Here is a 144,179-nt window from a genome sequence, read left to right as displayed (position 1 = left end):
ACCCAATTCTGATAGTTCGGTTTCCAGTGTCCTTAGTTTGCTCCATCTAAACATTCGTAGTTTGCGTAACAAGGTTCAATATTTGAGTTCTTTGATAGACGACATTGATATAGTATGTATAACTGAGACCCATCTTGACAACTCTATCCCCAACTCTGCAATACAAATCGATGTTTTTTCGGAACCATTTCGCAAAGATCGTAGCATGTTTGGGGGAGGTGTTGCCCTATACTTTTCTGAAACACTTGTAGCTAAACGGAGAATTGATCTCGAATTTGGTCATGATGAAATGATATGGTCTCAAATCAAATTACGTAATACTTTGTATCTAATTTGTAATGTATACAGGCCACCCTCTTATAGTGGCGCTGGTTTGTGGCATCATTTACGACATTCCATTGAAACAGCACTCGAAGAAACGCCCAATTTATTAATTACAGGTGATTTAAATATTGATTTTCGTAAACCCATCAGAGGTGATCTATGTGATATTTTGTCCAATTATAATTTAACCAATGTCATTACCGAACCAACTAGACAAACCGATACCTCTTCAACCCTTCTTGACCCTATCATTGTAAGTGATACTGTAAATGTAATTTTTTCCGATGTTATTGACATTGAGCGAACTATAAGTGACCATGATGCCGTTTTCGCATTTATGAATATTCCTGTTAAAATCAAACATTATTTTAAAAGAAAAGTGTGGCTGTATGATCAAACCGATATCAATAAGTTAAATTGAATGACTGGTTTGACATTTTTACCAATCTTTCAAATGTTAATGATATGTGTTATTTATTTACTGAAAAAGTCCATGATGCTATTGATAAATGTATACCATCAAAAGAAATATTAGTACGCGACAGTGATAAACCGTGAATGAATGGAATGGTAAGACGTAATATAAGGAAAAGAGACAGACTTAAAAAAATAATGTTTAATAATAATTCAGAGTCCAATAAGAATAAATACAAGCATATGAGGAATAAAGTAAATAATATGATAAAAAGGACTAAAGAAATATTGTATGAAAACATTAACACAGTTACAGACAATATGATAACAACCCAAAAGTGTATTGGATACTTCTGGGAAAACTTATCAGAGGTAAAAAAAAACAAAAAAAACAGATATATCTCCCCTACTTGATAGTACAACAAATGAAATTATATATGACAACAATAGACAATGTGAACTGTTAAATAACTATTTTAGCTCTGTGTGTACTCGGTCAGAAAATGTCATAGATAAAGAATTACCCTTTTTTGAAAAGAGGACAGATTCTGTTTTAACATAAATACATATAGTTTCCAGTGAAGTTGAAGACATTATAAAATATCTAGATGTTAAAAAAGCATCAGGTCCTGACGGTATTAGCCACAGAATGCTAAAATCACTCTCAAGTGAAATTTCTATACCACTTTCTTTTATATTCAATTATTCTTTGTCATCTTGTATATTTCCTGAGAGCTGGAAAATTGCTCATGTAATGCCTATATTTAAGGCCAATGACGCAAGCATTGTCTCTAATTACAGACCTATCTCGCTGCCAAGTTGTATAGGTAAACTTTTTGAGCGTATAGTATATAAGCATATCTACATTTTTTAATCGAAAATGACCTTATTTACAAGTATCAGTCTGGATTCCTACCAAATCACTGCACAACACATCAACTTATTGAAATATATCATTCAATCATTTCTTCCTTAGAAAATTATGAACATTCCTTCTTAATTTTTTTGTGATGTTTCTAAGGCATTCGACCGCGTGTGGCATAAAGGCCTCTTACACCAACTCGAAAATTATGGTATCTCTGGACCTCTTCTTCGTTGGGTGGCTAGTTATCTTTCAAAAAGAAAACAAGCTGTATTTATCAATGATTCACTTTCCTCTCTTAAGCCTATGAATGCTGGTGTTCCCCAAGGGTCAGTTCTTGGTCCACTTTTCTTTCTACTATACATAAATGATAGCTCCTGCAATCTTTCATCTCTATCTAGGCTTTTCGCTGATTGTAAATCTCTATCCTACTCGTCATATGACTTCAACCTTATTGAGACGGAGGCTAAACGCGACTTACTAAAACTTGAAATTTGGTCCAATGAATGGCTTATGTCCTTTAATCCTAATAAAAACCGAGGCCCTCGTAATATCAACTAGACAACTTCCCTTTGCTCCGTCCTTTACATTCGACAATACCCCGATTAAAATAACAAACCACCATAAACACCTAGGAGTCATTCTCTCCGATGATTGTAAGTGGAACATACATGTAGAATCTATAGTAAATAAAGTAACTAATACATATATAGCCACCCTCCGTAAATTAAAACTTATTTTAAACAGGAACACATTAGAAAAAATATACCTTACCTATATACGACCATTACTTGAATATGCATGTGAAGTACGGGACAACTGTAGTACAACAAATTCATTGCCATTAGAAAAGATAAATATAGAGGCCGCAAGACTAGTCATAGGACTGCCCATATTCACAAAAAACAGAGTTCTTATATCTAGAAACCGGTTGGTTACCCCTTTCGAAGAGAAGAGATGCTCGAAAACTATCCTTATTCTATTCCATAATCAATAATCTGGCACCTAGTTTTCTTATCGACCTACTACCAATGTATGTTGGCAACATAGCTCCTTATAATTTACGAAATGCAGATTTATTAAGGGAACAACGCTTTCGTCTACAACTATCAAAAAACTCTTTCTTTTCCTCTACTTCAAAACTGTGGAATGACTTAAACAACACTATCAGAAACTCGCCTACTTTGAGTTCCTTCAAATCTAATCTAAAAAAGTCTATGACAGTAAATATTATATATGACAAGCATTTTATCAGCTATGGTCCTCGAAAACTAAATATTCTACACAACAGAATAAGAAATCGAGCAAGTGCACTAAGCTATGATCTTTGTAGAGCCAATCTCGTTGATTCACCTGCTTGTCAATGTGGACATCCCTGTGAAGATTCCCATCATTTTACTGTCCCCTGTACAATAACTTAAGAGGAACTCTTATTGCTGATTTAACCTGGTACGGTCCTGTAAATGTAGATGTACTTTGCAATGGTGACACGAATATTTCCTCAGCTGACAATATAAAAATCGCCAAAGCTGTGCAAAACTTCCTAACCCCCCCCCCCTCTCTCTCTCTCTCTCTCTCTCTCTCTCTCTCTCTCTCTCTCTCTCTCTCCTCTTCCTCTTTTTTTTTCATGCCACTTTCCTATAATTAAAAAACAACTTAATCCAAAATGCTCCATATTTTTTTCTACTCTCTTCTTTATCACATTTTTGAATTGAATATTCTTGTAAATACCATCATGTGGCTATGTTATTGTTTATTATTTTGTTATTTTACGGGAGAAGTCGTTTATAAGTTGTTTAAACTTGCTGACTAATCCCTTTGTCATTTTTGTATGTCAATAAAATATGTTTAAACTAAACTATAAACACTGTAGTTGCTGAAGGATGTTATTTACAAATACATTCCTTGTCTTTTTTCCGATTGTGCATTCTTGACAAGTTTCTAGTGTCGGTTGCTTTGACAAAGTTATATAAAACCTGTAATTGCTGAAGGATGTTATTTACAAATGCATTCTTTTTTTCTGATTGTGAATTCTTAACAAGTTTCCTAATATAGTCCCGGTTGTTTTGACAAAGCTGGTATAGCTTTAATATGCATATAAACCCTGTAATTGCTGAAGGGTGTAATTTACACATGCATTCCATGTCTTTTTTCCGATTGTTGCGACAGAGCTATTCCCAGTACACTAATTAAACCTGCTAATGTTCAAGGTAAAACTTTACATCATGCATCATTAATGCTTAATGGTGTAGTCAGAATCTGATCATAGTAGTTATAATGCGCTTCTACTTTGGGACCTTTAATTCTGAGATAAGTTATTAACCTTGGGTAAATTGTCATTGATTTTGTACTGCACTCTTACCGTGACAAAACACTGAACGATGACTTGTAATTATGTCTTTCTAATCAACGGAACAATTGGCCCTGTCTCGTGTTAATGTCTGTAGATAGAAGCTGGGGAATACAAGCCATATTTATTATGATGAGCATAGGAATTATCTTCAAAACAATAACTGTTTTAACTGAAAGTAGGTAAAGAACATCCTGGATAATGTTGTGTCTATAGCGAAACACATTTAACAAGGCCCGATTCTGACCCGTACAGCCAAGTTGATGAACGGTAAGTGAATTATCTGTCAAGTATTACAATTTCGGAGGTTATGTAACCGGACATTCTAAACGATACCATATCCATAGCGGACCATATTTAAGTCCTGGTTTTTAAGTACATCGAACATGAAAGAAGGGTAAGATGTGTTTACTTCAATCGTTAACATAGTGTAATTCATTGATTATTATTACACTGTTGCCATTTAGTACATTATCACAACATTAACATTATAGTCAAACTTTTCATAACTACACGAACTTCCAAGGGATACATTTTGGTTTGGTTTTGTGTTGTTTAACGTCCTAGCAACAGCGAATGTTATTTAAGAACGGCCTTTTCTGTGTGTGAGATACATCTGTATGGTAAGGTAACCTGTGATAGCTTGGAACTGACGTCGACTTTATAGTGCTATCTCGCTGAAGTATATTGCTGAACACACTCAGCAGGATTAGAAACTACCATTTCAAAGGCTTGTATATATCGACCAAGAGACAGAACTCAAAACCCTCCTCACAGGGGCAAATGCTCAACTAAAGGCTACAAGGGGCAGTGTTATATAAGATATTAGGGAAAAATTAAGTTGTTAAGAAAAGAAAAGAAAAGATCCCAAATTAAGTTGCTTAAAAAGAAGACAATAGGTTAGAACCCTAAATTAAGTTGCTTAAAAAGAAGACAATAGATTAGATCCAAATTCAAATTGCCTAAAAAGAAAAAAAATAGTTTAGATTCCAAATTAAGTTACTTAAAAAGAAGACAACAGATGAGACCCCATATTAGGTTGTTTAGAAAAGAAGACAATAGATTAGATCAGGCATTAAGTCGTCACTTGCGATCATGCCATAGGGGCAGCAGAAACAATTCTTACGCACTACTAACAGGGCAGTGTTCCAAGGGTGACAGTTCGAAAGGTCACAGATGACGGTTGGTCTCTTAATCCAGGTTCAGATAACTAGTGTTAGCAATGGTAGAGAAAGACACGGTCTCACATGAGAGGGAATCTGTTAATTCAGGTAATCATTCAGGCTGGTTTGACGGTACATAATAAATAATACAGAAAATCGAAGTGTAAAGTATATGTATGCGTGATGTATTTTTAAAACCATTATCTGAAAATCAAATCATTATTATTAAATGTGTAATTTAAAAAAAAAAAAAAAGTTTGCTGTAACTTTTTGTTTAATTATTTACAGAAAAAAAAAGAATGATAATTTCCAGAGCAATTGTTGTGGTCAAGTTGGTGGCCGGGTTGTTTTTGCAAGGTAGGTGAAGGAATACCTTATTGTGTTTTCGCTGTCTGTTCTTCTGTTAATAAAATATCCTGTTGCTGCCACTTGTTACATCTTTCTGAATATTAGATCCCGTGTCAACAACGACAGTCGAGTTACACGAGAGACCTGCTCCTATATACCGTTAGTGGGGTGTCGTTTAGTTTAAACATATTTTATTTAAAATATTCAAAAGGAATTTTACAAAATATAAGTGTCGTTCACCTGGTATTGATAACATGATGTCATGTCCCAAACATTAATTACTCTTCATTTAATGGGAATCATATTGACACATGAATAGTGAGACCGTTTATTTTCAGTTTTCGGGAAAGACTATGATGTTGAACTAACATTAAGTCAGTAATGATAGTAAAATTCTGTCAGAATATACATATTCTATCAGATTAGGGTGACTGTTCTTAATTAGCTATTAATAATGACCATTGTTATATAGGAATTGTCACCGCGTCAGCATCAATTGTTGTTCAATTATTGTTTTGTGTCCTCCCGCCCATCCCTACACTATATGTCAATGGAACTGCATGGATTCACATAGAGGCAGTGTACTGTGTACCAAAAGTAGGTCACAAACATTTTGACACTTCACCAAAGAAAAAAATATCCTATATTTTATGTCATTGAATCGTCTTGCTTACAGGTATGGGTTCACTAAGATGAGGCAGTGACATCTTTCAGGGATGTCACTTTGACCTACATTTTGACATTTGAGCTACATCAGAGAAAAAGTTTATCCGGGCTCCTTAATCGTATTTTCTGGTTAATTGTTGGCGCATTTATTTAAGTTCTGTCTTCTAATTGGGGATCATTTAGGAGACCATGACAGATCGTCTGCCCCATCGCAGCACGTGGGATCTTTAATCTTTCCTTTTTTCCCTCGCTACTCTGTATGTCTGCGCTTTGTTTTCATCTATAGGTGTCTCCGTTGTACCAGTCTTAATATCATCAAATGCAACTACTGAATTGTTGAATACGGTGCGTCTGTGGATTATTGGCACATTCTTTCTGGTCGTGTGAAAATGCATTTTAATGTTTGGAAACCAAAAAGTGAAGTTCGTCTTCAACTGGTTAGATATTTTTTTCAAAGTGTGCCAGAATATTTTCGATATTTTAACAACAGCGGTTATCGAAAACTGCATCAAAAACGTCTACTCTGTCTTTGGATATACATGCTTTCGATAACCAATCAGCACCAGGGTTACCCGTAGCTGCCTTGTGTTCTGTGACGTCACACGCCACAGGTGTAACGGGCGACTATAACAAATCACTCCGAGTAATGGAGAGCGTGGGCCTAATACCACTTAACTTTGGCCTGGACTGGTTTATTTTGTTTAACGTCCTATTAACAGCCACGGTCATTTAAGGACAAGAAAAACCACCGGCCTACGGTCAGTACCAGGCAACTGTCACACGTGGTTTCGAGCTCGTGACCCAGTGATGGATTGCAAGTGATAAAGTATCGGAACACATTAACCACTTAGGCACCGCGGCCCTTAACAGCTTTCTGCTGATTAAATATGTATACCATAACAGAAAAAGCAGGGTTAATCATATCACCATTCTCTAACTAGACATTTAAAGTGTTAGGGGATGTTATTTCTATGTTTAATCAATATATGTTTATTTTTCTTAACAGGTGTAAAATCTACCCTTAATAGATACGAACTAGTGACAGTTAATCAGAACTTAGACAAGGCCACGCCTGCTTTGTTGACGGTAACTAAACCAACGTTAGTCGCCTGTATCGTCGATTGTGAGAAGACTCCCGACTGCAGATACGTATACTACAGTGAGAAATCACAGGAATGTATTTTCCATTCTAAACGGAAAGCTGTACAACTGAATATCAATCTCTGGCGGTGTAAGTATTGTAAGGCAGCGCAGACGATTTGAACGGCCTAACACCAAAATCTAATCACCAATACAAATCATTGTCATTGACAGAAATATCAACCATACCCATCTTTAATGGAATATATCAGATTTTCCTAAAAAAAACAACAGTTTGCTGGTAGCATAACGTTGTACTGGAAACACCCTAGGGACTGGGTTTATCATAGAGTGATCAAATCTTACATATTTCAGTGACCTCATGTTTCATCCAATGGGGTGAAACGCAAAATCGTTACGGAAATAATAGCTTTATGTATGTGAAGGAAGTTTCGGTAGTGCGAAAATGTCAAAGGTCCATTCATAGTAACAGTGACCTCAATTTCGACCATATCTGTTTTACACTGTACTGCTATTATCCCAGCATCCATTAACATTAGTCTCTTTTTGAAAGTTTGTAATATTTTACATGATTTACAAATATTGGTGACTATTGTTCTTCATACAGTTGTCACGCATAACCGATTCTGAATCACAAACAATACTGTTAGACAAGATACATCATAAACCACTCAACAAATATGGTCCACGACAGGTCAGCTACCTTACATACTGTAAATAACTTATACGTGTATTTCGTGTGGGTTTTATTTTCCCGTTGATACCCGAGGATAGTCAATATTGAATTCAAATCCTTCGCGATTTTGCACGACAATAACACGTTTGGATATCGGTTACCGATAAAAGTGCCTTATAGAGTCCATGACTCTAATAGCCCATCATACGCGAATATAAATACATTTCCAGACTAGCGTTCACGAACTGGTGTATTCGCGAATGTGTCAGAAATGGTATGGTCGCGGAATAAAGTATTCACGAAATCACATGATTTACAGAAAATTGGTAAATTAGATATTTATCCAAAAGCATTCGTTAGACTTTGACCTGTTCAAAGACCCTTGCATACGAGTGCGCGTGAGACAGATCAAGAAATAGATAGTCAGAGGGGCAACACTAAACTACTCAATGGCGTGGCAAATCCATTTGTATGGACTTGCGACAGAATGTTGTACTGCACTTTTTGAGCAAAGCCAGTTGAAGTTTAACATACACTCCTGTCGTATCATTATGTTACAGTAGCCTGTGTCAGAAGAGATTACTATTACGATGACGTCACAGGAATGTGTCTTAAGAAGTACAGCCATGCGAGGTCCTGGCAGGATGCCAGTGACGTGTGTACAAAAGACGGTGGTCATCTGTTTACCCTCGACACGACAGATGAATACAGCAACATTTTCTTTAAGGGTAAGGAAAAAAAGCTTCATCCATGGACGAGAAGTTTCCTTGTTTTTAACACTATGTGTGTATTTACTAGTCCTTGTATCCAGATTGTGACAATGCCTCACTTTTAGCCTTTATTTAGTTGAGCGTTCGCCCCTGTGAGGGAGACTTTGGGTTCTGTCCGCTAGCCGAGACATACCAGAGTCATTAAAAATGGTAGTTGCTACTCCTGCTTAGCGCTCAGCATATTAGGAGTGGGACGACTGGTTCGCCCGATTGTCAGTATAATGTGACCGGGTGGGGTGTGCTGCTGGTATCTTCGGCAGTATGCTTCAGTGAGGTAGCACTATAAATCGGCAAAAGTTCCGGCCTATCACAAGGAGACTTATCACGAACATACCGCAGCCTCCCAAAACACAGGATACGCATGCATGTCGCACGCACGGGAGGCCGTCCTTAAATGACCTTAGCTGTTAATATGACGTTAACAAAATAAACCATACCAAACCAAACCAGATTGTGACATTTCTTTCGATATATTATGATATATTTAGATATCAACAATTTTGGCTCTTGGCATCACTTAAAAGTCATGGAAAGACAAACGTGATTCAGCTCAACAGAACACAGAACATCGGACTTCGAACAAAACCATAATTCTAACGCAAAATCCATACGGTCACAACATTCGAGGTTTGCACGGATTCATTTTAGCTCAACTGTATATCAAAAATAACTTCCGGTGCTTTCAATACAAAATGTCGGTTACTACATGTGGTCAGTTTGACTTAGATAAACCATTTATAGAGTTCGCTTGTCATAGATGTTTAGTGTTTCATTGACCTGGCTTCACTTTCTGTTTTCAGATTCCTGAGTCCAGGATTTATGACACTAACAATTTTACGTTCATTTGATCTGTCAGTTTTAGGCCCCACACTGAAAGTATGGGCTGGAGCCACGGACGTGGACGTCGATGGAGTATTCCGCTGGCTGGTGACCGGGGACAGTTTACCATCATCTACACCGTGGGATACGAACCAACCAGACGGTGGGAAAATTGAACAGTGTCTCAGTGTCCTCATTAGTACCTCAACCTCAACCGCAACAGAAAGTAAATCTAGATCTAAATCCATTGCGACGGCATCCTTGACACCGATTAAGGTGCATGATGAAATGTGTGGCAGGTTGTTGGCGTTTATTTGTGAGTTGTGAGCAGAACGCAGTAAGTCTTCAGTCGAGTAGATTCCAGAGCTGTCTTTTCCCCCAAGAACTGTTCGGGACTACAGACGTGTCCACGACCACGATTACGCTGCGAGATGAAGCGGGCACAAACCTGTGAACGTTCGTACGAGTTCTCCACAAACTGGGTCATTAGCCGAATCGACTCTAGGAAACGGAGTTCCTAAGAACTTTGCAGGACACGAAGGCAGCTGACTTTTTAGAAGCAGATTGACTGGTTTAAGCTTTGTCAGGAAATCTTTCGATAATAAGCATTTCCCTTGTGCCTGTGTACAATCAACATAAAGGAGAAGGAAACATCCAGAATTAGAGAAATTTATACTTTCCTCATTAGATCATATCTCTGTAAACAATGTTCATACACCATACTCTCTGGTATATTACCGGAAGGCACAGAAGAAATGTATTCGTGGTATGGAGTGCTGAAACGCTAACTCACTTATATACCAGTGACTTCAGCAAAATATTCGTGATATATTTTTTTATGCAAACATCGAAAGTGATTTGTCGCTGGCAAATGTTAATTTGATTTGATCGATTGTAAACAAGAACAATCCGTGAGGTATTTAATGTAGGACCAGACGTTACTTCATTTTTTACGCTGTTACCACCTTCCACGTGTTTGATCTTTTCCTTAGATCCGTTGAGTTACTTTGGTTCTTTACGCGGCCATTGTTGTATGCTGTCTTTACTTTTTGCATTTGTTGGTGTTAGATATATATCTATACCATAGAGGTCATTTTTTGTGTTAATTATATATATCTATACCTCGGTACCGTTTGTTGGTGTTAGATATATTTCTATACCGTGGGTACCATTTGTTGGTGTTAATTAGATATATATCTATACCATAGGTACCGTTTGTTGGTGTTAGATATATATCTATACCGTGGGTACCATTTGTTGGTGTTAGATATATATCTATACCGTGGGTACCATTTGTTGGTGTTATATAGATATATTTCTATACCGTGGGTACCATTTGTTGGTGTTAATTAGATATATTTCTACACGGTGGGTACCATTTGTTGGTGTTAGATATATATCTATACCGTGGGTACCATTTGTTGGTGTTATATAGATATATTTCTATACCGTGGGTACCATTTGTTGGTGTTAATTAGATATATTTCTACACGGTGGGTACCATTTGTTGGTGTTAGATATATATCTATACCGTGGGTACCATTTGTTGGTGTTAATTAGATATATTTCTACACGGTGGGTACCATTTGTTGGTGTTAGATATATATCTATACCGTGGGTACCATTTGTTGGTGTTAGATATATTTCTATACCGTGGGTACCATTTGTTGGTGTTAATTAGATATATTTCTATACCGTGGGTACCATTTGTTGGTGTTAATTAGATATATATCTATACCGTGGGTACCATTTGTTGGTGTTAGATATATATCTATACCGTGGGTACCATTTGTTGGTGTTAGATATATTTCTACACGGTGGGTACCATTTGTTGGTGTTAGATATATTTCTATACCGTGGGTACCATTTGTTGGTGTTAATTAGATATATGTCTATACCGTGGGTACCATTTGTTGGTGTTAATTAGATATATTTCTATACCGTGGGTACCATTTGTTGGTGTTAATTAGATATATGTCTATACCGTGGGTACCATTTGTTGGTGTTAATTAGATATATTTCTACACAGTGGGTACCATTTGTCAGTTTTAGATAGATATATTTCTACACAGTGGGTACCATTAGTTGGTGTTGTTTATATTTCTACACCGTGAGTACCACTAGATGTATTCTTGTGACAAACATTACAATATCGGCGATGTAACATGCTTTAGCTTGTCTTCCGCATGTTTATAATTAATAGACTATCCCCTACACTTGGGATATATCATACCACCCAGAGCGAACTTCCTGGTTTTGAAGCCGAGACTTGACCGAGGATTAGATATTCGACATTCTCGTTCCGTTCTGTTTTATGTCTTTGTCATGATGAACTGTTTATTTTTCTCTTATCACTTTCTTGATTCCATACTTTACAATTCACTCGCTTATACACTGATCACATTGGCTAAGTAGCAGATAACTATTGACCGCGGGTTCTTTTGTCTGGATAGATATTTTATGGATCTATTTTATTTATAAAAACCATTCTTGACTAAATAGTCTCCTTAATATCATTCCACGCGAAGATGTAAATATCTTATTATTCACATTGATTGATCAAATTAGTCACGGTTTTGTATTGCTTTAAGCAATTGTTTTGTCATCTTAATTTATTTAAATATGTAGTGAATTTCCTCTGTTCGCAGAACGTTCCTAATCGTCCTTCCATAGCTTCATAAATCCAGTGACGTCATAATCCCATAATGTTGGCAATTTTAAGCGATTTTTATCCGTACGATATTTTTTCAGTTCCGAGACAAGAGTGGTTGCTGTTTAATTTTTTGAAATCTTTCTGGAGAACCAAATAGCGCTCGCTGAAGTTGTGTTCCAACTAAAGATTTATGAAGTGAAGTTTTGTTCCTACTAAAGATTTATAAAGTGAAGTTGAAGATTTTACAACTTTACTTTTCTTAAAATGGCCATAATGGAATTGTTTTTTTTTTTACTTTTCTTATATGTGTTTTTAGACATACGTCAGTTATTACTGAAAATGTGTGGTTTTTTTTGTTTTTTTTTCTGATATTATGAGGACAGTCTCACCAATATGGTAGACAATCTCGTTTCCGATAAGTAGGGACTAAACCAGCGAGTTGGGCTGTTTTAAAACTTAACGTTTGTGACGAAGGTAAATAAGACAGGGGTTAGTAAAAAGGAAGATGATGGAGCATGATTGAAGTACACCTTATAAATTGTTTGATTTCAGAAACATTTCGAGTTGTTTTTATAGATTATTTTTCTGAAATTTTGGACACTTCTGCAGTATATAGTTAGTTATATAAGCAGGGAATTTTAAATATAACGCAGAAACGAATATCCATATATACAAATAAATGCTGTAAAGGTGTTCTATATATAATATTTTATATACAAATAAATGCTATAATTGTGTTCTCTGTAGAATATTTTATATATAAGTAAATGCTGTAAATGTGTTCAATGTAGAATATTAACAGGGTGGTGTTGCGCGAAACTTTACACACGCAAACAAGTTCCGACTGGAACAAACGCGAAATATTTCCCCCGTGAATTCAACCAATCAGAAAACCGCATTCTGCTTACAAACAATGGGAAATTAATTTTGAAAGTACCAAAGTGAATATACACATCAACTTTGAAAAATAAAATAAAAAAGATTAAATTACGAAACACATAAATCCACCATTACCATTTCTAGTAAGATACTAACGATATAATTTACCTGTATTTTTCTGTAGCCGTTAAACTTTAAATGCGTATCTACTGAAGTGTTTAATTGGCATTTGGAAAAACTTTTGTTCTAATTTGTTCTGAATTCTTAATTGTCTCTTAACACTAATGAATGGGAGCAAAGACCGTAGTAATTGGAGTAATTAGAGCAGGATGTTGTATAACTATTGTCCTGTTGACAATTGTTTTCCCGTCGTGATAATTAATACAGTAAACAATTACCGAGGATGATAGGTTAGCCCATATTTTAGGTTCAAGGTCATTGGCCAACTTACTTGAATGATAGGTTAGCTCACGTTGTTTAACGGTCAAGGTCATTGGCCTACTTACTTGAATTTGAGAGCACATATATATATATACGTAATGTAGTCCTCTAGACCGACCAAATATAGCTCGTTAGGGAACCCGAACTGAATGCTCAATAGATGATGGATTTTATATAAAGTAAATAGACAAGTTAGTACACTTTTCACTTAAAATTTCTATTGGGGGTCACAATTTCATTACTTCGTCAGGCCTGTCGTAATATTTTGTACTATTCGACTAATACAAAACACCTCTCCTACGTCTGCTAACATAGAAAAATGACGAGAAGTTCCGACTGGAAGTAAACCTATTGCGACTCAATCAGGGCCGCACGAACATTTGTAATATCGATCTAGATTCATCTATAAAGAATTTTCACAAATTAGACATCATATGTTTGTTATTATGGTAAATTCAGGCATACGATATCTATAAGAAGATAATTAGTTGTTTTTCTGCCAATTTTGTAAAAACGTCAAATCAATCCTTCGTGTACGAAATATCAAGCTGAACCTCAAGCAGGTACCTTATATGTAAAAAGAGTGAACGAAAATGTTGAGAGAATATTATGAATTATAATTGTATTTAAGCATTGATGAAATGGTGTTTGAACACTCTGACAGCAAGGTTGTCTATATATGTTTTAATCCAATTTGACTTATCGTTCGCAAGCGCTAACCGTGATCACACAGTGCCCTGTTTTCACTTCAACAACAATATAATGAAAAGAGATGTTTAAGGCAGTAGCCAGTGGTCGTTAATGGGTACTAATATACATAAACTAGTAGAACTGTCGCTTGGTTAATAAAGGTGTCGGATCAGATTTATACTCGGATAGGGTCTGTACAAAAGACACAAGTGACATTTGCACGATTCGATGAAAATTCAGAGTTAGATACTTAGAGCCGAATAAGTTAAAAGGTGTTTCGTCCTTCTAGGACTCATCATTGATGCCAGTGGCCTTGAGTATATAGGATACAGCACCCCTCCGATTTATTGTCAGTAGATGTGATGATATATATCATTCAATATATACTGTGGTATATAAGTAACGACCTTGTACCATTGTCATAAAATCCACTACATACGTGTTACTGACGGTATAAGAGGAACTTTGTTTGTGACGTCACAACATTTAACTTTACAAGCACTGTGATGTCATAAAAATACTGGGGATCAAAATATGTATTATATTTAAGCATTGATGTCATTTTTTTTTAGTTTCATCGGGGTATGAAAAAGATTTTGTTTGCAAACTGTATGAATCCGCGTAGCGGATTCTTACAGAAGTTTGCAAACAATTTTTTTTCATACCTCTATGAAACTAAAAAATAATTGACATCAACGCTTATAATTAATATTTGAAAATATTTATGTGTGAAGTGAGTTTTATTCTCAACACTGCTGAAAAGATTGCACAAAAACAACACAATAGGGATCTTGTCGCCCACCATAGAATGATACATATCAGTCAAATGAAAGACTGATCTTTTCTCTTCTTTTCCATTTATTCACCCTTCTTTCAAAACATTTAATTAATTTATATAACGCGATATAGCAGGAGTAATTGTCAAAATCTAAGATTAGGCACCAAGGGGAACTTATATATGAAATTTGAGAAAGATCCCTTTAGTACTTTCTGAAAAATAGCAATAACAAACTTCAATTGTCAAAATCCAAGATGGCTGCCTGTCGGCCATGTTGTTTTCCGATTGGTCCCCAAAACGACATACACATTACTGAGGACCCAGGAAAACTAACAGAGGAAACTTAGAAAAAAATCCCTTCAGTATTTTCTGAGAAATAGCGATAAACTTCAATTGTTAAAATCAAAGATGGCCACCTGTCGGCCACGTTGTTTTCTGATCGGACCCAAAATGGAATATGCATAACAAGGGACCTAGGGGAACTTACATATGCGATATGAGATAGTTCCCTTCAGTGTTTTCTGAGAAATGTTGATAAAATTCAATTGTCAAAATCAAAGATGGCCGTCTGTCGGCCATGTTGTTATCCGATTTGTCCCAAAATTCAATATGTATAACTAAGGACCCAGGGAAACTAGCATATGAAATTTGAGATCCCTTCTGTGCTTTCTGAGAAATAGCGATAAACTTCAATTGTCAAAATCCAAGATGGCCGCTTGTCGAAACAAACAAACAAACAAACAATCCCTCCAATCCCTTTCCATTTTATCCACATTTTAAGATTCTCCCTTTCCATTTTATCCACATTTTAAGATTCAGCCTCATTAATGTTTAAGATCATATTGTTTCCACTTGATTTTCGCTAGTCAATTTCAGTCAAGCCTTCTTTAGGTTTTGTCCCTGAAGTTGACTAGTGAAAAATCACCATCCTGTCCATAAGGACCTGTGTTTTCTTTGTAGATATATTCTGTTTGAGAATATTTTCATCAAATGACACACATTCATAACATATGACTACAGTTATTAACAGTGTCGAATATGGAGAAGTTTGTTCTTCACATTAGAAAAAATATTACTGCTAGTTTCACCGTTAAAAACATAATAAAATTTTAACACATGGGAAAATTTTAAATTATTTATTTTCATCATTTGATACTAGCTTTAAGTACATATATTACCCACAAATTTAAAAAGAGCACCCAGTAAGTTAACCCAACGTTATACATAACGCCCAGGCAACAAGTCAACAACATAAATATCACAATGATTAGTCTACCATAAAATCCCCCATCAGTTGTAAATGTATCAAACAAAGATGATTTTTTCACAGAGACTTATAGCTATTGAAAAAAAAAATAAATAAAATGGAATTATTTCATCCAGATACATCAAAGTTGATATCCAAGATGAATCTATGCAGAGACTTATAGCTATTGAAAAAAAATAAAAGAGTATTATTTCATCCAAATACAACTATTATAATCGATATCCAAGATAAATTTATACAGAGAATAATAGCTATTGAAAAAAAGAATTAACGAAATGGTATTATTTCATCCAAATACAACAATCAAAGTTATTTTCCTATCAAGCTGAACTAGAGTACCTTTTTTCGTTTGAAGGAAGTTGGGTGTGGTTGCTTAAATTCCATAAAAATGTGTATACTATATAACATGAAATGCTTGTGTGTACTTTCTTTCGCTGTCTGGAGTTTTCAAATTATTTTGCGGGTAAAAACTTTTGTATTTAGCCTATACCACAATAATATATACTAAAATAATTTATACTACAATATATGCTGTATCTATATTCGTGGTTCCATAGAAACCACAAAAACAACGAAAGGTTACACAAATATTTCATTTTATACAGTACTTCATAGATCTGTTATTACAATCTCGAAATGTTCAACAAAAGACAGTTCAAAACAGATTATATTACAATACATCGTTTCTTAATCCTTACTTCACATGGATAAAATAAAAAAAGAAAATCCCTCTATTTCTAAAATCCTCATTACCGTACACAATTTAGCTCTTCCCACGCATAGAGCTGATAAAATACACACCAAGCGTCCCCTCTGGTCGTATGGAAGGAGACTTGTTATAGACTGGAGAGTTATACACATGACAAATCATACTTAGGGATTTCGTACTGGTCGGCATAGTTATAGATCTAGGATCTCATATAGAATGTTTAGATCTAGGATCATATATTTCTATATATCTAATAATAAATTAAACACCATTAAATGGTAAAATATGTATGTTATTATTCTTACTTATGGATATCAATCATATTCTGTACTTAACTTAGCGACTAAATAATTGTAATCCGAGGAGAGAAGGAGTTAGAGGTGGGGATGGGGGTGGTTGGAGAGGGGGCAGGGGTTGTTTGAGCTTATTTATTTATTTTTCCTTCTTTTTTTTGGGGGGGGGGGGGGGGGGGGGGGGGGGGATACATCAAAGACCTAGTTACAAATTAATGTAGTAAAAAAAAGTATTCTGTTATCATGATTTATTTGGCAAGCTCTAATTTTAGCTTTTAACTGAATTTAAACAAATTAACCTGGTGTAGAATAAGCGAGCACCTCCATTACTAGACAGAAATATATAAAGACTATAATTACTATAACAAAACAAATTGCTACAGGAACACTTTCAATAAGATTATCACTAAAATATAGAATAGAGGAGATTGTCATGAAAAAGCAATAACTATGTATTACAACTGTGCAGAACCTTACAGAAAAGATTAGCCAAAAACATCCAAACAGCTCTGCAGAAGTGTATACATGTATTCAAATTAATTTACAAAAGGCCCAATGGACCAGTTCATTCACCTGTTCTAAAGCTCGTGTTTAGACATGACCTCTGTGACTATAAATTTACATCAAGGTCATTTTGTCTGATAGGACTCCATCCCAGCATGCTACTGACCCAAAATCATGACCCTGAATCTCTTAGTTACCAAGATGAAATTGTTTCAATGAAATAGTTTATGATGGCTTGTTGAACAATGGACAATGATTCACACCACATATGGCATCAATTTAAATGAAAAATTTCAGAAGTCATCATCTTAAACAATAAGTGAAATATGTTGTGAATAAAAATGGCAAAGAATGGCATAAAGAAAAAACTATACACAAAAAGGGTAGTGATAGTACCCTTTTTATTGTCTGTAATCTTACACAATATTATGATATTGAAAGTTTCTAACCGCCAAGTTTCAAACCACCAAGCTTCAAACCGACAAGTTTCAAATGGACAAGTTTCAAACTGACAAGTTTCAATTAAGCCGACAAGTTTCAAACTAACAAACTGCATAGTGACAGCTAACAAATAAAAAACATTGCTAATATAGGAACAATTTAAACATAAGTAAATAAACAATAACAAAAATAAATAATTAAGTACAGCTGGATTTTATAGGTTAGATATCCTATTCGGATATACCGTATTATGTAGGATATACTGTATTATGTAGGATATACCGTATTATGTAGTATATATACAGTATTAAGGATACATATGGTATTATATAGTATATATACCATATTATATATAGGATATATACCGTATTATATAGGATATATACGGTATTATATAGGATATACATGTATACCGATTATATAGGATATATACCATATTATATAGGATATATACCATATTATATAGAATAAATACCGTATTATGTATGATATTTACCATATTTTTATAGGATAAATACCGTATTATATATGATATTTACCATATTTTTATAGGATAAATACCGTATTATATAGGATATATACCGTATTATATAGGATATATATCGTATTGTATAGGATATATACCATATTATATAGGATATATACCGTATTATATAGGATATATACGGTATTTTATAGGATATATACGGTATTATATAGGATATATACGGTATTATATAGGATATATACCGTATTATATAGGATATATACCGTATTATATAGGATATATACGGTATTATATAAGATATATACGGTATTATATAGGATGTATACGGTATTATATAGGATATATATACGGTATTATATAGTATATTCACTGTATTCTACCTGATAAGTGCACTTTCAAAAACACAAAAAGGTAAAAAGGGGTAAAACCACTTAGAGAAAAAAATTCTGTATGAAACCATTATATAGCAAAAACAATCGAAGTCTTTGATTAAAAGACTGGAGATTATTTCTTCATAAGCAGTTCAGTGAGGTAAGGGAGTTCTTATATGTGTACATCCTCTTTTTCTGAAAAGACAGGTGTGTGTTCACAGTGGTAGGGGTGTGTTCACAGTGGTAGGGGTGTGTTCACCGTGGTAGGGGTGTGTTCACAGTGGTAGGGGTGTGTTCACAGGGCTAGGGGTGTGTTCACAGGGGTAGGGGTGTGTTCACAGTGGTAGGTGTGTGTTCACAGTGGTAGGGGTGTGTTTACAGTGGTAGGGGTGTGTTCACCGTGGTAGGGGTGTGTTTACAGTGGTAGGGGTGTGTTCACCGTGGTAGGGGTGTGTTCACCGTGGTAGGGGTGTGTTCACAGGGCTAGGGGTGTGTTCACAGTGGTAGGTGTGTGTTCACAGTGGTAGGGGTGTGTTCACAGGGGTAGGGGTGTGTTCACAGGGGTAGGGGTGTGTTCACAGGGGTAGGGATGTGTTCACAGTGGTAGGGGTGTGTTTACAGTGGTAGGGGTGTGTTTACAGTGGTAGGGGTGTGTTCACAGGGGTAGGGGTTTGTTCACAGTGGTAGGGGTGTGTTCACAGTGGTAGGGGTGTGTTCACAGGGGTAGGGGTGTGTTCACAGTGGTAGGGGTGTGTTTACAGTGGTAGGGTTGTGTTTACAGTGGTAGTGGTGTGTTCACAGTGGTAGGGTTGTGTTCACAGGGGTAGGGGTGTGTTCACAGTGGTAGGGGTGTGTTCACAGGGGTAGGGGTGTGCTCACAGGGGTAGGGGTGTGTTCACAGGGGTAGGGGTGTGTTTACAGTGGTAGGGATGTGTTCACAGTGGTAGGGGTGTGTTTACAGTGGTAGGGGTGTGTTTACAGTGGTAGGGGTGTGTTCACAGGGGTAGGGGTTTGTTCACAGTGGTAGGGGTGTGTTCACAGTGGTAGGGGTGTGTTCACAGGGGTAGTGGTGTGTTCACAGGGGTAGGGGTGTGTTCACAGTGGTAGGGGTGTGTTCACAGGGGTAGGGGTGTGTTTACAGTGGTAGGGGTGTGTTTACAGTGGTAGGGGTGTGTTCACAGTGTTAGGGGTTTGTTTACAGTGGTAGGGGTGTGTTTACAGTGGTAGGGGTGTGTTCACAGTGTTAGGGGTTTGTTTACAGTGGTAGGGGTGTGTTCACAGTGGTAGGGGTGTGTTCACAGGGGTAGGGGTGTGTTCACAGTGGTAGGGGTGTGTTCACAGGGGTAGTGGTGTGTTCACAGGGGTAGGGGTGTGTTCACAGGGGTAGGGGTGTGTTCACAGGGGTAGGGGTGTGTTTACAGGGGTAGGGGTGTGTTCACAGTGGTAGGGGTGTGTTCACAGTGGTAGGGTTGTGTTTACAGTGGTAGGTGTGTGTTCACAGTGGTAGGGGTGTGTTCACAGTGGTAGGGGTGTGTTTACAGTGGTAGGGGTGTGTTCACAGTGGTAGGGGTGTGTTCAGTGGTAGGGGTGTGATCACAGGGTTAGGGGTGTGTTCACAGTGGTAGGGGTGTGTTCAGTGGTAGGGGTGTGATCACAGGGTTAGGGGTGTGTTCACAGTGGTAGGGGTGTGTTCACAGGGGTAGGGGTGTGTTCACAGTGGTAGGGGTGTGTTCACAGTGGTAGGGGTGTGTTCACAGTGGTAGGGGTGTGTTCACAGTGGTAGGGGTGTGTTCAGTGGTAGGGGTGTGTTCACAGTGGTAGGGGTGTGTTCACAGGGGTAGGGGTGTGTTCACAGTGGTAGGGGTGTGATCACAGGGGTAGGGGTGTGTTAACAGGGATAGGGGTGTGTTCACAGTGGTAGGGGTGTGTTCACAGGGATACATGTACTTATGAGGTTGAATACATTAATTACATTATACAGGTTCAGCATTTTCATTCATAACAATTATAAACAATAATATAATATTGAAACATAAATATCTTAAAATAACTTTATAACCACTCATGCATCCAATAATACACATTATCAGTGCAAATTTTCTAATTTTGGACTAGATTTTTAACAATGTATTACATATCATGATGATTAACTTCAGTCAACCAGTCTGAAGTGGAGGATGAGGATTGAGAAAACCAATATAAATCTCGAAGTTATTCTTATCTTAACTTTATAATAAACTACATATCCACGTTATGCTATATTCCTAAAATTGTTATTTTTTACTGTAAAAACTCGAAAGACTTTACAAAAATATACATTTCAAATTATTTAACCGTAAATTCATCCTTCACATTCTCACTTTGTTCTGTACAAATGAAATATTCTACACATCATATTTTTCTCCATTTAAGGTTCAGTTATTTGAACCTTCACACCAGAAAGGCAATATTGATTTCCACTACAGATATGGTTTCATGGTACACATTAAGTACAAAGCAAATATCACAACTCCGGACAAAATAGTCCGCTAGAACTGACTATAATTAAAATTCCTAAATTCTCACCAGTTGCGTTTTAGGCATAAACAGGTGACCAGTGTCAGGATTCTGGAGCCTGTGATTATTATGGACAGTTTTAGTAGACTAGACCCTAATTTTATCAATGTTCCCTAACTCCAGGAAATTCCTAAACTTAAAATTTCCACAGGAAAGCATTACAGAATTTAAGGGGATAATCTTAACCTGCGTTAAATTCTGTAATGATTTCCTCTGAAAAATTTTAATACGAGAAATTTTTATGAAACTGGAATTAGGTGCACCATTTCCTCTGTTCAAAACACAACCTTCTTGATTGAGTTTCCTTTGTTCAAAACACAATCTTCTTGATTGAATTTCCTCTGTTCAAAACACAATCTTCTTGATTGAATTTCCTCTGTTTGAAACACAATCTTCTTGATTGAAAACACTATTTCACATCTGTGACTATTAATGAATTTTGAGGGGCTGCAAAACATATATAGCTATTCCACGGAGCAATAGTCTTATTCAAGTTAGATATGAGACATGTGGTTTAAACACTACTTGGGATAGTTTCTGGTTCTATATTGGATCTTTACAAGGACAAGTTGATTTTGCCCCTTTCATGTGTTCATAGAGGCCTTTTTTCATTTTCATTTTTCTAAATTCCAAATACCCCGAACCATTTAAAAAAATTCAATATACCCTAGCTTAATATTATTTTGCCTGTTTAACATAACCGATCAATAGATCTACAAATCAATTGCTCTGGATCCTCCCATACGACGTTCAGTGAGGTAGCCACCAGCTACTATAAGGAGATCCTGCCTCAAACTGACACTGGTTGAAAAAGCCAGTAAATTGTGACATCGATGGTATCATGGAAGGCTGTTTCCTATTGGATTTCTATGTAAGATTGTGTTAACGTGTCTTTTATATGCTAAGTCCCTTTAAAACACTAACGCATTGGGAAACATTATTTTTTTGACAGACACATCAGATAATGATTAATTTGAATAGTGTTAAAAAATAATGAACTCAATATAGTGTCAGTTATTGTTGGCACGTTAAATAAAGCAGTGTATCGACCAGCGAACTTTTATAATTCATGGCATAGTTTGATATGGGTACCAGCAGTTAAGAGAAGAAATTGCTTTGTCATGAGTCTACAACACAGACACACTTAGATATACGTAGGTCATATGGACAGGTCACTCCAACAATATTACAGGATTACACGGCAAGACATTTATGACAGGCGCAATGAAATAGCCAGAGACCTTTAGCTAGCTGAAGTAATGGACAGGTGAGAGGGGAAATCACTGTGACCCGAGTCTACATATACAACATGGATAATATACCTGGTACGTTTACTGTCTTAATATTTCGAATATTGATTGTCTCTATACCCATCTATACCGACCACACCATCTGACAACCCTATACCCATCTATACAGACCACACCATCTGACAACCCTATACCCATCTATACAGACCATACCATCTGACAACCCTATACCCATCTATACAGACCACACCATCTGACAACCCTATACCCATCTATACAGACCACACCATCTGACAACCCTATACCCATCTATACAGATCTGACAACCCTATACCCATCTATATAGACCACACCATCTGACAACCCTATACCCATCTATACAGACCACACCATCTGACAACCCTATACCCATCTATACAGACCACACCATCTGACAACCCTATACCCATCTATACAGACCACACCATCTGACAACCCTATACCCGTCTATACAGACCACACTATCTGACAACCCTATACCCATCTATATAGACCACACGATCTGACAACCCTATACCCATCTATACAGACCACACGATCTGACAACCCTATACCCATCTATACAGACCTGACAACCCTATACCCATCTATACAGTCCACACCATCTGACAACCCTATACCATCTATACAGACCACACCATCTGACAACCCTATACCCATCTATACAGACCACACCATCTGACAACCCTATACCCATCTATACAGACCACACCATCTGACAACCCTATACCCGCCTATACAGATCTGACAACCCTATACCCGTCTATACAGACTACACCATCTGACAACCCTATACCCGTCTATACAGACCACACCATCTGACAACCCTATACCCATCTATACAGACCACACCATCTGACAACCCTATACCCATCTATACAGACCATACCATCTGACAACCCTTTACCCATCTATACAGACGACACCATCTGACAACCCTATACCCATCTATACAGACCATACCATCTGACAACCCTTTACCCATCTATACAGACGACACCATCTGACAACCCTATACCCATCTATACAGACAACCCTTTATCCAGTTATACAGATCTGACAACCCTATACCCATCTATACAGATCTGACAACCCTATACCCGTCTATACAGACCTGACAACCCTATACTCATCTATACAGACCTGACAACCCTATACCCATCTATACAGACCTCACCATCTGACAACCCTATACCCATCTATACAGACCACACCATCTGACAACCCTATACCCATCTATACAGACCACACCATCTGACAACCCTATACCCGCCTATACAGATCTGACAACCCTATACCCGTCTATACAGACTACACCATATGACAACCCTATACCCGTCTATACAGACCACACCATCTGACAACCCTATACCCATCTATACAGACCACACCATCTGACAACCCTATACCCATCTATACAGACAACCCTTTATCCAGTTATACAGATCTGACAACCCTATACCCATCTATACAGATCTGACAACCCTATACCCGTCTATACAGACCTGACAACCCTATACTCATCTATACAGACCTGACAACCCTATACCCATCTATACAGACCTCACCATCTGACAACCCTATACCCATCTATACAGACCACACCATCTGACAACCCTATACCCATCTATACAGACCACACCATCTGACAACCCTATACCCATCTATACAGAACACACCATCTGACAACCCTATACCTATCTATACAGACCACACCATCTGACAACCCTATACCCATCTATACAGATCTGACAACCCTATACCCATCTATACAGACCACCCAATTCCTGTCTGTAAGTTTCAGTGTCCTAACATTTTATGAACAGTACCAGTAATGTTGACAACTTATCTAGAACAAGATTTAAAATGTTTATCCTCGACCCTCCAGCAACAAAATAAATGGTGAATCAATCTTTGTGATTGGAGCAATAACTATTGACAATATATTGTTAGAAAAGAATAAACATCAACAAAATTGAGCAATAAAATAGTATTACCAGTAATTACCTATTTAAAAAAAGAACCCGTCAGATTCAAGAAATAAACAATAAACTAATTCATATTATAAGTAATTATATGTATAAAAGGTAACATAGTTAATAATGTATTGTATTACAACTGATTCAAGTGTGGTAATACAATTGTTGACTTTTTTTGAGGTCAACAAAGTATTTAATAAACCAGAGGAAAAATCTGTACACATCATGCAAAGAGGAATATAGAATACATGGGGAATAAGGGAAATATTTGAAGATATAGAAACAAAACTTGATAACAGTCTTCATTATTAAATATGATTATTATCAATATAATCTGAAAATAGAGTTTAGAAAACTTAAAAAATATAAAAGCTGAAAGAAATATCTATAGTTGTAAACTGGAAGCACATAAGAAGTTTTTAATTTTGCAAATGGTTAAGCATTGTATTTCGCAAAACTTTTAAGAAGGAAAAGAAAAATCCCATCATTCCTTGAAAATAATTTTGAGGATTTGTTTTTTATTTGTTGTATATATTTTGATCTGTTAGCCATCTTCATTATGTTAAACTACAAACTTTACTTATTTAACAACATTTGCACAACATGTTATACCACATTATACTTATCAGTGTGGAGTAAACCCACGTGTCGGGCATCATGTAAATTACTTCTATGGTTAAAGGTTTGTTTAGAATAAATCATTATTTTATTGCTTTCCTCGGACTACTCTTGCATTATTTTTGTGACAGTCTTTAAAACTAAATGTATATAACATCTTGATACAGCAATATCATTGGTCACATGATACAGCAATATCATTGGTCACATGATACAACAATATCATTGGTCACATGATACAGCAATATCATTGGTCACATGATACAGCAATACCATTGGTCACATGATACAGCAATACCATTGGTCACATGATACAGCAATATCATTGGTCACATGATACAACAATATCATTGGTCACATGATACAGCAATATCATTGGTCACATGATACAGCAATATCATTGGTCACATGATACAACAATATCATTGGTCACATGATACAGCAATATCATTGGTCACATGATACAGCAATATCATTGGTCACATGATACAGCAATACCATTGGTCACATGATATAGCAATATCATTGGTCACATGATACAACAATATCATTGGTCACATGATACAGCAATATCATTGGTCACATGATACAGCAATATCATTGGTCACATGATACAGCAATACCATTGGTCACATGATATAGCAATATCATTGGTCACATGATACAACAATATCATTGGTCACATGATACAGCAATATCATTGGTCACATGATACAGCAATATCATTGGTCACATGATACAGCAATATCATTGGTCACATGATATAGCAATATCATTGGTCACATGATACAACAATATCATTGGTCACATGATACAGCAATATCATTGGTCACATGATACAGCAATACCATTGGTCACATGATACAGCAATATCATTAGTAACAATAGTGGTATCTCTGAATTTTGAAAACAGAAATAATTTTAAGTTACATTATCATATTTAAGTTACATTATCATTTTAAGTTACATTATCATATTTAAGTTACATTATCATATTTTAATCAACAGAATAACAGTAAACCTAACAAATCTTCTCTAATAATATTCAGTGTTCATAGAAAATCAAATGTTTTCAGGGTCAAATCAAGATCAAATAGTTAAATCTAATTTGGAAAAATGTGTAATTCAACATTAATAGGTTGACATTTCTTTTGTGATTCGTTGAAAACTTGTTTCAGAAGATATTGGAAGACAACTGATTTAAAAAAAAGTTCATAAAGGATACATCAGTAAAAGTATACAAGACAGCAAATAAAAATTGGTGATAGGTTATCATAAACACAGTATATCTGTTGTGTCTGGATTCTGTATTTTGATTGGTTATGTGTTGTGACTGGTTATGTGTTGTGACTGGTTATGTGTTGTGATTGGTTATGTGTTGTGACTGGTTATGTGTTGTGACTGGTTATGTGTTGTGACTGGTTATGTGTTGTGATTGGTTATGTGTTGTGATTGGTTATGTGTTGTGATTGGTTATGTGTTGTGATACGTTATGTGTTGTGATTGGTTATGTGTTGTGATTGGTTATGTGTTGTGATACGTTATGTGTTGTGATTGGTTATGTGTTGTGACTGGTTGACTGGTTATGTGTTGTGACTGGTTAACTGGTTATGTGTTGTGATTGGTTATGTGTTGTGATTGGTTATGTGTTGTGACTGGTTATGTGTTGTGATTGGTTATGTGTTGTGATTGGTTATGTGTTGTGACTGGTTATGTGTTGTGACTGGTTATGTGTTGTGATAGGTTATGTGTTGTGATAGGTTATGTGTTGTGACTGGTTATGTGTTGTGACTGGTTATGTGTTGTGATTGGTTATGTGTTGTGATTGGTTATGTGTTGTGATTGGTTATGTGTTGTGACTGGTTATGTGTTGTGATAGGTTATGGGTTGTGACTGGTTATGTGTTGTGACTGGTTATGTGTTGTGATTGGTTATGTGTTGTGACTGGTTATGTGTTGTGACTGGTTATGTGTTGTGATTGGTTATGTGTTGTGATTGGTTATGTGTTGTGATTGGTTATCATTAACAAAGTTTATCTGTTGTGTCTGGATTCTGTGTTGTGATTGGTTAAAATGGCAGCGCTCTGATTGGTCATGCTTGCATATACACGAGTATTTCTAACTTGTCTTTCACCCAATATGCCCATATCTGTACGTTGTTGTGAGTAGACGACCTCCTCTTCCTCATCGCCGAGGTCTGGCATTCGTTGTAAGTCACTCTCAGAAAAACTGTTCCAACTTGTGTCAAGGCTTGGGTTTGAATTATTATGAATAGATGATGTTGATGAATTATTTTGATTGGATGATATAATATCCAATGGGATTTCCTCTTCCTCTTGTAATAGAGCTCGTGTTTCTGACGAATCATGATCTCCAATCCTGTGTCTGTTTGCCAAACGATTTGCATCTTTCTTGAGATTTTTACGCCGTAATTGCTCCTGTTTTTCCTCCTTGTAACAGAGGGCATATTCCATACTCTCGTATATGGCCATGACGAGACAGAACGCACTAACCAACGCCAGGATCTGTAAACAATTATTGATTATGCATAATATATGGGCTGTGGAATTGGATCTAAAACACAAGGAATAATGTATTACTATACATATTAATATACCAATGATTATGAAAATAACAATCTATTTTCTAATCAATTGATGTTAAATGTTTAGATCCGATTTTAGTCATAATCAACAGCATGAATTTAAGATTTGTATTTATCATATTTTAAATTAATATTCATATGACACAAAAAAATTTTCATGATGGACAGTAAAAAATATTATATATTTGAAAAATAAATAAATCTAAGGACCAAGGGAAAACTACAACGTTTACATGTATATGATCTTTGAAAAAGATTTGTACAGTACTTTCTGAGAAATGGCAATGTGACAAACTTTAACCTGTCAAAATTTAAAATGGCCATCTGTCAGCAAATTTGATTCTGAACAGTTTCAAAATTCAATGTGCACAACTAGAGACCAAGGGGAATCAAATACTTAATGAGAAATAGCGGCCACAAGGATTGTTTATGGAAAACCATAGACAGAGAGTGATTTGGACAGACTCCCCCCCCCCCCCCCCCCCCCTCTAAATCTGATAATGATGGTTGGCTAAAAATTGAATGTCCATCGAAAAATGTTTATTCTTTCATATCTTTTTTTTTGTTGCAATTAAACTACTTTTTTTCATTATTTGTAAATTCTATCCTGATGAAAACCTTTAAAACATATTTTAATCAGAAATCCAATGTTGTTCATGACTAAGCTTGTTCCTTCCTTTGTCATTGTTTTTAAATGTAACTTTCCATCATTTTACCTTTAATTGTCTCAAACATTGGTTTTTGCCCTACAGACAAGTATGACAGGAGTAGTAGAAGAACAATGCTGAACAAATCATAAGATTTTTATTACCTTAAGAGTTTTTTCTGACATTGGTGCGTCCGGTCTGGCTTTGACAGGAGGCTCTCCACATGGCAGACTGTAGGTGTCATTTAAATACTCCCCACTCATGGCTTTGTGAACCGCTCTACAAAACAAAACGTATACATTTCACCACTTTCTACAAAAACCAAAGATTCATCTCATGGCTCTTTAAGTTTCTACTTAATAACAAAGGTTAAACAAACTAAATGTGTGAAAATTCTACAACAATACAACATTACACCTTCTGAAACTCTTTAAGGCTGTGTCTGCCCTGTCCACAGTACTAGTGAAGGCAGTTTTCCAGTGAGAGTATTGTGGAATTTTTTCCAATGAGAGCATTGTGGAATGTTTTCCATTCAGAGCATTGTGGAATAATTTCCAGTGAGAGTATTGTGGCATGTTTTCCAGTGAGAGTATTGTGGCATGTTTTCCAGTGAGAGCATTGTGGAATGTTTTCCAGTGAGAGCATTGTGGAATAATTTCCAGTGAGAGTATTGTGGAATGTTTTCCAGTGAGAGCATTGTGGAATGTTTTCCAGTGAAAGCATTGTGGAATAATTTCCAGTAAGAGCATTGTGGGATGTTTTCCAGTGAGAGTATTGTGGGATGTATTCCAGTGAGAGTATTGTGGGATGTTTTCCTGTGAGAGTATTGTGGGATGTTTTCCAGTGAGAGTATTGTGGGATGTTTTCCAGTGAGAGTATTGTGGGATGTTTTCCAGTGAGAGTATTGTGGGATATTTTCCATTGGGAGTATTGTTTGATGTTTTCCAGTGAGAGTATTGTGTGATGTTTTCCAGTGAGAGTATTGTGTGATGTTTTCCTGTGAGAGTATTGTGGGATGTTTTCCAGTGAGAGTATTTTGGGATGTTTTCCAGTGAGAGTATTGTGGGATGTTTTCCAGTGAGAGTATTGTGATGTTTTCCAGTGAGAGTATCGTGGGATGTTTTCCAGTGAGAGCATTGTGGGATGTTTTCCAGTGAGAGTATTGTGGGATGTTTTCCAGTCAGAGTATTGTGGGCTGTTTTCCAGTGAGCGTATTGTGGGATGTTTTCCAGTGAGAGTATTGTGGGCTGTTTTCAAGTGAGAGTATTGTGGGATGTTTTCCAGTGAGAGTATTGTGTGCTGTTTTCCAGTGAGAGCATTGTGGAATGTTTTCCAGTCAGAGCATTGTGGGATGTTTTCAAGTGAGAGTATTGTGGGATGTTTTCCAGTGAGAGCATTGTGGGATGTTTTCCAGTGAGAGCATTGTGGAATGTTTTCCAGTGAGAGCATTGTGGAATAATTTCCAGTGAGAGTATTGTGGAATGTTTTCCAGTGAGAGCATTGTGGAATGTTTTCCAGTGAGAGCATTGAGGAATAATTTCCAGTGAGAGTATTGTGGAATGTTTTCCAGTGAGAGCATTGTGGAATGTTTTCCAGTGAAAGCATTGTGGAATAATTTCCAGTAAGAGCATTGTGGGATGTTTTCCAGTGAGAGTATTGTGGGATGTATTCCAGTGAGAGTATTGTGGATGTTTTCCTGTGAGAGTATTGTGGGATGTTTTCCAGTGAGAGTATTGTGGGATGTTTTCCAGTGAGAGTATTGTGGGATGTTTTCCAGTGAGAGTATTGTGGAATGTTTTCCAGTGAGAGCATTGTGGAATGTTTTCCAGTGAGAGCATTGTGGAATAATTTCCAGTAAGAGCATTGTGGGATGTTTTCCAGTGAGAGTATTGTGGGATGTTTTCCAGTGAGAGTATTGTGGAATGTTTTCCAGTCAGAGTATTATGGGATGTTTTCCAGTGAGAATATTGTGGGATGTTTTCCAGTCAGAGCATTGTGGGATGTTTTCCAGTGAGAGTATTGTGGGATGTTTTCCAGTGAGAAAATTGTGTGATGTTTTCCAGTGAGAATATTGTGTGCTGTTTTCCAGTCAGAGCATTGTGGAATGTTTTCCAGTCAGAGCATTGTGGGATGTTTTCCAGTGAGAGCATTGTGGGATGTTTTCCAGTGAGAGCATTGTTGGATGTTTTCCAGTGAGAGTATTGTGGCATGTTTTCCAGTGAGAGTATTATGGCATGTTTTCCAGTGAGAGTATTGTGATGTTTTCCAGTCAGAGTATTGTGGAATGTTTTCCAGTGAGAGCATTGTGGAATAATTTCCAGTGAGAGTATTGTGGAATGTTTTCCAGTGAGAGCATTGTGGAATGTTTTCCAGTGAGAGGATTGTGGAATAATTTCCAGTAAGAGCATTGTGGAATGTTTTCCAGTGAGAGTATTGTGGGATGTTTTCCTGTGAGAGTATTGTGGGATGTTTTCCAGTGAGAGTATTGTGGGATGTTTTCCAGTGAGAGTATTGTGGGATGTTTTCCAGTGAGAGTATTGTGGGATATTTTCCAGTGGGAGTATTGTTTGATGTTTTCCAGTGAGAGTATTGTGTGATGTTTTCCAGTGAGAGTATTGTGTGATGTTTTCCTGTGAGAGTATTGTGGGATGTTTTCCAGTGAGAGTATTTTGGGATGTTTTCCAGTGAGAGTATTGTGGGATGTTTTCCAGTGAGAGTATTGTGATGTTTTCCAGTGAGAGTATTGTGGGATGTTTTCCAGTGAGAGCATTGTGGAATAATTTCCAGTGAGAGTATTGTGGAATGCTTTCCAGTGAGAGCATTGTGGAATGTTTTCCAGTGAGAGCATTGTGGAATAATTTCCAGTAAGAGCATTGTGGGATGTTTTCCAGTGAGAAAATTGTGTGATGTTTTCCAGTGAGAATATTGTGTGCTGTTTTCCAGTCAGAGCATTGTGGAATGTTTTCCAGTGAGAGCATTGTGGGATGTTTTCCAGTGAGAGCATTGTGGGATGTTTTCCAGTGAGAGCATTGTTGGATGTTTTCCAGTGAGAGTATTGTGGCATGTTTTCCAGTGAGAGTATTATGGGATGTTTTCCAGTGAGAATATTGTGATGTTTTCCAGTCAGAGTATTGTGGAATGTTTTCCAGTGAGAGCATTGTGGAATAATTTCCAGTGAGAGTATTGTGGAATGTTTTCCAGTGAGAGCATTGTGGAATGTTTTCCAGTGAGAGCATTGTGGAATAATTTCCAGTAAGAGCATTGTGGGATGTTTTCCAGTGAGAGTATTGTGGGATGTTTTCCAGTGAGAGTATTGTGGGATGTTTTCCAGTGAGAGTATTGTGGGATATTTTCCAGTGGGAGTATTGTTTGATGTTTTCCAGTGAGAGTATTGTGTGATGTTTTCCAGTGAGAGTATTGTGTGATGTTTTCCTGTGAGAGTATTGTGGGATGTTTTCCAGTGAGAGTATTTTGGGATGTTTTCCAGTGAGAGTATTGTGGGATGTTTTCCAGTGAGAGTATTGTGATGTTTTCCAGTGAGAGTATTGTGGGATGTTTTCCAGTGAGAGAATTGTGGAATGTTTTCCAGTCAGAGTATTATGTGATGTTTTCCAGTGAGAATATTGTGGGATGTTTTCCAGTCAGAGCATTGTGGGATGTTTTCCAGTGAGAGTATTGTGTGCTGTTTTCCAGTGAGAGCATTGTGGAATGTTTTCCAGTCAGAGCATTGTGGGATGTTTTCAAGTGAGAGTATTGTGGGATGTTTTCCAGTCAGAGCATTGTGGGATGTTTTCCAGTGAGAGTATTATGGGATGTTTTCCAGTGAGAGTATTGTGGGATGTTTTCCAGTGAGAAAATTGTGTGATGTTTTCCAGTGAGAATATTGTGTGCTGTTTTCCAGTGAGAGCATTGTGGAATGTTTTCCAGTGAGAGCATTGTGGGATGTTTTCAAGTGAGAGTATTGTGGGATGTTTTCCAGTCAGAGCATTGTGGGATGTTTTCCAGTCAGAGTATTGTGGGCTGTTTTCCAGTGAGAGTATTGTGGGATGTTTTCCAGTGAGAGCATTGTGGGATGTTTTCCAGTGAGAGTATTGTGGGATGTTTTCCAGTGAGAGTATTATGGGATGTTTTCCAGTGAGAGTATTGTGGAATAATTTCCAGTCAGAGTATTGTGGGATGTTTTCCAGTGAGAGCATTGTGGGATGTTTTCCAGTGAGAGCATTGTGGGATGTTTTCCTGTGAGAGTATTGTGGGATGTTTTCCAGTCAGAGCATTGTGGGATGTTTTCCCCATGTGTTCTCCGATAACAGAGTAAGTACAACCATTAGCTGTAACTTGGGGAGACTGCCCAGTGCTATATGTGGAATACAGATTTGAAACCAAGTAAAATTAGAGGACATCGTGGAAATAGGGATGAAACGGCCGATGACACTTGGTATCCACCTGATGATGCTGTCTACAGTGGTCTAACAGCCGATGACACTTGGTATCCACCTGATGATGCTGTCTACAGTGGTCTAACAGCCGATGACAGTTGGTATCCACCTGATGATGCTGTCTACAGTGGTCTAACAGCCGATGACACTTGGTATCCACCTGATGAATGACACTTGGTATCCACCTGATGATGCTGTCTACAGTGGTCTAACAGCCGATGACACTTGGTATCCACCTGATGATGCTGTCTACAGTGGTCTAACGGCCGATGACAGTTGGTATCCACCTGATGATGCTGTCTACAGTGGTCTAACGGCCGATGACACTTGGTATCCACCTGATGATGCTGTCTACAGTGGTCTCCGGAGATCTATGTCGCTATTGTCTGACTGAAGTAGCATTTAGATTCATCAAACCCCAGAGAAATCTTACGTTCATACTTTAATTACTTGATCTGAATGTCTGATCTCATTGCAGAGAATGTGTCATCCCATATGACTGACAATGTAAATGACTCACTTCTTACGTTCCTGGAACTCCTCTTGTGTCATGGGACTACCATATAACTTCAGTTTCCACTCTGTTAGGTATCCTTTGCCATGGTCGCCTGGATCTGTTAAAATGTATTTTCAATAGAAAATTAACCTTTAACTTTCAATTTTGCTACCCATCAGGTAAAGCTTAAGATTTCAGGAAAAGATTTTTTCTTGAGCATTGACCAGCACATCTACACAAACTTTACACAAATGGGCAAACAAATTGATTAATATCATATTATAACCAAACCGCCTCAACAGGGTGGGTAAAATTACACTAGTCATTGTGGGTTTACAATATTAATCCTCAAATAAACCAACTTCACTTGTGTAAAAGTTCAGCATTAAAGTTCTATGAGGGGTTATTTGTGAACCATTATAAGCTAAGATTATATCAAATATAAATATACCAAATATATATATATTATGTTTATTAAATATATAAAATAGATGACACTGCAAAAATTAAGAAGGGGGCTAATTTGTGGATAAATATGGTATTACTAGGCATGGGTTTATTATTGGATAGATATGGTACATAGTTCAGAATACAAAACACTGCAGTACTCCTATTTCCATTTTGTCCCTAGAATACAATTCTTTTTCACTAATGAGGTCAACAATGTGTGACTCTGAACCCTGAACTCAGATACCATAGATCAAGTGTCAGGAATAACAACTTCATGTACAATTTTCAATTCTACCATGTTTGCTATGCAACGACAGTTTTGATTGGTTTAAAACAATGTATTATTTTCCAATAATACACGCTCATGTCAATTATACACGCTCGTGAGTCACGGCTGTTACAATCTTTCCCCTCCGAAATCGTGCATTTGTAAACAAACATGGCGGCGCCAAAACGTTTGAACGTCGGAGACCGTGTATTTTACAACGGAGAAATTTAGCTGATTGTTAATTTCTATCCACCCAGAGCAGACTTTGCTTAACAGTATGTTGTAAGGTCTATTTCCACAGGCAACCTTTGGAGAGCATTTCTACAGGAATTGCTTGCCGACATCCCCGAAAGTTATCGAAATGGCTTGGAATTGACGTCAGCTTTTGAATATTAATTAGCACGCGCGCCTTATCATTTCTTGTGAATTGTAACAGCCATGCAGCGACACATTTCCCGGGGCTTCGTTGCCGTTTTTCTATTAGGACTCAGATATTTTGCAATTTTAATTAATAACTCAGGCCTGCGGCCTTCGTTATTAATTTAATTGCAAAATATCCTTGTCCTCGTTGTATATCCTGCAACAATACACAAATCATCGTTAATTATTTCTTAAGTAACTTGTTAACAAAATAACAGCAACACCAACATGTGTTAGGTTAGGGTTAATTAGATATATTTCTATACTATAGGGGCCATTTTAAGCATTTTTGTGACAAGCAGTGTTTACACTATTGGCACTGTATCATCTTTACAAGTCCTATATAGTTAATGGTGTGAGAGTTGATCTCTCATCGTTTAATTATGAAATATATCTGCATCAGAAAGTTATACCTGTATCTATAACAGTCAGTTTCCAGGTTCCTACCGGCTTTTCTCCCCAGCAACGGACAGTACTGAACGTCCACCCAGAAAATCCCTTGGTGGAACTGAAAAATATTCAGATAAAGGTATGAAATCTCGCTGTCAGATATTTAAAGAAAAATACATTTGATGTCATAACAAAAATGATTTTGTAAATGATTTCCAATATTATCTTTTATTCAGAAAAAGTTAAGACTTTAGAATTAATTATGTGGTATTATAGGTATTTTCATTGTGATATCTAAAAAATGAATAACAGTGATTACCATTAGGGTTGTCATGGCTACTACTGAATTGAGTTCACAAGGACTTCCCATGACAAACCTTTCAGTACATCATTATTCTCAGTTTTTAAAGACTCCCTATAACCCATCAGTAGTACTTACTTATCCAGCCTTCGAGGAGCCCCTATAACAGAATTGGTACTGCTGGGTAGTACTTACTTATCCAGCCTTCGGGGAGCCCCTATAACAGACTTAGTACCGCTGGGTAGTACTTACTTATCCAGCCTTCGGGGAGCCCCTATAACAGACTTAGTACCGCTGGGTAGTACTTACTTATCCAGCCTTCAGGGGGGCCCCTATAACAGACTTGGTACCGCTGGGTAGTACTTACTTATCCACCCTTTGAGGAGCCCCTATAACAGACTTAGTACCGCTGGGTAGTACTTACTTATCCAGCCTTCGGGGAGCCCCTATAACAGACTTGGTACCGCTGGGTAGTACTTACTTATCCAGCCTTCGAGGAGCCCCTATAACAGACTTGGTACCGCTGGGACAAGCTAATTGGATTTCAAGATATCCGCGGTATGGATGTTCGAGAGACAATGTAACCTGCACATGCTCCAAGGTCAAGAGGTCAAATCCTCCAATATCACCTTCAGTCACTAAAATAGAATTCAATAAATTTAACCAAAACAATTTAAGTTTAACAAAGCTTAATAAGCCCTGAGAAATTTTTAAAAATTTGACACAAGTCTCCCTATTTTTGATAGTATGAACCTTCATTTTTCCCATTTACAAATAAATATACCAATTAAAACCAAGATGTCCCTCTCTCCTGTCACCTATATAAGTATATTGTCCCTAAATGATAGCTTGCTAGTAATGTCATTAACGATTGAATCATGACATGACTCAAAACTTCATACTGCTGTTTGAAAAGTTTTCCTTTCAACATTGAAGTTGTCCTTTGACATACTGAATGTATTGATGCGAGGTTAGAATCTTTGAACTATAGAAATCACTAAGAGGACAGGATACTGATGTAAACTGAGCGATTTCTGAAACTGTTTGTTGTTTTTTGTATGAGGGAGGCGAGGTTTTGTATCTTTACCGTTATAGAAGACAATGAGAGGACTTGACATGGACTTGGGGATTTCCTTCCGGATCTTTCCACTTTCATGAGAATAAGCTGTCAACCAGGAAACCATTGTCCAGATCTGAAATATCATTAGAAGTAAAGACAGATCTTATCAGTATGGTTGTTATCATGAAGATCAGCCGAGTTCTTTTTTTTTTCTCTTAATTTCCATGATTAAATAAAACCACAAAAAATACATAATGTCTTATGGTGTAAGTGGTACGTTGGTTATTTCTATGCATCCTCCTTCAAACTTTAGGTAGAACTGCATCAACTACAGATATTCACCAACTGAGTCAAGGCTCCTTATCCCACCTGAGAGGCCTCACTCACCTTGGCTGCGTTGACGAGTCGCCATGCCTTCATTAGCCCAAAGCCATGTTTGTGACTGTGGAAGAGACCTGCTCCATTCCTCTGCCAGTCTGCCAAGTTTACATCCACCTTAAATTGATAAGTATTATTAATATATGGTTCACATTTCCATGATTTCATTTTTTATAAACATAAGTTAAATAAACCTTGTTGATCTTCTGACAACAATGTGTATTTGCATTCATGGAAATCCCCACAAAAATTCCATAGACTCGCTCCATCAGCTGAATGACAGAGACCATATTTAACTCTTTATACATGACATACTGACACACTCAATCAGCTGAGAGACAGAGACCATATTTTACACTATGTACAAGTCACACTGACACACTCAATCAGCTGAGAGACAGAGACCATATTTTACACTATGTACAAGTCACACTGACACACTCAATCAGCTGAGAGACAGAGACCATATTTTACACTATGTACAAGTCACACTGACACACTCAATCAGCTGAGAGACAAAGACCATATTTAACACTATGTACAAGTCACACTGTCACACTCAATCAGCTGAGAGACAGAGACCATATTTTACACTATGTACAAGTCACACTGACACACTCAATCAGCTGAGAGACAGAGACCATATTTAACACTATGTACAAGTCACACTGACACACTCAATCAGCTGAGAGACAGAGACCATATTTTACACTATGTACAAGTCACACTGACACACTCAATCAGCTGAGAGACAGAGACCATATTTTACACTATGTACAAGTCACACTGACCCACTCCATCAGCTGAGTGACAGAGACTGTATTTAACACTATGTACAAGTCACACTGACCCGCTCCATCAGCTGAGTGACAGAGACCATATTTATCTCTTTATACATGACATACTGACACACTCAATCAGCTGAGAGACAGAGACCATATTTAATACTATGTACAAGTCACACTGACACACTCAATCAGCTGAGAGACAGAGACCATATTTAACACTATGTACAAGTCACACTGACACACTCAATCAGCTGAGAGACAAAGACCATGTTTAACACTATGACAAGTCACACTGACCCACTCTATCAGCTGAGTGACAGAGACCATTTAAGCATTGAACGGCTTTCAGTTGGCATTCATAGTCAATATGAATGCCAACTGGACAGAGGCAAATTCAACATGAAGCGCTAGCATGCTTCATGGAATTTGCCTCTGTCCAGTTGGCATTCATATTGACTATGAATGCCAACTGAAAGCCGTTCAATGCTTATATTTACCATCTGCGATTTTGTTATTGTCGTGCGATTTTTTTTTGAAATTTTCAAATTCAAATTTCAGTTGGCAGTTCATAAGCTGGTGAACTCGCAACTGAATTGGTAGGGTTATATAGTGGCAGTGCCATACAATGGTAAATATATAAAAATATGTACAAGTCACACTGACCTGCTCCATCAGCTGAGTGACAGATACCATATTCAACACTATGACAAGTCACACTGACCCGCTCCATCAGCTGAGGGACAGAGACTGTATTTAACACTATGTACAAGTCACACTGACCCGCTCCATCAGCTGAGTGACAGAGACTGTATTTAACACTATGTACAAGCCACACTGACCCGCTCCATCAGCTGAGTGACAGAGACTGTATCTAACACTATGTACAAGCCACACTGACCCGCTCCATCAGCTGAGTGACAGAGACCATATAAAAATATGTACAATCCACACTGACCTATTCCTGATTGACGTCGTGATTAAACTATATCTAAGTATTAAACTATTTCTAAGTATTAAACTATTTCTAAGTATTAAACTATTTCCAATTAACACTGTTGTTCAGTGGTATGATGAGTGATTAGGAAATAAAGCCCAAATAAAAACCACACAATATACCTTTTGGGCAGTCATGGCTATAATGTATTGTATATCCCTCCAGGTGAGGCATGGCCGGACTTGTAACATCAGCGCTATCATCCCCGCAGCCAAAGGGGCAGCTGCACTTGTACCCGTGTGGCGGCTCGTACAGCCGTTACCACCATGCTTTGTCCAATCAGTGGTCACCTTATTTAGAAATAAACCAATGAGAGATAAGGTTAAAAACAACCAAATTAAGAATTCTGTAAACTTTTCCATTTACTTTGTCAAACTGTTTCAATCTCATTTTAAAGATAATGCTTAAGTTTACAAAGAAACAGGTATTAGATATTGACCTTTTCATATGACTTGTATATATAAATACAATTAGTTCAATCACAATTTGCAAAAATCACTAAAATAAGATTACTGCTCAAAACATGTTGGTTTTAACAACAGATTTTAAAACAAAAATTAATTATATTTATATATGTGTGTTTTATCAATTGCAAGGAAAAATGTCTCTCTGGCTGAAATTTCAACTAAGAACTCACTATACTTCTCTGTGAGAAAGAACTACCACTGCTGAAAGTGACAGCCAACATGGACGCACATTCTTCTGCGTAAAACGGCATATGACCCGTCTCATCCACAGCTCCTGTAAATATTGAAACAGTAGTGTTTGGTCACTATAGTTATGCATATAATCGTCAACTCTCCCTGTGTGGGATGGAGACTAGCATTATTTTAGTCCATGAGAAGGAGCAGCTTATACCTGATACACAGACAAAATTCCTTCACCTGAAATTCATGTGATTTTTTTTTTAAACTTTCACATAATTTCATTTCAATTTTTTTCACATGATATTCACATGAAAAAATTCACATGAAAGAATTTTACCAGTGTACCTATGTACTGCTTAAGGGTAGTATTACTTATAATATAATAAAAACGTGAAATTTTATACGATACAAAATTCTTACTGATTAATAGGATTAAAATTAATCAATGATGTCAAATTAGCTATGTCATTAACAGTTTATCTATCAACAATGTACGTACCTATGGTAACAGTGTAGAGGGAATTTGCATAGCCATCATAATTACAGTTGTCCTGAAAGCGACCCCCATTACCACTAGCAACGACATATATATTTCCGTAACCGCCACGCCCATAGTTGATTCCATACCTCATAGCAGCCTGCAACATATATATATATTATACATACAGTACAATTACAAAGCTGATGTTTGTGTCTTGAGATTAACCAACAACACAAAATTTACATGGAATCTCATATTGCAGAAGTGTCAAGTGTTTTGTGTTATTCAAAATGAAAAATGTGGATTCATGATAAACTGTTCCTAGTCAAATTGTTTTCCTGACTATGAGAACTCAGTTTGTAAATGTGGAATGATGTTTTCTGAGGAATTTGATAACCTGGAAGTGCTTGGGTGGGGTGGATTTGAAATGGGCTGAGATGAAGATAAATCTTAGAACAAAAGCTTTAACATAAAATTATCATTTCTAAAAAATGTCAAACACGCTTTGTAGAAAGTTTTAAGTGAACTCCAAAATTCTCTAAAATTTCATTTTTTTCCCTCCAAAAACAACCAAACAACCTCAACATAATAGTATGGAAGCACTCTGTATTCATCACTGAAATATGTTAATATTGAGTTAATAATTTCCGAATGATATTCCATAAATGAAGGCTTTGTTGAGCTGTCCACTATGTGATCTAACAATATATATATATACACCAGAGTTTGGTTCAAGTTGGAATTACACTTTCAGAGAAACGGATCTAAAAGCAAAACTTTTAAGTGTTGACGTCACTACCACAGGTGTAAAGCAACAACACAGTCTTGCTTTCGCGACATTGTTTCAAGCTAGACAAACATGATATAGACAGATCTCACCTGTGCCAGGAGGTGAGGTCCATCAACTGTTTTACCATCGTCGTCAGGGCCCCAACTGCAAACCAAAAATTTCACATACAGATGAAGTTGTATTTACAGGTGTGCTTTGCGCTCAGTTATTTTTGCAATAATGTGGTATAATGGTGAATTAGGTAGTTGAATTTATGGCATGAGAACACTGTGTATATGAAGTTCTTTGGACATTTTTAAGTGGTTCTGAAATTGTTAGGTAACTTACAGTCACTACAAATGCTTTGTTACCCAGAATAACTTGAAGTCTATCCAAGATAATACAGACACAAATAATTATTTCCATACAATATACCCAGGATACGTATGTGTAAAGTTGAAAATTCTGAGATTTTATTTCAATTCTTAAATTTAGAAAACCAGCATCTCCAATTTTATAATTAATTAAATATGAATAAACTATATTTGATTATTTTGACCAGTTAACATTTATCTTTTTAATTTTTCTAATCATGTTCCTCTGATTTTTAAATCTGCATCTAATCTTAAGTTTTTGATAGCAGTGTTACAACTCAGTTTTCTGAAGGCGGACAAAATGAAAGTTAATGTTACAAGAAATGATTACTCTTTACCTGCAGCTATACACATCATTTATCTGCATGTTTTTGTTAAACGCCGAAGCCTCCAGGCTGTCAGTCATCGGTCCGTCAAGGACTCGTAATCCTGACACTTTGGCATCGTAGGCCACACCAACTCCACAGATGGAATTCCTCACGGCCGCAATCTCTCCGGCACATCTTGTTCCATGGTGGTTAGATTCTTCAACACAGAACAACATTTCTGTACACATACAGTACAAACCAACAATTCTGTACATATACAGTACAAACCAACAATTCTGTACACATACAGTACAAACCAACATTTCTGTACACATACAGTACAAAACAACATTTCTGTATACATACAGTACAAACCAACAATTCTGTACACATACAGTACAAACCAACATTTCTGTATACATACAGTACAAACCAACATTTCTGTACACATACAGTACAAACCAACAATTCTGTACACATACAGTACAAACCAACATTTCTGTACACATACAGTACAAATCAACAATTCTGTAGATACAGTACAAACCAACAATTCTGTACACATAGAGTACGAACCAACATTTCTGTATACATACAGTACAAACCAACAATTCTGTATACATACAGTACAAACCAACATTTCTGTATACATACAGTACAAAACAAGAGACACACAGCCAGCCATATCTACCAGAAATAAAGGAGCAGGATAATTGATGATGTTACAAAAGTATCCAGCACAATTTGCGACAATATAAAGAGATTTGATCAGGCAGTAGATGGGCCTCATCAACCCAGTCTGTATACCTCCAGAGACGCCCGAGAAAGGAGGGTCTACCTGATGATGAGACCAATGTGTTCAAGGTATCATTTTACCAATAAGATACATCTGAGTTGACACCTTAGGAGTCAAATATGACGATAATTAACCCTGGTCTATAATATGTTATAATCTCCAGGTCTGTCACTCTAATACAGGATGGTCAGGTGGCACAGTGGTAACACACTTGCCTTTCACCTAGGAGGCCAGGGTTCGATTCCCCAATCGAACGTGAAAAGGTATGGCTATTGGGGTCACCTGCTAAACTATGTGGATTTTCCCCAGGTACTCGGCTTTCCTCCCACAGTCAGACCCCTCATGCTCCCATCTACACCAACAAGCGTAATTAATATAAGTTGATATATCTAGTTTTGCAATCGCAAATTAAATGAAGTTCACATTTTCAATACAGGTTACAGTATTACTGGATTACCTCAATCACTTCCAAGTTTGAATCTTTTGGTCCTGTCTATCAACTCAATAAGGGAAATAATACCTCTGTGATTATTTTATCAGATCAAATATGGCTGCAGATACATCTCACATGGCTCTAGATTAGGAGTTAATAAAAGCAATAAAAAGAAATTATTCATCGTAGTTTGATCTTTCAGCCCATGTTCGGATCTGTCAGAACATCAGATTATACATTCCTCGACACTTGAATAGGGCCGATAGTTTAATGGATGACAACTAAACAAGGGAGACTACTGTATGATATTTAAGTAACTTAATTCTGGCTCCAGATTCAAAGCAATTTCACATCTGTGCCAAACATTTAAACTTAAATTACACACTAAAATTCTTACTTTTGTGAGCACCCATTCAGAATTTTCACATGTACATATATGTATTTCATGTTCTTTAAAATCCTTCAATGACCACTGTACACAGGTTAAAGTGTAAAAGTAGAGCGTATCAGGTCACCTTACTTGCTCAGACTAAAGGAAATTTCACTTGGGATAGTGGTAGGATGTTTGCCTTGAGAACGAGAGGTCGCTGGTTTACGCCACAGGTCAGGCAGGGTATTTTTCATTACTCTTACAAATGTATCTCGTCTTCTAATCATTTAGACAGTTTGATTTACCAGCCTTCCTTTCTAGATATCCACGTTTTAATTTATTTATTTATGATAACCTTCGTGTTGGATGAATTCTATCTAGAATCTTCCTTAATTTAATCATCAACCATACCTAGTCGACTGTTTGGCATCGGATCAGAGTCATCAGAGTTCAAATCCCAACTTCCTGCTGCATTGTAGTTGTCTTGTAGGTCAGGATTGGTCCATTCTAGACCTATCAAAATCAGCGAAGCAAAAAAATAAATTAAAAAGCTTTCTCTAGCTGATAGGGTATTATTTGTTTTACCTGCAGTACAGTAATTCTTAGTGAACACTAAACAGTGTGGAAAAGTAACTAATTAACCTATGTCAAGGTCTTACTGAATTTCTGATGTATTTTGATAACTTTCTTTTCAATTAGAAATATCTATTTCCACATATAATTATTTTTGCACAATGACTGATTTTAAATGATCCCTAAATTAGCTGTTCGTTTGATTGTAGGGTTTATTGCCCTGTGAACAGCCAAGGTCATTTTTAGGTGGAATCTCCTTGTTGTAGCTGGTGGCTAGTTCATTTAACAACATACACCAAGGTCTGTTCCATACCATCGAGAACAAATATGGTTAAGGGTCTTGCCTATAGGACACAACACAGTACAGACCAATTCCGTTTCTCAGCTTCCAGAGAAACAGAAACTGATGCAGGATATGAAATGTCAAACCATTTACCTTGGACCTTCACCTAAGGTCATGTGGCCAGTGCTCTAACCGACTGAGCTTACATGGCCCCTTCCCTTAATGAGCAGCAGAAAATTGATGTTTAATAATATACCAACCATCGTCCACCACCGCCACAGTTACACCCTTTCCAGTGACATTTCTGTTCCAAACACCGGTCACATTGATGTCCATGGCCTGGTAGACATGGTTTACCTACAAGTCACACAAAGGCATTTCTTTCTAATACTGATCATAAATACATATGTAATCATAGTAATGTGTTTTGTAACTCAATTATCTTTGGAAGGTAGAGATGCAGTATTGTGTAATACATTTTATATATATATGTATATGCCAAACAATACTATCACTTACACTACACTGAAGAAAAATGACAATGGTTGCAGTTATAACAAGTTAGTTTATATTTCCTAAATTTAAATAAGTACAAGATGTTAATTTTACCCATCATAATATGTTATTTACTTACCACCTATAACAATCACAGAAGTGATTGTGATTTGACGATATTATTCTTTCAAATGAGCGTACAGGGAAATGGGTAGAAATATAGCACATACTGATTAAAGAAAGACAGAATTTAACCTTTGTGAATGTAACAATTATAGGCTTATTATATATACATGTACAATACAATTATCAAAATAAATGGAACATGGATGACATGTAAATATAATGATGCCTGTTTAATACAATCTGACAAGTGTTAATTGTTGATATGCCAAACAATACTATTGTAAATGATTGTTATATAACTATTATGATTATATTTCTTATTCACCATCAAACTAGTGCAAGATGTTCAACACATTTTAACTCATAACATAATATTAAGTTATCAACTATAACCATACAGAGAGTTTTCAGTTCAGTTCTAAGAATAACGATACAGAAAATTATTCATTTAGAAGTTAATTGCAGTAATACTGGTAGGTCTAATAGTACAGGGTTAAACTATCCAGGTCACAAAGTCCTCACATACATATCTGGCAAATGGGTCAGCTGGTTCCCTAAACAAGATTTTGATTTATAGAGAAATGTTTGAGAATAATAAAAAACACCCTAAGCAATTGAGTATCTATTCTTTGCAAATCAGCATTTATATCAATTTTTTATAATAGAAAACCATCAAAAATCATAAAAGATATATTGTAACTGAATTTTTGGGCAGGTTCCATTTAACAGCCTGCTTTGTGCAAGGTTTAAAAGGCAGTATTTAGTGCTGAGGAAAGCTTGAATTTGTTCTTACAAAGCGACAAATGCTAAACGTAAGACTGAGATGTATGATCAATAAATTACATGACCAGAAATTATGTGTAAATCAAATATAAGTGATCATTACCAGGTGCCATTGTTCCTTGTATTTAGGGTCTTTAAACTTGACTTTCCTCTTCTGTCTGGATACAATTTTTTGACGACTGTACCACACAATGTTTTCATGTCCATCAAATTTCTTTTCTAGATCAGCTTGAGCCTTCTTTATCAACTCATCATTCAGGATATTTTTGTGGTGGTTGTGAAGATCAACAAATTTCCATGATTCAACAGATTTATCAGAACCATCAGGAAAATAAAAACCAAACAAGAAAATATTTGGTATCTCTCCAACTCTACCAAGGCTATGTACATCTAAGTCACTTGCAACTGAATGAGCTATATGTTTTAAATCTTCTTCCTGTTGCAAAATCTTATCTTCTTCAAAGTCTGGTAATCCATATTTGTTGAAAGAAGGATCGCCAATTTTCACAGCCCATATCAAGGTATCTTCAAAGTTCTCTATGTGGATAGGAAATGGTATTTGTTTAGATTCCAGAGAATGTGAAATGTCAATAATGAATGCAACAACTAGAATCCATCTTAGAATAAACGGCCTGTTCCTTCCATGTCGGGAAAACTGTATGTGCATATCTGCATTTTCTGAAAAAATAAAAGATGATATAATGGTTTCAACAAACTGTTGCATGTTCTCATAATTTGTTGATATTGTCGAAGATAGTATTGTGTATATATATATATATGTGCAGCCAGCCGGGATCGAACCCGCGACCCTCGGCTTACTGATCCGCCGCTCTACCGACTGAGCTAAAGGGAAATTCCCCCTAGCCGGAAGCTAGAAGGCGACCATACAACTATGTACAACTATGTACAGTATCTACAATTAAAACCCGGCCTGCTACACTACTCCCTCCTTCAAACGTGTTCGCCCCGAACACACCAACCCAGGTTCTGTCTCCAAGGAAGCCTCTTGCTTTCACTTGGAGTGGTCTGCGGCACCAATGTAAAAGTTCAAGGATTAGTAGTGTGCAGCCAGCCGGGATCGAAACCGCGACCCTCGGCTTACTGGTCCGCCGCTCTACCGACTGAGCTAAAGGGAAATTCCCCCTAGCCGGAAGCTAGAAGGCGACCATACAACTATGTACAGTATCTAAAATTAAAACCCAGCCTGCTACAACAGTATCATACTCACAGACATTGATATAAGGAGATTACATACATGTGTGTCTGGTGATAACAAATAAGAGCTGAACATATTAAATTAGCTATCCAGTAGGATCACGACAGACGCCCCCGGCACAACTACAACTACTCCAACAATGTTAGAGGTTTTACACAGCGAGATACTTTTGAAAGGCGCCATAAGAGGTCGCAGTCGGCAAAATCATATCCGATAGAAATAGAGCCGACCAGCGGCCTCTTATATGTTATAGGAGTAAGTTACAACTTGCGCAAATCCAGGTGTGGACCAATCACTCAATGTCTTTGGAGCCCATGTAATGTATAGATTGGTTTTCTTATTCTGTGAGAGGAAACTGGGGTCGAAATTTGCCCTTAAATTTGTGAAGGGGTCATAAAAATGAAAATATAAAAAATCTGTAGAAATATGTTCAACAATGTTACTTGTAAGGAACTTCGGTCTTAACCTGCTTCACTATTTCAAGCGGACTCGACTTCTGGGAGAATCATACCACACGGAAATACTGCAATCTAGTTGTTATCGATCCAATAAACAGTGTCGTAATAGAGATGAGGAGTGATCACATATCCGGACAAATGACAGCGAGAAATGCCCTAATTCCAGGAAATTCGTCTGCTGCTGACTATGTGATTGTTAAAATATTTTTAAAGTATCGATCGTCTTTCAAGAATAATTCTTAACAAAGTACGGTCTCTGTTATGTTACTGTGATAAACCCCAAGATTTCGTGTATCTATTTCCAGCCATTACATAAAAGAAACAAATAAATCGACGTGTCTACCTTACGTCGCAGCTGTTGTACATTGACTGCAGTTTACTTTCTGTTCAAGGCGGAAGTAAAGACCGGTAGCGCCGCCTCCGAGATTATCGATGGTAGCGGTTACGCACAGACGCTTGAATTCCTTTTCAATGCCCACGAGTTAAACACAAAAATGAATGAGAGCAATTTAAAATTATTTTGTATTTGAATGTTTATTAATACAATTTTACCTTAATTATTGCAAGTGTTAATTTTGATAAAGTATCAGCTCGGAATAAGTCAAGAATATTTAAATTATATTTTTCAAGTAAAAAATCCCCCGCAAGGTGTCTGTTCAAAATCCAAGATGGCGTCACAAATGGCTCAGACAGATTCAGGAGACGACTCTCTTTATCCAATAGCTGTGTTAATTGACGAGCTAAGGAACGAAGATGTACAGGTGAATGAGAAACAAGATGTTTTCCTTTATCAAGATCAAGCATGGTTGTCATAAAGAATAGTTAAATAGCGTATTGTGCATCCAAACTGGAGGTTGTCATGACAAGGCTGACAAGCCGTCTCATGCTCACAAACTCACTATATTTGTGTTGTTTTGGCTGTTAATTGCTAACACATTATTCTTTATATTAAAATATGTCGACCATGTTGAAATTTTATTTCAATTATAACTTTCTGATTTCTTTAAGCAAGGTAGAAGGACTTCATCCACTAAATATTTTTAGGCCGACATCTAACTAGATTAAGGTCTATTTATAAACTTGTTCACGTATTTGAATATGAATCATTAATAGGTTATCACTATCTTCGTCATTCAATCTATAATTTTACGTTGATAAGTAATGATTGCAATGAACAAAAATAGAATCTAGCGAGGATGTTCAACTGATTTAATTGAATTATGATTGCATATTCTGGGATTATTCTCCAAGGCCAAACCAAAACAACATTTATTATTAATATTAAAAGCATTTGAACAGGTCTGTCTTAAAGTGATATCAGGCATCTCCAGAAATGATCCTTAGAACATTAAATGAAGTAAGTGACATCAAATTGAAAAGATATCACAAGTAGTACACATGGAGAACAACTTATCATGTAAATAGGTCACCAATCTAACTCGGGCTAGGAGGAAATTTCCTTTTAGTTATAGTGGTAGGATGTCCAGTATATTAAAGATGCAGATAAGACACCTGCACCCCCCCATCCCACCACCAACAAAAAAGCCCACCAAAACATTATCAATTACCTTACTCTCTTAAAGGTAGAATTATTACTTCCTTGAAGTTCCAACTATCTTTAACTTGATGAATTAAGGTATATATATATTAAGATGGATTTTTCTCGATATACGTCCATTTTTAACAGAAAAGAAAAATACAGTGGGCAGACTGAAACCCAGACCAGGGACTTCTGAACTCGGTTTCACTACACATGTACAGCAACAGACATTTGATAGATAATATGACCTAGATAATTGAAATATTTCTTTGTATTGCAGTTACGCCTTAACAGCATCAAGAAATTATCAACGATAGCACTAGCCCTTGGTGTTGAAAGGACCAGGACTGAGCTCATCCCTTTCCTTACAGGTGAAAATCTATTATCTCAAGCTTATCATTGATAACTTTCTGATGGTTATGACCTAATCCACAAAAAGATAACAAAGAAACCAACAATTCTGCAAAGAATCATAGATAAATTAATAATTTAGTATTCATGGTAGTTTATAAATGAGTCCCTTTTCAAATGAAATAGGGTCCTTCTGTATAACTTCAATGGACTAACGAAAACAAAACCAACATTTTTTTGTAATTCTGAAGTATGATATGAGATGGCTTATCATTTGTAGACACAATCTATGACGAGGATGAAGTGCTGTTAGCTTTGGCTGAACAACTGGGAAATTTTACTCCACTTGTGGGAGGACCAGAGTTTGTCCACTATCTTCTGGTATGTTTTGTTGTCAAGGAAATTAATACTCCCTGCTTGCTACCACTGGGGCTAAAAAACAAGTAAATATATGAAGAAGTTATGAATTTGTTAAGTAATTGCTGTTAGAAATTTACAGAATTTGCTATACTGCATTATTTAGGAAAATCTCATTCACTTTCTCCAAAATTCTGAAATTCTCCTATGCTATAAATACTTTTTCTATGATAGCTAAAAAATCACTTACATTACAATGTTTGAAATTAATCGATTATAAGCCAAAAATGTAAATTTATTTTACAATATTTCAGGCATTTAGGATTAGAATTTGAGACAAGGTATTTTCTGGAATCAACGTTAACATCATTGGTACATTAATAAACATCCCATTATTCTATGATTAAGTGGGTATTCTGTATTACAGCCTCCTCTGGAGAGTCTGGCCACTGTAGAAGAGACTGTTGTCCGTGACAAGGCTGTTGATTCTCTACGTACCATAGCTGCTCAACACTCGCCAGCAGACCTGGAAAGTCACTTTGTTCCACTTGTGAAACGGTTGTCTGGAGGTGTGTTTTGTCATATTTTGATATCTACTAAGAATCATAAAGGCCATGTTTTATTTACTGTTACAATAACTGGATAATACAATTGTCCTGTTGGTCTAAATGGGACTGACAACCCTGGAATACTTTCCTAACTCTTTCAGACTCAAAGAAAAAAGGCGAAATATGACAAAAAATAGTGTTTAACAATATATGTTATTCTATTGAATCATGCAGTGGTCAATTCAATGCATAATCCTGAGCTGGAATTTCTGAAATATTTGTGTTGGTGTTAAATGTATGAATGAATTTTTTGTCATGTGCTTTGCATACAGCTTTTTTTTTCATTTTCGTTTGCAAAACATAGACTGAAATATCTCAAATGTACTCAATATTTTTCTTATGAATCTGTTGACAATCTATAAACCAAATTCAAATTATCCACAGATGTTTATTAAATGACATGACTTTTAAAAGTTGTTTTGTGCTAAGATTAAAGCGACAAAACTAACCAGGTTATACCAGTAGAAATAGAAACATATATGGGACAAATCGTTAAAAAAAATCAAGCACAGCTATGAGTCCAGTGTGATGATATATTTAAGTTGGAAGGGGCATCGGCCAAATATAAAGAATTCTTTGTGCGTTTATGATGAAGGTAATATAGCTAAGTAAATGCTTCTGTTTGAATTAATAATTTCTCATGGTTGTCCCATTTTGACAAACTTGGAATCATCCAAAATGAAAAATATACAGACTTACACAAAATGTTATATTTTAGGTGACTGGTTCACCTCTAGAACGTCAGCGTGCGGACTGTTTGCAGTGTGTTATCCGAGAGTATCAAATACCATCAAAGATGAACTCCGGCTGTAAGTAGTGTCTATTTTAATCCTAGTTCTGATTTACTAACAACAAACAGTAGTGTTTATATGCCCTTTTAACATACATGTGAAAAGCTGTGATAATCATTGTGATAACAGGAGGTCTTGCGTGATCAATTTGGCACAAATGACTCCATGTTATTCAGATTTACAATCGGGTAAGATTATTGCTTATAATTTAAAGGTTTTAAAGTGTGTTTTGGATACTGTAGTGAATGGAATGAATTTAAACGTTTCTCTTTCTGCTGAAACATGAGAAAGGCACTGGTCCTAGGCTGGTATGGCTGTAATTTTTACAAGCCCAACCTGAAAAGTTGGTAGTCCCGGACCCCAGGCTAATGGATTATTACACCTCTTAATATTGTGGTAATACCTGAGTCCTACCATATGATTAATTTCTTACATATTCCCTTAATATATTCTGATCTCAAACTCTTATCATAAGAAAAACTACTTTTTGTTCATAGACAATTTAAAAATCTGGCGGGAGATGACACACCGATGGTTCGTCGGGCTGGTGCCGGAAAGCTTGGAGAATTCGCCAAAGCTGTTGAGACAGACAAACTGAAGGGAGACCTTATACCTCTGTTTACAGTGCTGTCTCAGGATGAACAGGTTTGTGTTTCCTCTTGTCCGAGTGATTACAGTACTGTGTCAGGATGGACAGGTTTGTGTTTCCTGTTGTCTGGGTGATTACAGTACTGTGTCAGGATGGACAGGTTTGTGTTTCCTGTTGTCTGAGTGATTAGAGTACTGTGTCAGGATGAACAGGTTTGTGTTTCCTTTTGTCCTGAGTGATTACAGTACTGTGTCAGGATGAACAGGTTTGTGTTTCCTCTTGTCTGAGTGATTACAGTACTGTGTCAGGATGAACAGGTTTGTGTTTCCTCTTGTCTGAGTGATTACAGTACTGTGTCAGGATGAACAGGTTTGTGTTTCCTGTTGTCTGAGTGATTACAGTACTGTGTCAGGATGAACAGGTTTGTGTTTCCTCTTGTCTGAGTGATTACAGTACTGTGTCAGGATGAACAGGTTTGGGTTTCCTCTTGTCTGAGTGATTACAGTACTGTGTCAGGATGAACAGGTTTGTGTTTCCTGTTGTCTGGGTGATTACAGTACTGTGTCAGGATGAACAGGTTTGTGTTTCCTGTTGTATTGAGAAACTTCATAACTAAAACATGGATATGAGTTTACAATTTTTGTGTAAGAAAAATGATAATTATTTGGGAGATATGTACTGTGAGAAGATTTCTGTTGTGGTTAGACATATAAAATGGACATGTTTATGTTGGAGTTTAGGTAACAGAATGTTGAACTAATCTCTGAAATATATTCATGGAAATTAAACTTATTCTTGATTGAATAAAACCACATCTACTTAGAAATCAGTTTAGGGATTAGCATGGACATGATGAAATGCAGTGGAATCCTAAAGCTGAGAGCAATGGATAATTATTTAAAAAAAAAGAAATGGAAGGACCTGTATTAAGGATGGCCCAGACCTCCTATAAGTTATCCCTGAATTGTATTAACACCTGTGCTCATTGTATTATGACAGGACTCTGTGAGATTATTGGCAGTGGAAGCCTGTGTCAGCATCGCCTCCCTGCTTCCCTCGGAGGACACTGATCAGTTTGTGATGCCTACACTACGACAAGCAGCTGAGGACAAGTCCTGGAGAGTTCGCTACATGGTTGCAGACAAATTCATTGAAGTAAGTTGTGTCTGCTGAAATATTGAGACCTATGTTGTTATGGTAATCAGCCACTGTTGCCAGGATGTTCAACTCCTTCTGTACTCATGATGTCTTGAGACGTCGCAAAAACATGCTACTGTTTCCTTCTTGACGTCTTGAGATGTCACGGGAACATTCCTTTGTGACATCTGAAGCCATCGTGAAAAACACTTGTGATATGGTTAGCATATTTGTTTGTAGGAATTGAGTAAGGAAACATGTATATAACAAATAATAAGTATTAAACATAGTATAATGATAAGTAATTTTATGTGTTAAAAGCCTATCCATTTGTTACAATTGTCTAATGCTTGGAAATCGGCTTGTGTATGCCTGGTTATTTACACTGACAACAAAATTGCATACTCAAATTTTACTTTTGGTTTCTGGTTCATTGTTGAGGAGAAAAACACAAAGTTTTAAAAACAATTCAATATCTGCAATTGAAAAAAATTGATCGTCAAAATAAAACAAAAATACATATAACTTGTGCCTGCCATGAAAAAAAGATGTTACAAATGAGTGATAACTTACACATGAGTGGGAATTTAAAGCAGCCGCTTGTTGGAGTCACAGCAAAATTTGAATGAGTTCAGAAAGGTCCTGTTATGATTTGAGAACGAGTACAAAAAGAGTTCATTTTATGATTTTGACATTTTCAGCTACAAAAGGCAGTAGGACCTGAAATTACAAAGAATGACCTAGTCCAGGCTTTCCAAGGGTTACTGAAGGATTGTGAGGCAGAGGTCAGAGCTGCCGCGGCTCATAAGGTCAAAGGTCAGTATACATAATGTTACTGTCTCATGTCAGTAGTATGTAGATGTGTTTTAGTTTAAGATATATATTAAAAGTTATTCTTCTTTATTAAAGACAATTGTTTTTTTATAAATAATAGTCTGCTAAAAAAATCGCTCCAATCTTAATTAAAACTGTAAAGGATTGTCATGAAGAATAACTTGAACTATCTTGCATCAGTTGAACAGATTTAATGCAGTGTAAGGAGGACCATATATATATTAATATCTGTTGTATATTATAACAGATTTCTGTCAGAACCTGTCACCAGATGTACGTGAGAGCGTGATAATGACTAGTATCCTACCCTGTGTGAAGGACCTGGTTTCTGACGCCAATCAGCATGTCAAGTCCGCCCTTGCCTCTGTTATCATGGGCCTCTCACCCATCCTTGGAAAAGACAAGTAAGCAATGAAAAAATGTTCCGTACTCTTTATAATATGGTGTTAGAGATGTTCTATAACTTGGTATTAGAGATGTTACATTGAACATCTATTGTAGAGTTGTGTATTATATGAGTACCAGATGGAATCCACACAATAAAACTGTTTGGTATACTTACAGTAGAACATCTATTGTAGAGTTGTGTATTATATGAGTACCAGATGGAATCCACACAATAAAACTGTTTGGTATACTTACAGTAGAACATCTATTGTAGAGTTGTGTATTATATGAGTACAGATGGAATCCACACAATTAAACTCTTTGGTATACTTACAATAGAACATCTATTGTAGTGTTGTATATGAGTACAGATGGAGTCTATTACAGTCAAACTGTTTGGTATACTTACAGTAGAACATCTATTGTAGTGTTGTATATGAGTACAGATGGAGTCTATCACAATCAAACTGTTTGGTATACTTACAGTAGAACATCTATTGTAGTGTTGTATATGAGTACAGATGGAGTCTATCACAATCAAACTGTTTGGTATACTTACAGTAGAACATCTATTGTAGTGTTGTATATGAGTACAGATGGAGTCTATCACAATCAAACTGTTTGGTATACTTACAGCACAATAGAACATCTGTTGCCCCTGTTCCTTACACAACTGAAGGATGAATGCCCAGAGGTCAGACTGAACATCATCTCAAATCTTGACTGTGTTAACGAGGTAAGACTTTGTTAGCTGAATGATCAGTATGTATCTGGAAAATGGTTCAAGATACCTGAACTTGTTTCATGATTTACTTCAAATGACCAAGTTTACTCAGAGATCTGCCTTCATTTGTTATTGTGACTGAAAGCAATTAAAGATTTCCCTATAGAAAGTTTTCAAGTAAGAAATTTTTTTTGGGTAAGATGCCTTCTAAAACCCAGTCCATGTGAAATAGCAAATACAGAACAAATTGTCTTTTACCAAAACTTGGGAGTCTTTTTAGAAACCATACATTTTGACAGGCAGGTTAGACTGGTGTTGTAGACTAATGGAATCTTCCACCCCTTTTTGGGATGAGATAGAGGGATCTCAACCCGAGGAGGGAGATTGTTAAACTCCCAAACACGAGACTTGCCGAGTGTTTGGGAACTTAACAATCTCCCTCCGAGGGTTGAGATCCCCCTATCTCATCCCAAAAAGGGATGAATGATTATTTTTCTCTTACCCTGTTTTCCGAAGTGTGAGCCAGATCCAAACGTATGTAAACAACTACAGGTGGACAGCGGATAACAGTTGTGATATGTATAAGGCTGCAGCAGACGCTTTACACCTTATGATGTTGATTTCATACAAAATATAGTTCCGATTAGCTTGTCAAAAAGAACACCAAACACTCCGTTAACTCTGATAATTAATACTTATTTTAATTTGATTTGATTTGTGAATAATATTGATATTTAGCATTCAAACGTTCCTGGTCAGGCCATAGTGACGTCACCCTTTCGAGAACAAGAGCACGTTCAAAGAGTATGTGTAGCTTGTCTTTTCCCTAGGGTGAGATAAGAAAATCTCACCCCGGTAAAACTGCGGATACCCCTGTCCAGGGTGAGAGAATAATAGAATCTTACAAAGGCCTGTGCGATGGACAGGGATATCTCGACCCTCATGTAAGAGAGTTTGGCACCATGCTTGATTATTTTTCTCACATACTGTACTTAAAAAAGAGTAAGGTCGAATTGTGAATCTTTTTCATTGTGCCATCATGACAATGTGTGTAAAGATTGATGATATTATTAATTTGCTTACACTACATAAAATAATTTTGTTAGACTATTGTCAGTGGCGCATCCTTAAATTACACTGACTGTTAATAGGATGTTAAACAAAATAAACCAAACCGATCAGGGCCTACTTCGGGCGTGAACTATTTACTATAGTTAGACTATCCCATCTATTCCACTGGAATTTTGTTGGTACACAGAATACTTAACTATATGATGACAATAAGCATAACTTTGTTGTCAATACAAAGCTCACTGAAATCCCTGTTGTTTTGTTTGCTGGTAATTCTTGGAAGGAATGGAAATCAGTTGAATCGGTTGTGTTTTATTAAATTAATTCTTTTTAAGTTAGAAATATTACAAATATTTGTAGGTTATCGGAATCAAACAGTTATCCCAGAGCCTTCTGCCGGCGATTGTTGAGTTAGCCGAGGACACTAAATGGAGAGTGAGACTGGCCATTATAGAGTACATGCCCCTCCTAGCTGGACAATTGGTAAGTGTCATCAAGAACCGTTGTCCTTCTGGTCCAGTTTTATTGGGAAAAACATGTAAAACAGATATTATAAGTTCAGGGCTATTCCATTAAAATATCTACCTGACCCCAGGACTCCAAAAATAAATCACTTCTTTCCATCGTTGGATTTCCTTCCTATTACTTCTATGTATTTTATCAAATAAATTATATAGGTGGTACCCCTAAACAAAACCTGGAGTCCTGGGGTGGGGTACATCTTTTACTGGAAAAGCCCTTGGACTTCCAACATGAAATTGGTCTTTATCAGAGATCTGTATTATTGTCAGGAATAATTTTGGGCTTATAAAATTTCATAAAATGATATAAAATATTCTAGTATATTTTGTTTCATAGTTTTCTAAACTTTAAGATTAAATGCTGTGCTCATAGAACCGATTTTTAGGACTTTTGTGCAGCAACATTACTAGATTAAAGTATGTTTTGCATAAAATCCACTTCAGTAATACTGTGAAATGTTGGAATTTTACAGTGTACTGTTCTGAAATTTGTTTATCCAGGGAATTTCATAGCTTTTATAAAAAATTAAACCTACAAAAACATCAATTTAATACAATGTATATTGATCTAGTTATTTTATAATGATAATTTTACTCCAAGTTACAATTCTTGTAAATGTTACCTTCTCTTTTTCAGGGTGTTGAATTCTTTGATGAAAAATTGAATTCTCTGTGTATGACTTGGCTTGTAGACCATGGTAAGTTTTGTTGCTGGTGCGAACTTATGTAACCGATATTTTGTTTATTTCTGATTTATTTTGAAGTCTTACTACAATCAGACCTTTCTGTTATTGAGACAATTAAGAAGCATGGTTATGGTTTATCAAATTAGATAAAAGATACTGGAATAGGTTACAATTGCACCACATTGACAATTCCTCCAAGGTCAAAACCCAGATGTGCTATATGGTGCATGTTCAACAACTGTTATCAATTCACTTGTGTCAAAGCAAAAATAGAATCTTTAATACAATAGTATAGGGCTAAAAATAAATAATAACTCAGTTCCCAGGCCATCCCTCATCTGCTTGAAGTAAAAAAAACAACATTGTCTCGTATATTTTCCCTGGTTGAATAAAAAATCTTCATTATTCTTCGGAAGAAGAATGTTTGACCACAAGTATCACCAAACCTTTATCCTGTAATATCTATTATATTCAACCACAGACGTCTGGTTAGTTGAAAGATTTTAGCCCCTACTCTTACTATATCAACAAGGTGTAACCATGAAATTAGAGCACATGTTCATTAATGTTAAACAAAGGCAAAGAACCATTGTTTTCCACATTTTGAAGTGTTTATATGAAAATGGATAATGATAAGTTATATAACACGATCAATATAATATTTAAGAGTGTAATTTAGATGACTTCACTTTTACCTTCATCAGACTAAACATAAAATATCATATTGGTTGTGTTATATAACTTCTATCATATTTACATTACAGACCTGAAGAGAATGTTGATGGATAATGATTGGTTTGAAACATGAATTAATAAAGATGTCCATCTGTTTTTTCACGAACAAAATATAAAATGAACTCTCTCCCTCCTCTCTTTTTAGACGAATTAGCCCGAGAACCAAGTAATTGATATTATTTAGCCTAAATACTTTTGTTTCGGGGATGCAGTTAGATGGTTGTCTTCAGTCAAATTTACAATCTAATTAAAATCTAGATGGTCTTTCTCACTACGTTACATGAACATCTAGCAACATCCCATAAGGGGTCACGTTCTGATGACCTTCGAGATGTGTGTATTTAACTTTCAGGGCGAATTGTCAAATTGTCAATGTCATCGAAGCAAAACGTTTCGTCACAGCATGCATCTGAAGCAAACCATTTCAGCACAGATGGATATAGCTAAATGCTTTGTGGGACGAAATGACTTGAAACAAATTGACACATTATGCAAACTATGTACTCTAGTCATGCTAATTCGGACATACAAAATTCACTTCCAAGATTCTGGAAGTAGAAATTTGATTAGCTAATCCAAAAGGTCACCCTGAGGTGACCCCTTATGGGATGTTGTTAGATGTTCATGTAACGCAGTGAGAGTGACCATCTAGATTTAAATAGGTTGTCAAATTTATTGATACATCCTTGTGAAGAAAAATGTTAAAATCACTTAATTGTTTTTTCAATTTTTACCACTTTTGTTCATTAAAGTAAATTATCCAAATTAATGTATCAATATTAGTGTAAGTATGAACTCGCATTGAGCCATAAAATTACTTACAATGGTCTAGTGGTAGGATGCAGGGCTACATGACCAAAGGGTCGCTACAATGGCCCAATAACTACGGATCATAATTTGTCAACCATTTTGAGACGGCTATGTTGCTGCAATATAGTGGTATATAAAACTCCAAATCATTATTATTAGATATTAATGTATGTTTGTATTAAAAATGCCTTAAAAATAGAAGAAAAAATTTTAGATATTATGTTAAAGAGGTATTTGTGAAGAAAAAAATAAAGCAAAATGTTTTTAGCTTAAAATAATAAATTGTTTACAAACCAATACGGTTTGTAAACAATTTAACAAAGACTGAGTTTTAATGTTGAGGACAACTTATGCTGTGTCTGTTTTTAAAAAAAGTACTGTATTGCTATTAAAAATCAAAATATGACAATTGAACTTTGACAGTGTTTGCTATCCGAGAAGCAGCAACATTGAACCTTAAGAAGTTGGTGGAGAAGTTTGGTTCGGACTGGGCTACCCAGACTGTTATACCTAAAGTGAACTCCATGGCGCGCGATCTTAACTACCTACACAGACTAACATGCTTATTCTGTATCAATGTAAGTACTTGAAATCTCATGGAAGAACTATTCCTGTAAAATCTATATCCTACGGGAAGACTTCAGAAAAAAAATTAAATGCACTGTGGGTTCTGAAGAAATTTCAGCTTTTATTTGATATTAATTCCATTAAGTCACATCTTTAAATTGTTCCTTGTTCCTAAACCTGGATTTCTCGTGTTGGGTAGATATATTACTGGGATATAGCCCCTAAAGAAAACCTTGCCATGTGGAATTGTATCATTAACAGCTCATGAATTTGTGAAAGAAGTTATTTACATAGAAGCCATGTACTTTAATGAATGAAACTCTTCATTGGTATTAATCTTAAAAATAGTATGGTTTTAATAAATGAGTACTTGTTTACCTCTCTGGAAATGTTCCAGTTCTGAAGTCTATTTCCTCGCTATGTATAGAGTAGGAGACAGTTTATAGATGTAGAAGACCATAGATTTCTCACAATTTTTACCTCATTTGATTATCATGAAAGAAAGTTATGGTGATGGAATATAGGATATGTTACATACTTTATTGTTTGTATAATTGAAAGTTATGATGTAATTTATATAGATTGTATAATGATGTAATTTATATAGATTGTATAATGATGTATTTAATATAGATTGTATAATGATGTATTGATAGCTCAGATTTATTGTGTATCATTTATTTACAGCTATTATCAGAGGCCCTTGGGTCGGAAATTACAAACAAGATGCTTTTGCCAACAATTGTCAGTCTTGCAACCGATTCAGTTGCCAATGTTAGGTTCAATGTCGCCAAAAGTCTTCAAAAATTGGGACCTCATTTTGACCAAACGTAAGTGGCTAACAGTGGAAAAATAATGATGGCTGGAATCCAATCGATGGTAAATGAAATTCAAATGGTCATTTGAAAATATACAAGAAGCAAAGATTAAATTTTACTGGAAACTTTTCTTAGATTTCTACATGATACTAGAGCCCCATTAATGATATGTTAAACATTTATTGATGGTAGAAAATTATATGTGAGATGGTGATATTTGAAAGTTGTCCATGAGATGTTGAAAGTTACCCGTGAGATGTTGAAAGTTACCCGTGAGATGTTGAAAGTTACCCGTGAGATGTTGAAAGTTACCTGTGAGATGTTGAAAGTTACCTGCGAGATGTTGAAAGTTACCCGTGAGATGTTGAAAGTTATCTGCGAGATGTTGAAAGTTACATGTGAGATGTTGAAAGTTACCGTGAGATGTTGAAAGTTACCCGTGAGATGTTGAAAGTTACCCGTGAGATGTTGAAAGTTACCCGTGAGATGTTGAAAGTTACCCGTGAGATGTTGACAGTAACCCGTGAGATGTTGACAGTTACCCGTGAGATGTTGAAAGTTACCCGTGAGATGTTGAAAGTTACCCGTGAGATGTTGACAGTTACCTGTGAGATGTTGAAAGTTACCCGTGAGATGTTGAAAGTTACCCGCGAGATGTTGAAAGTTACTTGCGAGATTTTGAAAGTTACCTGTGAGATGTTGAAAGTTACCTGTGAGATGTTTAAAGTTACCTGTGAGATGTTTAAAGTTACCCGTGAGATGTTGAAAGTTACCCGTGAGATTATGAAAGTTACCTGTGAGATGTTGAAAGTTACATGTGAGATGTTGAAAGTTACCCGTGAGATGTTGAAAGTTACCCGTGAGATGTTGAAAGTTTCCCGTGAGATGTTGAAAGTTACCCGTGAGATGTTGAAAGTTACCCGTGAGATGTTGAAAGTTACAGGTGAGATGTTGAAAGTTACCTGTGAGATGTTGAAAGTTACCTGTGAGATGTTGAAAGTTACCCATGAGATGTTGAAAGTTACCTGTGAGATGTTGAAAGTTACCCGTGAGATGTTGAAATTTACCCGTGAGATGTTGAAAGTTACCTGTGATCTATTTTGTACCACAGAACACTACAGGGACAGGTTAAAACTACGCTGGAAAAGCTGAAGACCGATACAGATATGGATGTAAAGTACTATGCTGCGGAGGCATTGGATGGTAAGTTTCCTTAGTATTGAGATGTCCTAGAAAGTTCATTTATCTGTGTATTGCCAGCTTAAAATAAACCATTTCCAAAATCTTGACTAAATGCATGCAGTTAGCTTTAACAGAACTTGAGAAATGTTTAAATTGGGGTAATGGCTTTGCATAGTGCTTAACTTAAGCTGCGTGAGGGAAGGGGCAGGGGCGTGGGGGGGCTTAAAATAAAGTCCATTAAACCATTGGGTTGAGTATATAAAGATTTGGTGGCAATAAGGAGCAAGACATTAAGCAGAGCTTGGGCTTTTTTCTCTGCCTTATTTAAAGCTTGAACGAGCTGTAGTGAACAGGTATTGTGCTATAGCTAATTTTCAGGGCTTAATATGCTTGAATAGAGGGCTAGATTATTGCATAGCTTTTGAAATTATTTTCTGCGACTGTAATTGTTTGTACTTCGGTTTTCTTTTTATTTCTATTTTTGGTGGGGGTAATTGGGCTAAAATAAATGCCTGGAATGAGTTTTCTGTGTTCTCTTGATTTATTGTATTGGTATTGAATCATACACTCAAGAGTTTTATTTTTAGTTCATATTATTTAAAATGTACAAGAAAAGGCCTTGTCATAAGTGTTATTAATTTGAACTTATCCTTAATCCAAAAGGTGACACTATTGGTGCACAGATGTATTAATAGATAAACATTACTGTGATGTCCTTTTTTTTCTTCCCAAATAGTACTTTTTCATAGGAAGTCATAGTAGACAATATAGGTAAGGAGTGTACGTGTATCAATGGTTATGTCACTTGTTGATGTGGTTTTTAGCTCATGGCCAAAAGGGTAAGTGAGCTATATCCTGGTGCAAGGTATCATCCAGCATAGCATTTTTAGGTCACTTGCTCAAATTTCAAGTGAGCTAATGCCATAATGTGTTGTCTGCCTGGCGTCTGGCATGAACTTTTTTCCTTCAATGACTTCTCATCAAGGACCATTTAATTCAAGGTGATTTTCACCCATTATAAATGTCTCAAATCATTAAATAACATGTGAGTGATGAAGGCCCATTTTGACTTCAGTTAAATGAGTTAAAACAGGTGTTTCAAACATTTTATTCTCGGCTAAACCATGAAGTTTTGAACTTCAAACTGTTTTGTAATGGCTAGAAATTTGAAAAAATTGAAAGAAGATTTATAATGAGATTTGTTTTGAGAAAAAAGTCAGTATTTTGTGGGAATCTTTGGTACTAATTGTATTAAAATTTAAAAAAAGATTTACAAATCTGTTATACATGTAAAGATTCCATAATATAACTGGGAGGTTTAAGTGTATAACATACCTAATAACTTACTTACAACAGTTTGTGAAGTCTTTAACATTTTCCTACACTTCCTGTTGTGTGTCCATTTTCTTCACCAGTTTGGATTGAATGCTAATATATCATTTCTAATATTTCACAATGACATCTGATGAACAAAAGCTGCCGTAAATTCTAAGCAGAATAAGTGCTTTAAGAGAAGCCAGTAGATGATAACATTTTCCTATCACAGATACCTTACAGAATACATATTTTATATTCTGACCAATGAAACCCCTGGGGTGAAATTTGAATGAAAAAAAAATAACAATTTCAGTTAATTAATGCCCAATATATATGCTGTAATCACGTGGATACCTTTTAGCTGAAGCTTCTGTTAAATATCAATGAATGTTATTTGAAACTTTCAATTAAGTGAAATGATGATAAGTGACCACTGTAGAGTTAACATTGTGGAGATGATTTAAACAGGGAGTTGAATAAATTATGACTGAATACATTTCAGCGACTCCTTCAGGAAAATAATGATAAAGCTGTCCACACACAATATACTTTTCAGCGACTCCTTCAGGAAAATAATGATAAAACTGTCCACACAATATACTTTTCAGCGACTCCTTCAGGAAAATAATGATAAAACTGTCCACACAATATACTTTTCAGCGACTCCTTCAGGAGAATAATGATAAAACTGTATTTATTTTAAGCTTTTAATGATAACCAGTGTCTATGTGAACATTATGGCGATGTTTTTAACAGGAGTTGTGGATGTTGTTGTAGATCCGTGTATCAGAACTGCGGATGGTTTGTAAGGTGTGATTGCTTTTCTCTTCACGCTCTGTACGACATCGCACACAGAATCACAAAATGAGTCCAGTTATAGTACACATATAGGTCATTTAACGAGAAACATTGTCTTTTATTTCAGGTGCTAAATATGAAACCAAAACAGTTAAGAAGCAAATTCTTGTGGTGTAATGACTTATTTGATCAAAAAGAAAAAAAAATGGCTAAATAATATAAACTTAAATTTACTTGTTTCTTGCCATAACCTTGATCACACAGAATAAATGAAGACAAGAAAATTCGAATACATTGGTTAAATCCGTTGTGGTAGTTGATATCTGTTTGAATTCTTTGGTAGAACTAGAACCATTGAGACAGGTGCATTACATGATAGTGTCAAGTAGTAATTGACGACTCAAGTCTGAGTGATAGTGTCAAGTAGTAATTGACGACTCAAGTCTGACATTATGTAATTATCAATTGATTACGTACAATCTAGTGAAATCCAATGATTAAACACATAGTTCCTGTAGCTGTTTAGAGTAAAACCTTAATCTGTAATTCTATCATTAGCCACTAGACTTATACACAATATTACAGGTAGCTGGACATAAATGTTGCCAGCATTGAATTTTAGATTGTTGTAAGAATCTAGCTTAGATAATTTACAGATTTCTCTACTCATATGCTGGAGTACTCAGCTACCGTGCAAGTTAAACAGAAACCCCAAAAAGAGTTTTTGTTTTTTGTTTTTTTCCCCTCAAAATGATGAACCTCAAAAACATACCTGCGCGCTGTACATGCAAATTTTACTGTAGTTTTTATTTGTCGTAACTCAAGAAATACAATCCGACCTAATATACTATGTTTGGAGTAAACTTTCAGATCACGTATACAGAAGGCTGCATGTAGATATATAATTGATGTGTAATTTTACATTTTGGATTTAGAAATATAGTGTATGTAAATGATATGCCTTGAAGTTTGGTCTTTGCACAATGTTGACTTGTGGAGTCTAATTAAACACCCTAGAATTTGAAGTAGAGTTGAAATCTACCTGTTTGGGGAATCTGTGACTGTATGTTAAAATATAGCATTCCAGGAAGTTTTATGTCACTAGGACTTGTTGAGGACTTGGTGATTGTTTATAGATTCAACTTTCCAAGATTCAAACCCAACTCTGTCTCTGTAGTTAGCCTATTAACATAGTTTAATTGGCTCCCGAGGACCAGAGAACCTGTTATAAGTCACCTTGTGCTGTGTATGCTGGGTTAAAATGGCTCTTGAGGGGCTATAGTTTAATTGGCTCCCGAGGACCAGAGAACCTGTTTTAAGTCACCTTGTGCTGTGTATGCTGGGTTAAAATGGCTCTTGAGGGGCTATAGTTTAATTGGCTCCCGAGGACCAGAGAACCTGTTTTAAGTCACCTTGTGCTGTGTATGCTGGGTTAAAATGGCTCTTGAGGGGCCATATTGAAATCTCTTAACAGTAGCCAGGGTATGGACTAAACATAAAGCTATTATATAAACACTCACATATATATCTGTTTAAGTCGAGGTGAAAGTTTACCAGAAGTCGGAGAGTGAATTCCACCTATATATCTATGTAACTTAAGGTATATCAGTTAACCAGAAGTTTGAGAGGGAACATTCACCTACATATCCTTCTAACTTGAGGATGATCATAGAGTGACATCACTCTAAAAATGTATTATATTTAATATAACAAATGCACGCTACTGCTGGTGTAACTAAAATGTATGTATACATATATATATAAGTGCACGCTGTATGTGTTGGTGGTACAGGAGGTTTTGATGACTGTATTTTTGTTGTGGCATAACAAAAGACTGCATATACATAATAACCCTGAAATTTATATGTCTGGTGAAACAGGGGGGTGGGGGGGGCTTTAGGTTTCCTCTCCATGTACATACATGTAGGTACTTAACACCAAAATCTGTCAGTGCTCTTGTGGTTTCAGTCCTTAAGAGATTTTGAGCAAACTTCACGTATCCGGGTTTTTGGGTCAAGGTCACTATTACTAATTTTAGTGGGGTCCAGTAAGGGACGTAAATATTGCTTTAGCAATACCCAATAGACTTGTTGAAACAAAAACTATATTGGTATATCCATCAGTATAAGATATGGTTAACATGAAATTCATTCTTTAATACAAATGCTGTCTTGGTCTATGTATTGTTGTTTTTACCTAGTTCTTACTGTAGCTTTGTAGAAGGTTGTTCTTGATGTGGAACATGAATAGTTTAACCCTCCCTCTGACTCCCTCTGTATGTCCCCCAATTATCTAGTGTGACCCATTCAATTGTATGGAACGGTAGCTAGCTAACATAAATATGTACTAGTACTTCCTAAACCAGTTAAATACGATGGTTTTATATATGTAAAAAATACATTATCAATAATGTATATAATTTTGGTTATGAGACGTGTTATTTTAATAAAGTCAATATTGAACTACATGTATATAGCTAGAATTTGAGATTAATTTATGACTATGGGGCCCTTCTGTGAGAGGAAGATTTAGGATACCTTGCGTGATTTATCACTAAAGGTCTATGGTCCAAAAACTGCAGCATAAATTGATAACAATATTAAAATTATTGAAGACTTTCTGTTTCTGTTTTATTTCTTTTTACTATTCATAAATGCAATGTAATGTTAAAAATAATTTCTATGGCTTGATGTTCATCAGTGTGATGAAATTTGTAGTAACATGTTCATATTTTCTATTTTCAGCTTTGAAGCTGAGCTAAGAAACAAATCTAGATATTAGGTGAGTTCAAGCTTGATACGAAAGATTATTTGATAAATTTTTAATGTATATAGTAAATTTAAATGTAAGTAGTACACTTTGTTATGTCGTAGCAATCATATAAGTTTAAATGTTGAATCATACACTGTAATTTTTCCTTATTCGTTTTTTTCCTATATTTGTTGTCTTTATTTGTATTACTTTAAAAGTTCTCTAAATAAAGCAGTAGTAATTAATGTATTAAAATGCCTCAGACCATCGTTCTCTAGATTCAATTTTAATGCAGAATCATAGCTCTCATTTCGTTTTATACTCTATATACATGAGTCAATGTCAAGATCAGTCATTCTCCCGATACTTCAACATCTTGATAGCCCAACACAAAGCTCCAACCCCTCGACTTCCTGCGAAAAGTATACACTTCAAAACAGATTAACTGAGTCAATGCTTTGTGTCTGATATGTTACTGTTATTACCTGATTAATTTTGTATGGTGTACATTATATCTAAAAGGAACTAATCTGACATCTCACAAATATGTAGGTAGTGCCTGTTTCATTGTAAAAACTGTATGTTGTAAAAAAAAAAAAAGGTAAATCTACTTCTATGAATTTACTAAGCTAAGTAATCTCAAATGTATCAAAATGATTATCAAATGTTTTTATCCCCGTTTTCTTTATTTGTAGGTAAAAATTTTCAACAAGTTATGTGCTGTTTCTTCAATGTTTGATGTTGTGAATTCTTTGGCATGAATCTTACCGACATCGTGTTGTATCCATCGATTGTCATCAGTTTCATCTGCACAGCAGACAAACAGACAGATGCTGCACACAAAAGACTTGAGTGGACAAGAAGACATGTATACTTTGCACTATAATTGAATAGGAAATGTATGTTACTGCAATGATCTTAACGCTACAGTAGTTTATGATGAGAGAAAAATTGTCACAGGTTTCTGCAAAACAATGATTTTAAAGCCCTTGGACCAAGGAAAACTGAAATCCCAGCAAACATTTGGATTTTTGCAGCATCAAAGTTCTGAGTCGGCAAGATGTTTAAATGACCTTGACATCATGTGACCTGGTGACCTTTGTGACCCAAGAAGCTGCTTCATTGTGATTCTAGTAAATACTGGTCTAACAGATTATAGTGATTTAATACTTAACATACACTTGCTCATAAGTACTGTTCTCTCTCAGTACCAGACACCCGAGGAATCCTTTAAAGTGTCAAGAGTTTCTGAGAGCTAGATAATGTTATAATCACCTTCCTCTAAGGAAATCAGGATTCCTGTTCAGATTTCTATGTAACTGAATGAAGACTGTTTACATCAACCTGTTTTACAAGAGAAATAATACTTACATTGTGTTTGTTTACGTGTGTGAAAAAAATCATTAATAATCAAGAGCAGTGTTTTTCTGTAAACATTTGTACGGACAACAAAAGTTAATTTTAACTGTTTTAGTTCACTGTTCTGGGATGCAATGTAGATATTGATTGATACAATGTTTTTTGAGATGCTTCCTCATGAAGACGACATTTAGCTAGCTAATTTTGATAAATTATTTGTGATGAGGAATTTATAAATTTTAATTGTTTGATGTAGTTTCTTGTTTTTCTTTCCACTTCGCCACAATAACAATGAGATAGTACATCCTTGTATGGAAACTTTATATATAGATATCTACATCCTCGTCACCGTCTCAACACAGTGGTATGGACATTGTATAGATATCTACATTTACATCACTTTCTGTCCATACATCATTTACAAATATCCTAACAGGTCATTTTTTGAGAAACATCAAACAGCAGTATTCAGGATTGAATATCAACATTGATTGTATCTGTGAATTAGCTCTAGGGGTTCAGGCTTTATTTGTGTAAAGTATGAGATGTTATCAAAGTTGTCAATTTTGCGTATAATTTGTTGAATAATAGAATAACTTGAAATTATGCATATTATTTCTATCAGTTTTGATGATTATATGATTAATTTGTTTGCATTAACAGAATCCATGAAAATTGCACATTACTACATGTATTTTATATGTCTCAACTTAAGTGCTATTTAAGATGTAATTGAGGTTGAGAAAAAGTGGAAAAATGAAAGGGAAAAAAAAAATGAAAAAAAAATGTGTGGTAGTGTCACATGGTATGAATTTTGTTAGCAGTCGTAATTGTTATGTATCTCCCCCCTAAAGTAATAGGCTAAGACCATATAAGGACATGTCAAAATGGGTCAAATCCATATAAGGGCATGTCATTAATGGGTCATAGCCATATAGGGACATGTCGAAATGGGTCATAGCCATATAAGGACATGGCAAAAATGTTTTATATCCATGTAAGTGTATGATTATGACTAAGCCATGCCCATTAAAGGCATAGTCTACTTAGGGGAAACAAATTATAGTCGATGTCATTATGCAGAAGATATGGTTTAATGTCCATAATATAAATCACATAGGATAGATGTGTTCAAGTAGTTCAGTATGGAATTCTATTGTGAACCAATGGTGAAGAGAATGCTTTAAACAAATCTCCACTTTTATCATTACAGAAGGGATTCTAATGTTATCGGGATAGCGACATTTTATATCTGATCTGATGAGATTAATTCTTAGGAGAAATGCTGCTTTATATACTAACGATGGAAAAAGGAATTGGCTTCAGAATACACTGGTCGTAAAAGCAATATGGACATTATATTTAAATAAAATTAACTTAAGTATATGTTGTGGACTTTTTATCATTTTTTGTGTGAAATTTAACTGTTTGATGAGTTTGTCCTGGTGTGGTGTCTGTTGTCCATTTTTACTGGGGAACATTACCAGCACAGAATGTCGGGGGGGCATCTTCATTGGTGATAAGTCATGTTGAACATTGGTGGTATACTAGTGATTTATGACTCTCACCTATAGACCTCTGCTGGGTGTCTTTGGCAGTGAGGTAGCACTATAAATCCGGCCTATCACAAGGAGACTTGACACAAACATACCGGACATATAGGACGTTAAACAAATAAAACCAAACTATAGTTTTATAGGTATGGTTATTATTGCCTTCACATCAGAATGTAAATAATTGGTGGGCATCGATGAATTATACAATCATGCTATCATGTAACACCCATTCCTTAGAGATGGGTCATAGCAATGCATACAAGTTTTAGGTAAGTTTGCTTTCAAAGCATTTTTGATCATTGAAACTTTTGAATGAATGGATTTAAAATAATTTGGTCATTCCAGGACAGTGGGATAATTATAGAAATATAACACCAAATTGTATTTTAACCAAAGTTGCTCTATTCCATTCTCGAATAAGGAGTCTAAATAGAAATAAGTGAATTGCCGCCCTCAGTACCGACAGTCGTTTTAGGTGGTGTCCTGGTGGAAGAATTCAGTACCACATAATTATACATCATATGTAAAAGAAATCCAAATATAAATCATTACAGAAAGCCAAATAAGGTATATAGTTTATTTTTGTACATTGACACAACACTGAACGGTACAAGATGTCGTTAGTGGGAATCTGCTGTCTAACAATTTTTTTATTAAAAAAAAAAAATCACCTAAATATGCTTTTAATGAACACATTTATCGGATTGTAAACACAAATAAAATAAAGCAATAGTACTTTGTTTGGCCCTACATAACCCTAGCTGTTGATGGATTGTAAATCCGAAAAAAACAGACAATAACGAATTAAACCGGTCTGGAATATTCTGAAACTTAAGCGGTAAAATATAATAATTTTACTTCCTTGGTATACATGGTCTGATGAACATCTGGGCATTACTGTGTATCCACCTGTTGGCAACTGAAAAAAAAACAAGGACAATTATATTAAACAGTTTCAAAAAAATAACATACCAGACAAGATGTTTTAAAAACAAGTATCTACGTGGAGGGGATTTATATACCAGGATATGTAAAATTCCAGAGAAAACCCATCAATACCGCCAATATTGTTAGGTAAAATTCTCTCCAGGATTTGTTGGTACCTTCATTACTGAAGATAGTATACTATACAATCCTTCTGCCCAAGAAACACTGTAACACGCCTCTTATTATAACGCGGACTTTATCGTAATATCTCGCGATGTGAAGGGAAATATCAATCTTTACAGACTGGACTCGAACTGGGAGTCATAATGGTTAGAAATATTACCCCATTTCGATCCGAGCAGTACGGGACAACCCGCGTGAAGAGTCCGGCGGTTTACCTGGCCGTCGTCTAATAAATTGTACCAGAATGCTGCCGCTCCCTGAAATACAATAAATGATTATATAAGTAATAATAAAAAGCAACTTATTGCTTCAAGTGTAACAATACAGGGCGTAGCGCGACCATATTTGATGCGTAAGCAACCGGGTTCTGGGGGCATCCTAGACCCTGCCTACACTACTTCTGAAGACGACTATCTCAGAAATTGTCCTTCGATCGTCCAGAGTAGCCCGAGTTTCAGCGTAAAACGAGGGTCTATATGGACGGAATATAACACCGACTTGGGAATAAATTGGTGTTTTTGGGTAAATAAATATCTAATTTATCCATATATGTAAGGTAGGTGTTATGTCACACCCGATTTTATTGTATTTGCATCAAATTCTTAGCGACACCAAACGGTGTCGGAGAATTCCACGTTTTCATATAGTAGTGCGCTCTGGCCCTACACCAGACATGGTGTCAGGGCCAGAGGAAACTTGGGCTACGTCCAGAATTACGTTATCGCAGCTAGGAACATCCGGGTAATTTCTATATTTGACCCTCAAATGGTGCCATTTGGGCTATCTAAATACCAGATACGACAAAATTCTCCAGATAAGTCAATGTTCATGATTAACGTAAAACTTGAAACGTAATGGTCAGTAAATGACACAAGAGGTTTAAATTATTCACAACAGACGTCAAAGGTGGGGTCAACATTTGGTCCCCACATATATGAAAATGAACCATAACCCCACAAAGGATTAGTCATTACCACTACGGATAGTCCTGCTGGACCTCCTTGCATAAAACCAGATTGAGTGACGGGGGTACTCTAACAAAACGCTCGATATTAGTCACAGGTGATTGTCAATTTTCAAATAACTAATATCATTGCATAGTGTATAAATTTACAGTTATTGTGATACCAAATATGTTATATTGGCATACACGAAGTAAGCGTAGTGACACCTTTAATTAGAAAAATGTGAATTTTTCATAAAGCAAAAATTATATCCAACATTGTCAACATGATTTTGTTTGGTTCTAATCAGTCTACCTTTTATACTTCTCAAAAAACTTTCCACATATACATGTATATGCTGTATACAGACAAAAAATGTAATTTGAAAACCGCTAAAATGCTTTTTTGAGCACGCCAATCATGCCCTATGCATAAATACCAATAATCATGAAGATGCAAAAAAAAACTACTATTTTTTCTATTTTTATGGCATACCAAACCACATCAATTATATTATGCATGATTTGAAATAATCTTTAGCAGTTATAACATTAGAAATATGCTTTTTGCAAAAGTTAGCAATCCTCTGAACAGCTACCTTAAGTCTGAGACTGTAAACTTTAACAGATAAAGTAAGAAATGATAACCTTGTCTGACACCCGACACAAGTTATTTTCTCACCATATGTATATTAAATCTGAAGCTTTCATCTATGCGAGATAGTCTTTATTAAGTTTCAACAACTAGATCTACATATATCTCATTAAGTTCACTTACTAAATACCCATGTCAGATAAGGTTTTCATTTTTTTTCAGAAATCCTCATGTTGAAAGATATCATTTTTAGCCAACTTTTAACCAACTATAAAGGTAAGGTAGACTAGATCTGGAACTATCCAAATTCAGTTGTCTAAAATGAGAATTTTCTCATTTGTGATGCAGATTTGCAAGGTTTGTTTGCTTAAATCAGCAATAAAAATGAATATTTTCCATGGAAATATCGTAACATTTGGTATCAAAATGTTAGTTGGAATATCCTGAACACAAAGATAAAATAATTTTATGGTAATTGTGTCATATGATACTCTGGGGGGAATTATATAGCAGCATCTCTAACAACGACAAAAGGTGTTGGTCAAGGAGGTCCCATTTTACACAGAATTAATTCTGAAACTAACATTTCAGATTTCAGCTTCTCATACCCATACATTTTTGTATTTAACATATTTTGAAAATCCAAGCGGGGGCCGATGCTAATGTTAAATCTCCATATATGTTGACCCAACCTTTGAACATTTCTTTACTTAAATAAACCTAATTTGGAAAATGATGTGCAAGCACAGGCTTACATGGCAGCTACGGGCCTGACATATTGGTGGTATACATGTACATACAGCACATGTAAAATAGCATAAATTGGGATCAATATCAATCCAAAGATAAAGCGTATATAATAATACAGTATTGGTTTGGTTTGGTTTATTTTGTTTAACATCCTATTTACAGCTAAGGTCATTTAAGGACGGCCTCCCGTGCGTGCGACATGCATGCGTGTGGTGAGTGCGCATGTGTGTTTTGGGAGGCTGCGGTATGTTTGTGTTAAGCCTCCTTGTGATAGGCCGGAACTTTTGCCGATTTATAGTGCTATCTCACTGAAGCATACTGCAGAAGACACCAAGCAGAGTAATACAGTATATAATACACACAAGACTGAAATTTGATAATGACTCATATACAGAATGACGAAGACCAAGGGAAAGTTTATGGTGTACATTGTGATCACTGACTTAGTTTTGTCAATTGGAAAACTGTATATTGGATTCTGTCCCTGTTCTCATTTTGAGTAGTTGACATTACCTGGGCTTGATGTAACGTAACAATACTAGTGCCGTCGAAATCAGGTAATACACACATGGAACACCGTATTCATGAAACCATTTTCATGCTAAATCATGAGATCTATGCTAAACCACACTTCCTTTGAACTCGCATAAATCATGAACATACAGTATGAAAGAAAAACTGAACATTGAAAATAATATCTCACTTGAAGTCTTTCAGAAATTTATTCAAATCATTGAAACATTATTACCTCCGATATCTGAATGATCGCCAAAAGTATTTTGAGGATGAGAACGATTTCAAAATACGCCCATCTGGTCTTATTCTCGTACTTTTTCAAGGGTCTACACTCAAATCTATGTCAACGATATTTTGTTTATGTATCCCTTTTTCACAGTTGTCCGGTATGAAACGTAATAAGACATTTCTACATCGCAAAGTTATAAGGCGGGAGAAAACTGGTCTTACCTCCACCACTGGTATGCGCACGCGCAGGCGCGGAAACACTGTGGCGCCACCTGCTGTCACAGAACTTAACTACAATAACAAAAACAAGGCATTATGTATGCTTGATAAAACCGTTATATCAAAACTCGTTTACTTAAGTCAACTGTGTTTGTACTAAATTCGTTAACACATAACTGCTTGTATTTTTGTTCTGACGTTCCCTGAAATTTTGGGTCGTTTTCTTGAGTCTCCTCTTTCTCAACCCCAAGGAGGTGTACGATCATGTAAATCTCACACGGGTAGGGAAAGATAGCTGGCACGCGCTTTGACGCTACACACAACATAACATCATTTTATGTAGCGTAACCACGTTGCAATTGGATGACGTCATCTATTTCGACGCACATTTCATGGGACATCAATGATGGCGAAATGAAAATCACCATGAAATTTTGTGCTTTTTCTAAAATCAAACCTGGGTGTGTATCTTGGAGAGGAATATATCAAACCTTGTGTAAGAGTTTGGCTGGCCAGCACCAGGATTTTGTTGGGTGCAGCGGACCTTATTATTGGGCACTCCAATGTGCCCTGAAAAGAAGACAAATTAGAAACTATCCTCGACCCTGCACTGAGAACTTATCCTGTGTTCAACATCAAACATTAAAAGGACTCGAGATGTTGGTGTGTAGTATAAAAAGCAATGGCCACACATGCGTTAAACAACGCAGCTTAACATACCCGGAAATAACCGACCAGTGAAATTAAGCGTAAGTTAACATTCACGGAAATAACCCACTTGCACAAAAATAGTCATGTAATATACTAAAATGTTCATTTGAACATGCAGTTTCTTAAATAAACCTAATTTGGAAAATGATGTACAAGCACACAGACTTACATGGCAGCTACAGGCCTGACATATTGGTGGTATATACAGCACATGTAAAATAGCATCAATTGGGATCAATGTCAGACTAAAGATAAAAAATAGACTTCTGAGACGATTAAATGATTCATTATACTTAAAAATAACGTAAATTCTCAACACTCTTGAACATCATGTACATCAATACGTGTAGTGTAGATGTTACAAGATAATGCAGCATTCACACACTCACTTTGAATAGCACTATCACAACCATCGACGGATACCCACGGTTGATTGTGCACCGTATATAATAATACAGTATTGGTTTGGTTTATTTTGTTTAAAATGTTCATTTGAACATGTAGTTTCTTAAAATCACAAACAATTTCCTATAGATGCTTACAGCTTTTGCCTAAAGTTACTTTGTAGTAAGATATAGCATGGAATAAGTCTAAGCCACACAAATAACCAAACCTGAAATATAGCCAAGCTGTTATACTCACAAGTGTCTATAGCACAGGGTAGGGATATTTGCTTGACCGGATTTTACTTTATGTCAAATATAAACACTTACTATATTTTGTTTTGACCCCGAAATGCAAATAGCGGCTGTAAATAATTTTACACAAATATGGCATAAAGGGAGACATTTAAATCAATAAAAATGTCCCTATATTATACTTTTAAGACATCTGATCATAGTAAGAGGGACCTTTTTAAGACAAATTGTTAAACTGGTGAGTTTGGGGCCTTTTTCAGAAATATGCATATTTTACCCCAAACTCAACGGTTGTAATTGTTTTTCAAAAAGCAGTCTTCTTGCTACTTTCTAGACTTTTTTTTATTGTGTCTAATAAGAGTAGTTTTAGTGTTTAAAATACCTCCTTATATGCCATATTTGTGTGATCTTATTCATAACTGCCATCTGCATTTCAAAAATAAAATCTGTATTTATGCATATTATAAAGTCATATGCCAATGCTACTATTTTGTTCTTTAGACTCATGTGAACAATTCGACATGGCTAATTGTGCAATATATGCGACATAAATGAGCTAATTATGCCCCCTGAAACATGCCTTTTTCGAATGTTTTGTTGAAATTTACAAACAGCTTAACAAAAAACATGCCAACAGCAAGTCCCACGGTTTGCCATGATACTAAAAGTTCATCATATTACTTCTTTTAAACTGCACCACAGTGGGAATTTATAGGCTTGTAAAATAACACTGTTTAGACTGGACTTTGCTATTTAGATGTCCCTTAATGTGCGATGCAATAACCTGCAATTGTATGCTAGCTTAATCTAACGTAGCCTAACGTACTTCGACATAACCTGCTTCAGCGTAATTTAACGCAGCTGATCGCGGCAAAAAAAATAAATAAAAAAATTAACGTACATATTTGAAAATAATTTAATGTACTTACTTCATCTAGTGTACTGTTCTGTAGTTACACGTGTTTGACCGTGCCTTAGCGAAGTTTAACTTTCTTATCCTTTACGAACTTCAATGAATTTAAACACCTTAGTTTAACCTTCATTAAATTTAACTTAGTTTAATTTGTAATTACCGTGAATATTTAACGCATTTGTGATTTTGCTGAAGATTCAAATCCAGAGTTAGTTTAATTTGTAATTACCGTGAATATTTAACGCATTTGTGATTTTGCTGAAGATTCAAATCCAGAGTTGTTAAATTACATCTAAGCAGGTGTTATATGTTGGGGACATGGCGTGCCTGGTGATCTGGATTCCACTTTGAATTATATGGCGTCTCTTCGATGAAACAGAAGACACTTCCCTTTACGAAACTCATGTTTATATTTGCATGGTACTTTTTTTCTAGATTTGGTTCAGTTTCTTATTGTTTAACACCCTATCAACCGCCAGAGTCATTTAAGGACGGCCGTGCGTGCGAGATGCATGCATGCGATGATTGCATTTGCGTGTTTTGAGAGGCTGCGGTATGTTCGTGTTAAGTCTCCTTGTGATAGTCCGGAACTGTTGCCGATTTATAGTATTAGGTCTCAGTACACATGCACTCTCTAAAAGTTCTGTTACACTTCCATTTTAATGAATATAATCAAAGTACAAAATCATGCCAATCTTGTTTCTATTATCATTTGTATATGTTATTAATTTATTTGACAATCATTTCTGATGAATTTGATATGTTTCAGATAATTTAATATATTCCAAAATTAGGACATTAAGGAATTGTCAAAAAACATTCTGATTTCATTAATATTCAATATATCCTCCACGTGTTCTGATCACAGCCTGTACACTTTGGTTTGGTTTCGTTTATTTTGTTTAACGTCCTATTAACAGCTAAGGTCATTTAAGGACGGCCTCTCGTGCGTGCGACATGCATGCGTGTGTTGAGTGCGTATGTGTGTTGTGGGAGGCTGCGGTATTTTCGTGTTAAGTCTCCTTGTGATAGGCCGGAATTTAGCCTGTACACAGTCAGGCATACTCCTTATCAATGTTCTACATCTCCTAGCAGGTATCCCATCCCATGTCAGCAGTAAGCCAGCTTCAAGCTCCCTTAGGTTTCTGCTCTTTTTTCGACGAATTTCCAAGCCCTGATATCTCCAAAAGTTATCTATTGGGTTCAAGGCGGGTGACTGTGGGGACCACTCCAAAAAGTGAATTTTGTTTTTATCTTCCATTCATTCACAATTCTTGCTCGGTGGTATGTTGCACTGTCATCCTGGAAGAAACAGTTGTTTCCATAGCCCAGTAGATGTGCTGATGGTACAGCGCTATTTTCCAAAATGTCAATGTATTTAATTCCGTTGAGATTTACTTTCAAATGCGTGAGGTACCCAGTCCCTCATTAGGACATTGCACCCCAAACTGTCACACCATCGCCACCACCGCCACCACCACCACCACCAACCAAACTTCACTGTAGGCACTACACAGTCTTGTCGCAATTGTTCATTGCCTTTTCCTCTAACATACGTCCTGTCATCTGTTTGTAAAAGGTGAACCTAGACTCATCAGTCCATAAAACCGCCGACCAGTCCACCCAGGTCCAATTCGCATGGCTCTATACGAATGCCAATCCACTCTGGCGATGGGTAACAGTCAAAGGTGTTTTTTTGACTGCGACACAACCTTTTAATCCGACATTTTCTAGTCCCATCCTCAATACTTGTCAAAAACATGTTTTAGCAAAACTTAACATATGTAACATAACTTTTGGAGGACAGTGTATGTTGCATCCGTGTTTTCAAATTTGAGTAAATAGCAGAGGTAATGTTTACATGCCAAAATCCTAGTTCTAACTCAAAATCGATACGGCAAAATGAACAATAAATATACATTGCCATACAGGCACTAGAAAAATACGGATTTGTTTACATGCCGATGGTGTTTGGTTGCCTTGATACAACTTACGTAAAACATCCACGTCGCCACTCTATCGCCAGAACCGACAAGGAATTTAGGTATTTTGGCGTCTTCCTGTAAACAGAACGTGTAAATGAGAAAACTTTTGCATTTAAAACTAGATAATCAAAAGGCCAATGGAAAATTAATCAGGACAACATTTCCGTAGTTTCAAAGGCAAGACTTGTTGTTTTGGATGTCTCTATTTTTTTTTTATTTTTTTTTCTTTACGACCTTACTTAAGGTATGTTTGTTTTCGACAGTTGTGTTGTTTGATTCGCTTACCATCTCGAACTTCTTTTGTTGTCGTTTATTATCTCATCTAGTCCGAAGTGAGACAGTTTAAGATTAACCCATTTATATAGTGTGGAAACCGCATCATCGCTGTAATACATGTAACTAGCATGTCACGTTTTTATTTGAAGAAATTCTTCAGATGGATATGATGTACTGAGAGTTATTTTATTTAACGTCCTATCAACAGCTCAGGTCATTCAAGGACGGCCTCCCGTGCGTGCGGTGATTGCGTTTGTGTGTTTTGGGAGGCTGCGGTGTTCGTGTTAAGTTTCCTTGTGATTGCCCGGAACTTTTGCCGATTTAAAGTGCTACCTCACTGAAGCATACTGCCGAAGATACCCAGCAGGGCACCCCACCCGGTCACGTTATACTGACAACGGACAAACCAGTCCCACTCCCAAAATGCTGAGCGCTAAACAGGAGTAGCAACTAACATTTGGAAGGACTCGGGTATGTCTCGGCCAGGGACAGAACCCAAATCCTTCCTCACAGAGGCAAACGCTCGGTTAAAGGCTAAACGTGAGGCATTGTCAAGGAAGACATAAGGAAGAAAATAGTTGTTCAGGGAGACGAAAAAAGGTAAGATCTCAAATTTAGCAGGCTCTTACGATCATGCAATGGGGACAGCAGGTGCAATTCTTACGTCGTACCTGCAGCGTCACCTATATGTATCAATAATTAAGCCCCAATATGACTCGCTATGACTCGTCATTGATGTATGTGGCCAGACGGTGGAGATGCAGGAGGAAGGTGAAGGAAATCAAAATGGTTCCAAACACATTACAGTATGGTTTGGTTTCGTTTATTTTTGTTTAATGTTCTATCAACAGCTAAGCAAAACAAAACGTTACACTCACCATTGGGTCGAGATGTGGCCTATACATGCCCCCGGAGCCGTAATTCAGGACCTTGGAATAATCGCAAATAATAAATGATAATGGGACAAATGTCTTTTATATCAACTTTTCTATACCATGCATCATACATATAGATCATCAATACATAGACGAACAGTTCATTGTTATTAAAGCCACATACTCCCAAATATATATATATATCAATGTTTTCAGGCTTGATATATACCAAACAAATTATCCCAAATCCAATTTGGAGGAAAATGTGAATATATGAAAGTAAAAATGTATATGGGAAATTAAAAAAAAATTCTCAAAATTCCAGACTGTCGCTCAAGATTGTACTTTCAATTTCAACATATTTTATTGACTGATGTTAATATCAATATAGGATTGGACATCAGGCAGAGCCTATATAAGTCCTCTCCTTACATAAAACAGGTAAACAAACTTAAACATATTTACATACAACAAATATATATATTATATAATATTATAATATATAGCATTATATAATAAGAAGGGAGGTATCTTCATAGATTGTTTTGATTTTTGCATGATTGGAAGAAAGTAACTTCTTAGGAGATGATTGAATTTTTGTGGTAAGAATATATAGATATGCCTATTTGGTCAAATTGAGCTTATTCCCCCCAACAGCTACAGGCCGACATTCCATATGTATATAACATAATAGCCATCCACTGATGGGGATCAAAACCCAATTTTACCAAATAGGTACATATAGTTTATGCGTGGAGTTACAGTAAAGCTTACAAATGATATTTTCAGTCTAGAATTACTGCTGTAGAAGTTACCTCGTTTTAACATGTATATTATATAAACTATATTACAACAATGCCAATTTCTATCCAGTCCATTCTCCATATTATGGTGTTAGGGGTGCACTGTATATGCTACATAACTAAATAAGTTTCAATGAAGAACAAAAATAAGACATAAAACAAAAATTAAAAATTAACTAGGGACCAAAGGGAACCTACATATGAAATTTGAGAAAGATCCCTTCAATACTTTCTCAGACATAGCGATTACAAACTTCAATTGTCAAAATCCAAGATGGCTGTCTGTCGGCCATGTTGTTTTCCGATCGGTTCCAAAATACAATATGCATAACTAGGGACCAAGGGGAACCTACATATGAAATTTGAGAAAGATCCCTTCAGTACTTTCTCAGAAATAGAGGTAACAAACTTCAATTGTCAAAATCCAAGATGGCTGCCTGTCGGCCATGTTGTTTTCCGATCGATCCCAAAATACAATATGCATAACAAGGGACAAAGGGGAGCCTCATATGAAATTTGAGACAGATCCCTTCAGTACTTTCTCAGCAATAGCGGTAACAAGAATTGTTAACGGACGGACGGACCACGGACGAAAGGCGATTTGAATACTGCATGTCAAATATCAAATCATTCAGTTTCATGTATGTACTGTGTTACACATTTTAGTATGTTAATATTGACATTATTGTTACATAGATTACATCCTTTTAAAAGAGCATTAATATTATAGTGATTGTGGTCATCTTGAGTGTTTATTTGTGCTAAGTTTTGAATTACATGTTGTCTAGCATTATCAAATAAAGGACATTCAAATATGAAATGTTGAATATTTTCACTTACATAGTTACATACACATGCTGCTGATTCAACTAGGTGGTCATTATAAAGATCTGAGTTTAGGTTTGAGGCATTATTTCTTAATTGGCAGAGTATTATGTTATATTTTCTTTGTCCATTGTACTTGAATATATTACTTACCTCCTTATTATTATTATAATTTGTATATTTAATGAGTTTTTTTTAATTGATTTAATGTATTAGCATTTAAGACTTCTCTGTCTAATTGATTAAACTCATTAAGAGTTGATGGGAAATAACTTTTTGAGTAACGTTCAGTTCTGCAAAGTGGGGGGTTGAAGAGACGATTATATTTAAGTGGATATCTAATGTTTGTTGTCATGAATGTGTGGTTCAATGATATCTGCAAGGTATTTAGGTGTTTCATTGTTTAATATTTTGTACATTAATATAAGTTTGTGATTCTTTCGTCTACAGTCAAGAGTTTCAATTCGTTTCGATGTATAATTTATCATGGGATGTCCCCCTTCTTAATCCTGTAATTATTCTCAGAGCTTCTCGTTGGATTGATTCTAAACAGATTTTGTTTTGGTTTGTACAATTATCCCAGATTACATCCCCATATTCTAAAATTGGTCTTATGTATGAGGTATAAATGGTCAATAGGCTTTTTCTATCAACTTTGTGTTTTAGCAATCTTAGTATGTTCATTCTTTTATATGCTTTATTAAAAGTATTGTTTATATGAGTGTTCCATTTTCCATCATTACTAAAAGTTAGTCCTAAATGTTTATGATCCACAACACAATTAACTATAACACAAGCAAATATAAAATTTATATCCCATTTTATTGCCCATGTATTTATATAATCTAAATCATTAGTTAACTTTTCAGAAATTTCCATTTGGTTATTGTCTATTATTTCATATAATGAAGTATCATCAGCAAAGAGTTTAATTTTGCTTTCAATACAATTAGTGATGTCATCGATATATATTAGACATAAGAAAGGACCGAGCACTGAGCCTTGGGGAACACCTGCATTTACAGTTCTGAATGTTGAATAAAAGCCTTCTGTTGATACTCTTTGTTTTCTATCAGTCAGATAAATTTTTAAACCACTGCAGTACAAACTAGAAAAATATGGTATTAAAGGTAGAGTAAAACTCCATGCCATACTCTATCAAAGGCTTTACAGATGTCACAGAATATAAGTTTAATTTCATTATTTTTATCCAGGTTACTTACAATAGTATCATATATTTCTGATAATTGATTAATAGTGGAGTCTTTTGGTAGAAAACCTGACTGGTGTTTTGTAATTATGTCACAGTCTTTCATATAATTGAACAGATATTTAAAAATAACTTTTTCGATTATTTCACTGAAGCAAGGTGTGATAGATATTGGTCTTCAGTTAATAACATCACTATTTGATCCTTTTCCTTTGTAAATTGCATTTAAATTAGCTGTTTTCCAAGAAGATGGAATTATACCTGTTTCTAAAGTTTTATTGCATAACAGTGTTAGGGGATGTATTAGAGATGGATTGTACTTATCATATAAGCCAAGAAAAAAAAATTCCCACATTATTCGGGACAAAGGTAAATCAACATATTAAGTATGATGCTTCCACAAAGAAATAGCGACCACAAGGATAGTTAATGGACCGACAGACCACAGATGTGGGGCGATTTGAACAAATTTAAAAATAAAATACCATTCAAATTCATAAGTCATTAATAGTAATATTTCTAAAACATTCTAGATTAATAAAAGATAAGTCGATTACACCATAAAATAATAATAATAAAAAAAAAACAACAACATAAATTAAGCGAAAAAACCAAACAAAAAACATAAATTAAGCGATATCGATTAATTGCATTGTTCATATACCCGTAATTACCAAAGTTCATTTTCCCGTCAACGATACAAAGAATCGAAAGTCCCCATCGTTTTGTGGTTTATCTTAATCAAACCAGATAGATGTTCATATCACATCGTTACTTAAATGTTTTCGTTTAATGACTTTTATTTCCTTAATTATACATGTATAAGACTTTAACTTTTAATGGAGATTCATGCATGGAAATCTCCATGCATGTTAGAGGGTTCGATTAAAACACTCTTTATTTGTAAATGATATAAAAAAAATAATGTTCAGACTTATGCTAAGCCCGTTCTATCACCACAACACAATTTCATGATCCGAGTAATTCCCCCTGTATGTAATGCCAGTATTGTGTATTATCAGGGAAAAACAAAAGGATATCATCCTGTACTAAGTTCATACCTGTAATGGTTCGGAGTCACTGCACCGCATTTTTTGCGTATTGCTCAATCCAGTTATAAGTTTTATCTTCCATGCTAAACGGAGGATGAATTCGTCATCCAACATCCAGTGTCTGTCAAACAAGAGCACAACAAATAAGAACTAGACATGCAAAAACATTACTCAGGCTAATTCACTAGATAACTAGCCGACTTTGCTGTTAATACATTTGAGATGATAATATATGAGTTAAATATATTGTGTGTATTGTCATTACGACTACAATCTGGACGATAGATACGTGAAGATGGTGTCTTAACGGAGCGAAGGTCATTCTGTTTATCTGACCCCAAATTGCATTCATATTGACAATAAATACAATCTGGCGACCTATCATTACATTTACTGTCACTGGTGAAATATAGCCTGGATTGTTTTTCAATGGCTGTGCGTGTCAGATATCGGTGAAAAATATTCTTATTGAAATAACACAATCTAATATCAAACAACTATATAAAAAGGTGTTAAAGTCATGTATAGTGCTATTGCTAAATGTAGAGATCATAATTTATTTATAGATCGTCAACTTGACATTTTTAATGAAGCTATCAAACCTGTTTTATATGGATGTAAAGTTTTTGTAACTACATACTTATTGAACGTTTGCACCTAAATTTGTGTAATGTTAAAACGTCTACGCCCAATTTTATGATATATGGAGAACTTGGACGGTACCCACTTGCTATTAATGTTAAAAGTCAGAATGATTGGATTAAGGGCTAAATTGATAAAAAAAAAAAAATAATCAGAATAAGCTAAGCAACAAACTATTAACAATTGTGTCAATCATATTATAAGTCGTCTTGGTTGAAAAATATATTTGAAGAATGTACATATATCTTACTAGGTATATTTAATAGTCAAGATTTTTTCAAGCATAAATAGGCTGAAGAGTACAGTATCTCATAACCTTAAGGCAATTATATTTAGCCAGAGAAATAAAAAATGTACTTCCTCTAAAGGAATCCATTACAGAATCTACAAAACTGAACTCTATTTAGAGAATTATTTACTAGAACTTCCTGGCAAACTAGGAAAAGCTTTCTCTAAATCAGGTACATTTATACCAAAATACCAATCGAACGTGGTATATGGTCTAATATACCACGTGAGAATAGAATTTGCACGTAGGCGGCCAATTTCATTATTTAACTGTATCAACAACTTATACTGAAAAGCAGACGCAAATATGTCTCAATATTATTATGATAGACCAAATACATGTAAATTTCATACATTATTCAATTGCGTAACCCAAAATGAACTTATTTCATTGGCAAAATTTGTTATTGATATAAATGAGATAATAAATTCACAAAACTGGTGTCCATCCTGTTTTACCGCTAGCATTATTGTTATTCATATGTTAATCTTCATATTCTATGCACTGTACTGTTTACGAAAATAAACAAGTGTCAATATCATTGTTCATGACGTCAGGGAATGGGCAATGTTGTTACGTCATGAACCATTATGACTTAATTCAGATTTACAGCATAACACAATCATGCCGAATACTCAGCCGGGGTCCAACATTATACCAACCTTGGATTCAAGTGCTGAAAACGACGAAAGAACACCTGTCGGGACAGGTACGCTATATAGGGAACAACCAACCAATTGAAAAAATATATTTTTGAAACAGCCCCTGTGTATAGAACGTTGAGCCAAGGATAAAATGTCTGGCAGCCACTGATTGGCCAGTATGTTATGAAGTGAGAAAATAGATATGTAGCCTGATAGGTAACTATCAATAAGAAATGTTGATATAAATTTCTTAAGTCCGATTGGTTTTTTTCCCAAAAGTTCACGTAATAATAGTAAACAGGTAAACATTTAAGATTTTTGAGAATTTTTACTGCGAAATTCACCTATTTTCAAAATGGCTACCCTGGAGAAAATTTGAGCTGAAGGACCCAACTTTTTTTTTTGATTAGGTGTTATATCAGACCCTAAACTTTTGTTATAAACCATAATCGTCATATTCAATTCAAGGATTTGAATGAAATAATCCAAAACGTTAACACTAAGGTCTATGGGAAAACAATTGGTTGGTTGGTCTCTTTAGCATGCAACCCCAACCTATAACAGGGGTTGTGATAATTTGGACCTGCATGTCTCCGACGCAAATAAACAGAAAATCTTAAATGGGGAATATATAGTATTCTTCTTCCCAAAAATGTAAACCAGCATGAGGTTTCTCATAAAGTTGCGATTTTTGAGGGCGAGTTGGTTATTCAGCCCAAAATAAATGCCAATAACTCTTGGACAGATGAATTTATCATATACATGAGTATATACATTGATGTATACCCTGAGCATGCGCAGGGTATGCTTTAGTACATGCAGTCTGTTCGATTAGGTGCTTCTCGCTCGTCCAACATGGGTTGGAAGCAGTACCGCCTGCGTAAATCTAGGCTTGATTGACCCTGAACTTTGGCTTATATGCATGCTGTCATCCTCTGCAGCAGTGTCATTGATGAATAATTCCACAACTCCTAATAAGGACACTGAAGTGTTACGATTACAATTATAAGGGCCAGTGTTCGCGCCCCCAGTGTCAATATAAGCATAAAGACCAATAACTTTCAGATAGTTCAAAATTTTGTATATACTAACAGACTCGAACAGTCTTCAGACTTGCCATGCTGTTGTAAAAACTCTCTTTTGCAAGTTGTAGATCAATGCAATCCAATAGAATGTGTTTGGCGGTAAATGGTTCAATGCACACGATGCACCGGGGTTGGTCCTCACGCTTCAATAAGTAGGAATGCGTTATATATGTATAAGTACCAAAGCAAACGGGTGGCATACGACTCATTTATCACATCCAGCTGGGGAAAGCATTAATGACTACACTGACCCCTTTAAAACACTGATAAAATATCAGCACTAGGTATAGGTTGCTTAATAGCGAAGAAAGATATACAATCAGCTGTCCATCTGCTGCCTGTTAATCCAGCAGATTTTGATAGGTTTCCAGTTTCAAAACCAACATTTTATAGATAAATGTCTCCCCATGGCCTGTTCAATATCTTGTTCTTTATTCGAAAAGTTTGCGTCTTTTTTTGGAATGGCCGATCAAACATAGGTCTGGTTTAGATTCAGTTGATCATTATCTAGGGATCGATATTACTGGATACAAATCTAATTCCTTTCGTATTGGGGCGACAACAATGGCCTCCGTCAACGGGGTGTCCGATGAGGACATTAAACGCTTGGGTAGATTGGTTTGGTTTGGTTTATTTTGTTTAACGTCCTATTAACAGCTAAGGTCATCTAAGGACGGCCTCCCGTGCGTGCGACATGCATGCGTGTGGTGAGTGCGTATGTGTGTTTTGGGAGGCTGCGGTATGTTTGTGTTAAGTCTCCTTGTGATAGGCCGGAACTTTTGCCGATTTATAGTGCTACCTCACTGAAGCATACTGCCGAAGACACCCAGCAGCACACCCCACCCGGTGCTTGGGTAGATGGGTTAGCGATGCTTATAAGGGCTATATAAGGACACCAGTATTGTATCAGGATAATTATAGTTTAAGTATGATCACAATTATGCTCGTTCGTGTTGCTAACAGCATATAGGTTTCTTATAGGTAACATCAGAATATGGATCTTTGGGTCGTCCATAGTTAAACGTGGTTTCATCCACGCCAGAGGTAGGACTGATAGTATCTTTTTGGGACCAGATGACCTTGGAGCATTTAGTTGGTGGCAGGGTCGGAGTAGCTTATCAGCAACCTTCAACCACATTAGAAAGTTAGAGGATAACCCAAATATCTTGGTAATTCATTGTGGTGCTTGTGATTTGGGAATCATTCCTTTGAAAGAATTGCGCAAAAAACTCGGAGATTGTGTGTCCTATTTATACAGAACTTTCCCCCTAATGCATTGTTAGTGTGGTCATAATTACTTCCTCGTCTTACATGCCCTCTCTGCAGTAATCAGAAAGCAATGAAGGAAGGTCTGGTTAGGTTAAATAGTTGCATGGCTACATACATTCTGTCACATGGTGGGGGTTACATTCGTTATCCTGACATATCATGGAGTTGTCCAGAATTATTTGCTGAAGATGGGGTACATCTTTCACCAATAGGTACAGATATATTTCTCAACACACTTCAGGGAGGTCTGGCAGCTTTTATGAAATCCACAACAGATATTTTTCCTACACACAATCCATAAGTTGATTTAGTTGGCTGCAGCTTTGTCTTGGTTTGTGTAGCTTCATCCCCTCTACTTTGTGGCGGTGGTCAGGCTATGCCTGTCCATTGGCGGATGCTGCTACATTTACCCTAATTACAGCTTCAATGAATCAAGTTTGTAGCTATATCGATGAATGATTAAACTTGACCTGTTAAATTGATATTAAACATCATCGATTGCATTGTTGATCGGTTCAATTAATTGTAAATTGCATTTCGCAATGAACCTTTATTTGATTGCATTTCGCAAGCTATCTGCAATTATTTGTGCAGTTCGCACTTTCTTGAATTATTTGTGCAGTTCGCATTCGAGCTTCAGATGTCTGTTCCCAGGGTCTGTATGCCCATTTTATTAATCTTCAGATGTTTGTTCCCAGGGTCTGTTGATTTTTCTCATTTTTTTGAACATCTCATTGGAGGCTTGTCATATACCATAGTTCAGGGTCGGTATCCTCAAGTCTATAGATAAAGCTGTGGCCAAATTATCCCAAAAACAATGTGTCTGTCATTTGTTCGATTGAATGGTCTTTGAAAACAAAATGGTTACCTTGGTAAATATTTTCCTGCACATTTTGACTTTCAAACATGTTAAAATGCAAGTTTTCTGAGTTAAGGGATAAAAAGTAGCTTAAGTACCTTTCGAGACGAGTTTATGAAACTCGCTTCGAAGTTTTAATTTTTGCTAACTAAGGATAACAAAAATGGGGGAAACTGAAAACATAATTTCATCAGAAATTCAAACTACTTATATTCAAGACACTTTTGTGTCTATTTCATAAATCATATAACAGTGTTTTAATATTTATTTTCCGGAATACTGTGCTAATATGTGTTGGTTAATTATTATATTCCTAACAACCTGTCAAATCTGAAGAAGGTAGTTTAGGCCAACAAATAGTGAGTAAATATAATATGATACGGAACAACATCAAACATAGTGATAAACTCAAATATTTATATAGTTGGAAAGAAGTTCATTAGTCCAAAAATATTGATAAAAAACGGTGCGAGACGAAAAAACATCAAACAAACGAAATATGTTAAACATGTAAAAATTGTATTGATATGCTCAAGTATATGGTTAAAAACAAATGTGGTTATGCCAACTCATAATGTGGTACAGATCCGACAGTTTTTATATAGTTTATAATTTTGTATATAAATATGTCGGTTTGAAGTTGTTTTAAATACCATAGATATATCATGAATTATTCGCGAGTGTTATCCTTACGTTTGGCTCACCCTGGTTAGGGTATCCGTCACGGGTCCAGTTGTCAGGGCCACGGAAGAGTCGAGGAACTGTGGGTATAACATGGTAACAGTTTAGTGAATTCTGTATAATGTTTTCACAACAATAAATATTACCACTATTTAGTTTACAACGAAACAAGTGATATCTAATGACTCTTCTTGGTGAAGATTCACATTCACGTCAGAGACGGTATCAAGCTAGATCGCCAATGCAAACCAGAGTTTATTCTCACGCCAACAAGCAGTGATTTGTTCCGACAGAAACAAAGGACGCGACCCAAAGTATTCATTGGGAAATGAAGAAGTGATCTGAAGCGACCCGAATGACCTGTTGTGTTGAACCGTGATAAGCGGATTGATTGAAGACGAGTCTATAGTCATTTAGGAGAAAGAGGTGCATAGCATTATGTACAAGTAGGTAGCACTGGTAACTGTTAAAAGTCTGAATTTTGGCAAAACATCTGAGTTTAAAAATACATATCTGAATATCAGATGAAAAGTCGTAATTTTTCAGAAATACATTTTAGATTCCGATACGTTGTGGGGAACGCAGGTAAGTATTATTAAATTCCGATTTTCATGCTGAAATTCAGATATGTTTGGTAAAATTCCGATGTTGTGTTATTTGCCTCCGGACACTCCTTCTTGCCGGCTAGCAGCACGAGTTTTCACACCTCCAGTGGAGCCGGATGCTCATGGTCCACCTGCACCAGCTTACCTTTACCTGTGCTGGATAAACCATCCGCGTGCTACTCGATCGGTCAGCAATATATCATACATCGGTCGCTGTAAACTTCAACATTACGGCTGGTAAAGTGTTTGATTTGTAAGCTTTATTACATTCGTCTTTGTTTTTTAGTGAAAAGGCCAGTCTCGTATGCGCCGAGGGTTTGATAATGGTAGTTGCTACTCCTGCTCAGCATATTAGGAGTGGGACGACTGGTTTACCCGTTGTCAGTATAATGTGACCGGGTTGGGTGTGCTGCTGGGTGTCTTTCGGCTAAGCTTACATTAATTTACGTCATGCACTCAATACCCCGAAACATAAATGAAAGGTCAACACATCCATGCACAAATGGAACTGCTCAATTTGCATATTCCATGAAAAGGTCAACGCGACAGGTCACTCTGGTTTGCCTATTGCTAGGTTCATCGAGGGAGAGAAAAGAGTGAAAATGTATTTGGTACTGACGGAAGCACCACGAGGCATTTTATAATGGGAGGAAACCGGTGTACCCGGAGAAAACGCATGTGGGCGTGGTTTGTTTTTTTGGTTTGTTTTTGTTTTACGTCCTATTAACAGCCAGGGTCATTTAAGGACGTGCCAGGTTTAGAGGTGGAGTAAAGCCGGAGTACCCGGAGAAAAACCACCGGCCTACAGTCAGTACCTGGCAATTGCCCCACGTAGGTTTCGAACTCGCAACCCAGAGGTGGAGGGCTAGTGATAAAGTGTCGGGACACCTTAACCACTCGGCCACCACGTGGTTGAGACAGGAAAATACCTTGACAGGAACATTACATTAATGGATAGGGGTGTACTTATCTCTAAATATAATCTATTTGGCAAGTTTCATATATTTTATAATCGTAGAACATGAACTTCCTTATGTTCTAAAAGTGTGCAGTAAAAAGTTACACATTTAATCATTCATGGATGACGTCATGATAAAATATATGTACATTTGGAAACGGTGCCATTGTTTGTCATTACATCTTCCATAGATATCCAAAATTCGCTTTAGTCCCCTTTTTGAAGGAGACACCATGTAACAATGAATCCGATTTCCCAGCATTATAAAGCAGCTCTTGTAAGGATGTTCAATCAGATGTGAATCTATGAACACCCCGACGGCGTTGTTAGGTCTATATTGGGACTTTCTATTCATTCATTGGATTTTGTACTTAACAATCGTTTTTTAAAATCGCAGTATGTTTTACCTTGCGACTATTTCCTTGTCTTGGTTTTGACACGAGGTAAAAAAATTAAAATGGCTATATTTTCGGTTTTACTTACATGTTTAGAAGCATCAGCTTTTAATTGTTCAATGTCAGATTTCGATATAACATCGTGGAACAACGAAATTCTTGGATTGCGATTAAGAACTTCTTCCTTCCCTCGAATAAATGGAACTGTGGTCTTCGTTAAATAGCATCTTAGGGTCGATAAATATGACCGAGTCTGAAAAATATTACCATATAATTATTTTGAAAATATCAACATGGCATGATTATCAGAATGTTGTTGAAAGCGTAATTTCATTTTATAATTATCAATACATTAATAATTTGCATACTGATATACTATCATACATTATTGTCAGTAAAATATTAATATGGCTACTATTGTTACTATATTGTGTGGCAAAAATTGCATAATGATCAAAATATTGTTAAAAATCTTAATATAACATGGTCATTTAAATATTGTTAGAAAATTATATACTTGTATGGTATGATAAACGAATCAGAATATTCACTGAAAAATATCAACATAGCATGGTTATTAAAATCCATCCTGAAAAATCACAACTTTAATTTTACCAACTTTTAAAGCCAAGTTACCAGATAATTTACACACTACGTAAGACACGTGTTCCGTACCTGATTATTCCGGTTACACAGTTCCTTGTACATTACGTCCATATCATCGTTAGGGGGCGGCGAAAACGTCCTCCGCTCCGTCTCTGCTGCACGGGACTTGAAATAATCATAGTTCGCCCGCATTTCCGTTGAGCCTGTATACCACGGTATAAGCACTTCCTTTATACATTAATCTTGATGCCGAAAATATTTTTGATATCAATCAAATCTTTATCAACAGCTAAGGTCATTTAAGGATGGCCTCTGGTGCATGTGACATGCATGCGTGTAGTAAGTGTATAGATCGTGAATGTACCGACATAATCTTCGCAGAATTATGATTCCTGGTGAATGAGCGTAGAGAGAAGTTCGGCTTCTTTTTTTCTTCTTCAATTTTGGACCGCAGTCTATGAAGCGCATGGATCCACACATCGGATCAGGTAAATTTCCGAAAACATAGTCCTTTTTGTAATTGAGTGGTGTAGAACGTTTAAGCAGTCTAGATAATGTTAACTAATTATAATACAAAAACCCGGAACCATACAGAACACTTTGGATAATGACGCAACTTTGAATCATTCTAAAAATAATAGTCGGAAATTTCTAGAATCAGATACGATTATTTCTATTTAGACACGCAAAATTAACAGCTAATGTGTCTAATTCAACAAAAACGCATATAATGTTATGTTTACAAGATATCCTGCTCAATACACTCTTTTGTAGTAATTAGCGATTTGCTGATATAGTATTAATTTTTTTCATTCATTTATAATTTACTTGATCCGATATGTGTGTGGATCCATGCTCTGCATACGTACTCCTTTGGGATCATGTGTAGTATATATTTTGAATCTTGGTCAGTCAGAAGAATTAAATAGATATTTATTGGATAGAACCCTTAACGAACAAGAAAAGAACAAAAGTTAAATGAATAAAACACTAATATATGCACTCGCACTAAAGTAAAAAATGAAAGTATCTTACCGTTTATCTGGAATTTTTCAAGAGTTTCCACCGATTTCCATGGCATGCCATACTACAATGGGAAGCAATTTGGTTTGGTTTGGTTTATTTTGTTTAACGTCCTATTAACAGCTAAGGTCATTTAAGGACGGCCTCCCGTGCGTGCGACATGCATGCGTGTAGTGAATGCGTATGTGTGTTTTGGGAGGCTGCGGTATATTCGTGTACAATGGGAAGCAATCAGAATGAGGTAGTAATTTTTAACGTCGTATCAACAGCTAAGGTAATTATGGACGACCTCTGCGAGATGCATGCTTGTCGATGAAGCAGAAGACGCTCAGCCTTCCGGACACCCTGTCTAATGTTCATTGTATGTTTTCAAGTGTCTCTATGCAACCTGTATTTTTGTTCTTTTTTTTTATCATGGTTTTATCGATTTTGAATTAAGATTAGTTTCGTTATTATGTCCGCATTTTCTGCTGTTTTTATATGACACGTTGATTGGGTTGGGTAGAAATGGAATTTTAAACATTACAATGTTGAAGGTTTGAATTATCGTGGTTACCTGGCTGTAATACAGTGCTAGTCGAGAGTTAATGAATTCCTCGGGTAAACTTCCATCGCCGTTATATTGTCCTGTTTGCTTCCTCTCTGATAACGCGATCAGCCACAATATGCCCCTGTATGAAGAGTAAACAAAGTCTACCAAAATAACTGTCTACGATAGGATTGGCTTATTTTGTTTAACGTCCTATCAACAGCTAATGTCATTTAAGGACGGTCTACCGTGCGTGCGACATGAATGCGTGTGGTGAGTGCGTAGGTGTGTTTTGGGAGGCTGCGGTATGTTCGTGTTAAATCTTGATTGTCAGGAACTTTTGCAGATTTATAGTGCTACCTTATTGAAGCATACTACTAAAGACACCCAGCAGCACACCCCATCCTGTCCCACTATACTGACAACGGGCGAACCAGTCGTCCCACTCCTAATATGCTGAGCGCAAAGCAGTAGCAACTACCATTTTATAAGACTCTGGTATGTCGCGGCTAGGTTTGGTTTGGTTTATTTTGTTTAACGTCCTATTAACATCTAAGGTCATTTAAGGACGGCCTGCCCGTGCGTGCGACATGCATGTGTGTGGTGAGTGCGTATGTGTGTTTTGGGAGGCTGCGGTATATTCGTGTTAAGTCTCCTTGTGATAGGCCGGAACTTTTGCCGATTTATAGTGCTACCTCACTGAAGCATACTGCCGAAGACATCCAGCAGGACACCCCACCCGGTCACATTATACTGACAACGGGCGAACCAGTCGTTCCACTCCAAATATGCTGAGCGCTAAGCAGGAGTAGCAACTACCATTTTTAAAGACTCTGGTATGTCTCGGCCAGGGGACAGAACCCAAAGTCTTCCTCACAGGGGCGTACGCTCAACTAAAAGCCAAAAGTGAGGCATTGTCAAGGGAGACATTAGGAAGAAGAAAGTTGTTAAGAAAGAAGAGAAAAGATAAGATCCCAAGTTTAGTTGCCTCTTACGATCATGCAATGGGGGCAGCAGGTACAATTCTTACGCCCTACCTGCAGGGCAGTCGCGGCTAGGTGACAGAGCCGGTAGGGTATATATGCATACACAAATAAATGTATTTTACATCTACTTGTGTAAGCGTGTACGAGATGTTTCTTTCCCCTCACCCTTGTGTTATGAGTTAATCTATGTATTTTTTTCCATTTCTATTCTGTATACAAAAAAATCACTGGTTGATTCATCTTGGTCATTTCATGGTGAGGATTTATATAGACTTTGCCTATCATTTGATCAAGTAACTTTAAAATAAAATTTGATGATATGAATTACCAAATTATTTGTACAGAACTTTGTCATCAAATAGAGAAAGCGGCATCTTAATACAATATAACATCAATAAGAGTGTTAGTTTATAAAATAATGGTGATTTTATTAAAGACAAAATTATTTCAAATTGCATCCTGCCAAAAAAACTCACTATGCCTAATGGAAATTATATAATTTAAGAATTACGAATAATACAGTGCTCCAGATAGCCTGCGTGAATGCGTTTTTACGCGCTATTTTATGCAAAAAACGCAAGAAAAAAACATGAACTTGCGTCATTAACGTAATAAAATCCGGATAATTGCGTCAGTTACCGGCTCTATTTTTCAACTGTTTAGAATGTATGTGTAGCATGTCACAGAGACGCTTGTAAACTTAGCGTATTTTTACCGTTCATAGAAAGATCGTGATTATAAACAATGGCGCTATCAAAAAACCAGTCATCGTTGTTTGAAATGGGCTTTTCGAAGAAAGAAAAACGCCCAGATCGTAATACCGAAACATTCATCAGAGAAGTACTAGACAAAATTATTCAAGGAATAGGTAGAAAGCATCACAGGACGTTGTCAAAACGAGGAACGATCGATTCATGGAGTAAATGTTACGAATGGTTGAAGGTAGAGATTGTGTGCCAGTCGGACTCAGAGGGATGTAATGTTCTGAACTTAAAATGCTCGTTGTGTTTAAAATGTAAAAAAGACAATGCTTTTACTAGAGGCTGTTCGAATATTCAGAGAAGTGCGCTTAGGCGTCATGAAATGTCGGAAGACCATGCTAGTGCAATGGATACTCAAAGTCGTCAAAAACAATCGCGACAATCATAATGTAACAACCTCTGAAAATGTCGAAGATGTTGATGATAATGACGACATATGCGAAAACAAATAAGAAGAATGTACTTATCGTGTGTTTAGGACAATTTACTACGCAGCAAAGGAAACGATCCCAAGTGAAAAATATAATTCGTTGCTTGATCTACAGAGATTAAATGGTGTACATATATCGATGAAAGACTTGAGTTGGGACACTATCAGAGAAATGCAGGATACTATCGCTGATTCTATCAGTAGAGAACAAGTTAAAATGATTAAGGAGTCCAAAGTCTTTTCAATTATGATAGACGAAAGTCAAGATTTAGGTAAGTCGTTAATGAACATAAAATAATTTACTTGTTATGTCATTAGTTGTAAATTAGACACTGACAAAAGAACTGTTTATGAAATAGTACTATTAAATTAAAGAAATCCATAAACTCATATATTTTTTAATACATGCAGGTTTTATTTCAATGAATCATAAGGTCTGACCGTCTATTTTAGTTTTTCATTGTCAATGTTTTATCATTTCAGGTGTTGAGAAGAAACTTTCCATGTGTGTGAGATATGTGTCTTCTGGTGAAGTGAAAACAGAGTTCCTTGGTAATGTTGAAATTGCTGATGGAAAAGCATACACAATTACTGATGCTGTCCAAAGTCATCTATCAAGTCTTGGTATTGATATGTCAACTTTGGTATGTCTAGGAACTGATGGGGCGGCAACTATGTTTGGAAATAAAACTGGAGTTGGTGTACAACTTTTAGCTAAATATGCTCCTTTTCTGGTACATACACACTGCATCGCACATAGACTTGCTTTGGCCTGTAGTGACACTATGAAGGAGAAATCACTCGAAGTACTACACACTTTCAAAACACGTTTCAATTCCCTATTTTGGTTTTTCAATACCTCGGCATGCAGATCAAATAAATTAAAACAAATACAAGCACTTTTGGAGGACCCAATTCTGAAGATTAAAGAACCTCATAATGTAAGATGGTTATCTCTATGTCAGGCAGTTTCTGCAGTGTATAAGTCTTACCCATCAATAGTGTCAGCTCTATCCTCTATTGCCTCTGATGGGTCAGGGAATGCTACAGCAGAATCACACTGTAAATATTTTAGCTCATCCAAAGTTTGTCTAATCACATCAATGATGATGGATGTTCATGAGTTGCTAAACAAATTAAGTAAGGAGCTGCAAAAGAAGTCTGTTATTTAGTGAGATTAAGCCTCTATTCGACGGCATAACATCTGCGCTTGAGGCTTTACAGGATGGTGAAGGGCGGTGTGAAAGTGAATGTTTACAACTATTGAAAGATAATTCTGAGAATGGAAAAACAAACATCAAAGGAGTTGAACTACTTAATTTTAATGATACAACTATAAAAAAACTTTAAAACCCTAAAAAAAAAGTACATAAAGTGTTTGATAGAGAATATAAACTCACGACTTGATCAACACTCAAGTGACATTATAAGTGAAATTGGGATGGTATTTGAGCCTAAACATTTTGACGAGGAGTTAGGAGATAGTGCTATAGAGAAGTTAGGTGAACACTATGGCACATCAAAAGAGGTAAATTTATATGTTGATGACCAAGATCATAAACGGAATGTTTCTGAAATCCTGGACAAAGATAGCCTTTTAACAGAATGGCCATTAGTGAAGGGTATGATCAAGGGAGCATACAAGTCGATGGAAACTGAAAAGTTCTGTAAACGTGTCATTTTACTTCATTCTGAAATGGTACCAAACTTCTGTATTTTGGCAAAAATTGCACTCACTATGTGCATGACTTCTGTGGAATGTGAGAGATCGTTTAGTGTGCAAAACCGTCTGAAATCAAGATATAGATGTTCTCTAAAAGCTACAACCATTAATACTTTAATGAAAATTAACATGCTGGGCCCAGATATTAATGAGTTTGCTCCAAGAAAAGCTGTGCAACTGTGGAATGCTAAAAAAAGAAGACTATGTGTGTTATTTAAAGCCAAAAAGTCTTCAGCTTCATAAACAAATGTGCATTATAAGTTTGTATTTCATGGTTTTAGTGGCTGAACATGATTAAAAGTTAATAAAATAGTACCTATTAATTTTCAAGTAAAATATTAACTTCAGCATAAAATTCACATTTAAAATTTCTTTAATGAATGAGTTCCAATGAATTGTATCAAACAAACAGCAACAAGTCAAATGTGCTGTGCATGTTTAAACATTAAGTAAATAAAACCTTGGCACCAATTTACTACGGGTCTTTTTTGTTTTGGTATGTTTCCTCTTGTTGAATCCAATATGTATACGGTATTTTTGAACATAGTTTAAAAAGTTGAAAACTGAAGAAATACTCTTCACTTTGTGACATGAGGGGTAAAAACCCCTTTGCTTTGTGGGGGTTGGAGTGAAAAGCCCCTCATGTCAAAAAGTTATCTGGAGCACTGAGTTAAACCCAGTACTTAACACATACCAGTATTTATCTCCCGATTCGCACAGTGTTTCCGCAATATCCAGCACCTCCCGGTCTGTAAGAGGGTCAGTTTTGGTGTGGAGAATTTGACCGCGTATTAGACCTGGAAGGTCAAGGTCATACATGTCCCAAAGCCTGATGATACTCTGTAGAGTGCCCGACACGTCTGTTGTGCCTGGCCAGCCTTTCACCTCGGCTACTGACAATGTCTTCGATTTATTAAAACCTGCAACATGCATTATCGTGACAGTTTGAATATAAAAATTTATTATTATTACTCGAGTAAAATCGCATGTGGGTTAATGTTGCATATATAATTAAAAAGAACTAAAATCGTTATGCTTTTAAATAAATGCATTATTTAATAATTTCCCCGTCAGTTCTGTTTGTTTCCTTGACCGGATTTTAATGTTAGGTGTCCAGCGTCCTTATCGGGATGTTTTCGTCGGTCCTCGTGTTGTCGCGTGGTCACGTGACCGGCACGAAGGACTACATTAACACACTTGGTCGGTAAATATGGCCAGAGCACCAAAACTAACGTATTTTGCCGTACAAACAAACGTGATACACTTGTTCATCGTACTAAGAAACCGAGGAAAATTGATGTACATTCTTCTACTTATTCACGTACAGTTACATAACGGCGTTATAAACTGGTATTAATTGACGAAGTGCCGATTAATTGACTATTTTTTGATGATTTTGACGATGTTTGTCATTTTCGTAAGAATGTACAGCACTTTCCGTTGTTCTCGTACAATTACCTTCAGGCTCTTGTTGTAAGAATTGTACCTGCTGCCCCCATTGCATGATCGTAAGAGGCGACTAAATTTGGGATCTTATCTTTTCTCTTCTTTCTGAACAACTTTCTTCTTCCTAATGTCTCCCTTGACAATGCCTCACTTTTGGCCTTTAGTTGAGCGTTCGCCCCTGTGAGGAAGGCTTTGGCTTCTGTCCCCTGACCGAGACATACCAGAGTCTTTAAAAATGGTAGTTGCTGCTCCTGCTTAGCGCTCAGCAAATTAAGAGTGGGATGACTGGTTTGTCCGTTGTCAGTATAATGTGACCGGGTGGGGTGTGCTGCTGGGTGTCTTCGGCAGTATGCTTCAGTGAGGTAGCACTCTCAATCGGCAAAAGATCCGGCCTATCACAAGGAGACTTAACACAAACATACCGCAGCCTCCCAAAACACACATACGCACTCATCACACGCATGCATGTCGCACGCACGGGAGGCCGTCCTTAAATGACCTTAGCTGTTAATAGGACGTTAACCAAAATAAACCAAACCAAAGACATAAGGTATAGTTAGAAGTTTTCGGTTGTACAAACAAGTTTGTAGATTTGACACTGTGGTAAAACCACCGCCCTCGTCGTTGCCATGACAGCCGATCTAAGCCGCGATCACGAATGCACTGACAAAGTGAAAGTCAGTCTTTTGCGCAACATGCCGTTTTTTCTTAAAAACTACATGCACACCTCATATTGATTGAGGTTGTTTTACCATACCTGATCAATTGATATAAAAGAAAACTAACAAAAACACTAAAAAATACAAAATGAAGCTTTCGTGTCGGGCAATGCAGACACAACGCGAGATCTGTAAACAATGTGACGTCATCGGAATGTACAAGTTGCAACAATATACAACAATGTATATTTTACATGAATACACTAATGAGCAATGAAATGGGACGCAACCTTAACCCACATGCGATCTTTTTCAATACCAGTGTTCTTGCATTTAACGAGTCTTCCTTCTCCTTCAGTCAATGCATATAACTGGTTATTAGGTTGGGCAGAACACAATTCCTCTTAATTGCTTTAAACGTACAGAACACAATAAAGAACGATCGCATTAAACTTGGTTTGGTTTTATTTGTTTAACGTCCTATTAACAGCTAAGGTCAATTAAGGATGGCCTCCCGTGCGTGCGATATGCATGCGTGTGGTGAGTGCGTATGTGTTTTGGGAGGCTGCGGTATGTACGTGTTAAGTCTCCTTGTGATAGGCCGGAACTTTTGCCGATTTATAGTGCTACCTCACTGAAGCATACTGCCGAAGACACACTGCAGCACACCCCACCCGGTCACATTGTACTGACAACGGGCTAACCACCATTTTTAGAGACTCTGGTATGTGTCGACCAGGGGATAGAACCCAAAGCCTTCCTCAGAGGGGCGAAGGTTCAACTAAAGGCCAAAAGTGAGGCATTGTCAAGAGAGACATTATGAAGAAGAAAGCTTTTTTTTTTATCATATTTTATTTTTGAATGTTCGCATGCAAGTATATGTATCATATTTTATACATGACATGGAATCACATTGTACTACCAATCATCTCACATACTCATTCATTCTATCATCACTCCTATTACAGTTGTTAAAAATCATGTATAAGTCTCTTTGCGTTGTTATTGCTATGTAACCTTACAGATTTTGGTTGTAATCAAATCTTGTTAAAAAAATATTGATGTTGAAATACATATTCAAATTCAACTACAAAAGAAATAGACTGTATTATGTTTATATCAAGTTAATCAATGTTCAGTGCTGTGCTGATAACATCCCACTTGGCTATTACTCGATCAGCTTTTGCACGGGAATAAGACATGATACTTTGGTTTTCAATTAATTTATAGTATGATATTGCAGAGCGGGCCCCATCAACTGTTGGTATTGTATGTTTGTTTCTACAAGAATAAATATATTTCTTTATGATAATGATACACAAATTTACACTTTCATTTTCTGGAGTATCATCAATTCCGCAAATAAATGAGACACTTGACATTGGAAAATCTACATTACAATTAGATATGAACTGTTCTCTTAAGAATGACCATAATACACGTGTATGTGGACAATCCCATAATAAATGAGTCAGTGTTTCCCTATTTACTGTACAAAAATTACAAAGTTCTGTTTCTGTAATGTTCATTCTCATTAGTCTGGAATTTGTATGGAGTATTCTATGTAACAACTTAAATTGAAAAGCTTGTAATGTTGTATCATCCGTTATATTGAAGGGTAGTTTAAAGTACATCTTCCAATTGTCAACTGTTATATCTGATCCCATTTTTTCTTGCCATTTTTGCATAGATTTTTTTGGAAGATCTTGATATATATTGACTAGAATTGTATAAAATTCTCTAGTTATCTTTTCCTTCCCGTTTAATATTGATATATATTTATTATCAGGTACATTTATGTTTTTCTTAAACGTCTTAATTACATTTTTCCATGACTTGGGTATAGAAGCTAGTATACCGTAGTATTCCACAAAGTTGGTTTGGATACCATATTGATTTTTAAATTGATTTATATCCAAAAATTCATCCATGTCATTCATCAAGTTTATCAATCCACTTATGATACAATACTGACTGTTTATTTATTTAAATGTTATTGTTAAGCCATAGTGGTTGTGATAGTATTTCTTACGGGGCTGTGGGGGGAGCACGTTCTATCGAAGCCCATATCTTAATTATATTACACCAGAAATGATTGAAGTGATCTGCTATATTGTTTAGACCCTCACTATTCATGTACCAAATTGCTTCACCCCCATATTTTTGAAGTTTATCAGAGATTAAATTTTTCCATGGTGAGTTATTATTTGGGTCAAGTATTTTCTTTATCCATGACATTTTTAAAGCTTTGCAGTATGATTTCACATGAGTAAGCCTAAGTCCTCCATTCTCGTAAGAGTTTATTATTACATTTCTTTTTATTTTATCAATTTTCCCTGACCATAAAAAGTTAAAAAATAGATTTTGTAAGTTGTTAAAGAACATTTTAAACGGGTCTGGAAGTACTGTAAAAATATGGGTAAATATAGGCAGCGCTAGCGTTTTGATGACTGTAACTTTCCCTATGTAACTAAGATTTCTGAACGACCAGTCATTTAATAGTTTTCTTACCGATTCAAATTTTTCTTCAAAGTTTTGTATCGTGACATCTTCTTCGCTCAGATCATATGAGATAACTTAAATTTTCCACTGTGATTCCAAAATAAATTCCTTTCTTGCAAGTATTCTTCCCCACAACCCCGTTTTGCCCCTAGCCAAATAGCATGTTTTTTTTTTCTAAATTTATGCTTCAACCTGAACATTCAGCAAACATATCTAAAGTTATACAAGTTTGTTCTAGAGATTGCTCATCATCCTTTAGACAAAGTGTCGAATCATCTGCATATTGACTTAATAGATACTCCGAGTGATCAATGTTTAGCCCTTTAATATCAGGGTTAAATTTTAAAGAACTGCTAAGTAATTCCACAGATAAGATAAATAGATATGGGGAAAGAGGGTCCCCTTGTCGAACTCCTCTTTTGATATCAAAAAAGAGATGAAATGTTACCGTTATTATAGATACAACTTGAAATATTCTTATAAAAAGTTTGGATCCACTTTCTAATGTTTGGGCCAAATCCTTGAAAAGTTAAAGCTTTTTGTATAAATTCCCATTCTGAAGAGTCGAAAGCATTTTCGAAATCTAATAAAATAAGCAGACCCGGAATATCTTTTTCATTAGTTTTATCGATAAGATCAAGAATAACTCTTGTACATTCACCTATATATCTACCTTTAATAAATCCTTTTTGAGTGTCAGTGATTAAATCTTGTAAAATTTGGTTTTATTCTATTTGCAATACTTGCTGCTGCAATTTTATAGTCCACATTTAAAAGAGATATTGGTCGCCAATTTTTTAAATATAGTTTTGACTTTCCTTCTTTTGGAATACAGTTAATTATACCTTGTCGCTGAGAAACAGAAAGTTGACCTACGTCATAAAGCTTTATTTAAAGAATTTATAAGTGGTTCCTGTATATCAAGAAAAAACTATAAAATTCAACTGTAAAACCATCTAGACCTGGTGATTTAGAATTTCCCATATTTTTTAATGAATCTTAACATTCCAATCTACTTAATAGCCCTTCCATCTTGTTAACCTGGTCTATAGTTTGTTTTTTATTGTATGGATTTTCTTCATTAAAAAATAAGTCTGTGTGAGAATCTTCAATATTTAGCTCACCTGCCCGAAGGGCAAGTGAGCTTATGCCATGGTGCGGCGTCCGTCGTCTGTCCGGCCGGCGTCAACTTTTTCATTTAAACAACTTCTTCTCAATAACCAAGAGGCCCAGGAACTTCATATTGGGCCTGTAGCATACCGGGGTGAAGGGCTACCAAGTTGGTTCAAATAATTGACCTTGACCTTCATTCAAGGTCACATGGGTCAAATAGGCTATAATCTTCAAACGACTTCTTCTCAATAACCAAGAGGCCCAGAGACTTGATATTGGGCCTGTAGCATGCTGGGATGAAGGGCTACAAAGTTTGTTCAAATAATGACCTTGACCTTCATTCAAGGTCACATTGGTCAAATAGGCTATAATCTTCAAACAACTTCTTCTCAATGACCAAGAGGCCCAGGGACTTGATATTTGGCCTGTAGCATGCTGGGATGAAGGGCTACAAAGTTTGTTAAAATAAATGACCTTGGCCTTCATTCAAGGTCACATGGGTCAAATAGGCTATAATCTTCAAACGACTTCTCAATAACCAAGAGGCCCAGACACCTGATATTGGGCCTGTAGCATGCTGGGGTGAAGGGCTACCAAGTTTGTTTAAATAAATGACCTTGACCTTTATTCAAGGTCACATTGGTCAAATAGGTTATAACCTTCAAACAACTTCTTCTAAATAACCAAGAGGCCCAGGGACTTGATATTGGGCCTGTAGCATGCTGGGGTAAAGGGCTTCAAAGTTTGTTCAAATAAATGACCTTGACCTTCATTCAAGGTCACATTTGTCCAATAGGCTATAATCTTCAAACGACTTCTGTTCAATAACCAAGAGGCCCAGGGACTTGATATTGAGCCTGTAGCTTTCTGGCGTGAAGGACTACCAAGTTTGTTCAAATAAATGACCTTGACCTGCATTCAAGGTCACATGGGTCAAATAGGCTATAATCTTCAAACGACTTCTCAATAACCAAGAGGCCCAGGGACTTGATATTGGGCCTGTAGCATGCTGGGATGAAAGGCAACAAAGTTTGTTCAAATTAATGACCTTGACCTTCATTCAAGGTCACATTGGTCAAATAGGTTATAATCTTCAGATGACTTCTTAATAACCAAGAGGCCCAGGGACTTGATATTGGGCCTGAAGGGCTTCAAAGTTTGTTCAAATGAATGACCCTTGACCTACATTTAAGGTCACATGGGTGAAATCGGCTTAAATCTGTAAACAATAATTTTGCGATAGCCAAGAGCCTAGACCAGATATTAGGCCAATAAAATGCTGGAATGAAGGACAAGAAAATTTATTAATATGAATAAACCTAGCTTACTATGATAATCAGCATAGTATCTGTGGAAATGACCTCAATCAACTTCAAAGTTGCTGTAGAGCCAGGTGAGCGATACAGGCCCATTGGGCCTCTTGTTACTTCTCGACTGCTGTATAACTTTCCATAAAAATTAGTCTGTTCAGTTAAAATATCTTTAATATCTGTAATCATCTTATTGTCATCTGTTACTAGTCTAGGTATAAGCTTATCTGTGTAATGACGTTTTTCGAAGTTACAGAAATATTTTGAACTCTTTTCCCCTTCTACTTTCCATTTTGCCTTTGACCTTAAAATCATCCCTTTGATTTTTTCCTCCCTAATATTCTTAAGTTCCAGTTCTGCGTTTTCTATCTCTGAGCTAAAGTCACTTTGCCCTTCATTTAAATATAACCTATTTAACTTGTCTTCCAATTTTTTCTCTGTCTGGTTTTTCATTCTCTTAAGATATGAGCAGTATTTTATAGTTATACCTCTTACCATTAACTTAATTGTTTCCCATAAAAGTTGATCGTCAATAGAATATACAGGAGTATTTTGTTCATCTGCAGGTAATCTATACTGGTTTAATGTTTCTGCAATAGTCTTTTACTTGTTGTACATAATTAGCATCCCGAAGTAAAGTATTGTTAAATTTCCAGGTACCATGTCCTCTTTGCTGTTCAACAAATTTAAGTGTAATAGAAACAGGTGCATGATCAGAAGAAAGCTGATAAGAAAGAGAAAAGAGAAGATCCCAAATTTAGTCGCATCTTACGATCATGCAATGGGGGCAGCAGGTACAATTCTTACGCCCTACCTGCAGGGCAGCATTTACGCATACTCCAGACCAAAATCCAAAAAGGGGGTTTGCCTTATTCCCCCTTTTGGGCCCCGCCCCCAAAATTTCTTTTCTTCTAATTTCCCTTTCGGGCAAGGTGAGCTAAAAAGGAAAATGATTAAAATCTATCGGTACATAAACAATTACGCTCATAACATTAAAACATCAATTATGAGGGAATCTTGGAGTTTCTAAGATATACATAAAAGACGATTAAAAAAGATTACATACTTATTAAAGCGGCGGTTATGTCACAGTCTTCACAAAGAATTGCGTTAAATATGGATCCCCATCCATTAGCAGCTCTAGACACCAGGTGAAAGGCGTTGATGGGATTACCTACCCATATCTCTGTATCCTCAACATCCGCTCGAATCTTTGTGATAGTATCTGCAAAACTAGAATACACGTCCTCAATCAATTCAAGAAATTGAGTGAGAGAACAAAAGAAAAAAAATAGAACTATAACTTGTGCAAAGTCACGTATTTAAAATCTACCATGCGGAGTAAAAGTTTCAATTCTTCATTTCTCGACTGTCACGCCATAACCTACGGTAATCAGGTTGTCACATTTAATTCGATTTTTTCCCGATTTTACTTTTTCCGTGTTTGATGCATTTTTCGTTGTTAAGACATTAGTTGATTTAGAGTACCTGTAGTAGTTTATAAATCAACTAACTTTGATGTATCGCTTTCACCTTTTTGATGTGTAGTTTATCCTACATACATAAGAAAATCAGTTTCTTGAATTTACACGGGTAAACGGACACCCCCAACCGGTCACATCACATTATACTGACAACGGGCCAACCAGCTAAGCACGAGTAGCAACTACCATCTTTAAAGTCTCTGGTAAGTCTTGGCTAGGGGACAGAACCCAAAGTCTTCCTCACAGGGGCGAACGCTCAACTAAAGGCCAAAAGTTAGGCAGTCATGGGAGACATTAGTAAGAGGAGAAAAGATAAGTTTCCAAATTTAGTCGCCTCCCTACAATCATGCAATGGTGTCAGCAGGTATAATTCTTACGCCCTACCAGCTGGGCATTAGGATGGCAATGATTAATTAGGTAGATATATCGATAATTACATTAAATATTTATGAACAAACAAGCTAGATTTGCAGTTTATAAGATCATAACTGCCACTGAAATCGTGAGATCATTCCATGCATATAGATATATTTCATTTATGCGTAACACATCTTTTCAATATGCGCCTTACCAGATATATATACGCCTTACCAAAACTAGAACTGTCGCCAGGATGGCTGACTAATACCCCCGCAATCTGCACGAGTCAATGGTGAATTGGAACTGATAATTAGAGTCCATCTAAGATAACCCAGTAATATAGTGACCAATTGCCATAGCAACCATAATTTTGAGAAAACGTAAAGTGGCATGCACATCTACACATGTTTCTCTATATTTGTGTGAAGATTCATTGAAATCAGCCCTTCGGTTTAGGAGGATTTGTCCGGACAAACTTAAAGTTATGGTTCTTATCAGAAAACCTGTTTATAGTGACCAGTTGCCGTAGCAACCATGATTTTAAGAAAAAGACAGTGGCATGCACATCTACACATGGTCCTCTATATTTGTGTGAAGTTTCATTGAAATCGGCCCTTCGGTTTAGGAGGAGTTGTCTGGACAAACTTAAAGTTATGGTTCTTATCGGAAAACCTGTTTATAGTGACCAGTTGCCATAGCAACCATAATTTTGAGAAAAAGAAAGTGGCATGCACATCTACACATGGTCCTCTATATTTGTGTGAAGTTTCGTTGAAATCGGCCCTTCGGTTTAGGAGGAGTTGTCCGGACAAACTTAAAGTTATGGTTCTTATCGGAAAACCTGTTTAGAGTGACCAGTTGCCATAGCAACCAGAATTTTGAGAAACAGAAAGTGGCATGCACATCTACACATGATCATTAATATGTGTGTGAAGTTTCATTGGAATAGGCCCAGCGTATACAGACAGACGGACGGACGGACGGACGGACAACCTGATTCTAGTATACCCCCCTAACGTCGTTGCGGGGGTATAAATACATGCACCTCACAAGATACACACACGTTACTAAACCTAACCACAAATGAAAGATTTATTTAAATAAAAAAGTTACATGAATAAACCCCTGTAATTTCAGCTTGTGAATATTATTTAAGAAACGTATATCACTGTGTACACAGTGGGGACCGTAATATATACTACGGTCATCAAAGATGGATGCAGGCGAAATCGGTGAGTTAAGGTTTTTTTACCGCATTTGCTAGTTTATGATCATATTGAAAGTTTCTGAGGCGAACCGTAGGATGATTTTAACATGCTGTTTCGAAATATCATATAGTATATTCTTGACAATAACCCATTTTAACGTAAGAAGCATTGGAAAAATATCTCCGAAATGACCGTAATAAACAAGGTGTTTTGAAACCGGCTGACCGTAATATGTTTCGTGGATGACCGTAATACAGAGGAAATCGTGGTCAGTCATTCATACTCACTACACATATTTAAGTATTTACATTTTCTGTTCTTATAGCAAATATAGCGAACACATCAGTTTTGCTGAGTATCATTTCACGTCACCTTTTCATGCATTTCAAGCCTTATGAAATAGAAACAACGTACTTAAGCAGTGATGTCATTTATTTTAGTTTCATCGGGGTATGAAACAAATTTTGTTTTCAAACTGAATGCATCCGCGTAAAAACATGTTTTAAGTACAATTTTACTGGTTTTAAATGGGATTCTTTTTCTCAAATTAATACGCAACGTCAATTGTCGTATTGTGACGTCACATTTTTCGCGCCATTCTCGGAATTTCTTTCATAGAAGAATGAATTAGAAGAACAAGAGGCCCATGGGCCTTAACGGTCACCCGAGATTTGAAATATTTCAGTCAATTTAATTGACCCTTTTTGGTCCCGCCCATCAGCCCTCAGGGGTCAGTCAGGGCCAACATATGCATATTATCAAACTTTCATCCCATGCTGAAAATGTTAACCAAGTTAGAATGAATTCCAATAGAAATCAAACAAATCAGTCAAAAATGTAATTTCCTTATATAAACTATAGTAAAATTTAACCCCTCCCCAGGGGCAAACTTATGACCCCAGGGTCATTAAATTAATAAATTTTAGTAGAGCACCTTAAGACCCTTCCAACTATGAAGAGTATTTGATTCTACCTTATTTCGGTCTTGCGAAGAAGACTTGAAATTTCAGCCAATTTGACCATTTTTAGCCCCGCCCACCAGCCCCTCCAGGTCAATCAGGGCCAACATGTGCATACCCTCAAACTGCCATCCCAAGCTGATAATGTTAACCAAATTAGAATGAATTCCAATAGAAATCAAACAAATTATAGTCAAAAATGTGATTTCCCTATATAAACTAAAGTAAAGTTTACCCCTTCCCCAGGGGCAAACTTGAGACCCCAGGGTCATGAAATTCACAATTTTAGTAAAGCATCTTAAGACCCTTCCAACTATAAAGAGTATTTGATTCCAACTTACTTCGGTCTTAAGAAGAAGATTTTTGAAGTTTCAGTCAATTTTGCCCTTTTTAGCCCCGCCCATCAGCCCCTGGGATTCAGTCAGGGCAAACATGTGCATGCCATCAAACTGTCATCCCATGCTGACAATGTTTACCAAATTAGAATGAATTTCAATAGAAATAAAACAAATAAAAGTCAAAAATGTGATTTCCCAATATAAACTATAGTAAAGTTTACCCCCTCCCCAGGGGCAAACTTGAGACCCCGGGGTCATGAAATTCACAATTTTGGTAAAGCACCTTCAGACCCTGCCATCTATGAAGTGTATTTGATTCCATATTATCCTAGAGTAGAGAAGAAGATTTTTGAAATTTCAGTCAATTTGGCCCTTTTTAGCCTCGCCCATCAGCCCCTTGGGGTCAGTCAGGGCCAACATGTGCATGCCATCAAACTCTCATCCCATGCTGATAATGTTAACCAAATTAGAATGAATTCCAATAGATATAAAACAAATAAAAGTCAAAAATGTGATTTCCCAATATAAACTATAGTAAAGTTTACCCCCTCCCCAGGGGCAAACGTGAGACCCCTGGGTCATGAAATTTACAATTTTGGTAAAGCACCTTAAGACCCTTCCATCTATGAAGAGTGTTTGATTCCACCATATCTGAGAGTAGAGAAGAAGATTTTTGAAGTTTCAGTCAATTTTGCCCTTTTTAGCCCCGCCCATCAGCCCCTGGGATTCAGTCAGGGCAAACATGTGCATGCCATCAAACTGTCATCCCATGCTGACAATGTTTACCAAATTAGAATGAATTTCAATAGAAATAAAACAAATAAAAGTCGAAAATGTGATTTCCCTATACAAACTATAGTAAAGTTTACCCCCTCCCCAGGGGCAAACTTGAGACCCCGGGGTCATGAAATTCACAATTTTGGTAAAGCACCTTCAGACCCTGCCATCTATGAAGTGTATTTGATTCCATATTATCCTAGAGTAGAGAAGAAGATTTTTGAAATTTCAGTCAATTTGGCCCTTTTTAGCCCCGCCCATCAGCCCCTGGGGGTCAGTCAGGGCCAACATGTGCATGCCATCAAACTCTCATCCCATGCTGATAATGTTAACCAAATTAGAATGAATTCCAATAGATATAAAACAAATAAAAGTCAAAAATGTGATTTCCCAATATAAACTATAGTAAAGTTTACCCCCTCCCCAGGGGCAAACGTGAGACCCCTGGGTCATGAAATTTACAATTTTGGTAAAGCACCTTAAGACCCTTCCATCTATGAAGAGTGTTTGATTCCACCATATCTGAGAGTAGAGAAGAAGATTTTTGAAGTTTTAGTCAATTTGACCCTTTTTGGCCCCGCCCCTCAGGCCCCTGGGGAGTGGGGACCATATAATTTACAATTTTGGTTGACCTTTAGCCATAGAAGCTTCCTGCCAAATTTCATTGAATTTGGTTGAGGGGTTTTGGAGAAGAAGTCGAAAATGTAAATTGTTTACGGACGCACGACGGACGACGCACGACGATGGACAAAAGGGGATTAGAATAGGTCACTTGAGACTTTGTCTCAGGTGACCTAAAAATTAATTATATGACAAGAGGCCTATGGGCCTTAACGGTCATCTGACAAACACTTACACTTACAGCAGGGACACACACCCCAATCCAGCATTATTACCATAAATTATTTATCGCAGCCAGTTATGTTTTAGATCAAATTTGGTTTTTATCCATTTAGCTTGTCCAGGAAGAGCAGCATCATAAAGCAAAATTTTAGCCAAGTTCCCATTTTTGGGGCATGCCCCTCTGTCCCAATGGGTCAGACAAGACTCATTTATATCAATTAGGATTGCCTTTCCCCAATGATGTTTCATACTAAATATGGTTGTAATCAATTCAGGCATTAAGGAGGAATTGCATTTTTAAGAAATGTTTAACCTAAGCGCTCCTTTTGCCCCATCTTTTTTCCCCAGGGGTCAAACCTGTCTCATTAAAAAATGATTGCCGTCACCTTATGTTTCACATCAAATTTGGTTGTAATCCACCAAAAGGTTAGGGAGGATTAGGATTTAACAGCAAATATTCACCAAAGTTCCCCTTTTGGGGCCTCGTTTATATAAAATATGACCACCCTTCCCAAAGGATGTTTCACACCATATTTCGTATTAATCCACCCAAGGGTTAGAGAGAAGTAGGATTTATAGCAAAAATTCACCAAAGTTCCCCTTTTGGGGCCCCGCCCCTCTGGCCCTAGGGGTCAAACCAGCCTCATTTATATAAAATATGATTGTCCTCCTCCAATGATGTTTCACACCAAATTTGGTAATAATTCACTATGGGTGTTAGGAGGAGTAGGATTTTATAGCAAAATTTCATCAAAGTTCCCCTTTTGGGGCCCCGCCCCTCTGGCCCTAGTGGTCACACCAGCCTCATTTATATAAGATATGACCGCCCTCCCCAAATGGTGTTTCACACCAAATTTGGTAATAATTCACTATGGGTGTTAGGAGGAGTAGGATTTTATAGCAAAATTTCATCAAAGTTCCCCTTTTGGGGCCCCGCCCCTCTGGCCCCAGGGGCCACACCAGCCTCATTTATATAAAATATGACCACCCTCCCCCAATGATGTTTCACAACATATCTGGTTGAAATCTACTAAAGGGTTAAGGAGGAGTAGGATTTTATAGCAAAATTTCATCAAAGTTCCCCATTTGGGGCCCCACCCCTCAGGCCCCAGGGGTCACACTAGCCTCATTTATATAAAATATGACCGCCCTCCCCAAATGATGTTTCACAACATATCTGGTTGAAATCCACTAAAGGGTTAAGGAGGAGTAGGATTTTATAGCAAAATTTCATCAAAGTTCCCCATTTGGGGCCCCGCCCCTCAGGCCCTAGTGGTCACACCAGCCTCATTTATATAAAATATGACCGCCCTCCCCAAATGGTGTTTCACACCAAATTTGGTAATAATTCACTATGGGTGTTAGGAGGAGTAGGATTTTATAGCAAAATTTCATCAAAGTTCCCCTTTTGGGGCCCCGCCCCTCTGGCCCCAGGGGCCACACCAGCCTCATTTATATAAAATATGACCACCCTCCACCAATGATGTTTCACATAATATCTGGTTGAAATCCACCAAAGGGTTAAGGACGAGTAGGATTTTATAGCAAAATTTCATCAAAGTTCCCTTTTTTGGGCCCGTCACTCTGGCCCCAGGGCTCACATCAGCCTCATTTATATAAAATATGACCGCCCTCCCCAAATGATGTTTCACAACATATCTGGTTGAAATCCACTAAAGGGTTAAGGAGGAGTAGGATTTTATAGCAAAATTTCATCAAAGTTCCCCATTTGGGGCCCCGCCCCTCAGGCCCTAGTGGTCACACCAGCCTCATTTATATAAAATATGACCGCCCTCCCCAAATGATTTTTCACAACATATCTGGTTGAAATCCACTAAAGGGTTAAGGAGGAGTAGGATTTTAAAGCAAAATTTCATCAAAGTTCCCCTTTTGGGGCCCCGCCCCTCAGGCCCCAGGGGTCACACCAACTTCATTTATATAAAATATGACCGCCCTCCCCCAATGATGTTTCACACCAAATTTAGTTGTAATCCACCCAAGGGTAAAGGAGGAGTAGGATTTTATAGCAATATTCACCTAAGTTCCCTTTTTGGGGCCCCGCCCTTCTGGCCCCAGGGGTCAGACCAGCCTCATTTATATAAAATATGATTGCCCTCCCCCAATGATGCTTCAAACCAAATTTGGAAGTAATCCACCCAAGCGTTAAGGAGGAGTAGCGTTTTGAAAGAAAAAGTTTACGGACGGCGCACGGCGCACGGCGGACGACGACGGACGAAGCACGATGACTATAGGTCATCCTGACCCTTTGGGTCAGATGACCTAATAATGATGAGGTATTAACGTTCCGTTATTGTTTCAGTTTACAACGTGCAACAATTTGTTAAAATATTTTACATGTAGGCGAACGACAGCGACATGAACGCGGGTAAGTAAACATTGACGCTTTTATTTGTTCATGTTGTTTATATTTTTTTGAATCATTGATCAAATTTCAGTTTCGTGTTTTTTCGAATTTTGTGTTTTGTTGCGTTCGTTTGCACAAGTAAATTGTCGAATTTTCGAGGCAATCTGCCCCTTTATCAAGATGATATGATTGAATTGAAAAGGCCATCTTATACAAGATGACAATTTATTATAAAAACATGAAAATTATTATCATCAGAAATATTTTGAAAAGCTCATCATAAGATGGCTAATTCCGCATCAGTATTAGAACAAAATACAAATTGTATGGTTGTATTGTGGGTATTCGACAGAATAACCCCACACCAGAGACGTATATACAAGTTTCTGGCCACACAGCAAACAAGCATAATTTGATTCTATGTGTACAGTGCATATGAATCTAGTCCCGAGTTCTCTGGCCCTTACACCAGACTAAGACATTCTTACATATCAATGTTTTGCTGTTATCCGAGTTTCCTCTGACCCGAACATCGAACCTCAACATTCTTTCGGATAATTGTCGGGTGTTTTCCGAGCTTGGTTCGTCCCTGACACCAACTGCTAGACATAAGGAGATATTTGTGGTGTTTGTCCAAGTTCTGGAGCATAAACAGGCATCCGTCCGTAAGGATACCCAATTCTTATGTCAGGATCTTTCTGATACATGTACAGCTTACTCATCACGGTTAATAAAACTCATGATGACGTCACTCATATCAATTGGTTACTATTTAATATTGTTTCTTTTGATTGTTTTGGAATATTTATGTTTGATTGTGCAACAGTGAACCAATAACAAATATGTATTATGATTTGCTTATTCACGAAATTACTTACCTGAAACAAATTTGTAAATTATTGATTTCGTTTTCTGTTGTAATTTTAGAGTGTAAACTGTTTACTGAATGAATATACCACAAGTGTGCATTTCCAGATTGTTTCAATTATATTAATATGTACTTGTATCGTATCTTCTCATGTTACGTAAACTGGGTATAGTCACCAGCTACTATGATATTATTATTTTTCAAGACTTGATACAATGTCTTATTACATAGCCGAAATATCAATTATAAACTCAACGAACCAAACAACAATCGGCGTGCAACCTAAACGAAGGTATTGCATGTATTATGTTTATCAATTTACAGAAATACACGGAATTAAAGGTTCTTTCTTGGCATATTACGGTCATCCTTACGGTCATCCCTTTCAATTACTACGGTCATCATAGTTTGATATTACGGTCATCTCGGAGATATTTTTCCAACGCTTCTAACGTTAAAATGGATTATTGTCAAGAATATATTATATGATATTCCCAAACAGCATGTTACAATCTTCCCACGGCTCGCCTTAGAAATTTTCAATGTTATCATCAACTAGCAAATTCGGTAAAAAAACGAAACTCACCCAAACCAACCTGCATCCATCTTTGATGACCGTCGTATATATTACGGTCACCACTGTGTACACAGTATGGTATTTTGTCTATGTATTGAAGACAGTTATATTGCCTAAGGTGTTAAAATATCGTGAAGAAACAACATGCGTGCATCTAGTCAGAAATACAAAAATACTGATCACACTCCTCTCTAGAAACTGTAACCAATAACTGTTTATACCTTATGACATCCTGCGATACGTGGGTGCCATTTTTGGACGATTCCATTATATAATTCCCAAGAGCCTTGATCAGTCTGCCTTCGTTCTCGTAGAGCACGCCAATGTTTTGAACTGATGTAAATATATGTGCATTGTCCAATCTCATCAGGAAGACACTCACGATACCAAATAACATAAATATAGCCATCAGTTCAAATTAAAGATATTTTGTCGCAACTATTTGAGCAGTTTAACTATTTCATATCATCAAAAGAAACATACAGTTCAACCGCATCACATATTGCCAGGTATGTTTTTTTCAGTTTTGTATCGAATATCCAAATATGAAATATATTTCAGGTATGTTTTTCACTGTTGTATCGCATACACAATTATATTTTTCAATCCTGTATAGCAAATCCTATTAATAAAACATATTTCAAGTATGTTTGTTTACTGCATCACATGTCCCGATATGAAATGAATAACATCTGGATATTATTGAATGTTATAAACCATCAACTGTATAAAATCAATAGTGATATATTCGTTCTGTTTGTATATTGATCCGTTGTTAATATCTAGTACAAGGACCACATGACAAGAGGTTGTACATGATTTGATTGCTGTTTAGTTTGGTTTATTATTGTTTATCGTCCTATCAACTGCTTCCCATTCCATCTTCTCAATAGTCCCGAAAGTGTACCTAAATAGAATTTCGTTCAAATTCAATTATTAATATATCATTTTCATTTCATTTATGTTTGACTTCTTTGCTTCAATATATAACCTTTAAATCATGTATTGATATATTTGATGTTTTCTTCCGTAAACATTATTTTTTTTACATTTAATTTTTACTGTCACATATGGCGCTCACCTGAATAGCTCCATCCAATCTTGTAAATGTCGCGTCAGCTGTTGCACGACTGATTTGGCCTACATAGAGAAGAATCTGAAATACATAATATCGTACAAGCTACATAATAATACATTGTACTATCAAAGGGATAAACACGAATATGTGCAAAAAATATCGAAATAATCATAACCAGCCTCAGCTGGCCTGTCAATCTAATTAAAATCTAGATGTTCATTATCACTACGTTCATGTAACGTAGTGAGAATGACCATCTAGATTTTAATTAGATTGCTGGCCTGTATCGCGCACTTGATACATATCATTTTTATGGTTACCAAGATCAAAACCTAATTTCAATACGACAGTTTGTTAAGTTTATTCATTTCAACGAAACCTAGCCTATATCATGAATCCAGCCTTCCGACTAATTTGATCCTTGTAACCTCGAGTGTATTTCATCCACTTTAAAACAATTTTCATATCCCTTTGCCAATACCAGGTCTCTACGCCTCTTTGTTATGAAGAAAACTTTAACAGATTATATCACATTGACCCATATATTTGTTGGTTAGTTTGATATTGTTTAACGTCCTATCAACAACTAAGGTAATTAAGGACGGCCTCTCTTGTGTGCGATATGCACGAGTGAGGTGTATGCGGGTGTATTTTGGGAGACATCCGGTACTCCTTAAATACACATTGAAAGTGAATATTTTGGGAAACGGTTTGTCACGTGACATGTGGTATTTAAACGGCAGTCACGCCACAGAAGGCTGATTCAGCAGGACACGCTGAATTCTGACCGTTTTTACAGTGACGCCATATAATTAATTCCACCAAATGGTAACAAATCAAGAAAGGAACACTTAGTCAACCATATACTTAATCTTGGAATTGACATTGGCCCAGAGTTGTGTGTGAAGTAGGTAAAATATGCGACAAACGTTATCGCAGAATAATCACCTAGAGATACTTTTAAAGTCCATGGAGGGATTTCGATTGTTCCGCAAGGAAGCGATTGAGTCGACATTAATTTGGACTGTTTCTAAAAGAGAGGACATCCGTATTCCGAACGATGGAATACATTTTGGTTTATTATGAAACAAATCCTTATAATTTATATCGAAATCGGGTGAATTTGCGGGGTTTGATGGACTCGATTTTGGGATCCTGAGATGGTCCTGGCCAAGAGTTGTTATTTTTCAGGTCGGTCAGAAATCCAAGATGGCAGCCATCTTGAAAAAACACATTTTAAACTTCTCCAGTTCCAGTGGTGCCATTGAGCTGGTAATTGGTGAGGATGTTAAGGAATGAGAGCCAACAAAGTGTTGTTATTTTTTGGCCTCGTATAAACTTTGACATGGCAGCCACGGCGGCCATTTTGTAATATGATTGCGCTATCTCATGGTTTTCCTGAACAACACATATTTCAAACTTCTTAACATACACATGTGGGATTCGGCTCTAACTTACCAGAAATTATCATGAGATGGTCTAGATCAAGTGTTGTTATTTTTTGGGTCAGTCAGAAATCTAAGATGGCCACCATGGCAGCAATCTTGAAAACACATTTTAAACTTCTTCTCCAGTTCCACTGGTTCCATTGAACTGGAAATTGGTGAGGATGTTAAGGAAGGAGAGTAAACAAAGTGTTGTTATTTTTCGGCCTCGGGTTGATCCAAATTCCAAGCCCACAGTGCCACTATACCTGCTACAGAGAATGCATACTACAATAGTATATGGGTCTTTAATTTAGAGTCAGATGACCGTTCAGGCCTCTTGTTTATTTAACGTCCTATTAACAGCTAAGGTCATTTAAGGACGGCCTCCTGTGTTTACGATCTGCATGCGTGTGGTCACATCAAATTTGGTTTTTATCTATTTTGGCTTAAGGAGGAGCAGCATCTTAAAAGCAAAAGTTCCTATTTTTAAGCCATATTTATATCAATTAGGATGGCCCTTCCCCGATGATTTATGGTTGTATTCAATTAAGGTATTAAGAAGGAGAAGCATTTTAAAGCAAACGTTTGGCTAAGTTCCCGTTTTGGGGCATCACCCCTCTGTCCCCAGGGGCACCACAAGCCTCATTTATATAAACTATGATTGCTGTCCCCTTATGATGTTTGAAGAAAAATTCGGTTGTAATCTATTAAGGAGTAACATTTTAAAGCAAAAGTTTTGCCAAGTTCATTCACATAAACTATTGATTACCCTCTCCTAATGATGTTTTAAACCAAATTTGGCTGTAATCCAGCCAAGGGTTAAAATGGAGTAGGGTTTTAAAGCAATAATTCACCAATTTTTCCCCTTTGGGGCCCGCCACTCGGGTCTCCAGGATCACATCAGCCACATTTAAATAAAATATGATTGCCCTTCCCCGATGCTGTTCCACATCAAATGTGAATGTAATCCACACAAGGAGTAAGGAGGAATAGGGTTTTTAAACAAAATTTCAGCAAAGTTCCCCCTTTTGGGCCCTGGCCCTAGGGGTCTGACCAGCCTCATTTATATAAAATATGATTGCCCTCCCTTGATGATGTTTCACATCAAATTTGGATGCCATCCACCAAAGTGTTGAGGAGGAGTAGCGCTTTGATAAAAAAAAAACAAAAAACAAAAAAACACAAGAGGTCCAAGGGCCTTAACGGTCATTTGACTCTAAATTAAAGACCCTTATATTATTGTAGTAAGCATTCTCTGTAGCGAGTATAGTGACAATGTTTGCCATGGTGGCAATCTTGGATTCTAGACCAACCCAAAAAATAACAACACCTAATCACGACTATCTCGGGATCATTTCTGGTAAGTTAGAGCTGAATCCCACTAGTTGAATTCGAAAAGAAGTTTGAAATAGGTGTTGTTCAGGAAAACCATGATTGCGCAATCATATTACAAAATGGCCGCTATGGCTGCCATGTCAAAGTTTGGTTTATTTTGTTTAACGTCCTATTAACAGCTAAGGTCATTTAAGGACGGCCTCCCGTGCGTGCGACATGCATGCGTGTGGTGAGTGCGTATGTGTGTTTTGGGAGGCTGCGGTATCCGAAGTCAGGGACAGAGATAGACGTATAAAGAAAGCTAAAAAGTTACAGGGGGAATTCAGGGTATGCTATTTTAAGACTTATTGTTTTCGCTCTGAATTTATTTGGTTCACGTGCATGTTACAGTTTCAATAGATATGTGATAATAATTCGATTTGTTATTTTACAGAGGAAACATGCTGATAAAAGAGAGATGTGTATCGCCAGAGAGGAAAGGAAAAAGCAAGAATTTAGGGTAAGGCTTAAAATATGTGTCATGTTTTAGTTTAAAAAATAACAAAGCAAAAATTAACTAAACTCATTTGTATACTGTCTGATTTTTCTGGAAGAGAGAACTTCAGGTAATTTTTCACACACAAAAACAACCTTATGAATAAAAAACGAAAAACGCATGTGTTATACAAGCTAATGTATCTCTGAATCAAATATTATTAGGTCTAAGATTTGTACATGAATAATTCAATATAATGAATTTCTTTTTAGCGATTCTGTGGACCAGATAATGACGAAACTCTCGTTGAAGCACTAAACCAGGCAGAAATAAATGTAAGTTTCATTTGTATGTTGATGATTTCTTGCTTTCATTTCAGTAATTTTTGATTCTGTACATGTAAAACAAAACAAAATCAAAAAGCATATGAAAAAGCACTGTTTTATTCAATTATGTCAATATTATTGTTATCATTATCTCAAACGTTTTTTCTTAAAAATAAATTCATTTTTTTATGTTAAAGATGGAACTTGAAAACAACGAGTTGATAAAGGCACTTCAAAACAGAAGATGCTGCTGATGTTGATGTTGGTGAACACGAAGAAAATGATGAAGTTGGTGATGATAATGATGATGATGATCGTGGTGATGATGACGATGGTGATGATGACGATGACGAAGATGATGATGATGTCATACAGGTATGCTCTGGGGAAAATGTTATTATAGACCGACAGAATGACTATGACGGTAGCGACGACAGTGACGATGACGATGACTTAGGGTTCGAACTTTAGGAAAGACGGACCATCAATAGGCCAACGTTTGGTGTGAGGGAAACAACCTTTGAGGTTACAATCGCACGTAATTGGATTGGGCGTTCTTGGTTATCGCTCACATCAAACTTATACAATGTGTTCACCAAAGCGATTACGTTAGCCTCTGTTGGTTTGCAAGGCGATGATAGAGGTCGAATCTATATTAATCAGGATGGCTTGGAGTCGCCAATCCTCATTCATTTTCGGAAACTAAAAGATATTACTCCTGAGGTTATTTTGGCCGAAATAATGAAAGTGTTGCAAAGCAAACAACATTTGATTTTAGATAAATCATTTACTATTCACATTGGTAAGGTGAGAATCCTCAGGGTTGGCCATTTTACAGGCAACCTAAAACATGACATCAAAAGAAAGAAAAGCATATTTGAAATCAAAAATGAAAGTGATAATCTTTGCTGTGCTCGTGCAATTTGGGTCTGTCACGAATATGCCAAAATTGATGAACAGATGTCAAAAGATAAAATCAAAACTGACAAAACGTGACTGTACGAGCAATCGACTCAAATCAAGGCTATTGCATTACACAAAGGGGCTGGTGTTGGAATGGATTCATTCTGTGATTTACGAGACATTATGCAATTTGAACGTTTCTTGGACGTTCAAATTATCATAGTGTCTTGTGAACGTTTTGGTGAAATTGAATATAGAGGCATTTTCAATAAGCAGCGGAAGTTGTTCTTGTTGAAAATGGGCTCGCACTTTCATGCAATCGTGAACATTCATGGATTTTACGGCCGCAAGTACCTCTGTGTAGACCGTCTTAAACCGCTTCACAAGAAGCGACACGAATGTGTTGCTGAAAAGTGTAGTAGTTGTTTTAAGGCATGTCTGCAATACCGCCCAGGACAGTAGAACTTGCGTTGATTGTGGAGTGTTCTGTAACAATTCTGAATGTTTTCGACTGTACAAGGAAAAGCCATTCAACAAGTTCAACAAGCGTATCGGTAGGTCGTACTGTGAGCGCTTCTGGAAATGCTCCAGTATGTGCGAACCTTTGAGAGAAAATTTGTCTCTCCAGATTCGCACACATGTGATGACAAAAAGTTTTCCACTTGTTACCAGTACCATCAAGGGGAACATCAGTGTTTCATAGAGAAACGGAATGTGAGTCCACCTGGGTTTAACTATATATTCTGATTTTGAATGTAGACAAGAATCGGGTACTCGCATTCCGAATCTCTGTGTTACACGAAAGACATGTAAACACTGTATCGACAGACCAATCGACGAAGACAACAGACATTGTACAGGGTGTGGTATCAGACAAATGGAGTTTACAGACTCCCGAGTCATTTTGTGAATGGCTCTTCACACCTAAACATGGAAAGTACACGTTGGTAGCCCATGATATGAAGGGCTACGACGGTTAATGCTATCAAACCAGATGCCATCTTCAGTGGAGGCAAAATTATGTACTTATATGTATTTGATCTGCAGGCAGAACTCCTTGCATACTGTGTGTCGGATGTTGATATACTGCGGCGGTGTCTGTTGAAGTTCAGACAGTTACTTATGGGTCTGACGAACACTGACCCATTGCAGTATATCACAGCTGCGTCTGTCTGTATGGTAGTTTATAACTCAAAATTCCTCCAAGAACAAATGCTTGCAAGACTCCCGTCCGATGGTTTAACGACGCGAGATCAGTACTCTCGGATATCCATTGCCTGGCTAGACTGGGTAATGAAAACATCAGACAAAGATGTACACATCCACCATGCCTGCAATGGAGGCGAGCAAAAAGTAGGGAAATACCTGGTAGATGGGTTGGACGTTGAAAACAAAACAGTTTATGAATATCATTCTTTCGTCTATCACCGGTGTCCGATTTGCTATGATCCAAATGGATATAATCCAAAAACAAAAACTTCATTTGATAAACTCCTTGTGGACACTGAAACCAAAAGGCAGTATATTGAGGCTGCAGGATTCACTTACATTTGTAAGTGGGACCACGATTTCAGACAGGAAATACAATCTGACCGTATACTTGCATACCTTGTGGGCAATGTAGATGTAGTAGCACGGGCACACCCCCGAGATGCATGTTTTGGGGGTAGAACAAATGCTTACCGACTACACTACCAGGCTAAACCAAACGAAAAAGTTCACTACGTGGATTTTACTAGTTTGTACCCATATGTCAACAAGTACTGTTGGGTATCCGGAAATCATAACATCAAATTTCAAAGATATTTCGGAATATTTTGGCTTAATTCAGTGCAAAATTGTGCCACATAGAAAACTTTTCCATCCGGTATTATCCTACAGAGCAAATGGAAAACTTTTCCATCCGGTATTATCCTACAGAGCAAATGGAAAACTTACGTTTTCCACTATGCAAGACGGTTACGGATAGCAGTTATCAGGGAACATGTACACACACTGACGAGGAACGCGCTCTCGTGGGCACATGGTGCCCTGTAGAGTTAGACGTTGCCATTCAGAAGGGATACAGAATAAACAAAATTTATGAAGTGTATCTCTTCATCAGATTGCTTACTATGACCCGACAATTAGTACAGACTGTTTACTGACTATATAAACACATTTCTGAAAATAAAACAAGAAGCCTCAGGTTGGCCTACATGGTGCAAAACTGACACCGACAAAGACAAATACATTAGACAGTATTAGGAACGAGAGGGAATTTGTTTGGATCGCGACAAAATAAAACGTAATGACGGACTCAGGGCCTTAGCCAAACTCATGCTAAATTCATTTTGGGGAAGATATGGCATGCGGCTTAATCTGCCGCAGACAGAAGTCATGACTGACCGGGCCGTCTTTCACTTTTTATTATCAGACGAGACGAAAGACATGCGGGACTTCCACTCTGCGTAACTGTGCCGCCGCGGCTTCCGTAGTAGTCTCGCGATTATCTCCCTTTGAAGAACTCTCAATATTGACAATGTTGTTTACTACGGTTGATGCATACTTCGTGTAAAGAAAAAGATGTTGTATGTAACTTGCAGCCACCACGGTGTAAGTACTTTCAGTTATCAGAACTTATATAAGTAATATAAGTGGTTTTTGTTCATTTATGACTGTTATTTCTTACAAAGTACGATTATTTCAACAGTTGTGAAACCTCTGCGCTCGTACCACGTGGTGTCACTATACGATGTGCAGACGGAGCTATGACTCTCAGTTGTGAACTTTTAATAACAATGCTGCTATTTGAATTGAGGATTTATTGATGCCAATCATTGTTGAACATTGAAACTACGACAGTTATTAAGATTTATGGAATTTTCGTGGTCGAAGGAATCGTCAGTTTGTCAAAATTTTCAATGTATGGAAGCTCATAGTTACCATATAACTGACAATGCTAAAATTGCTATACATGTAAATTCAATTTTTTACGCGTATTCTTACGTTTCTTTGTTTCTGTTTATTACAGACTTTTACCATTTTTCAACACCTTTCAACACCAAAACACTACAACTATATGTAAAACAAACTAGTTGGAAATAAAGGATGTTGTACGAGGTAAACTGGCTGTACATTGTTTATGGGACAGCACAGTAAAAGTACCTAATCGGCTGAAGTTGAGATCCAGCTACGATTTCAACAGGCAACGGGACAACGTCTACGTCAAGGACACAGACATCGGTCTACGCCTACACGAATTCATACAGCATGGACGACCACACAGACAACACACATCAAGTAACGGAGCTCAGTGAGGCAACACACACCAGTCAGCCTAGGGTAAGGACGTTAACTCCCAAGGCTTAGGAACTGTACGAGGATGCAGTCCAAAGTCACAACAAATTTTATGAGGATATGTGGATAGAATTAGATTCCCACCTTCGACGTGTAAAAGGTGAAGGTAGGAAATTAGATCTCAATTCCCTGATCGACCTTGAGAGAAACATACGGGAATGTACTGGTAGCCTTGATAAACTCCAATCCAGTTTCTTCGATTATCTGAAACGCAAAAACACAGAAGAGAGCCTTGAACTTCTTGATAACCAGAGTTTGAGATGGCACAGTCATACGTTAGTCATAGATCAATCTATTAAGGAATTAGGCACGTGTATGGAGCGGGCAGAGAAGCAAAAGTCAATTGAGCCTGCATTATCTTCGAGACAATCCAGTGCTGGGTCTAGTTCGAAAAATTCAAGTGTGATTTCTGTCATCGCTAGAAAAAAGGCAAAGGCTGAGGCACAGAAGGCACGCCTGCAATATGCTGAACAAGAGGCGGCCCTAAAGAAGAGACAGGCAAGGCTTGAACTGGAAAGTGCTCGAGCTAGCGCAGCAGCCAAACTGGAGAAAGCCGACCTAGAAGCCGATCTTGACCCACTTACACAAAAGAAGGAGGTCGCTGCTGCGGAAGCGGAAGCCCTTGAGGACTCGGAGGAGTTTAACCTAACTCATAACCACGATAGGATAAAGGCTATTCCGAAATTTGACACGCAGCAACGAACAAGAGCCTATGTCGAAGAAACAGTATTTCATGATCATAGTGCTGAACTCCCGGTGACAGCAGACCCACAATTGCATTTACCTATGAATCCAAATGCACCTGTTTTTACTACGGCAACCAATACGGACACAGGTATAGCTATGGACCTCACCCGTTTTCTGTTGAAGAAGGATCTTCTTCTCTCAAGGTTAACAAATTTTGATGACAGACCAGAGTCATACCAAACCTGGAAATCAAGCTTTAAGTCAATCATGGCAGATCTTAACGTCACCCCAAGAGATGAGATGGATTTGCTTGAGAAATGGTGTGGACCCGAATCTAAACGACATGTCGTAAGTCTCAAAGCTTCAAACTTCGGATTCCCAGAAAGAGGACTTTTGAGAGTATGGGAACGTCTTGACGAACGGTTTGGGGCACCAGAGATGATAGAAGCTTCACTTAGACAGAGGTTAGCGAGCTTTCCTAAGCTTACACCAAGAGACACCAAGAAACTGTTTGCTCTATCAGATTTAGCATCCGAAATTGAATCACTCAAGGAGGATAGCCAATATAAGTCTCTTTTAGGATACTTCGACTCATCGACAGGAGTCTCACCAATTGTGTCCAAACTTCCACATAACCTACAAGAGAGATGGACCAATGCTGCAATAAAGTTTACAAAAACACACCATGTCGCATTTCCTCCATTCAGTTTCTTCTCTGAATTTTTGAGAGATCTAAGTAAAGTGAAAAACAATCCCAGTTTCACATATGACCAACCTAATGGAAGCAAGAATGATAAGACTGTACAAAGGAATCCTCAAGAGAGAAAGAACATCTCAGTCAGGAAAACCAACGCTGATAGCATACAAAACAGTGACAGAAACAGAAAGACTTGTTTTCTACACAACGTTAGTTCCCACACTCTCAACAAATGTAGGGCCTTCCTTACCATGTCGATGGAGGAGAGGAAGAAGTTGTTGCGGGATAAGAAGGTCTGCTTCCGGTGCTGTGAATCGACGTCACACATCAGTCGCAACTGTGATGTGAAACAACCTTGTAGCGAATGTAATAGTGAAAGGCACTGCACAGCACTCCATCTTGAGCATCAGTCAAATTCAGGCTCCTTAGAGTACGGCGAGGAGCCTGCATCACTGGTATCTAAATCTCCTGTCCAAGTTAACTGCACGCAGATCTGTGGCAATAAGTTCAAAGGGAAATCATGTGCCAAAATTGTTCTTGTTGACGCGTTCCATCAAGACCGACCCACAAACCGCATCAGACTTTATGCTATGATTGACGACCAGAGCAACATGTCACTGGCCAAATCACAATTATTTGACCAACTTGGCATTAAAGGAAAACAACACAACTACGTGTTATCTTCGGTGTCCGGGGTTTCGAAGACCACAGGCAGAGACTCGACTAAGGTTATCGTTGAACCTGTAGACAGGTCTATAAGTCTTGACATTCCCATCCTGTTAGAATGTGACCGCGTCCCTGAAATTCGCGATGAAATACCTACTCCTGAGGTAGCCGAAAACTACGCCCATCTCAGAGACGTTGCCAAGTGTATTCCTCCTATTGACAACACTGCTCACATTTTGATGCTTATTGGAAGGGACGTAATTAGAGCTCATCATGTTTTGGACCAGAGAATAGGACCATCAAACACGCCATATGCCCAGAAACTCCCTCTCGGTTGGGTCATAATCGGAGAGGATTGCTTAGGAAGGACTCACATTCCAGAACTAGTAAATGTTTGTAAAACCAATTTCCTAGCAGATGGCCGACCATCACTCTTCAAACCCTGTCCGAACGAATTTGAGTGCATCTACGATGCGAACAGGTCCTTAAAGGAGCTTGATGTATTAGGAAAACATGTGTTCCATCGTACAAAAGAGGATGAGAAAGTCAGTATGTCACAGGAAGACCGAAGGTTTCTCGGCATCATGAAAGAAGAGCTTGTGAAAGGTGATGATGGTAAATGGATAGCTCCACTGCCATTCCGCGATCTACGACCAAGATTGACTAACAACCGAACACAAGCTGTTAAACGAGCAAGAACCCTGGATACCAGTCTGCGAAAGAACCCCGTGAAGCGACAGCACTTCGTAGACTTCATGGAAAAGATATTTAGTAGTGGCCACGCCGAGTTAGCGCCGGCGCTTAAGGACAGCGAAGAATGTTGGTATTTACCAATTTTCGGTGTATACCACCCGCGGAAACCGGAGCAACTTAGAGCAGTGTTTGACTCCTCGGCAAGGCACAATGGAGTTTCATTGAACGATGTCCTCATGTCTGGTCCAGACCTTGCAAATAGCTTGCTTGGAGTGCTGATGCGGTTCCGAAGGGAGTCGGTGGCTATAGTAGGAGACATTGAGCAAATGTTTTATTGCTTTCAAGTAAGGGAAGACCACAGGAACTACTTAAGGTTCTTATGGTACAAGGACAACAATCCGGAAAATGAGTTGGTGGAATATCGCATGTGCGTCCACGTCTTCGGAAACAGTCCTTCTCCTGCCATTGCCACCTTAGGACTTCGAAAGTCAGCCGAAGGAAATGATGATGACGTTTCCGACTTTGTCACTAATGACTTCTACGTGGATGACGGGCTTACCTCATTACCAACTGTCGACGAAGCTGTTGACCTTATGAAAAGAACACAGCATGCACTTCACCAAGGAGGGAAACTACGCTTACATAAAATTGCCTCTAATAGTGATGAAGTTATGAACTCTTTTCCTGCAGACGACCTTGCAAAAGGTGTTAAGGATCTCGATTTAGGATGTGAACCACTGCCTATTCAGTGTAGCTTGGGAGTCAGTTGGAGTTTGGAAACCGACTCGTTTCTTTATCAAGTCTCAACAGAAGCTAAACCATACACGCGCAGGGGCATACTGTCAACTGTCAACGGGATCTTCGACCCGTTAGGATTTTTGGCTCCAGTAGTAATCGATGGGAAACACTTTTTGAGATCTCTTATTCATGGAACCAAAGATTGGGATGAACCTCTCCCCGCAGAACATCGCATACAATGGGAACTCTGGAGAGACTCTCTTGAACACCTACAACATGTTCGTATACCTCGGACCTACGCACAGTTTTCATTCAAACTATCTATTGACAGTACCGTCCATGTCTTCTCTGATGCCTCCGAGAAAGCTATCGCTGCAGTAAGTTATCTACATACAAAGGATGGAAACGGAAAACAAGATATTGGATTCATTCTTGGCAAGGCTAAGGTAGCCCCCCTCCATGGCCATACGATACCGAGACTGGAATTGTGTGCTGCAGTATTGGCCGTGGACATAGCAGAGACAGTATCTGACCACTTACATATCCCTCTTGAGAAATTTCGATTCCACACCGATAGCAAAGTTGTACTTGGTTACATATACAACAAAACAAGGAGGTTTTATACATATGTAGCCAATAGGGTAGAACGCATTATACACGTGACGGACGCAGATCAATGGTCGTATGTGCAAACAGATAGAAATCCAGCAGATGAAGGGACAAGATCAGTACCCGCCCAGGCTATTCAAGACAGCATGTGGCTCAATGGACCTACTCGTCTTACTACGATTAATGATATGACATCAGAGCAGGTGTTTGATCTGCATGAACCAGAAGATGACAAAGAGGTAAGGCCCCAGGTTCAAAGTCTAAAGACAGACGTCAAACAGTCACCACTTGGTTCTCATCGCTTCGCAAGATTTTCTACTTGGAGGAACCTGATCAGGGCTATTATGACACTGACGCATGTTGCACAGTCCATTGTCAGCAAGTCCGAGTGTAGGGGTTGGCATATTTGCAGTAAGGACAGAAGTGTTGCTGCTTACCACAAGGCCGAACAATTCGTGGTTAAGGAAGTGCAAAAAGAGGCATATCCGGAAGAACTAGACAGTCTCGAACGTGAACAACTTCTTCCAAACGGAAGTTCGATTCTGTCACTGAACGCATTTTTGGATCAGGATGGAATTCTACGAGTAGGCGGACGCCTAAATCAAAGCCATGTTCAACAGAATGAAATGAATCCAATCATCATCCCTGGGAAGCATCATGTCGCATTACTTCTCGTGAGACTATTTCATGAACAGGTTAAACACCAAGGGCGAAATTTCACAGAAGGAGCCGTGAGGACAGCCGGATATTGGATAACGGGCTGTAAGCGCTTGGTATCAACGGTCTTGCATGCGTGCGTGAAATGTCGTAAACTTCGAGGGAAATTGGAGCACCAATTGATGGCAGACATACCTTCCGACCGACTTCAACCTGGCCCACCATTCACCAACGTCGGTGTGGACACTTTCGGTCCATGGCAGATTGTTAGCAGGCGTACTCGTGGTGGTTCAGCCCAAGCAAAACGCTGGGCAATTATGTTCACATGCCTCACCACCAGGGCTATCCACATAGAGGTGGTAGAAGAATTGAGTTCGTCGTCTTTTATTAATGCCTTCAGAAGGTTTACCGCTGTGAGGGGCCATGTAAAACAGATCCGATCAGATCGTGGCACTAATTTCATTGGCGCGGTGGATGATCTGCAGATTAACGCCTTTAAGGTTGAGGAAGAAGCAGTGAAGACATTCCTATACGACCGCGGAACTACCTGGCTTTTCAACCCACCGCACGCATCACATATGGGCGGGGCTTGGGAAAGGATGATAGGTGTCTCACGTCGCGTTCTTGAGTCAATGCTGACAACAGTGATGGACACTAATTTGACTCACGAAGTACTCGTTACCTTCCTAGCTGAGGTTTGCGCGATCGTTAACGCCAGGCCACTAGTACCCGTGTCTTCAGATCCGGAGGATCCATTTCCAATCAGTCCGGCTACACTTCTGACACAGAAACCAGACTCCATCATCGAACCATTTGTGCCTCTTGATAATTCTAGTTTGCACAAGGCGCAGTGGAAAAGAGTGAAGGTTCTAGCCGACACATTTTGGAAGCGCTGGAGAGCCCAATACCTCCATACTCTACAACCTCGACGGAAATGGAATGACAAGCGCAAGAATATCGCGATAGGGGATATTGTGCTACTTAGGGACAAGGAGGTATCAAGGAACAACTGGCCATTGGGTTATGTCGCAAGGGTCTTCCCAAGCAATGACGGTTTAGTTCGAACGGCAGAGGTCAAGATTACTTCCGGACAAGGAAAGCCTGTGTTATATGTACGCCCGATCAACGAACTGATCTTACTTCTTGGAGACAACAAAGGCTGAATGTGTCATAGAAAGTGTATTATGTGGTACTCGGTAGTGTTGTCTAGTGACATCAGGCGAGGAGTGTGCCGCCGCGGCTTCCGTAGTAGTCTCGCGATTATCTCCCTTTGAAGAACTCTCAATATTGACAATGTTGTTTACTACGGTTGATGCATACTTCGTGTAAAGAAAAAGATGTTGTATGTAACTTGCAGCCACCACGGTGTAAGTACTTTCAGTTATCAGAACTTATATACTGAAACGAAAAAGAAACGCAACATGGAAAATTGTGATTAATTTTGTATTAAATATACATATCTGTATAAAAATCGCGGAAATAAACATGCACCCTGCCTAACACCCATACCAATCTTCAAAATCACCCAAGTGTGACTAGAGACCTATGCACTTCCGGCGCGGTAAAAACATCAAAAACCGTGCCTGTACAAACATATGCGTTCTTGTTTCATTCAAACCAGTATCAATTCATCACTAACATTGAGCCACATCATCGCCAATACTTTTGCAAACAATAATTCCTTTTACAATTATGCCACGGTTATCAAAGGTTGATAGAGGACGTGCTATAGCGATGCTTCTGGCAGGGAACACGCAACTTCACGTCGCTCGACAATTCAGAGTTCACAAATCGACTATTAGTCGATTAGTTTCACGTCTTAACGCAACAGGAAGAGTCGATGACCAGCCGAGATCAGGACGTCCACGCGTAACGTCGCGACGTCAAGACCGGGTTCTTAGGGTGGCACACCTGCGTAACAGGAGATTAACGGCCGCTGAAACGGCAAGGAATACGATTGGTAATCATAACCGTCGAATTCATCCCCAAACAGTGATCAACAGACTGCGTGAGGCTAATTTGCGTGCAAGGCAACAGTACGTTGGTTTACCACTAACACCGCAACGTCGAGCACGTCGTATGCAATGGGCAACGGCACATATGCCCAGACGTTTTCCTATGAGACGTTGGAGGTCAATGCTCTTCACCGATGAATCTCGATTCACGTTATTTCGAGCAGATGGCCGTCAACGTGTGTACCGGCGTCGAGGCGAACGTTTTGCTGACGCCTGTGTTTTGGAACACGACCGATTTGGGGGTGGATCAGTTATGGTTTGGGCGGGAATCTCCCATGGTTTGAAGACGCCTTTGGTGATAGTCAATGGGAATTTAACGGCCGTACGCTATCGGGATGAGATCCGTAGGCCCCATGTTGTGCCGTTTGTTAGGCAGCATCATCTAACCTTTCAGCAAGATAACGCGAGACCACACGTTGCAAGAGTCTGTAGAGACTTTCTTGCGACACAGAACATTGTTCCTATAGATTGGCCTCCATATAGCCCCGACCTGTCCCCAATCGAGCATTTGTGGGATGAATTAGACAGAAGAATTCGAAATCGCCGCAACCCCCCAAATACCCTCCCTCAGTTAGCAAATGCACTCGTCCAAGAATGGAATAACATTCCAATACGGAAAGTCAATGCCCTGATGAACTCAATGCAACAAAGAATTAGAGATGTGATAACTGTTCGAGGAGGACACACACGATATTAGGGCACGGTTTCAAAACTGCTGCCATTTCAACTTGGATTCACGTAGGGTACTACCAATCATGACCTTCTAGCAAAGTGACCTGTTCTTAAAAATCTCTAAACATTTAAAGGATGTTACATCAATATTCAATATTAACTATTACATATGAAATTTAAACATAATGCTCACAAGTATTATTTTATTAAACCTACAATTTGAAGTTGCGTTTCTTTTTCGTTTCAGTATATAAGTAATATAAGTGGTTTTTGTTCATTTATGACTGTTATTTCTTACAAAGTACGATTATTTCAACAGTTGTGAAACCTCTGCGCTCGTACCACGTGGTGTCACTATACGATGTGCAGACGGAGCTATGACTCTCAGTTGTGAACTTTTAATAACAATGCTGCTATTTGAATTGAGGATTTATTGATGCCAATCATTGTTGAACATTGAAACTACGACAGTTATTAAGATTTATGGAATTTTCGTGGTCGAAGGAATCGTCAGTTTGTCAAAATTTTCAATGTATGGAAGCTCATAGTTACCATATAACTGACAATGCTAAAATTGCTATACATGTAAATTCAATTTTTTACGCGTATTCTTACGTTTCTTTGTTTCTGTTTATTACAGACTTTTACCATTTTTCAACACCTTTCAACACCAAAACACTACAACTATATGTAAAACAAACTAGTTGGAAATAAAGGATGTTGTACGAGGTAAACTGGCTGTACATTGTTTATGGGACAGCACAGTAACCGATGATTATATTGTTATGGAGTGGAAATACAAGAAGCCATTTGTACCAGACGGCCACAACACTAACATTTTTGTTGCGTGCTTTACGACTGCTCACGCCCGACTCTATACCGAAATGGACAAATTAGGTGACAGAGTACTGTACAGTGACACAGATTCTATAATTTACATACACAAAGACGGACTGTACAATCCTAGTTTAGGAGACTATTTAGGAGACTTGACTTCAGAACCGACATGTAAAGAGTCAAGATGTAAGAGCACATGTGACGGTAGACAACACACAATTACAGAATTTGTTAGTGGGGGGCCAAAACAAAAAAAGCTTACAAGACGGACGCTGGGACAGAAGTATGTAAAGTAAAAGGGTTTTGTTTGAACTTTAGGAACAGCGAGCTAATCAATTTCAACACTGTAAAAACTCCTGTGACAACGAACCAAAATCATCACATCGATATTTTGAACGAGAAAAAAATATGTAGGGACAAAAAAATGTAGAAATTTTTAACAGAAAAGATTTGAAAAGATATAAAATGTGTTATACCAAACGTAAAGTCATGGACGATCTTTCAACGTTGCCGTATGGCTATTAGTGTTAAATATTTAAAAAGTGCTGACAAAATACAAGATAATCAAATTGTACATATATATATTTTATTTGAAATAAAACAAATCATGAAAGTGCTTATACAATCAATTATACCGTGCCTTTATATCAATATGTACATAAAAAATTAAGAATTTTTGAATATGTAAAGAAGTGTGTGCTATTTTTTCTATGTATATATATATATAAGTTTCAGTAACGCAATATGTTATTACGATTATTTATGCATTTTAATAAAACTGATGAATAGATATTATATTTATGAGTCTTTGTCCTGTTTTCACTCGGTATAATTTGTAGGAATGTTTTTCACTGATGGTCATCCAACTGGAAAACTTGGTACATCCTTATCACCTTGATGTTTACATAGCAGAGCTATCAATTTATTGTCCACTTGATTTGATCCCATAATTGAGCAAGGTGTGGCGAGACTGCTGATATTTCCGTGAAGATTTTGTAAACATGTTGAAGTAAAGTTGTTGTTACCAGATAAACCAAGGATAAAATTTAGAGAAAGTGAAATCACAAAAGCATGTTTCGCATTTTTCCATTTGAATTTTTTTTTTCTGGTCAGTTTCTGGTCTATAAGTATCTGGAGTATCATCATGGTTTTCAGCCGATTCTTCGTACACACTGACTACATTCTTGTTATGTTCTGACGAGATATTTTCTGCAGAGCCCGTGATTTCATTTATGCGATCCATAACTCTAAAAATATTCCTAGATCTGTATTTCTATATAACACATTGCCCTTTGGCACCAACTCTGTTTACCTGTTGACGTAGTTGATCTGATGTTAATGGTACATGTTGTACATGGTTATCTAATATTGTCTTAGGCTATATGACAGCCGTCTTCTGTATTATCCTGTTCAATCAATCACATATACTCATACCTAGGACTTAGGACTATAAAAGGTTAGATGTTACTATATTATGTAGTCGGTTTCCAGGGAGCCATGACTGGACACTAGGTCCTGGGCTCCCGCCTGGGACAGGCCAGTACCGATACACGTACAGATGTATACCTATATATGCTATATGTATGTATGATGCACGTATAACTTTAATTAAAATACCACCTGTAATAAGATTTCATTTCATTATACTGATGCCGCGATCTCGGAGCGAAGCTGGATGGAAAGCGGACACAACATGAAGTTTCCACTATACGATCAACGCCATCTAAAAGATCAACGCCATAAAACTGCTATACTATCACCAATCAACTATTATGTCTACTATTAACAAGATGCAGGTACGTTGATTTGACTTCTGACTATCTTCGTAGACATTTGCCATTTATAGCTATACAATTTTTTTAACATCACTTTAGGTTAGTTATACCTTAGTAATTATGTCTCATTTTTGAATTGAACTAAAACAAACATTTTTTCTTGCCATAATTATTTTTTATGAATAATTTAAATTGCACTGTTTTCATATCATTACCAGAAAATTCCTATATACTTTAATATGAATTGTTTTTACATTTTACATATATAAATTATACATCTTTACACATTGATCCTATGATGAGTTTCGCCCACGTGATTTAACACTGGGATTATAAAGTAAATGAAACATCATCATGTTGTCGGAGTTCAGAGATAGTGATGCGGTTTTATGCACACATAATATGTACATGGTATGATAAATCTACTGTTCTCCTTTGACAACTTACTACACATACACGTGCATTATCAGATCAGAAACACTCGGTTTCAATGTATTCCAACCAGAACATCATTTATAAATGTATTACTACGGATTTTGGAATACCTCTTGAATTTATGCCGAAAATTATGTTTCGAGAGTATCTGAATGTATACATATTACACAAATACATAACTAGGAATTTTTCTGGTAAATTTCATTTCATCCATTTTGTTTTCGTGTCAGCCTAATTGGAGTGCGACATATCAGGCTTGATTTTGTGTACGGTAGACGACACAAGCACATTTTTTTTCATATCTTCATTTTTTGAAACAGATAGCAAATTATGTATTTCATGAAAGGTGTTATTCAATAAATCAAAGTAATTTCTTAAAATTTTAGTGTTACTTGTTGCTATCTTATTTTTTCTGATAATTCATTACATCCATTTTTTAGCCTCAGCCTAATTGGAGAGCGAGGTATATGTAGCTTGAATAAGTAGGCGGTATTACGCCCTCAAGCTATTTTTTTCATTATCAGTAAATAGCGACATGTAAAACTAAAATGTGTATAGTCTAGTTAATCTGAAAATTATGATGTATAGTTTCCCTATTTAAAAACACCATAAAGAATATTTAATCCAATTACCTACGTATATCACAATTGAGTTAGTATTTGTTGTTTTTTACATAATGTTTTACACCGCATTTTATATGCGTAATTGAAATTCAAAGCATTATTACAATAGCATTAGTTTTAATGTACGGCAAATGTTTACTAAGATTAGAAGGAAGTTTCAATCTGCAAAACCTGTAAATTGTGACACCAGTTCCTTCACCAGCGGCAGTACCATTGATACCACCATCGTACCAGCCAACGCCAATGTATCCCCGCCTTCAATCCATAATACCACCTCCGGTTATTGAAGAGGATTAATACATTCATTTTCCTCAACGTTTTATTGAATTGTTTATGTGCTGTGTTTTTCATACAGAAGTTCCAACATTTTCGTCATATCGTCCTCAACATATAAGAAGAGGCTTTGAATTCATTTTTAATATCTTCAACTGAAGAGACACTATTTAACATATATTACAACAATTTCATTTATTCATATATACCGAAGAGACGTCTTCACTTATATCTACAATGGAGAGTTCAGCCTAACGTGATTCCACCACGAGGTTAAATTTGTAATTTAAACTTTCCATATTATGTCAGTCAGAGATAGTGACGTGATAATACACGCACTGATATCTAAAATATAATCTACTGCACTCGAACGACATAACAACGCACCATACTTCAACGGATAAGGAAATACCTGATGCAGTTCAAATGCCAGGGAAAAATAAGTATATATTTTCCTTGTCTGAAGAAGAAATATCAAAATCTACACATCCACTAACACATAAGATATTCGACGGATTTGGAATACTCGATGCAGTAAAATTTCCGAGGAAAAGGGATATACCACTTCCAATTCCGAAGAGGAACATCTTTACAGTACATGGAACTTTCTGACATTTTTTTTACACATCTTCTCAGCCTAATTGGAGTGCGAGAATTCACAGTTGGATTTACAGATGGTTGTACATCGTTTCCATGCCATTTAATTTGAACATTCATTTTGATAACAGTACATACAGATTTCTTTAATTACGTTGGACATTAATACTGGAATTACAACAAGTGAACTGTGTGAACAAAATATTGTGTGAATTTAATTCTTATCTCTTGTTTATATAATTAAATGCATTTCAAGTTTTTGTACATATATAAAGTACAAACTAAATATTATTTGATTAATATATTTGTTATTACTATCAGTAATATATATGTTGCTATGTCATTTCATTATAAGCTTTATTGCTTTATGATTTTTGTTACGAACTACGTAATGTAATCATGTTACTTCATGATTAGTATTCCATTCAGTATTAGTATCTATATAACTTCATTTCTTATTCTAAATGTCAGCAATGTATAATGAATGTCATTTCATTCAATACTATACCGTCATAATATTTAGTATAAGTATCTAGCCTTCACCACAATTTCTTTCGTTATTTAAATTTTTTGTTTTACAATAATCTAAACATGTTATAGTTTTCTTACTTTTCAATAATTTATGACAAAGGGACGAATGAAATAACATACATTATTTAAAAATTTAGTTAAAACTATATATCAGATTTTATATCTAAAAATATTCCTAGATCTGTATTTCTATATAACACATTTGCCCTTTGGCACCCACTCTGTTTACCTGTTGACATAGTTGATCTGATGTTAATGGTACATGTTGTACATGGTTATCTAATATTGTCTTAGGCTATATGACAGCCGTCTTCTGTATTATCCTGTACAATCAATCATATATACTCATACCTAGGACTTAGGACTATAAAAGGTTAGATGTTACTATATTATGTAGTCGGTTTCCAGGGAGCCATGACTGGACACTAGGTCCTGGGCTGGGCTCCTGCCCGGGACAGGCCAGTACCGATACACGTACAGATGTATACCTATATATGCTATATGTATGTATGATGCACGTATAACTTTAATTAAAATACCACCTAAAATAAGATTTCATTTCATTATACCAGTCGCTTCCGTGGTTGAGATGGAAAATGATATTTACACTTAAATACGGCACATTTTTATGATAGTCTAATCCAGCTAATTTGGGTGTCTGCGACGCTGATGACGACTTCCGATTCTTGCGCTTCCCTGGAGGTCCCCTACTCCTCGTACCTTCGACGATGACCACGCCATGTTTTATTACTGGTGACAAGGGACTTTCTGATACTTCACTGTTTTCGTTGTGATCAGAATCGTTTTCATCACTTTCGCCATTGTCGTCAAATGAAGATAACTGTTCGTTTTCTCTCATAGACATGACTGGTTTGGGAGTAGTCGATATGTAGTGTGATCCTGAACCGTATTGATCATTATTATCTGTATCACAAACCAACGTTTTTAATACAGTTAACAGTAAATCTGCAAAAGTTGGTGTTGATGATCTATTATCATTTGTTAAGCTGGTAATACTTTTTCAGAAGTGTTAATAAATTGATACCATTTATAGATACACCATCGAAAAATAGTTCTCCATTGTTATTCCAGTCGAATACACCATGAAAATGTTTCTTGAAAAACTCTAACCATTCTTTGGCTTTAGTTTTAACTGTATCAGGGAGATATTGCAGAACACTCGAAAATATTTTGTCATAATCACTGTTTGATGATAAGTTGTTTGTCATACTTTCAAGTTTCCGTTTATCAACCAAAACCATTTCGTTAGCCATATTTGAAAAAAACTGACGTAAAGGTTGTAGTAATGTATCCAGTTTAAAAGCAAATTTTACAAATGCCGGTCTCTTTTTCTTTTGACCAGTCTTCTTGTCAGCCAGCACAGCAATGGTATGTGCGTGTTTACGCATCCTCTTAATATAGTCTGGTGGTAAATGGAACGTACCCATGAATATGTTATGCACAATTTCATTCATTATACGAAACTGCGTTAGTCATAGATTGTAGCAGTGTCTTTCTTTGATTTAATGGCGCTGCCATCAGAAGTTCAAGAAAGGACCGATGTACGTGCACTCTCTTCGGTAGTGACATTATGGACGTCAAATCAGGAGCATGCGGACTAAAATCAACCAGTAAGGTTTTTGAAACACTGCATATATTATTATATTATGCATATATTATTTTCGATGGTGGTATAGTAAACATACCATCAGCATTTTCCATGGTCAAATGACAAAGAGGAACCTGATTCATCAGACTTTGAGGTTTTTGACCAATGGGTCAAAGACGACGAGGAGAAAAGAGGTGAAGATGAAGAGGTATGTAAACTATTTTATGCAGTACGAGTATTTAAGTGTGTAAAATTGTTTTTTTTTGTTAGTCGAACTCATTATCTATAATTAATTACTCAACAGAATGACAGTGGACTTAGTTCGGTATTAGCAATGATCCGTGAACTAAACGAAGCTGCCGGATATCGTATAGATGATAATGGCGAGTCTCTTTATGGCAGTTTTTTCGGTACTATTAAAATTATTTTCAAATCTCTGGATCCATAAGAAAAAAAATGTTTAAAAATTGTGAAAACGCGATGAAGTTTACAACCTTCATATAAATACTTGTATACTTCGTTTTAATAGTGGAGAAATAGAACTGAGGGAAAAGGTGAAGGAAGAGGAGGAGGAAATGAAGAGAAGGGTAAATATTAACTTCTTTTTTTTGTTGATCTTTTTCATTGTACATTGTTTCAAAGTAAGACTGTTTATAAGTGCAGTGATGAAATTTAATAATCATATATCTTTTTTATTTCTCTCTTTTTTTCACTCACTATTAGAATATATTGGGAAAAGGGAAGGGGAAAAGCAAAATAGCCAGGGTAACTCCCAGAACAGTCCCGGTAGAAACTATAGTGATAGACTAATCAGACCGGGTACATCATCAGATGCGGGTACGGCTGAGAATCATTGCAGCCATTGTGGTAGTCAGTTCGAGACGAGTGACGAGCTTGAACAGTACGCTCGTTCGTCCCATACTGCCCACCACAATGGCGAACGTGGTAGGAAACGACACCCCCTGCAGGTAGGGCGTAAGAATTGTACCTGCTGCCCCCCATTGCATGATCGTAAAAGGCGACTTAACTTGGGATCTTATCTTTTCTCTTCTTTCTTACCAGCTTTCTTCTTCCTAATATCTCCCTTGACACTGCCTCACTTTTGGCCTTAAGTTGAGCGTTCGCCCCTTTGAGGAAGGCTTTGGGTTCTGTCCCCTGGCCGAGACATACCAGAGTCTTTAAAAATGGTAGTTGCTACTCCTGCTTAGCGCTCAGCATATTTGGAGTGGAACGACTGGTTCGCCCGTTGTCAGTATAATGTGACCGGGTGTGGTGTGCTGCTGGGTGTCTTCGGCAGTATGCTTCAGTGAGGTAGCACTATAAATCGGCAAAAGTTCCGGCCTATCACAAGGCGACTTAACACGAACATACCGCAGCCTCCCAAAACACACATACGCACTCACCACACGCATGCATGTCGCACGCACCGGAGGCCGTCCTTAGCTGTTAATAGGACGTTAAACAAAACAAGGGGTCAATGGGCCCAGATCGCTCACCTGCAATGCAGTGATCTTTTCATATATGGATCCTGCAGTTATTTGAAAGCATGCTACAGGACCAATATAATGTCTATCTGCACTTTGGCTATTCATTTAAAGATTTAAGCATACTTGATCGACGTGACCTTGAAGGTCAAGGTCATTCATTTGAACAAAGTTAATAGCACTTCACCCCAGCATGCTACAGACCTAATATCAATTCCCTGGGACGCTTGGTTATTGAGAGGAAGTCGTTTAAAGCCAAATATTAGGTTTGGTTTGGTTTATTTTGTTTAACGTCCTATTAACAGCTAAGGTCATTTAAGGACGACCTCCCGTGCGTGCGACATGCATGCGTGTGGTGAGTGCGTATGTGTGTTTTGGGAAGCGGTATGTTCGTGTTAAGTCTCCTTGTGATAGTCTCTGGGATTTGGCACATGGGGCAAGACTCAGCTATAGATGTCTGTAGAACTGGCTGTAACTCTTGTTACAGGTCTATGTATTTGTCATACATAAGGCTGGCTGTAACTCTTTGGTTACATTGCTCCAGCATTACTTATTATAAAATGGCTGGCTGTAACTCTTTGGTTACATTGCTCCAGCATTACTTATTATAAAATGGCTGGCTGCAACTCTTTGGTTACATTGCTCCAGCTTAACTTCTACTGATGGCTGCCTGTAACTCTTTGGTTACTCTTTGGTTACATTGCTCCAGCTTAACTTATAATAATGGCTGGCTGTAACTCTTTGGTTACATTGCTCCAGCCTTTGGACCTATATATAAATATGTAGGTTAAAACAGAACTGTTAGAATATTTTTGGGGTAATTTTCATGAGATTGGTTTTTAACCAACCCTTATATTTATACATGAAAATACTGCCCAAACGCTGATAAATTATGATAATAATATAGCTGAGTGCCCATAAAAAAATAAGTGCCTAATAAATTTGTATACAATTGTTATTTAGTTCAGTATACACATACATATATAAACATATCATTATTCTTTTGATAAGAATGATGTCAATGAAGGAGACGAAAAGGATAGATAGAGTTATAATATATAAATCAAATAAGAAATGGCCATACAAATATAAATATCAAAAACACTACTTCATTGCTGTCAGTAGAAAGAATTTGAGCACTGCAAAATACACACTAGTCTCTGGCCTGAAAAAATTGTAAATTAATTATAAGACTGCAAAATCTGGTAAAGACATGCAATATAACGTTAACCATGACCTTTAGATATAACATCAGTTCACATAGTAGCATAGGTGATAAACTTTAATGCTTGTAAGTGCAATCTGGGCCCCTCTGATGCAAGATTGAGGCGTTCTAATGTATCTACAGTAAGCGTCTGAGGACCATCCTCCTAGAACCTTAATCAGATGGTCCTCCACGTGAGCTGCTGCTGCTGAGGTGGCAGCTCCAATACAAAATGAATGTCCATTATAAAGTTCTGAATTAATTCCTATGCACTGCAATACATGCTTAAACTTGGCAATAAATATAGAACGTGTTAAAGCTTGTCCGTTGCCCACGATGAACAGGGGATCATCTGGTGAAGGGTTCTGCCTAAGTCTGGCTGACACGTAATTACAACACGCGACATAAGGACATAAAATGCCCCTGACTTTAAATACGTAGTTTTAACTTCACCCCTTCCCTAAACGGGTCCGTTTTAGATCTTTTGAGGTGTACCATGACGTAATCATCTGTTATTATCAAATCGCTCACGCACAAATGCACTGTATGATCAAATGATGTTTTAACAGTAAATTCACCACATCTCAAGAAGCCGAAGAAAGCTACGATGCATGCTGTCTGCATCATCAAGTCTTCGAAAGAAGTTGACTTTTGTCGTAGATATCCACGTACGTCTTTCAAAATGTTGTTTGTCACTAGGTACCGTGGTCTGCTGATCTTCCCACGTGCACGTTTCACGCCTCCCAGGATGGTGTACATCCGTCTCAATTCGGCAGAACTAGAAAATGGTATATTGTGTTTGAGACACATCAATTTGATACCGCACATGTATAATTTGATTGTAGCATATGAAAGTTTCAAATAGTAACAATGGGCCACAAAGTAAATGAGCATGTCCTCAGTAACTTGTAGGTTAGAAAAGTTGACACTGGCCATAATACCGGCCAATAGCAGAAATCTAATGAAGTTGTTGAATCTTGTGTTGTAGGCCTGTCGGGTGTTGGGGGCTATTGCCGTCTCCCACAGATCATCAATCACAGAGCCTAGTTCCATGTTGTGAGAATCCAATATGATTCCTAAATATTCTAACGCTGTCTCTGGTCCACAATTAGTTTTTAGAGAGCCATGGGAATGTTCAAAGTATTAAATATGTGGAATAACATTTTCATGTTCCTATCCCCACATATACCTGGTTTCTCGAATGTATTAAAGTCATCCAAAAGATGGAGTATGTAAGTGATACCATAATTGTGTTGAGCTATCCAGCAAATGGCACGTGAAAGATTGGCAAAATTTTTTGGACTTTACCTGCATCCGAAAGTTAACCGTGTGTAAAAGGGACTCTTGGTTATTGAGAAGTCGTTTAAAGAGTTTAGCCTTTTTGACTCCTGTGACCTTGAATGAAGGTCAAGGTCATTCATTTGAACAAACTTGGTAGCCCTTTACCCCAGCATTTTACAGACCCATTATCAACTCCCTGGGTCTCTTGGCTATTTAGAAGAAGTCGTTTAAAGATTTTAGCCTTTTTGACTCCTGTGACCTTGAAGGAAGATCAAGGTCATTCATTTGAACAAACTTGGGAGCCCTTCACCCTAGCATGCTGCAGGCCAAATATTAGGTCTCTGGGACTGTTGATTATTGAGAAGTCGTTTAAAGATTTTAGCCTTTATGACTCCTGTGACCTTGAATGAAGGTCAAGGTCATTCATTTGAACAAACTTGGAAGCCCTTCACCCTAGCATGCTGCAGGCAAAATATTAGGTCTCTGGGACTGTTTGCTATTGAGAAGAAGTCGTTTAATGATTTTAGCCTTTTTGACTCCTGTGACCTTGAATGAAGGTCAAGGTCATTCATTTGAACAAACTAGGTAGCCCTTCACCCCAGCATGCTTCAGACCCAATATCAAGTCCCTGGGTCTTTTGGCTATTTAGAAGAAGTCGTTTAATTTTTTTTAGCATACTTGACCCCTGTGACCTTGAATGAAAGTCAAGGTCATTCATTTGAACAAACTTGGTAGCCCATCACCCCAGCATGCTACAGGCCCAATATCAAGTCCTAGGGTCTCTTGGTTATTGAGAAGTCGTTTAAAGATTTTAGCCTTTTTGACCCCTGTGACCTTGAATGAAGGTCAACTTTATTCATTTGAACAAACTTGGTAGCCCATTACCCCAGCATGCTACAGGCCCAATATTAGGTCTCTGGGCCTTTTGGTTATTGAGAAGAAGTTGCTTGAATGGAAAAGTTGACGCCCTTCGGGCAGGTGAGCTAATAAACCAAACCAAACCAAAGGAAACGACAGAGAAAGGATAGTGTAGAACAGTGTGAAAGTCAATCAGGCGAATGTTTGTCTGACACGGAAAAGAAAACTGACGACACTGACGAGGCTTATCGTTCCGTATTAGAACAAGAGGCCCAGGGGCCTTAACGGTCATCTGACTCTAAATTAAAGACCCTTATAATATTGTAGTATGCATTCTCTGCAGGTTTAGTGGCACTGTTGGCCATGGCGGCCATCTTGGATTTCTGACCTACCTTAAAAATAATAACACTTGGCCATGACCATCTCAGGATCATTTCTGGTAAGTTAGAGCCAAATCCCACGGGTGGAATTTGAGAAGAAGTTTGAAATACGTGTTGTTCAGGAAAAACATGATTGCGCAATCATGTTACAAAATGGCCGCCGTGGTTGCCATTTCAAATTTTTTACTTGGCCGAAAAATAACAACACTTTGTTGGGTCCCCTTCCTTAACATCCTCACCAATTTCCAGCTCAATTGCACCAGTGGAACTGGAGAAGAAGTTTAAAATGTGTTTTTCAAGATGGCTGCCATGGCAGCCATCTTGGATTTCTGACTGATCCGATAAATAACAAAACTTGGCCAGGAACATCTCAGGATCATTTCTGGTAAGTTAAAGCTGAATCCCACTGGTGGAATTTGGGAAGAAGTTTGAAATAGGTGTTGTTCAGGAAAACCATGATTGCGCAATCATTTTACAAAATGGCCACCATGGCTGCCATGTCAAAGTTTTTACGTGGCCGAAAAATAACAACACTTTGTTGCCTCTCTTTCCTTAGCATCCTCACCAATTTCCAGCTAAATTGGCACCAGTGGAACTGGAGAAGAAGTTTAAAATGTGTTTTTCAAGATGGTTGCCATGACGGCCATCTTGGATTTCTGATCGACTTGAAAAATAACAACACTTGGTCAGGACTATCTCAGGATCATTTCTGGTAAGAAAGATCTCAATCCCACTGGTGGAATTTGAGAAGAAGTTTGAAATAGGTGTTGTTCAGAAGAACTATGATTGCGCAATCATTTTACAAAATGGCTGCCGTGGCTGCAATGTCAAAGTTTTTATGAAGCCGAAAAATAACAACACTTTATTGGCTCTCTTTCCATAACATCCTCACCAATTTTCAGCTCAATCCCACCAGTGGAACTGGAGAAGAAGTTTAAAATGTGTTTTTCAAGATGGTTGCCATGGCGGCCATCTTGGATTTCTGACCGACTTGAAAAATAACAATACTTGGTCAGGACAATCCCAGGATCATTTCTGGTAAGTTAGAGCTGAATCCCGCTGATGGAATTTGAGAAGTTTGAAATAGGTGTTGTTCAGAAGAACCATGATTGCGCAATCATGTTACAAAATGGCTGCCGTGGCTGCAAAGTCGAAGTTTTTACGAAGCCGAAAAATAACACTTTATTGGCTCTCCTTCCTTAAAATCCTCACCAATTTCCAGCTCAATCGCACCAGTGGAACTGGAGAAGAAGTTTAAAATGTGTTTTTCAAGATGGTTGCCATGGCGGCCATCTTGGATTTCTGACCGACTTGAAAAATAACAACACTTGGTCAGGACCATCCCAGGATCATTTCTGGCAAGTTAGAGCTGAATCCCACTTGTGGAATTTGAGAAGAAGTTTGAAATAGGTGTTGTTCAGAAGAACCATGATTGCGCAATCATGTTACAAAATGGCTGCCGTGGCTGCCATGTCAAAGTTTTCACGAAGCCGAAAAATAACAACACTTTATTGGCTTTCCTTCCTTAACATCCTCACCAATTTCTAGCTCAATCGCACCAGTGGAACTGGAGAAGAAGTTTAAAATGTATTTTTCAAGATGGTTGCCATGGCGGCCATCTTGGATTTCTGACCGACCTGAAAAATAACAACACTTCCTCAGGACCATCCCAGGATCATTTCAGGCAAGTTTCAGCTCAATCTCACCAGTGGAACTTGAGAAGAAGTTTCAAATGTGTTTTCAAAATGGCGGCCATGGCGGCCATCTTGGATTTCAGACTGACCCGAAAAATAACAACACTTGGTCAGGACCATCCAAGCATCATTTCAGGCAAGTTTCAGCTCAATCCCACTGGTGGAACTTGAGAAGAAGTTTGAAATGTGAAAAGTTTACGCACGGCGGACGGCGGACGGCGCACGGCGCACGGCGACGGACGAAACATGATGACTATAAGTCATCCTGACCCTTCGGGTCAGATGACCTAAACATATAGAAAGATTATCAGTATGCCCCACAGGAAAGGCAAAATTCAAGATTATCATAACTTCAGTGTGGGGGATGGTCCGCTGCGCATGGAGGACATTGCAAGTCAACTCATGAAAATAGTTTCGGAGCAAAATTTGGCCTTTAAAATAAACGGGTCTTTCGGTTTTGTTCTAAGGGACGTTCAGGGTAACTTTAGATATTTCTACCCTCATAACTTGACAATATTCGAGTCTCCCCTGTTAATCAACAATGTACAGGATGTCCATAATCTAGTGTCTAGATTGAGGAATATGGATATTCTGCATACAATTTTCCAGCAACGTCCGTCTACTAAGTGGACGGTTTACAGTATCACTAATGTTCGCTGGGTGGTCACGCGCACTAGCTTTCCCATCGGTGCCGGAACAGTACTTCCGGATTATGTCAAATCCAAAAAGTCAATAATTTCACTGACCAACGATGCTCGCACAGGTAGGCCGTTTACCGATAACCTCTGCGTGTTTCGTTGCCTGTCATATGATAGAGTAAAATATGTCAAAAGTATAGAACGTACCGCCCTGCAGTTGTTTAGAGTTGTATAGAACGGTTTCCTGGCGTACCTTTGTCGGAAAAACATTTTTCTACCAATCTGAATGTTTTCCGTCTAAACGAGGACGGCAATGTTTGCTATGTAAACAGAACATTGGGTCGCTATAGTCATGGCATAAACTTAAATCTGTACGGTCAACACTTGAGTTAGATCAAATCTTTTCAAACCTACAGTCAGAAATACATTTGTCGATGTTGCCAGAAAATGTTTAAAACTGCTTGTGATCTCCGTCGTCACGAACAAAAATGCGAGAACGCGACAAAATTGGTATATCCGGGTGGTTATCACTCGAGTCCAATGTCCATATTTCAAGACTTGCGAGAATTACGGTTACATGACGGCAACGGAAGATAGGTTTTATCCGTACTTCATTACTTACGATTTTGAGCCAATGCTTCGAGCCCCTTCCGACGATAGATACGAGCAGGAGCACGTGCCAGTCTCGTGCAGCGTATGTTCGAATGTTCCAGGATTCGAGGAGCCTTATTGTGTAGTAGAGGCTCGCGATGAGCAAGTATTAGTTAAGAAGTTTGTTGAGTATCTTAAGATGATTCAGTGAGCGGCGGCTGAAGAGATGAGGCGACGGTTTGGGGATATGTTGGGAGGGAGGGGGATATATCTGATGACGAAACAGACGGTGGCAGTCTGGTAGATTACAGGTTTAAACAGCTTAGGAAAGCGCGTGATAATCTGCTACGGTATCTAGAACAAATACCGGTGATCGGATTTAACTGTTCAAAGTATGATCTAAACCTTATCAAAACAATGCTGGTCAAACATTTACACGTTGAAAATGAGCTTGATAACCATAGCTTCGTAGTGAAGAAATGCAATCAGTACATGTGTATTAGCACAGAAAGTTTCAAGTTTATAGATATAAGCAACTTCCTTGCCACCCGGAGCTCGTACGACCAGTTTATTCAGGCGTATCATCCAGGTGAAGTACGTAAAGGATATTTTTGCTACGATTTTTTCGACAGTCCCGATAAATTACAATGGTCACATTTACCTGCGTATGAATCGTTTTATAGCAAGCTAAAGCAATGAAACGTGTTGGAAGCGGAACGTATTGCGTACGAAAACGTATTGAACGACGGAGTACCCGAGCGCGAGGCACTTCAGAAACTAGGATGAAAGACCCCTCCCAAGAATGGCCGAGAAAAACATGTCCACATT

At 37.2% G+C, this 144,179-nt stretch overlaps 5 protein-coding genes across 9 annotated transcripts; 3 read left to right on the top strand and 2 right to left on the bottom strand.

Annotated features, from left to right (window-relative positions):
* Positions 1-26,495: 26,495 nt before the first annotated feature.
* LOC117341417 (proprotein convertase subtilisin/kexin type 7-like) lies at positions 26,496-47,178 on the bottom strand. 2 transcript variants are annotated; one of them, XM_033903266.1, is made up of 16 exons: positions 47,136-47,178; positions 45,222-45,796; positions 43,975-44,071; positions 43,270-43,371; positions 41,290-41,476; positions 40,688-40,742; positions 39,827-39,965; positions 39,318-39,421; positions 38,803-38,970; positions 36,908-37,015; positions 36,548-36,653; positions 35,942-36,098; positions 35,183-35,277; positions 33,656-33,749; positions 28,864-28,978; positions 26,496-27,972 (listed from the first exon to the last, which is right to left on the bottom strand). In XM_033903266.1, the coding sequence occupies exons 2-16, from the start codon at positions 45,783-45,785 to the stop codon at positions 27,481-27,483; spliced, it is 2,583 nt and encodes an 860-aa protein (XP_033759157.1). In that variant the 5' UTR covers positions 45,786-45,796; positions 47,136-47,178; the 3' UTR covers positions 26,496-27,480. The 2 variants fall into 2 exon arrangements, with proteins under 2 accessions (XP_033759157.1, XP_033759158.1); XM_033903267.1 differs by lacking the exon at positions 47,136-47,178 and adding an exon at positions 46,778-46,982.
* Positions 47,179-47,422: 244 nt separating this feature from the next.
* On the top strand, positions 47,423-68,111 carry LOC117340190 (serine/threonine-protein phosphatase 2A 65 kDa regulatory subunit A alpha isoform-like). Of its 4 annotated transcripts, none has more exons than XM_033901951.1 (18): positions 47,423-47,553; positions 48,613-48,703; positions 48,964-49,064; positions 49,468-49,609; positions 50,367-50,457; positions 50,937-51,084; positions 52,028-52,183; positions 52,867-52,981; positions 53,247-53,403; positions 54,023-54,122; positions 55,542-55,664; positions 56,340-56,400; positions 58,357-58,511; positions 59,188-59,330; positions 60,430-60,521; positions 62,595-62,627; positions 65,360-65,396; positions 66,062-68,111. In XM_033901951.1, the coding sequence occupies exons 1-16, from the start codon at positions 47,461-47,463 to the stop codon at positions 62,624-62,626; spliced, it is 1,800 nt and encodes a 599-aa protein (XP_033757842.1). In that variant the 5' UTR covers positions 47,423-47,460; the 3' UTR covers position 62,627; positions 65,360-65,396; positions 66,062-68,111. The 4 variants fall into 4 exon arrangements, with proteins under 4 accessions (XP_033757842.1, XP_033757841.1, XP_033757843.1 ...); XM_033901950.1 differs by lacking the exon at positions 62,595-62,627 and adding an exon at positions 61,325-61,339; XM_033901952.1 differs by lacking the exon at positions 62,595-62,627 and adding an exon at positions 61,237-61,271.
* An 857-nt stretch (positions 68,112-68,968) lies between these two features.
* LOC117340480 (prolyl 4-hydroxylase subunit alpha-3-like) lies at positions 68,969-96,384 on the bottom strand. Its single transcript, XM_033902239.1, has 12 exons — positions 96,110-96,384; positions 91,543-91,657; positions 90,999-91,050; positions 90,033-90,166; positions 89,446-89,610; positions 87,412-87,479; positions 81,940-82,051; positions 78,044-78,094; positions 76,899-76,964; positions 72,646-72,714; positions 69,552-69,648; positions 68,969-69,200 (listed from the first exon to the last, which is right to left on the bottom strand). The coding sequence occupies exons 1-12, from the start codon at positions 96,346-96,348 to the stop codon at positions 69,136-69,138; spliced, it is 1,233 nt and encodes a 410-aa protein (XP_033758130.1). The 5' UTR covers positions 96,349-96,384; the 3' UTR covers positions 68,969-69,135.
* A 24,783-nt stretch (positions 96,385-121,167) lies between these two features.
* On the top strand, positions 121,168-124,447 carry LOC117340478. Its single transcript, XM_033902238.1, has 2 exons — positions 121,168-124,194; positions 124,328-124,447. Exons 1-2 carry the CDS (start codon positions 121,168-121,170, stop codon positions 124,445-124,447), a joined length of 3,147 nt encoding a protein of 1,048 aa, XP_033758129.1.
* Positions 124,448-124,503: 56 nt separating this feature from the next.
* Positions 124,504-129,293, top strand: LOC117341348. Its single transcript, XM_033903206.1, has 2 exons — positions 124,504-127,221; positions 129,182-129,293. The coding sequence occupies exon 1, from the start codon at positions 124,522-124,524 to the stop codon at positions 127,015-127,017; it is 2,496 nt and encodes an 831-aa protein (XP_033759097.1). The 5' UTR covers positions 124,504-124,521; the 3' UTR covers positions 127,018-127,221; positions 129,182-129,293.
* The last annotated feature ends 14,886 nt before the right edge of the window (positions 129,294-144,179 follow it).

The sequence above is a fragment of the Pecten maximus genome, chromosome 13 (assembly GCF_902652985.1).
Source record: "Pecten maximus chromosome 13, xPecMax1.1, whole genome shotgun sequence".
Lineage (NCBI taxonomy): Eukaryota > Metazoa > Mollusca > Bivalvia > Pectinida > Pectinidae > Pecten > Pecten maximus.
This window is presented reverse-complemented; position numbering and strand designations above follow the sequence as displayed.

Coding starts and splice junctions, on each gene's coding strand:
- LOC117341348 (XM_033903206.1), top strand. CDS start 124,522: ATGAACTCTTTTCCTGCAGACGACCTTGCAAAAGGTGTTAAGGATCTC.
- LOC117340478 (XM_033902238.1), top strand. CDS start 121,168: ATGTGGATAGAATTAGATTCCCACCTTCGACGTGTAAAAGGTGAAGGT. Junction 124,195..124,327: donor AAATGTTTTATTGCTTTCAA/GTAAGGGAAGAC, acceptor TTGCCACCTTAG/GACTTCGAAAGTCAGCCGAA.
- LOC117340480 (XM_033902239.1), bottom strand. CDS start 96,348: ATGCATGTTGCAGGTTTTAATAAATCGAAGACATTGTCAGTAGCCGAG. Junction 76,965..78,043: donor GGCCACATCTCGACCCAATG/GTGAGTGTAACG, acceptor TTCTGTTTACAG/GAAGACGCCAAAATACCTAA. Junction 69,649..72,645: donor TGCGCATACCAGTGGTGGAG/GTAAGACCAGTT, acceptor ATTGTATTTCAG/GGAGCGGCAGCATTCTGGTA.
- LOC117341417 (XM_033903266.1), bottom strand. CDS start 45,785: ATGCACATACAGTTTTCCCGACATGGAAGGAACAGGCCGTTTATTCTA. Junction 37,016..38,802: donor TAGCCATGACTGCCCAAAAG/GTATATTGTGTG, acceptor TATCAATTTAAG/GTGGATGTAAACTTGGCAGA. Junction 33,750..35,182: donor ACTGACTGTTATAGATACAG/GTATAACTTTCT, acceptor ACATTTTAACAG/ATCCAGGCGACCATGGCAAA.
- LOC117340190 (XM_033901951.1), top strand. CDS start 47,461: ATGGCGTCACAAATGGCTCAGACAGATTCAGGAGACGACTCTCTTTAT. Junction 48,704..48,963: donor GCTCATCCCTTTCCTTACAG/GTGAAAATCTAT, acceptor TATCATTTGTAG/ACACAATCTATGACGAGGAT. Junction 59,331..60,429: donor GGACCTCATTTTGACCAAAC/GTAAGTGGCTAA, acceptor TTTGTACCACAG/AACACTACAGGGACAGGTTA.